Source organism: Rhinopithecus roxellana, chromosome 15 (assembly GCF_007565055.1).
Source record: "Rhinopithecus roxellana isolate Shanxi Qingling chromosome 15, ASM756505v1, whole genome shotgun sequence".
NCBI lineage: Eukaryota > Metazoa > Chordata > Mammalia > Primates > Cercopithecidae > Rhinopithecus > Rhinopithecus roxellana.
Window position 1 is genome coordinate 56,838,780 of NC_044563.1, and position 141,574 is coordinate 56,980,353.

Consider the following 141,574-nt stretch of genomic DNA (forward strand, 5'->3'; position numbering starts at 1 on the left):
GTCCAAAAAAAAAAAAAAAAAAAAAAAATACATTTAGATGTTTTAGGCATCAGCATGGAGAGATCCATTGGAGATCATATGGTTTGGTCAAACCTGTTTTATAGGTGGGGAAACTGATGTGGAGAGTGGCAGGACCTGGCCTCACCATCCTGGTTAGGGATCTCCTGTCATCAAAAAGATTCTAGTCTGCTCCTTTCCAGATCTCTGAGCCCTGCAGAAACAACAGGTGGCTTCCTCTTCTTCCCCTGTGGAGGGTGAAGCCCAGAGGCCAAGACTGGGAGGAGGGTTCTGGGCCTTCATCCATTTTCTCTAGCTCCTAACATTGCCCAGAGGTGGGCCACCCTGCCTACCCATCAGCCTCCCCCTGCCCCTCTGCCAAATCTGGACATAATTATAGTAATTATACTGCATATAAACAGTATAGGTAACTGCTTCTGAGCATGATTACAGGAGATGTTTACACACTCACAACAGCATCAGAGTAAATGATAGCTTCCTTTCCCCTTAATACTTAGACCTTTCAGGGATAGTTAGCCAAATCTCAGCATTGAGGGTGTGGGAAAGACCTTACAATTTCCCACTACCTGCAAAGCAGGAAGGCACCTTGGACAAAGCAGGGTCCCAGCCAAGATTTCACAGGACATCAAGAAGCCTGCAGAGAAGTGGGCTAACATCTACTGGGCACCTACTATATGCAGGCACTCAGGGGAGGCTAGCAAACACAAGCAAGTTCTTTCAACCTATTAATTCTGCAGGCTGATATTAGTGTATCCTCACTTTACAGGTCCGGACATGGGTTCTCAGAAGCTTGGTGTATAGGGTCACCCGCAGTAGGCCATGGAGCTGGGCATGGGCACTTTCCACGGTGCTACCCGGTCACATCAGCGGGCCAGCTCTGCCCTCTTCCTTTATCGCCTCTTCTCACTTCTCGCAGCTTCCCTTTCCTGGGCGGCTTCCTGCAGCCCTTGCTGGCCGCGGGTCTCCGCTCAGTTCCCCAGTGTCAAGGCCGTCTACTGCCCCCTCCACCCCTTCTTCCTGTCTCTGTTGGGTGACTGGGTGTTATCTCTCCAGTAGAAGGGGGTGGGGTGGGGTGGAATGGGGAAGGGTGGAGCACAAGGCGAAGGCCTTGCCAGGCATCCCGGGGTCTCCAGCTAAGCGAGCGGCCGCAGGGAGTGCGGCCTCGGGGTCGCCAGACCCTCGGCTTCCAACCACACCCACACACAAAGGCTGCCCCGGCATGCGCGGGAGAGCGCGCTCGCACCCACGGCCGTGCGCACACACGCACAACTGCACAAAGACGTGCACACTCCTCCATCCACACCAATACACTCCTTAATAGGGCCCGCACACAGCCGTGCGCCCTCACGTACACCACACCACCACCACCATACACACACACACACACTCACTCACTCATACGGACTCGCACGCGGGTGGACCCCTCCCCCACCACAAACGCCGACCCTGGGGCCCTGACGCGTCCTGCAGCGCTGCCCTGGCTCGCTGGGCGGCGCGCGCACACGCAGACGCGCGCGCGCGCACACACACACACACACATACACACACACACACCCCGCGCGGTTCCACGCCCCTGACCGCGGCCCGGGCGCTGCGCTGCTCTGCGCGGCGGGAGGCGGGCGGGGACCGGGGGCGGGGGCGGCGGCGGCGGCGGCGGCCTGGAGAGCTGAGAAGGCGGAGCAGGGAGCCGGGAGCGGGCTGGCCCGCGCTCCTCCTGCTGGCCGGGGATTTTCCAGCCTGGGCGCTGACGCCGCGGACCTCCCTGCGGCCGTCGCGGACCATGGGCGACAAAGGGACCCGGTGAGTGCAGGGCGGTCGCCCGGCGTGGGGCGTGTGGGGGCGACCTCGGCGAGGGCACGGAAGGGGGCTCCGGTTGCGTCCTGGTTCTGTGTTCGCGGCCACCCCGGGATCTAGTACCAGCTCTCCTCCACCCGAGGTCTCCTGTGTGGTCTCCCCGGCAGGGCCATGGGCGAGGGGGACCCAAAGGGCGAGGGCCTGGCCGCCCCATGTGGGCCGCGGCTCCTGGCCCGGACACACTCACAGCTCGCTGACACCCAGCGTTGGCCGACAGCCGCAGAGACGCGCAGGGGCAGGTTGACACACAATACACGCACGGGCACACTAACCCGTGGCACAGGCATGCTGGCGCACACACTGGCAGCCACTGGCACACGCTCATCACACGCAGTGGCACGCCGTCATACACGCCTCGGTCAACACATTCTTGCTTACAGCCTTGTTGGCATGAACAGCTCACACTCCAACATACACCAATTCTAACACACCCTCGTGCTGGCACACACGTGTGGGCATACACTGATACGCACACTGTCGCCTGCACTCGCTGTAGCAAACACTCTTGCTGGTTCACACATCACCCTCACTGGCACACACACTTGTGCTGGCATGTCTCACCAACACAGTGGAGCGCAAGGCCACACCAACACTGACCCCCACAGACACAATCAGACTAATGCTTGCAAAGACTGGCACCCCGCAGGCACAAGCTGCTAGCCCGAGGCCCGCTGACACACACGTTCCAGGCCCCACATGGCCAGAAGTGGAAACACACATCACACAGGGTAGAACGCTCCCCACTGCCCCCAGCCTGGGGAAAACAGATCACATCCCATCCAAATAGATCGCATCCATCTACTCTGTTCCCTTTCCCTCTGACCTCCTGAGGAGTGGCTGGCCAGGGGCTGTTTTGAACCTAGGGCTGGGGGAACCCCTCCTGTTCTAGAACCTGGCCTGAAATACTCAGAAAGAAACGGTCTATGCCTCTGAAAGGGGAAAGTGGGACAGAAGGAGGAGGGGCTGGAGCAGGACAGCCCCTGGGGGCAGCCCTTCAGACAGGACCAGCCCTGGTCAAGGGCTCACCATTGCCACCCTATTTTCCCTGTTGCTCTCCCCACCCAAGTGGGCACAGCAGCCTCTTCCTGGGCTCTCCCTCTTTCTCATTGTTTTCTGTCTTCTCTCCTATTCTTGTGCCTGACTTCTGCCTCCTCCCTTTCCTCCCCTCCCCTCTCCTCGGTTCCATTTATTATTAAGCTCTTGCTGTATACTAGGCATAGTGTGGGTGATCAAAGATGCGCATGGCCCACTCGTCTGAAGGAGCTTACAGACTAGAGAGACACACCCCAGTGGGCACCACCTTTCAGGGCCACTGACAAAGCCATTTCTCACGCACTGCCATCTGAGACTCTCTCTCAACACTGTAAGAAAGGGCTTCCAGAGATTATTTCCATTTTCTAGAGGAGGAAACTGAGGCTCAGAGGCAACTTAGGCTCTTAATGTTTAGAAACTACTTTCCAGCCATCCTCCTGACAGCTCTTCCAGGAGGTTAATTTTCCTCTTCCTGTTTTCTAGCAGAGGAACCAGAGAGCTGGAGAGGTCATGTGATTTGCCTAAGGTCAAAAGGGGCCAGAGGCAGGGCAGAGGCTGGAGTTCACTTGGTCATGTCTCTGGATGGCCCTAGGGGCACTACCAGGCCCCACATGGGCCAGAGAGGGGTGCCCTGCTCTGTGCTGGAGGCCCAGGCTTTGGGGGAGACAGCAGAAGATCATGCTGTGCCTGCATGCATCTTGATGGCTAGTCCCCATTGCAGCTGGCTGGCCAGCACTGTGACCTAGGCCTCTGTCCTCAGTAGAAAGGTATGTGACTCCCTCCCCAGCCACATCCATCTTGACGCATGAGGTCAGGCTTTTCTTCCTGCAGGGTATAGCAGGGAGTTGGAGCCATTCTCTACTCCTCCTGTCCTTCCTAGGCTGCCTTGTGATTGGGGTAACTCAGCCTCTCTTGGGTCTCTCTGTACCTCTCTGTGACTTGGGGGATAAGTGTCATTGCTGTCCTGCTGACATGATTGTCAGGAAGATGTGGACACCATGGGCTTCCAGGCACCTGTTGGAGACCCTGTCTCTGAGGCCAAGGTATTTTCCATGACTCCCCCTGCCCTGCCTCGAACTCACTGCTGGACCTTTGGGACATTGGGCAATTGCCTTTATTTTCCGGACCTTAGTTTCCCATCTGTAAACTGGAGCTATCAATACTTACGTTTTAAGGCTTCCCTTGTACTTACTGACTTCACTGGGCAGGGGAAGAGGCACTGCCTGAAGCCTGGAGCCAAGGCCCAGCTAAATCCACCTGATGGTGGCCCTGACCTCCCCCTCAGACTCTCCTGCAGTCCCATGAGGGCTTTCTGTCCCTTTCCAGACAGTTTGCTAAGTAATTTGGAAAAGAAGGGCAAAATCGGTAATGGGCTGTACCTTGTCTTTTTCCGTAAGCCATGAGATTCTACTTTATCTATGACTTAGAGGAGGAATCTGCAGATATCGAAAACTGAACATCAGGAATCATTGCATCCATCCCTCCATCTGGAATTGCACCCCCATATGAAAGTGACAATGAAAATTTATCAGAAAGTGTCACTGCCCTCTAAGAATTCCCAGGGTCAAGGGGGAAAGAGGTGTTAAATACCTGGACAGGACTGTGCGTGTTGGCTCACACCTGTAATCCTAGCACTTTGGAAGGCTGAGATGGGCAGATTGCTTGAGCTCAGGAGTCTGAGACCAGCCCAGGTAACATGGTGAAATACTATCTCTACAAAAAATACAAAAATTAGCTGAGTGTGGTGGCACATGCCTATAGTCCTAACTACTTAGGAGGCTGAAGTGGGAGGATCACTTGAGCCGTGGAGGTCAAGCTGTAGTGAGCCATGATCATGCCACTGCACTCCAGCCTGGGTGAGATAGTGAGACCTGGTCTGAAAAGATAAAAACAAAATACCTGGACAGGACTAATCACAGGGCAGGAGTATGATGGTTGCTGTAAGATGCTCTGGGAACAATCATATATTCATTCAACAAATGTTGATGAGTGCCTTCTGAGTGCCCAGGGCCTGGGGATTCAGAGAGGAAGGAGTCTACTCTGTCCTCCAGGGATTTAGAGCAGAGCAGGTGGTCATAATTCTGGATGACGTGTGTTGTGGGAGGCTTAAGGAGAAGTCCCCAACCCAGGCCCAGGCAGGGAGCATGGCACAGGAAGCTCTCCTGGAAAGGAGGTGGCGTTGGAACTGCTGAGCTTCATCTGGAAGGATGAGAAGGCCAAGGGGGCGGGATTGGGAATGATATTCCTGGCCGAGGGTGCAGAATTTGCAATGGCTTGGAGGCAGGAAGCAAGGCGTGCAGCCTGGGGCCTGGGCTGGGGATGACACTGAGCCTTAAGAGGTAAACACAGGCCGGTCACCAGCAGCCTGGGAATGTCAGGCTAAGGAGAGAGCATTTTCTCCTGAAGTGGATGGTGATTCAGAGAAGAGTGTGAGGCAGCCGAGGGCTGAAAGCAGATGTTTTCATATCAGAGAGATGTCTTTGGCAGCGCCAAGGAGGGTGGATGGGAAGAGCAGGCCTAGAAGCAGGGAGACCAGTGAGGAGGTTGGGAAGAAACCTGAGAACTAAGGCTGCGAGCTCTGAACTTATGCTGCAGAGAGGATAGAGCTGAGAAACATGAATGTGAACGGGAGGTGGAGTCCATCAACCTTGCTGGTCCATGGGACCTTTGCCAGGTATCTGGTGTGTTAGAATTATACGTGTAATCTCAGTGAATTCAACCGTAATCTAGTAATGTAGTGATTGTTGTCCCCATTTTGCAGATGAGGAAACAGACTAGGAGAGATTAAGTATTTGTTCACTGCCATTCAGCCAGCAAGCGTAAGAATCCGGGCCTATTGGCCCACAAAGCCCTCTCTGCTACTCGATGCTTTTGCCCAAGAGAGGGGGCCTTGTCTGGCTCACAGTTGGCCTCCCTAGCAGCTCCCAGCCTCAAGTTGTGCATCCTTTCTGGGCCTTGCTGTTTCCGCTAACTCAACAGACAACATGAAGGACCAGATTTAGACAACAGGAGGGACTTCCTGAGAGGCAACGGTAGGGAATGGAATTTCCTTTCCTGCAGATGTAACTCCTCTTTTTTCAGAGAAAGGAGGATGATGGGGACATGTAATCACCAGCTCTCTGTGAACTTTGGCTGTCATTTCTCTTGGTGGTTAAGCCCTGTGTGACCCATCTTGGCTGGAACATGGGGAAGTCCTGTAGCTTTGGCCAGGGCTGCTCGTGGGCCCACTGGGAGTGGTAGCATCGAGCCTGGCCCATTGTCTCTGATACCTGATTCCAGGCCAGCCTCTGGGCTTCAGACTTCTCCACTGCTTTCTTCCTTCCAAGTTTGGGCCTCCTTGCCTGAGGCTGACACCTCCCGTTGGCATGGGTCCAGAGGTCCTGAGTTGTGGGCTTGCCACTTCTCAGGGCTTCTGACACTTTGGGGTGTCAGAAGAACAGCAGTAGAACAGCAGGCTGGGAGTCAGCACACCCCAAGTGAGGTCCTGGCCTCCACCCAGGCGTCCTCCGCTGCTGCCAGAGTGCTCGTGCCTACCATCTGGCTGAGGCCTGCAGGGCTGGGAGCAGCTTGGTGAGGGAGCCAGGGCAGTCTGTTATAGGCTGGATGTAGTGGGGCTTCTGCGTTAGGGGGTCTGGATCCTGGGGTAAGGATCAAAATGCGAGGCAGGGCTTTGGAAATGTGGATGAATGATGTCGCATAGGGAGGAGGTATAGAGTATGAAGAGAGGATGATTAGGGACAGCCAGGGCCTTGGAGAGCACCAGTGCCTGGGCATGGAGAGAAGAGGGAGGAAACTGATGGAAGGCCATATTCTTGGAGCCAAAGAAGCAGGAACAGACCCACAGAGGATGAGCTGGACCAAGACCCCTCAGATTCAGCCAGAAGACAGTAGCTGGTGGCATGGGTTTTGGTGGAGTGGTGAGGGCAAAGCTAGGCTACAGCAGGCAGAGAGGAGTGGGAGAGGACCCTGCTTTTCTTATGCTTGGAGCAAGGCTTGAGCCTCTTGGAGGAAGGGCATGAGGCCCAGGGCTGGGAGCAAGCAGGCAGTGAAGACTGTGGGTATGGGAACCTAGGGGTTTTATCTCATCCACCCCCTCCTTCTGCCTTATGTCCAGAGGCAGAAGACCACTGCCCTGTGCTATCCTTTCAGGCTTAGGCTGAGGGATTGTGAAGCGTGAGCTGGTCCTGGGGAAGACATGCAATGTGCTGGCTCCAGAAAGGTGGGGCATCTGACTCAGGTGGGGGACTTGGAGGAAGGCTTCTTCGAGGAGGTGAACCCGGAGCTGGGTGCTAGAGTATGAGAAAGAGTTAGGCGGGAGTAAGGTGTTCTAGACAGAAGAAGAGCCTAGGCCAAGGTGCAGATACTGGGTGCAGGTGTGGGAGTGTGAGGGGTGAGGCTGTGGAGGAAGGGGCAACCTTGGCCAGTAGGCCTTGGGTGTGTGGTTTCAAGGTACTTTCTTATTCATTCATACTTCAGGCTGAGTGAGCTCCCCATTTGGTGAGCAGCTTGTGGTTCAGGGCTATTTCTGTTCTCAGTTGATACTTCCTCACCCACACTGGGTCTGCTTCCCCAGGAGATGCCTGGCAGAGGTTTGCTGAACTGGACTGAACATTTTTTTCCCTTCTTGCCTCTGCTGTTGGCCCAGGGACTGCTTAAGTGCTGAAATTAGGCCTTTCCCATTAGTGAATCCTAAGACTGAAAACAATTTCCCACATTAGGCAAGTTCTCAAAAGAGAGGGGTGGGGTCCTGACTCCTGCATCAGACTGGGAAGTCCTGAGGGACAGGGATATACCACCTCTATTAGCATGCGGCGCCTGAGCCGGAGGTCTGGGAGCTCCTTCATCTGATTGGCTTTTGCAGGTGGGAGCCATGTCTCCCTCCTCAGACTAGAGGCTTCTGAAGGAAGGATGTCTCCCCCATCACACTGGGGGCTCCTGAGGTTGGGGCCTTGTCTCCTACGTGAGTCCTGGGATTAGAACAGGTATTGTCGGCCGGGCGTGGTGGCTCAAGCCTGTAATCCTAGCACTTTGGGAGGCCGAGACGGGCGGATCACAAGGTCAGGAGATCGAGACCACCCTGGCTAATACGGTGAAACCCCGTCTCTACTAAAGAATACAAAAAACTAGCCGGGCGACGAGGCGGGCGCCTGTAGTCCCAGCTACTCGGGAGGCTGAGGCAGGAGAATGGCATGAACCTGGGAGGCGGAGCTTGCAGTGAGCTGAGATCTGGCCACCACACTCCAGCCTGGGCGACAGAGCCAGACTCCGTCTCAAAAAAAAAAAAAAAAAAAAAAGAACAGGTATTGTCTCAGATGGTCCCTGGGTGCTCTGCGTTCTTCCCTCCCATGTGGACAGGATGGGTCCTGTCCCAGGGGTGGCTTGAGTCCTAGTAGGGGGTTGGAGAACAGAGGGGGTTGGCAGGACAGGGTGGCTGCTTTTGAGCGGGCAACAAAGGACTCTGTTGTCCCAGTCCCCTCCCACCTTCCCTAAGGGGTCGTGGCAGGGTCATCTCTCCGGAGACGCACCTCCTCCTTCCTGGGACTGGCCCCATCTTTAGTGCCACTTCAGTAGAACTGCTTGTTCCTTCCCAGGAGACCTGGTGCCAGATGAGGCCCCTGGGAGTTGGACCAGACAGGTCCCCAGAATTCTGTGTGACTAAGGTCACTGCAGGAACTGAACAGCTTTTCCTCTGCCTGGGGCTGGGCAACACCTGGCTGAGGCCACAGTTGAGCTTCTGTCTCCCTGCACCAGGAGAGGGATCTGCTGGTCTAAAAGGTCTTCAGCACTGGGAGCACTGTGACTGATGTCGAGTCAGCGGGAGGCAGGATGCAATGTCTGAAACATTCAGTGGTTCAGCAGCCCATGTATGGGCCTGGATGAGGCAGGAGGTCCCTTTCATGCTGGCCCTGGACCTGTAGCCCACAACCAGCTCACTTGGTCTTTGTGCAGCCCTACCCTTCCCTCAGCCTTGCAGGGAGGCTTGTTGAATTGGACTGAACTCTTTCTTCCCTTCTTCCCCCATCACACTGGGGGCTCCTGAGGTTGGGGTTTTGTCTCCCACATGAGCCCTGGAACTAGAACAGGTATCATCTCAGATGGTTCCTGGGCACCTTGTCTTCTGCCTTCCCGTGTGCAGGATGGGTCCATCCCAGGGGTGGTTTGAGTCCTAGTAGGGGGTTGGAGAACAGAGGGTTGGACAGAGGGCGAGCAAACCTCTGCCAGGTTTGTTTCCTCTTCACCCTTGCCCCTGCCTTGTGCAATGGGCATGGACAAGTTTTGGCACAGGGCCAGGGGAGGGGTGGGGAGTAGACTGCTGGGGCTCACCGCCTCAGAAGGGTCCCAGAGGTATGCTCTACTGCTTACTTATTGCTGTGTGACCTTGGGCATGACATGCACCCTCTCTGGGTCCTAGTGTCCCTATGAAGTCAAATCACGTGAATGGCCCTTCTGCTAGCAGGTCCAGGAGTGCCCTTTCTTCTGGGTGGACGAAGTGGAAGATTGAGCAGCTCAGGCCTCTGCTACAGGCCAGCGGTACTGAGACCACTAGGGAGTGTGTCCTGGGTGGGGGATGGGTGTTGGGTGCTGAGGGCCAAGAAGGAATTGGCTACTGCTCGAAAGGGTGGTGCTGTCTCCCATGGTATCAGGTGCTTGAACAGCAGTCGTGATCACCTCCAGGGACATACAGCATCTGTAGCAGGTATGTAGCTCATGCCTGTAATCCCAGCACTTTGGGAGGCTGAGGCGGGTGGATCACTTGAGGTCAGGAGTTCGAGACCGGCCTGGCCAACATGGTGAAACCCCATCTCTTTTGAAAATACAAAAGTTAGCCAGGCATGGTAACATGTACCTGTAGTCTCAGCTACTCAGGAGGCTGAGGCAGAAGAATTGCTTGAACCCAGGAGGTGGAGGTTGCAGTGAGCCAAAATAGCACCACTGCACTCCAGCCTGGGTGACAGGACAAGACTGTCTCAAAAATAAATAAATAAAATAAAATATGGCAAAAAAATAAATAAATAAATAAACAAAGCATATTTAGTAACCCTTTGCCCAGGTGTTTGCTCCTCGTGAACACCCTTCCCTCTCTTTTAAGACTCAGGTCAGGCCGGGCGCAGTGGCTCATGCCTGTAATCCCAGCACTTTGGGAGGCTGAGGCTGGTGGATTGCAAGGTCAGGAGATCGAGACCATCCTGGCTAACACGGTGAAACCCCGTCTCTACTAAAATTACAAAAACTTAGCTGGGCGTGGTGGCAGGCGCCTGTAGTCCCAGCTACTCAGGAGGCTGAGGCAGAAGAATGGCGTGAACCCGGGAGGCGAAGCTTGCAGTGAGTGGAGATCTCGCCACTGCACTCCAGCCTGAGCGACAGAGGGAGACTTTGTCTCAAAACAAAACAAAACACACACACACACACACACACACACACAAAACACTCAGGGCAGGAGCACTTCCTCCAGGAAGCCTTCTCTGCTGCTCTGGGGCCTCCTCTGGGCACCTGCAGCCCTCTTGGTGATCTGATTAGCATGGAGTATTAGCAGATTAGCATAGGGGTTAGGCTCTTGGAAGAACCAGATTTCCTGGTTTCCAGTCCCAGCTCTGACACTTACCAGCTGGGTGGCTTCCCTGATTACTTAACCCTTTCTCTGCTGTGGCTCCCTTATCTGTAAAATAGGGTAGTGTGTTGTCATGAGGACTGAGTTAAAATTAAGTAAAATAAAGCAAAGAAAGTCCCTGTGTAAGGTCAGTGTTATCTTGCTGTTATCGCTTATGTGACCTCTCACCGGGCCTGCCTCCCTCACCCAGCTGTGAGCTCCCCCAGGGAAGGACCCTGTTTGATTCATTTTTTTGAGGCTTCCAAGGCCTCATTACAAGCCTGTATTATTGTTGGCTTTCAGTACCTGATTGCTGACTTGACCACATACAACAGCTTTCCCATCCTTAAAGGCCTGGATCACGTACATTCACCTCTTCCTCTGGGAAACCCTCACTGGATTCCCAGTGGTTTGCGACCTTCTTGTAATCTCTCTCTGTCAGCACTCATCCCTCCCTCCCTGCATAGATCCTGGGTATTTGCATACTCATGATGTCATCTTGTGAGGTCAAGAACTTTTCAAGAGCACCTGGCCTGGATCTGCTTGTCCCCAGCACCTGCGCAGAGCTGGCATGCTGCTGAACTCCATAAATATTTGTTCAGCCAAGGCATCTCACTGGGAGGAGATATTCTAGGGGGTGGGCAGTGTGGTTGGTAAGGACCATAGGACATCATTGCTGATTTCAAAAATGTCTCAAAGTAGCCCAGAGCCATAGGAATTAGATTATTCTTTGTGACCTAAAGGGCAGAGGTCACTGGATGTCCAGCTTTACCTTGCTGAAAGACTGGCTATTTTCTGACAATCAGAGCTCTTTGGGAAGGGGCTTGGCGGCTCATTCCCACTTCTGGGCCTTTGTTCCTGCTGCGCCTCTCTGTCTACTTGTTCCAATCCTACTTCCTAAATAGGTGCCCCGGTCATGAAGCCATTCTCTCCTGGCCTCCGGAGCGTGCACTCAATTCTTCATCCTCATCCTCAGTCATGTACTGAGCCTTTCCCGGGTGTGGGCAGTGGCATGGGAGAAAAGGGAGTCCCTCCTTAGGATGGACATCTGGGTCTGGCTGCAATCCCTCCAGTGTGGTTTGACCCGGCCTGAGGAGGGGACCATGGTTTCCGATGACCTACCGGTGATCAAAGAGCTCTTTATTCAGCTGGACAGCCTCCCTTGGCTGGCAGAGCACAGAGCTCCCCATCAGCTCCCCACTGGGCAAGTACTCAGAACCCACCTAATTACTGGGGACAGAATTCTGGGCACTGCATCCAGCAGGCTGCGGTCATAATCAGCTAATTAAACCACCCAAGCATTGCTCCTTGGCCCAGAGCAGAGGGAATGGGGGTGGAGTGGTGAGGCTGGGAGGAGATGTAACAGGGGAGGCTCAGAGATGGGTCTGCAGAGCAGGGCTGGGAGGGGGAAGCGGGAAGTGCAGAGGGAGGGTGTGAAGCAGGGAGAGAGGCAGGCAGATGCCCAAAGGTGCCGTCTGAGGAGAGGACCCAAGTGGGGTGAATGGAGGGCAGGGGCTCTGACCTGGGAGACAGGGATCCCACTTCTTCACTGTCCCTGTGCTGCCATAGGCAAGTTGCTTTTCCTCTTTGGGCCTTAGTTTCTCTATGTGTCAAGCAGGAAGTAGGAGAGGCTTTGGCCTAGAGGCTCCCTAAGACCCTTTCCTTCTCTTGTTGGGAGAGGGCATGAGCGGCAGCGTGATTCTGGCAGGATAGCTTGGCCTCTGGCAACCCTGCTTTCTGGAAGTGGCAGACAGTGTAGGAGTCTGTTCCAGCCTGAGACTGGGTCAGAAGGGAAGACGGTTGGGAGCAGCAGTCTGCCCACCTGGCTCCCCAAGCACGTCCCGCCCTTGGTCCTGTCTTCGGGACTATCCTGTGGTTCCCAAACTAGTCCTCAGCGAGGGACTCTTTAAGGCCGAGGTCTCCCTCCCCAGGGCTGGGCAGTGTCATTTCCATTTGTGTAGAAATTGCCCAAGTAGCACCCTCAGAGTACGTGGAGGAGGGGCTCTCGGAGCTAGAGCCAAAAGGTTTGGAGGTTGCAATTCAGAGTTAGACTCTGCTTGTACTGCTCACTTGCTAGCTCCATGACCTTCAGCTTGGGTCTTAAACTCTCTGGCCTCAGTTTTCTCCTTTGGGAAATAGGTATAATAATATTAATGGGGTTGCTGTGGGCAGAGAGGGTAAGGACTTCATAAAAATCCATTGTCGGCCAGGCATGGTGGCTGACGCCTGTAATCCCAGCACTTTGGGAGGCTGAGGTGGGCAGATGACCTGAGGTCAGGAGTTCCAGACCAGCCTGGCTAACATTGTGAAACCTCGTCTCTACTAAAAATACAAAAATTAGCCAGGTGTGGTGGCACACGCCTGTAATCGCAGCTACCAGGGAGGCTGAAGTGGGAGGATTGCTTGGACCAGGGAGGTGGAGGTTGCAGTGAGCTGAGATCTTACTACTGTACTCCAGCCTGGGTGACAGAGTGACACTCCGTCTCAAAAAAAAAAAAAAAAAAGCCATTGTCATTCAAGACTGAGAGTGGATCTCAGCTCCTTCCCTCTCCCATGTCCCCTCCCTCCTCTTTCATCCCTCTTTTCCATGGTCCAGGGCTGTGCACACAGCTGTGTGCGGGGGGTGGGGGCTGTGCCGGCCAGCTGAGAAGCTCTGAGGAAGGCAAGAAGGGAAGTGAGATTGCCCACGGTCAGCAACCGCAGTGTGGTGCTGGGGTAGCTGGGGCCCCTCCCCTCTGGCCCCTCACCCATGGCAGATTCTCTAGGAGGAAGTGGGGAGAGATTGGGGAGCAGGAAGCTGGGGGCAGTTGTGGAGGGAAGTCCTTCGGCATCCTGGCCCCAGGCTCCTCTTTCTTAACCCTCACCCCTGTGCACAGCCCCGAGCCTGGCTTTCTGCCAAAGGAGCCAGCAGGCCACTGTTTCACACACTTAGAAAGCAACAGCCTTCCTGGTTCCCAGCCCCGAGTAGGAGGTGCCTGCTTGGAGCTCAGGCTACTTGGAAAGCAGTGCCTACTACAGGGTCTGCCAGGTCTGGAGGAGGCAGCAAAAGTGAAGAAAGACCCCCAGCCCCCACAGCCTCTCCTTGCAGTGCTGGGCTGAGACATGCCAGGGACTCTGACTCCAAGGCAGCTGGTTACATAACTAAGCATGCCTCCCTGCTCCTTTCCTCCCTGTCTCCCTAGAGGGGCCTTGGAGGAGGTGCTGCATTGCCCAGAATTCCTGAGCCCAGAAGGTCATGGGGAGCATCCCCCTGCCTTGGATAGTGGTAATGCCGCCCACACCGTGTAGAATGGTGAGCCATGTAGGATGGTGAGCTGTGTATGCTTCCTCAGTGCAGGCCTCTGGGGTTGGCTCTGAGCATTGTCTCCTCCAACTCTCTTGGGAGCAGAGCTGCAAAGGGAAGAAGCCTCATTAGAGGAAACAGGCCTTGTCCTGAGATAATTTGCCTGAAAAACTGCCCCCAGAGGGAAACTGGCCTCTCTGCAGCCAGAGGAACAAATAGCTAGCATTTTACACTTTGTCCCATTCTATTCCACAAACATTTCTCCCTCCACTCAAGGAATGTCCCGAAGCGGCCAGGCCTGTCCCAGTGGTGTGTCTCTCTCCAAGCGGGAAGGGGATTTATGGAGCAGCTCTGCTCTGCCTCCCACCTGAGGCTGCCCTTTCTCCGAAGTTGAGGGCCTGGCCTTCCCAGGTTCTGGGTGGCAAGGAACCTTATGACGTGGAACACTATCTCCCTGGGCCTCGGGCAAGAAGTTTTCAGGGTTAGCTTATATCGTTTCTGTTAGGCCATCGCTGTCCTCCCGAGGAGGTTCCAAGGAACAAAGTTTTCTCTCTGTGCCACACCCCAGGCCCTGTGCTGGGCACCTGAAATATAAAGAGGGCCCAGACAAGTCTCTGCCCTCATGCTGCTCAGATGTATTGGGAGAGAGGCAATAGATAATCACAACAGCTGCCAGAAGAGGGGTAGTGGGCATCTGTTTTTAGCAGGGACAAAACAGAGCCAGAGGTTAAGGATCAGAGGCAGCTCACCAGAACAGGGGCCCGTGAGCAGGTTGGAAAGTGCGTTTGTGTGAGCCAGAAGTTATACTCTTCCTGGCAGTATCTCTGTGACATGAATTTTCATCCAGGACTGACTTTCTTCAGCAGACTTGAGAAACCTACTATGTGCCTGCATAGTGTCAGGCACTGGTTTCACCTGCTGTCAGTAAGGAGTGTTTTGGGAATGCAGACTGCTTAAGAACAAAAACCACTAGGGTGAAAAGTGAAAGTTCTGCCACGTGGCATCACAGTGAGTTTTTCGGCCTGGAGAAAGAAAATGGGGTGGGTATATCAGGATACACTGGGCTCAGCAAACCTGCCGTTGGAAACCAGGGTCTACTGTGCTGAGGGTATGGAGAGCAAAGCTTTCCTCCAGCCCAGGAGACACTGCAGAGGTCTGATGGCTGTTCCCAGAGGAGCCCAGGGACACTAGACAGTTGGGAAACTGTGTCTTAGGAGAAACAGCTCCAGGCTGTGGGACTGGCAGCCAGGGCCCATGTGTGCTGGTCTCTACAGATTGGAGGGCTCTCTTTAGGCACACTGAGGCCACATGGAGTGGTGGAGAGAGGCAGCTGGCTGGGGTTCTCACCTCCCCTCTACCAGTAATTGCATGTCTGTTGGCAAGTTTTCCAGCCTCTGGAGATAGCCTGTTCATCCTTTTCATCCTTTCTCAGTTACAGCTGTGCTAATGAAAGCACCCAGCACATTAGCAGGGCTCTTCACTGGTTGATGTTATGATGGGTCTCTATTGCCCCAGGGTACTGGGAGAAACCTAGAGACATTTTAAAACTCAATAAGGAGTTTTTTTTTTTTTTTTGCAACAGATTTTTTTGACATTCTAAAAATGACAAAGATGATTACACATCATAATCAAGCGGCTAATATGCGTGGTCGTTTCTCCCTGCGCTGACTGTTCTATAGCAGCAATTCAGTGTAGCAGCGATTCACTATGCATACTTGAAACAATCCAGCCACCTCTGATGTTCACCATTTGCAGAGTAAACTTTGTAGTAGGAAGAACTTTCAAAGAACCATGACCCAGCCGCACACTGAGCCCTGACCCAGCATACAGAAAGACCTGGGTTGCTCTGGCCTTAACTTCCATTTGAGTGTAGAGCTGCATGGGGGTGTGTCGAGCTCCCTGGAAAAGAGAAACCCATTCCTTCCTGTGGGCAGCACGAGTTCAGGGGATCCAAACTGAATGGTGATAGAGACATGTCTCCCAAAGTACTATTCTCCTCATTCTACCGCCACTGGCTCAGGTCAATTCCAGGCCACTGGCCTGGATTGTTACAATTGTCTTCTAGTTACTCTCTTTCTGCTTAGTCCCAACCCTCCAAGCCATCCTGTTATTCTGAAATTCACATGTGGCCATATCCTTCCCAGCCTAAAGCCTGATCCACTGCTCCCTATCTCCTATGGGAAAGTCCCCATTCTCTAGGAGGCCCTTCAGGATCTGTCCCTAATGTGCCTTCCACACTCCTTTCCCAGCTGTCCCCACCACACTGCTAACAACCTGGCTGCATTGACTTTTTTGGATCTTGCTTAACAGTCTTTGCACTTTTCACACCTCTGTGCCTTTGCTCAAGCCTATCTCTTTAGCTGGAATGCCCTTCCTCCTCTGGTGAAATCTTCCTTAAAGACATTTCAGGCTGGGTGCTGTGGCTCACACCTGTAATTCCAGTACTTGGGGAGGCTGAGGCAGGCGGATCACTTGAGCACCATTGCACTCCAGCCTGGGCAACGAACAAATCTCAGTCTCAAAAAAAAAAAAAAAAAAGAAAAAAGAAAGACATTTCAATGAAGTTCATTGAACAACTGCACAGGGTACCTGCTCTAGACATGAAGCCCTCCCTTGACTCTGCTCCCTGCCCAAGTAGAGTGAATGGCCTCTTTTAGGCTCCCTTAGCACTGTGCAGGCTTCCCGGATGGCACTTTGTATTGTAGTTGACTGCTAACAAGTCAGTTCCCTCTCTGCTCAAGGGCAAATGTGTATTTCTTGTCTCTTGGACTCCCAGCTCCTGACTGGGGCCTGACACAGTGTGAGGCCAGAGTCGGTTGGGGAGTGAGTCAGGGAAGATTCCCTGGAGGAAGTGAGCCCCAAGCTGCTGACTTAAAGAAGAAGCACCCTTTCCCTCTTCTTACTTCCTTCCTGGTCCTGGTGCTGAAGGAAAACAGTCAAAACTTTTTTTTTCCTTTTCTTTTTTTCCTTTGAGATAGGATCTTGCTATGTCACCCAGACTGGAGTGCAGTGGCACGATCATAGCTCACTGCAGCCTTGAAGAATTTTTGTGGAGACAGGGTCTCACTGTGTTGCCCAGGCTGATCTCAAACCCCTGGGCTCAAGAGATCCTTCTGCCTCAGCCTCCCATAGTGTTGAGTTTATAGGTGTGAGCCACCATGCCTGGTCTGAAACTGACTTTGAAAAGGGAAATGTATAGCTTTTGAATTGGTGGATGAAATCTCCTAGCCTGGAGATAATTAAATAAGGCTTAGATCTCCCTCTCTCCCTTCACACATTTCCTGAATACCTAGAACATGCCAGACACTGGAGCTACAAAAATGAATTAAATAAAACATGTCTATCTTTTTCTGTCTCCATAATGTTCATGCTGGAAACTGCCCTTTCCTTTTTCTGTTTCATTGGACCAAGTTCAAATCTTAGCATGTCACTTGTAGCTCTGACTCTGGGCACATCACGCCACCTTTCTGAGCCCTAGTTTTCATATGCATACCACAGAGATGATAATATTACCCTCACAGGGTGGTGATGGATCATGTGTGTGAGGGACTGAACAGATGACTTTGACAGTGGTTTCTCATTGAGTGGCAGCCACTCTCTGACTGGAAGTTTCTTGAGGGCAGTGACCATGTCCAGTAGATAAATGTGCCTTAGTGCCCAGCCTAGGACCAGGCATGCAGTACATGAGGGTCATCAGCCATGCCAATTTTCCTGGGACAGTCTCAGTCCTGCTGTAGCAGGACTAGTGGCAGACAAAACTCCTCAGATACCGAGTTAAAGAAGGAAGGGGTTTATTCGGACAGGGGCATTGGCAAGACTTCTGTCTCAAGAGCCGAGCTCCCTGAGTGAGCAATTCCTGTCCCTTTTAAGGGCTCACAACTCTAACGGGGTGCGTGTGAGAGGATCGTGATTGAGCAAGCAGCGGGTACGTGACTGGTGGCTGCATGCACCGGTAATTAGATCGGAACAAAACAAGATAGGGATTTTCACAGTGCATTTCTGTACAATGTCTGTAATCTATAGATAACAGAACCCATTAGGTCAGGGGTCGATCTTTAACTACCAGGCCCAGGGTGCGTCGCCGGGCTGTCTGCCTGTGGATTTCATTTCTGCCTTTTAGTTTTTACTTCTTCTTTCTTTGGAGGCAGAAATTGGGCATAAGACGATATGAGGGGTGGTCTCCTCCCTTACTGCATCTCAGGAAACCCTTCAGCTCACTCCTGGGCAAATCAGTACTGTGGGTCACCCTGCAGTATCTTCTCTTTTTTTTTTTTTTTTTTTTTGAGACAGAGTCTCGCTCTGTAGCCCGGGCTGGAGTGCAGTGGCCGGATCTCAGCTCACTGCAAGCTCCGCCTCCCGGGTTTACGCCATTCTCCTGCCTCAGCCTCCGGAGTAGCTGGGACTACAGGCGCCCGCCACCTCGCCCGGCTAGATTTTTGTATTTTTTTAGTAGAGACGGGGTTTCACCATGTTAGCCAGGATGGTCTCGATCTCCTGACCTCGTGATCCGCCCATCTCGGCCTCCCAAAGTGCTGGGATTACAGGCTTGAGCCACCGCGCCCGGCCAGTATCTTCTCATAAAGATTCCTAGAATAGATATATCCACTAAGCAAGCATTAGTGAAGTACAGGGGTGGGACTTGAACAGGGCAGGACAAGCACTGGGTGGCTGCCTTGGGCGCTGAGAGGAGTCAGCAGAAGGGTCTAGAAGGTCTAGCACGTGTACAGTGGTAGGTAGGGATGGGGCCATCTGCGGCTTGGCAGGGTGTCGGGGAGGACATCAGGCCCTGAGTCTGTAAGGTGATTGCTTTCAAACAGGTTTCAGGCTCCCAAGGGCCATGTGCTCTTCCTCAGACACATCCACAGAGGGTGTGGTTGATTCTCACTTTTTTGATTTCTGTTAATATATTGAGCCCTTAGCTGCTCTTCCACCTTGGTAGCTGGAGGTCTCTCCTTCCTCAGCCCACTGAGTCTCGGCATGCCTGCCCACTGCCTTCTGAGCTGTCCATGCCAGACTGAGATGAGACAGGGCAGAGGCATGGGCTGCGAGATGGGAGAGCAGGGCTGCAGGCTCGTTCTCAGGCCCACCAGCCCCAGAAACTGAGTGAGCCTTGGTTTCTCACATGGTGTCTGTGAGTTGTCACGTGTGGAAAGCCCCTTGGCATCTTTAGTATGCAATAGGTGCACAGCAAGTCTCATGTTTTGTCCCTGTCTATAAAAGGGGGACAATAAAGCTTGCCCTGCACACCTCCAGGACTGTTGTATGGGCCAAACGGGATGTGGATGTGGGATGTAGGAACATTTGGTAAACTGTATCATACCCTACAAATGTTTGAGGATGGGGTTCTTAATAGGGCAGCCCTTGCCAGCCCAGGATTCCAGCCCAGGCATGGAAGGCTCCTCTTGGAGATATGCCCCAGGATCACAAAGAAATCTGGCGGTACTGCTCTTGTGAGCAGCAGACCCCTGCAGGCAGGACCTAGACTCAGCTGAGCTCTGCTGCTGCTGCTGCTGCTGCTGCTGCTGCTGCTGCTTCTTCTTCTTCTTCTTCTTCTTCTTTTTTTTTTTTTTTGAGACAGGGACAGGGCCTGGCTCTGTTGCCCAGCCTGGAGTGCAGTAGTGCAATCATAGCTCATTATAGCCTTGACTTCCTGGGCTCAAACAATCCTTCCTCCTCAGTCTCTCGAGTAGCTGGGACCACAGGTGTGTGCCACCGTACCAGGCTAATTTTTAAATTTTTTGTACAGATGTGGTTTTGCTATATTGCCCAGGCTGATCTTGAACTCCTGGGCTCAAGCAACCCTCCCGCCTTAGCCTCCCAAAGTGCTGGGTTACAGGTGTGAGCTACCACTCCTGGCCAAGATCTGCTTCTTCTGAAACCATGGCAAGAGAAAGACAGACAGACTTGGACCTACTGCAGGGGAGGGTTAAGTAGCAGCAGGACTCCAAACAAGAAGAAGGAATGTCTTCCGGAGCCTCATCTGTCTGTTGGGCTGGAGGCAGGGCCTTTGTGAAGGCGGGTGGTGCTCAGATCGCCTCTGGGCCCTTCCTCCAGCCCCGAGGCGGATTCACCATGAGGCTGATGCAGCTTCAGCTTCCGGCCCTTCACGCTCTAGAGCCCTTTCCAAGGCCTAGCAATATGTCCACGTGCTCAGGGGTTTTGTGAAATTTGCAAAAAGGAAGATATTTTTGTACTCTTAAAAAAAAAAACCTTCCAAGCTATATAAGCTTTAGGCCCACAAGCCCGGCTCTGCTCTGCTGTGGCAAGTTTTCCTTTGGGCTGGGATGTTGGTGCCCTATCTGCTGCATGTCCTCAGGGGGCTCTTATCCCACAGCAGAGATCTGTCATTGGTTAGAGTCCTCCCTGCAGAAGCAACACCTGAAAGGCATCCAGGGGAACCAGTTCTGGGGTAGGCTGAGCCTGCAGCTTCACTTGCCATGTAAATTAGAGACTGGAAAGGCTTCTCTGGCTTCAATCTTCCTCTTCTGCAAAATGGAGATAAGACCTTCCTGGAAAGGTTAAAATAATGAACCATAGGTAAAACTGCCGGGTCTAGCCCCAGGTTTGTCCTGGGAGCTTAGGAAATGCTGATGAAAGCTGGATGGAAATGGCTAAGGGGAGCCCATGCCTCCCATTGGGATGGAGTCTGTCCTGCTGTCTGTCAAATTCACCTGCTGTGTGCCAGGCCTGGTATTAGGCTCGGGGATACAGGCTGCTGGGGTGAGGTGGTCAGATGAGTCAAGAGGGTGAAAGTGGTTATAAACTGTGGAGCATGGCTTGCCTGGAAAGGGGCTGTTGTAACTGGGATGGGCCTCTTTTTTTTTTTTTTTTTTTTTGAGACGGAGTCTTGCCCTGTCACCAAGGCCCTGGAGTGCGGTGGTGCGATCTCGACTCACTGCAACCTCTGCCTCCCAGGTGCAAGCGATTCTCCTGCCTTGAGGAGTAGCTGGGATTACAGGCACATGCCACCACATCCAGCTAATTTTTGTATTTTTAGTATAGATGAGGTTTCACCATGTTGGTCAGGCTGGTCTTGAACTCCTGACCTTGTGATCCGCCCACCTCGGCCTCCCAAAGTGCTGGGATTACAAGGGTGAGCCACCGCGCCTGGCCCGGGATGGGGCCTTCTGTGGGAGTGGGGCAGAGTAGAAGTCTGAACAGGCCTTTCCTGCTCCTGGGACTGGGTCAGGAGTCTGGCTGTTCTGGTGCCTGAGAGGAGCTGCCAGGGCAGGCTGAGCTGACCTTTCCTGCTCAGAAAGGAAGCCAGGCTGGCAGGGTGCGGTGCATCCCTCTGCAGAGTCAGGGAAGGGGAGTTTGTTGGCAGCAATATCTTGCCTCCTGTTCTTCCCTAAGACAGGAGGCTGTGGGGAGGTCTTTGAAGAAAAAACATGGTGTCCGGCCGGGTTTCAGATCCCACCCCTACTGCTTGCTACACCTGTGAGCTGCAGATGGTTACATAATCTTTCTGAACCTTGGTTTTAAAAACCATTTCTTTAAAATGGGGGTAATAAAATCCTCTCCTCACCCCCATAGGGTTATGGTAAGGCTTAAATGAGATAATGCAGGGCTTAACACAGTGCCTGGTACACCGTAGGTGCTCAGTACATACTGATTGTCACTCTCCTGCCCCAGGACCCTCATCAACTTGTGTTTTATACTTCCCCATTTGTCTGTGCCCCGAGTTGGGTGTGGGCTCCCTGGTGGCAAGTACTGAGTTTTGTTCACCAATCATTCCATTCCCCAGCCCTGGCACAATGCCTTCAAGACACCCTGAATTGGTTGGCAAGAAGCTGCACTGGGCCCAAAGAAAACAGTGTTAAGTTTTAGCTGGAAACTTGCTTACAACACACTACTGGGAGCTCCTGCCAGAGCACTTACTGTATGGCTTCTGCCCTGCAGAGCTTGAATGGCCACCCACAACTGTGGCTCTGCCCTTCTAGACAAGCAGCTTTGTTCTTTTCTTCAGAGCACTTAGCACCTGCTGTAATCAATTTGGTGAGCGTTGTTGAGTCCAACTCTGTAAAATATTTGAGGAGATTTATTCTGAGTCAAATTTGAGTGACCATTGTCATGCGCGTCCGTGTGAAGAGACCACCGGACAGGCTTTGTGTGAGCAATAAAGCTTTTTAATCACCTGGGTGCAGGCGGGCTGAGTCTGAAAAGAGTCAGCGAAGGGAGATAAGGGTGGGGCCGTTTTATAGGATTTAGGTAGGTAAGGGAAAATTACAGTCAAAGGGGGATTGTTTTCTGGCAGGCAGGAGTAGGGGTCCCAAGGTGCTCAGTGGGGAAGGTTTTTGAGCCAGGATGAGCCAGGAAAAGGAATTTCATAAGGTAATGTCATCGCTTAAGGCCATTTTCACTTCTTTTGTGGTGGAATGTTATCAGTTAAGGCGGGGCAGGGCATTTTCACTTCTTTTGTGATTCTTCAGTTACTTCAGGCCATCCGTGCAAGTCACAGGGGATTTGATGACCTGGCTTGGGCTCAGAGGCCTGACAACCAGGACCGCCCTCAGGAGGTCCTGAGAACATGTGCCCAACCAAGGTGGTCGGGGTACAACTTGGTTTTATATATTTTAGGAGGCATGAGACATCAATCAAATACATTTAAGGAATACATTGGTTTGGTTCAGAAAGGTGGGACAACTCAAAGCGGGGGGCGGGGTTGGGGGGAGCTTCCAGGCTATAGGTAAATTTTTTTTTTTTTTTTTTTGAGACGGAGTCTCACTCTGTCGCCCAGGCCAGAGTGCAGTGGCGCGATCTCGGCTTACTGCAAGCTCTGCCTCCCGAGTTCAAGTGATTATCCTGCCTCATCCTCCTGAGTAGCAGGGACTACAGGCGCGCACCACCACACCTAGATAATTTGTGTATTTTTAGTAGAGATGGGGTTTTACCATATTGACCAGGCTGGTCTCGAACTCCTGACCTCATGATCCACCTGCCTCGGCCTCCCAAAGTGCTGGGATTACAGGCGTGAGCCACCGCACCCGGCCAGCTATAGGTAAACTTAAACATTTTCTGGTTGACAGGTGGTTGAGTTTGTCTAAAGACTTGGGATCCATAGAAAGGAAATGTTCAGGTTAAGATAAAAGATTGTGGAGATCAAAGTTCTTTTGAAGTCTTATGGTGGCTGCCCTTAGAGACAATAGATGACAAGTGTTTCCTATTCAGACCTTTAAAAGGTGCTAGACTTTTAGTCAATCTCATCAGGATTGGGAGGGCCCAGAAGAAAAAGATCTAGCTATGTTTCAAGATATAGCAGAGAAACATGTTTTGGGGAAAAATATTCTGAAATTCTTCCTTATTTCGTAATTGTCACACTTGTCTGTGTGAAGAGACCACCAAACAGGCTTTGTGTGAGCAATAAAGCGATTTAATCACCGGGGTGCAGGTGGACTAAGTCTGAAAAAGGAGTCAGCAAAGGGAGAGAGATAGGGGTGGGGCAGTTTTATGGCATTTGGGTAGGTAGTGGAAAATTACAGTTAAAGGGGTTTGTTCTCTTGCGGGCAGGGGCGGGGGTCACAAGGTTCTCGGTGGTAAGCTCTGGAGACTTATTGTCCAGGAGGAGGAATGTCACAAGTTAATGTCATCAATTAAGGCAGGAACCGGCCATTTTCACTTCACTTGTGGTTCTTCAGTTGCCTCAGGCCATCTGGATGTATACCTGCGGACTTGAGCTCAGAAGCCTGACAGTAATGTTATGCCATAGTCAAACTGGAAAGTAAGTCATGACATGTAGGGTTACATAAAACCCATCTGATGAGGTTCACTCGAGTCCGTGTGAAGAGACCACCAAACAGGCTTTCTGTGAGCAACAAGGCTGTTTGTTTCACCTGGGTGCAGGCGGGCTAAGTCCGAAAAGAGAGTCAGCGAAGGGAGAGGGGTGGGGCCGTTTTATAAGATTTGGGTACGTAAAGGAAAATTACAGTCAAAAGGGGGGTTGTTCTCTGGCGGGCGGGGGTGGGGGTCACAAGGTGTTCAGTGGGGGAGCTTTTGAGCCAGGATGAGACAGGAGAAGGAATTTCACAAGGTAATGTCATCAATTAAGTCAGAAACAGGCCATTTTCACTTCCTTTGTCATTCTTCAGTTACTTCAGGCCATCTGAATGTATACCTGCAGGTCACAGGGGATATGATGGCTTAGCTTGGGCTCAGAGGCCTGACAATGAGAATTCTTGGTTTGTAGATGACTCCCCAGGCCCCTTAGATAGGAATTTGGGCAAGATAAAAAAAAAAAAAAATCAGACAAGTTCAGGAACCGTGGGTCACCCCTGTAATCCCAGCACTTTGGGAGGCCGAGGTGGACTGATCACTTGAGGTCAAGAGTTCAAAACCAGCCTGGCCAACATGGTGAAACCCTGTCTCTAATAAAAATACAAAAAAATTAGCCAAGTGTGGTGGTGGGCGCCTGTAATCCCAGCTACTCGGGAGGCTGAGGCAGGAGAATTGCTTGAACCTGGGAGGTGGAAGTTGTAGTAAGCCGAGATCATGCCACTGGGCAACAGAGCGAGACTCCGCCTCAAAAATAAAAATCAGATTTTAGTCCTCAACGTCTGAAATCTGCCTCTCCCCGCTGGAATGCAAGTCCTACAGGAGCTGTGTCACCAGGTGCCAGTACCTGGCATGGGGGACATGGGATATTTTTGTTGAATGAATGGCTGTCTTTCTTTTTTTTCTCTGAAGTCCAGCTGGGTTCAACTTCCAGCCCAGCTGCTTTCTAGTTGGGGAAAGTTCCCTGCCACTTTCATTCAGCTTCAGTCTTTAGAATGGGAAAATAGCTGTACCATATAAAGCAAGTGCTCAGCCGGGCCTGGAACAAGGTAATGATGCCAGCTGCTATTTTTCAAATGATTTCCAAGGGTCCTTTCAGTTCTGACCTTCAGTGATCTCTCTGCCTCCAACTTGGAGGAGACTGGGGAGAACATTCCATTCCTAGCAGACCCTTTCTCTTGGCCTCACAATGGATTTGAAGCTCTGTGCAAACTGTTTATATTTCTTCAGCAGAGTTTATTACCCGGCTGAGCCTTCTGCAATCAATTACAAGCAAAGCAAATAACTTGTCCCTAGGAGGCTGGGCTGGGCATAAACATTTACATATAGCCAGGGGCCAGCCCAGGGCCTGAGCTCTTTCCTGCAGCCTTTGGAACAGAGAGAGATTAGAGGATTAGGGTGGTGTGGGGTGTGATGGGGAAAAACAGCTTTCCTTCAGCAGCTTTTCCTGGACTCCTCCCTGGAGATGCTATGCTTAAGCTTTCTTTCAATCTTCCTAATTACCCAGGTAGGGTCCTTGTTTGCAGTTGAGGAATTGAAGGCTCAGCTAAGTTCAGCAATTTGTCCAAGACCATACAGCTTTCAGGAAAAGCAGGATCTGAAGGTTCACATGGCAGCTGTGTAGGTAAACAGACTAGAAGAGAGAGGCTAGAAGTTGGGAAATGAGTGACAGATTGTTTGTTCGTTCATTTATTCATCCGGTGCAAATTTGTCAGGCCTCTGTCGTGTGAAAGGGAGTCTGAGAGGCAGTAGTGACTTTTTTTTTTTTTTTTTTTTTTTTTTTTAAGAGACAGGGTCTCAGTCTGTCTCACTGCAGCCTTGAACTCCTGGGGTCAAGTGATCCTCCTGCATCAGCCTTTCAAGTAGCTAAGACTTGTAGCACAGGCATCTGCTACCATGCCTGGGTACTTTAAAAAATTTTTTTTAGAGATAGGGTCTTACTATGTTGTCCAGGCTGGTCTCAAACTACTGGGGTCAAGCTATCCTCCCACCTTGATCTCCCAAAGCACTGGGGTTACAGGCATGCACCACAGTGCCCAGCCAGTAGTGATTATTGTGACTGTTCGTTCTGTCCTTACATGGAATGTCAGAAACCCTCTGAGGATGGTCCCATTAACAGGCTAATTTGAAGGCGGTTTTGTGAAAGGCCAGGAAGGCAGTGGTCTGCATAGTGGTCATAGCTGCACCATCTTACACAAAGAGACAGCTTGAGTGGATGTAGTCTTTAACAGGAGGGGCTCTGCAAGGACAACCCACTCCTCCCACTCTAGAATCTGAAATTCTAGATCCTTGAACCCTGCTTTTAGGCAGAGATGGCTCAGAGAAGGTTTGGCTCAAGGTTACACAGCAGCAGGGTGCAGTGGCTCACACCTGTAATTCCAGCAGTTTCGGAGGCCGAGGCGGGAGGATCACTTGAGCCTAGGAGTTCCAGGCCAGCCTGGGCAATATGGTCAGACCTCATCTCTATAAAAAATACAAAAAAATTAGCTGGACATAGTGGTGCATGCCTGTAGTCCTGGCTACTCAGGGGGCTGAGGTGGGAGGGCCAGTTGAACCCAGGACGTTGAGGCTGCAGTGAGTCAGTAAGCCGTAATTGTGTCACTGAATGTCAGCCTGGGTGACAGAGCAAGACCTTGTGTGAAAAAAAAAGAAAAAAAAAAGATAAGGTTACACAGCAGGAAGGGATGGATGGTTAGGAATCCCAGCGAAGTGCTGTTTCTAGTGCTTTGACATTTGATAGGTGCAGTGACCGATTTGCATGAGAAACCCTCACTGGCTGCTCCACTCTCTTCAGTGCTTTGAGTTCTGTTTTCTGATGGCCCTCTCAGCCCAGCCATTCCCATTCCACTCAATGGTTTTGCCGTACAGATCTCTGGAGCCATCTGCTGGGGGCCATTTTCCTCTGTGCATTGAGGAAAACTGGGATCCAGGAAGGACAGGAGCAGGGCACTCCTGTCTATATTCATCCTGGATGTGGTATGCCTGGCCCCTGGCCCTGGATCCTGGGACTCCTTGGCTGGACAGGAGCCCATCCCAGAGGGTGAGACTGCAGCCTCCAGGCCTCTGCAGTTTCAGACTATAGTAGAGTCTGGGACTTGGCCTGAGCTGTCCATACCAGGTGGCCAGCAGCTGGCACAGAGCCCAGCATGTGGTAACAGATGCCCAGGGAAGGTGTGACACTTGGGATGGGTGAATGGCTGGTGACAGACAAGGATGTAAGAAGGGCACTTTCGTTTGGGTGGCAGGGTCTTCAGGTCACGTCACCATCTGTATCACAAATGAACCTCCATGTTGTCTTCTGGGGAATGGGGATGAACGACTGTCCTCACTCACAGGGTTTTAGGGGGGAGGAACAGGCAGCATCTGACTATTCACAATAGCCAAAAAGTGGGAACAGACAGCCTAAATGCCCATCTGCAGATGAATGGATAAACAAATGGTGGTATATCCATGCCGTAGAACGTTATTCACCCGTGAGAAGGAATGAAATAGTGATCCATGCTGTAAAGTGGACGAACCTTGCAAACCTTACGTGAAATGAAAAAAGCCAGACACAAGAGGTCACCTATAGTATGAGTCAACTTGTATGAAATATCCAGAATAGAGAAATCCATAGAGACAGAAAGCAGACACTGGCGGTTGCCAGGGGTTGGAGAGTGGAAAGACTGGGGAGAGACTACATGGTGAGTAAAGGGTTTTACTTTGGAGTGATGGACATGCATTGGATCTAGATAGAAGTGGCGGTTTTGCACAACGTTGTGAATGTACTGAATGCCACTGAATTGTTCACTTATGCATTTATTTCATTTTTATTTATTTGTAGGGACAGGGTCTTGCTGCGTTGCCTAGGGTGCTGTCAAACTCCTGAGCTCAGCCGGGCACGGTGGCTCATGCCTGTAATCACAGCACTTTGGGAGGCCGAGGCAGGTAGATCACCTGAGCTCAGGAGTTCGAGACCAGCCTGACCAACATGGCAAAACTCTGTCTCTACTAAAAGTGCAAAATTTAGCCGTGCGTGGTAGTGGGTGCCTGTAATCCCAGCTACTCAGGAGGCAGAGGCAGGAGAATTGCTTGAACCTGGGAGGCAGAGGTTGCAGTGAGCCAAGATCATGCCACTGCACTCTAGCCTGGGTGACAGAGCGAGACTCCATCTCAAACAAACAAACAAACAAATAAACAAACAAACTCCTGAACTCAAGTGATCCTCCTGTCTTGGCCTCCTAAAGTGCTGGGATTACAGGCATGAACCACTGCACTCAGCCAGTTGTTCACTTTAAATTTTATGTTATGTGAATTTCACCTCAATGAATTATTTTTTCTGCTGGTGGATGTGGTTGGCACCTGTACTCCCAGGTGTACTCCCAGCACTTTGGAGGCTGAGACAGGAGGATTGCTTGAGTCCAGGAGTTGGAGATGATCCTCGGCAACCTAGTGAGACCCTGTTTCAAAAAATACATGTTATAAAATTATTCTCAAAGATAACAAGAGTCTGAGCGTGATGGCTCACACCTGTAATCCCAGCATTTTGTGAGGTCGAGGTGGGCAGATCACTTGAGCCCAGGCGTTTGAGAAGAGCCTGGGCAACATAGCAAAACCCTGTCTCTACTAAAAATACAAAAATTAGGCGTGGGTGTGCTGGGGCGTGTCTGTAGTCCCAGCTACTCGAGAGGCTGAGGTAGGAGATTGAAGCTGTAGTGAGCCATGATTGCAGCCCTGCACTCCAGCCTGGGCTGGAGTGACACCCTGTCTCAAAAAAAAAAAAAAAAAATATATATATATATATATATATATATATATATAATTTAAAAAAGGCAGTGTGTGTTAGGAGGGTATGAGGTTGTGATGAGACATGGGCGTTAGGGTGAGACCGCAGGAGACGGTGTGTGGGAGAGAGGCTGTGGCAGGTAAGGGTGCCGAGTGGGAGGCAGAGTGTTTAAGATTAAGACCAAGGTTGACTGCCAGATTTCAAAGCTGTGTGGCCTTGGGCAGGTTATTTAACCTCTCTCTGTTTCAGTTTCCCTGTCTATAAAAGAGGAATAACACAATTTTTGTTATGAGAATCTTAATCTTTTGTTGTGGGAATCTTAATGTTTTCATTAGGCTTAAATGAGTTAATATTTGTAAAGTGCTTGGCACAAAGTACGTACTACGTGTTAGCTGCTGTTATTATCACTCATTCACATTTTTATTTATTTGTTCATTTACTGCACACCCACGCTGCACCAGGCCCTGGGCTGCTTTCTGGGGATGCAGCTGCAAGCATGACTCAGTGCCTCTCTCAGGAGCTTTCGCACATCCTCTGGCAGCATCCTCCTCCTCCCAGCCTTGGAGCCTTGGCTGTTAATGAAAATTCTTCATCACCTCCTGCTTCTCCAGAGCTGCCTGAGCAGGCACCACCTCCCCTGGGACCCTGCGGAGCTCTTGCAGGGCATTAGAAAACGCCTTAGGCTTGGGAGCTGGTGCCCTAGGCTTGAGGGGACCTTAGGAAAGACCCTAGGCCTTAGTTTCCCTACCTATCATGGGAGAGGGTCAGGCTGGCTGAGCTCTGAGATTCTTCTGTTTTCTAACCTCCAGGCCTCTGAGTCAGGCCGGCCTGAGTTGGGCCTGGGGCTTTTGCTTTGAGCATTGGCAGGGTGAGACCAGAGAGGGCGTGAGGTCCAGAAGGGATCTCAGAGGTCCCTTTACGCACAAGGTTAGTGAGGTCCAGAGAGAGGCTGGGACATGCCTGGGGGTGCCTGGAAGGTAATGGACAAGCCTGGTTTGGGGAGGGGCTTCGGTGGCCTCAGCCCCTACCTGTTGTTAGCATGAGCCGCAGGGTTCACTAGTCTATATTTTGGATGGGCTTGAAGTGTCATGCCTGTTGAGATTTATTTTATAAAAAGTAAACTGGGCCGGGCACGGTGGCTCACGCCTGTAATCCCAACACTTTGGGAGGCCGAGGCAGGTGGATCACTTGAGGTCAGGAGTTTGAGACCAGCCTGGCCAACATGGTGAAACTCCTGTCTCTAATAAAAATACAAAAATTAGCTGGACGTGGTGGTACATGCCTGTAATCCCAGCTACTCAGGAGGCTGAGGCATGCAAATCGCTTGAACCCAGGAGGCGGAGGTGCACTGCACTCTAGCCTGGGTGACAGAGTGAGAGAGTCTGTCTAAAAAAAAAAGGGTAAACTGCCTTTTTTGGGCTGGCATTCTGGGCAGCCGGAGTAGGGGCTGGGGTGAGGGTCAGGAGATTCCTGCCCCACCCCTCTGGTAGCCATTCAGGCTCAGTCTGACCTCAGCTCTTCTGGACAAAAATGATCTGATTCTACTGCTGGTCCTCCTTACAGTCAGCCTCTCCATGTTGGCACCTCCCCCACTGCCAGCCTCAGTTGTCATCCCTGCACCATGTAGTCCCCCCTCCATCCCTGACAACCAGCATATGTTCCCTGCCATTTCCTTCCACAGGGTTTTCTTCAGGTCTCTACCCTAAGGCCCTCCCGCTCAGCCCTGCCTGAGTCTCTAACACCTGCATCCCTCCCTGCCTCACCTCACACACCAGTCAACAACCCTGGGTCCCCATGTGCTGGCTTCCCTCCCAGAAGTTTCTCCCAGGGACAGGGGTGGGGGTGGTGAGAGAGGCAGAAACGTCTAGAAAGGGCCTTGCTCTCTTCTCCTTTTAAAAACAGCTACACTTTGAGTGTAGACATAGCAGTTAGAACCTTCCAGAACTTCTCTGTGGTCTCAGGAGGGGACCAAACAGGCAAAGTCGCAGCAGAGGGGGAAGGGGCCGGAGGAGGCAGGTGGAGTCGGAGTCAGGCCCACAGGCTCTCTGGGTTCTCGGAAGACCCAGGTATGTTTCCATTCTTGCTGCCCACTATTCCACACCCACACCCACACGCACACTCCCCCAGGCCTCCAGAGCTTGGCAATGGTGATCAGGGAGGACTTCTTTGGGTAGGATGTTCATTTATTCAGCCCTTAATTCATTCACAGCTCTCGCTAGTGCCTCCTTGGTGGTAGGCCCTGTTCTGAACCCTGAGGACATGGAGAGGGGCTGGACCTCATCCCCATCTGAGGCTGATGAGGGCGGCTGCTGTGGACTCAGAGGAGCTCAGCTCGGGCAGATAAAGACCATTCATTCATTTACCAGTAAGTGCTCATCCAGCCTGCTGTGTGCTAGGCGCTGTCCCAGCAGAAAAGGAAGCGGGCAAGAATCCCTGCCCTTGTGGAGCAACTGGTGCTGGTGCTGTGTTTCCCTAGACCTGAGGCGAGTGCGCGGGCACACAGCCTGAGTTCTGAGGGCTTAAAAGAACTACCAGTTATCTTTCAGTAATTATTTAAACAACAACAAAACCCTCCACGTTAGACAAGGAGAAGACAGCGATTATCCAGAATTTCATCATTTAGAAACAACATTTCTAACACTTTTTGGTGTTTGTGCTTCTTGCTGTGTGTGTGTGTGTGTGCATGTGTTTGTGTATTCAAGCACAATTATGATTAAACTGTATGTAAAATTTTGAATACTGTTTTTTTTTCTTCAGTATCTCCTATGCTATTAACTCATAGTATCTCGATTTGTTAATGATTGTCCCTCATGTGAGTGCCCTACAGTTTAACCAGCCCCTTCTTTGGTATTTACATTATTTCCAGGTGTTTGGTATTGTAAATAGTGCTGAAATGATTAGCTTTGGAGCTATCACGTCACTTCCTGAAGGCAGAGCCTGGACCCTGGGGGGCTCAGAGGTCCCAGGCTTGGCTCTCAGCCCCTCCCGTCTTCCCTGCACACCTTTCCGCTTCCTTCCTGCTCAGCTGCTTCCCTTCTTGCTCATGGAGGGGAGAAAGTTTCCTCTCCAGGTACACTTATTTTTTTCTTTTTTTTTTTCAGACGGAGTCTTGCTTTTGTTGCCCAGGCTGGAGTGCAATGGTGCGATCTGGGCTCACTGTAATCTTCATCTCCTGGGTTCAAGTGATTCTTGTGCCTCAGCCTCCCGAGTAGCTGGGACTACAGGTGTGCACCACCATGCCTGGCTAATTTTTGTATTTTTAATAGAGATGAGGATTTTACCATGTTGGTCAGGTTGGTCTCCAACTCCTGACCTCAGGTGAGCCGCCCGCCTCTGCCTCCCAAAGTGCTGGAATTACAGGCGTGAGCCACCACGCCCGGCCCCTCTAGGTACATTTCAATGTGGGTTGCTCCATTTATCTTTTGCTACATGACAAATCACACAAACACTTAGAGGCTCAAAACAACAACATTCATTTTGTTATTGACTGTGGTTTCCATGGGTCAGGAGTTTGGGAAGAGCTCCGCTGGGCAATTCTGGCTTAGGGTCTCTCAGATGGCTGCAGGTGGCACAAGGTAGGCTGGAGCATCTGGGTGCTTGGAGCAAGACCTGTTGATTTTATCTCTGAATCTGTCCAGTTTTCTCTTTCTCTCTCATTGCTACCTCCCTATTCTGGACCACCCTCATTTCTGACCCACATGAATAATACCAGCTAAACACACAGCACTTCCTGTGGTCCAGGTATTGTTCCAAGTTCTTTACATGTATAAAGTTGCTCATTTAATCCTCACAACAACCCAGAGAAGTAGATACTGTTGTAATCTCCACTTTACAGAAGGGAAAACTGAGACCCTGAGAGGTTTCCCATCTAATGAATGACAGATCTAGGATTTGAACCCAGAGCAATCTAGTTGAATCTGCCTCCTAACTGGTCTCTTTGCTTCCACTCTGGTCTCTCTGCCCTTCCATTTGCCTCCCAGCAGCCCAAGTGAACATACTAAAGCATGACTGCGTTGTGTCAATCATCTGCTGAAACCCCACCAACATCTTGTCATGGTGACAGAGTAAGATCCACACCTCTGATCTGGCCTTCTGGTGACCAGGCCCTGCCCCCATGTCCCTGCTGGCCTTGTACCTTCAGTGATTCCCCTCTCATCCCCTAGAACTTTCCCATGGTAGGTTTGGGGTGTTTTTTTGTTTTGTTTTGCTTTGTTTTTTGAGATTGAGTCTTGCTCTGTTGCCCAGGCTGGAGTGCAGTGGCATGATCTCGGCTCACTGCAACCTCTGCCTCCTGGGTACGAGTGATTCTCCTGCCTCAGAATCCCAAGTAGGTGGGATTACAGGCGTGTGCCACCATGCCTGGCTAATTTTTGTATTTTTAGTAGAGATGGGGTTTTGCCATGTTGGCCAGACTGGTCTCGAACTCCTGACCTCAGGTGATCCATCTGCCTCAGCCTCCCAAAGTGCTGGGATTACAGGCGTCTGGCCGGTAGGTTTGGTTTTGTTTCGTCTCAATTCAGCACGCCAGCCCTTGTCCCTTTTGGAGTTAGTACTGCTGCTGCTTCAACTCCTAGCCCAGATATCACTTTCTTGGGAAAGTGTTTGCTGACTCCTCAGGCTGGTGTGCCCCCTCCTGGGCTCTTGGAGCCCTCCACTTTAGAGCATTTATTGTGAGAGTCACCGTATACTTGTTTGTATGATGCCTATCTTGCAGGGCTGTTGTGTTACCTGCTTGTAGGAATGCTCTATGTTCTGTTTGCGCTGTGATCTGTGTCCTGGTAAAGAAAGGAGTTGTGTAATGCAAAGCCCCGCAGTTTCCCTGGCCAGAAGGGAAGCTTTATGTAGACAGGGTCCATTACCCGAATCTGCCCTATTCACCATATGTCTGATGGCTAACAGTGTCTGACACACAATAGGTGCCCAATAAATTCTGTTGAATATTCATAAGAAGAGCTAATGTGTATTACTAGGTGCCAGACACTACACTCACTTAATCCTCAGAACAACCCGATGGGGTGGGCACTGCTGTTATCCCATTTTACAGATGAAGAAACAAGTTGAATGAGGGGAAGTTACTTGACTGATGCCCTCTAGCCGGTTCCAACCAAGGCGACTGGTTCACTAGGATAAAAAGTGAATGAAAGAAGAACCCCTAAATTCCAGCAGCTTCAAGTAACTCAGATGAGGGCTGTAAGGAAAACACAGACTAAAGTCATCCCAATAAAGCCTCTCTCAAATGATGGTGAGGATGTGTGGAAGGAAGGTGGTTTCCTCCAGCAGGGAGAGAAGAAGGAGAGAAAAGGCCCCTGGAGAGGAGATGGGTTACCTTGGTGGTCACTCTCCGCTTGGGCTCCAAGCCTGGCTTCCTACTTTCCTGACCACAGCTTCTGCCTCCCAGGCTCACTCTGCCATAATAGAGGCCTGAGGAAAGAGTTTACAGGGGGTGGTGGGGCGGGCAGGAGTGGGGTGGGATTCTCTTCCACATTCTGAGGTCATACCAGAGGCCTTTGTTCTTACCTACCTGGAGGCCTAAACTTTACCTTCTGCCTCTCCTGAAAAGAAGGAGGGCAGGAAAGCAGGTGTGCAGGAGAGGGAAAACAGAACCAGAGAAGTCAAAGGATTTGTCCAAGACACAGAGCCAGGCCCCTGGGAGCCTCTTAGCTCCCATTGGTGAGTGTATGTGTGTTGGGGGTAGAGGGGCAAAGATTATGTCTCCCTATTCCTCACCTCCCATGGTCCCTCCTGTCTCCTCATCCCAGCCTCCTGTCCCACCAGAGGAAAAGGCCCCCATGAAGGCTTTTCAAATGGAACTGAAATGTGTCCCAGCGCCCAGTGGTCTGGGAGGCCAGGGTCATCTCTGTGCCAGCACTTCCTCTTCTGGGTTCCTTGGGTTTTGTAGCTGATTCTGGGCTTTCCAGAGGCTAGGATGAGTTTTACTCTACAATGTTTTTGAGTTTTTGCAGTGCTGGAGCCAGCCCAGCTGAGGTCAGGTCTGAGGGCTTTGGGAAGAGTCAGGTACTTGAGTGGGGTCTCGAAGGAGGAATCGGAGTTACCAGATGGAGCCCATATCCTCTTCCTCCGGGAGCGTTCAGCCCTTGCGGGTACAGAGCTGGGCAGGCCATGATGACTGATCCCTCCCCATCTCTGGTGGGGCTACCCAGCCCCCGAAGCTTTCAGAGGCTCCAGTCTCAGGGCCACCATTCCAGCCACCCGCCCTCGGAGGCCTCAGCTTTTTCCTGCTTCCTTCCCTACAGGTCTCAGTCTGCTGGGGATTCTGTTTTGGTTGGAAGGAGGAGGCGGAGGAGTTTGCATGTCTGGCTCTTTCCTCCTTTCTTATTCCTCCTCCTTTCCTCCCGCTTGCCGATCAAGATGTTTCCTTCGCCAGCCTGGCTCCACTCCAGCCCCCTCCCCACCTTGGACAGGCAGCAGCCATCATCTCTTGCCTGGGGCTTCTGTGGGCTGTGACTTCCCAGGGTGCGCCCTTAATGCCCCGTTGGCCAGTAGAGGGTCTGCAGGCAAATCCTTCAGGATGGTGGTGCCTCTCACCTCTTCTCTTCCTCCTCTGTTGAAGCCCAAATCTCCTGGGAGAGGAGGCTACAGGCCCTCTCCAGGGTTGCCTCCTGCTCTGCAGGGGACTTTGGGCTCATCCGTGTCCGCCTTGGGGCCTTGGTCTCCTGGGGAGTTCACAGCCAACTGGGCCTCTTGGCACAGAGGTACATAGCATGCCTTGTATTTGTTTAGTAGTTTTGTGCTGCTTTGCCAAGCATCTTTACTCCAGGCCTGGAGGCACTGAGAGGAGCTACCCTCCACCTACCACCTAAGCAGTGGCCTGGAATGTAGAATTTGAGTACTTCTAATTTTTCAAACCCCCAGGGGTCCCCCTGAGGACCCTCACGGTCCCTTTCCCTGTCTGTTCCTCCTGGCTTACAGAGCTTCACAGGGATGAAACCAACGTACATCCTGGCCTGACAGAGCCCAACCTTGGCCTTGTAGCCTTAGCACCTTGCACTGTGCCTGGGGCAGGGCAGATGCTTATTAAATTTTTGTGGAGTGAATGGCTGGAGGAGCAGCCAGGGAATCGCAGGGTGACCTGATGGAGCAGTGAGGGCAGACAAGGTGCTGAGGGAACACTTCTCAGAGCCCAACTGCATTTTGAAGGATGAGTGAATTGGACAGAGAGGCAGGGTGGGAAGGGCATTCCAGGCAGGAGCAGCCTGTACAAAGTCTGAAACAGTGTGGTCAAATCTGGCACTTAGGACATGTGTGAGGAACCTCTCATCTGGGCATGGGCACGCTGGCCTGCTGGAGTGACACTAGCGATTGGCCCCCTCACCTGGTCCCAGGTCTCTGTGCTGTGGGCCTGGGCTTGGAGAGCAGGCAGGTAGTGGAAGGGGAGGATCCTGGGGGCTTGCCAGGGCTCCCCAGGGCTTGAGGCTGTGCTAATCCTTCCCTCCTGAGGCTTGGGCTCTGCTCCCCTGGGCGAGCAGGTTATGGAGTTTGAACCTGTTGGAGTCAGCTGTGGTTCAAGCAGGTTCTAGCTGCATAACACAGATAGAACCAGGTTCAGTTCTGGTCTCCATAATTTCCTGGCTGGGACCTAGGGTAAATTATTGACTTCTGTGTATTACAGTTGTTTCTATAATAAAGATAATAGAACCTACCTGGCAAGATTGTTATGAAAATCAAACAAGGTAACTTGTGTAAAGTTTTCCTTCTTCCTCCTTTCCTTCTGCCCCTCCTCCCATATGCTCCTCTCCTTCTTAGTAGGGCTGGGCATTTGAACTGAGGGCCTGACTGCTGTTTGAAGGATCCTGGACATCCTCAGCCCTGATAGCCCAGTTCTCAGTGTCTGTGGGCCACAGCATCAGCATCCCCTTTAGAAATGCAACATTTACGCCGGGTGCAGTGCTCACTCCTGTAATCACAGTGCCAGTGCTTTGGGAGGCTGAGGTGGGAGGATCTTTTTTTTTTTTTTTTTGAGACAGAGTCTCACTCTGTTGCCCAGGCTAGAGTGCAGTGGTATGATTTCAGCTCACTGCCACCTCTGCCTCCCAGGTTCAAGCGATTCTCCTGCCTCAGCCTCCTGAATAGCTGGATTAAAGGTGCATGCCACCACGCCCTGCTAATTTTTGTATTTTTAGTAGAGATGGGGTTTCATCATGTTGGCCAGGCTGGTCTTGAACTTCTGACCTCAGGTGACCTGCCCACCTCGGCCTCCCAAAGTTCTGGGATTATAGGCATGAGCCACCATGCCCAGCCATGGGGAGATCTCTTGAGCCAGGAGTTCAGGACTAGCCTGGGCAACATAGTGAGACCTTGTCTCCACAAATAATAAGAAAAAAATGGCCGGGCGCGGTGGCTCAAGCCTGTAATCCCAGCACTTTGGGAGGCCGAGGCGGGCGGATCACGAGGTCAGGAGATCGAGACCATCCTGGCTAACATGGTGAAACCCCGTCTCTACTAAAAAAAAATACAGAAAACTAGCCGGGCGAGGTGGCGGGCGCCTGTAGTCCCAGCTACTCGGGAGGCTGAGGCAGGAGAATGGCGTGAACCCGGGAGGCGGAGCTTGCAGTGAGCTGAGATCCGGCCACTGCACTCCAGCCTGGGCGACAGAGCGAGACTCCGTCTCAAAAAAAAAAAAAAAAAAAAAAAAAAAAAAGAAAAGAAAAGAAAAAAATTAGCCAGGCATGTGTCTGTAGTCCCAGCTACTCAGGAGGCTGAGGCTGAAGGATTGTTTGAATCCAGGAGTTCGAGGCTGCAGTAAGCTGTGATTGTGCTGTACTCCAGCCAAGGTAACAGAGTGAGACCTAATCTCTCTTTCTCAATCTCTCAAAAACCAAAAAAACAAAACAAAAAAACACACACTAGTGAGACATGCACATTTCCAGGCCTACATCACATCCACTGAATCAGAACTCTAGGACTGGGCCCCAGCAACCTGTTTTTAAACAAGTCCTTCTGGTGATTGTGACCCCAGCTCAAGTAGTGATGCCCACTGCCTTAGGGGACATCAGCATCTCGGTGGGTGGAGCCTGGCTTTGACTTCGAGTCGCAACTCCACTTTGTCTTGACATCTGAGCACATTTCCAGTCTGCAATGGGCCCACAAATTATGTAGCTAGTCCTGGGCGCTGATCCCTGCCGTGACCCAGCCTAGGGGGTAACCTCCAGGAAGTCACTTCCCCCTTCAGAGTCTCGCTGTCCTCATCTGTACAGCAGGGTGATAATTCTCACTCTGCTGGGGCACTGGTGGGGGTTAAGTGTGATGCGTAGGCACAGCCCTTAGCACAGGGCCTGGCACGTGCGAGTGTGGAGTGACTCTGAGGCTGGATGCCAGTGCGGTGCACACCTCTGGGGATACCATGGCAGCAAAACGGACATGTCCTTGGCTTAATGGGGCTTATGGTCTGGAGCAGGTAGATAGACAGCAAGAGATGCACACTGTGAGATGTGCTTCCAAGGGAGAAGTGCAGGCACAGGAGATTGTCTGATGGAGGGATCTGACCTAGTTGCAGCTCACTAAAGGCTTTGGAAGTGTCAAAGGAGCAAAACTCAGAGAAGGAGTGGCTGTGAACCAGGCATGGGGGTGGGGATGCCGTCAGGGGTTGTGGGGAGGCAGCAGCAGCACTGCCATGTGTTATTTTCACATAAATTAATAACCAGTCTCTGGGATAGGCTGATGGGAGGGGAGAGGAGCTGGAGGGAGGAGATGGGCCATAGGGGCTAAGGGTAGGTGAGAGGCTGCCTTGGGGGCCTCATCTTCCTGGTCTGGGTTCCTTTCCTTCAAAAAGGCCCTAGACTGTAGCCATTTAGAATGGAAATGGAGCCCTCACCCAGAGGCCACCTGACACAGTGGAGGAGAATGACTTTGCCAGCTGGTGCCACAAGTTAAGTTGTTTTACCTCTGGAAGCCTTAGCTTCATGTAAGCAAAATGGGATTATTATTATTATTATTATTTTGAGATGGAGTCTTACTCTGTTGCCCAGGGCAGTGGCACGATTTCGGCTCACTGCAACCTCCACCTACCGGGTTCAAACGATTCTTCTGCCTCAGTCTCCCAAGTAGCTGAGACTACAGGTGTGTGCCACCACACCTGCTAATTTTCGCATTGTTAGTAGAGATGGGGTTTCACCATATTGACCAGGCTGGTCTCGAACTCCTGACCTCATGATCTGTGCACCTCAGCCTCCCAAAGTGCTGGGATTACAGGCGTGAGCCACTGCGCCTGTCCTACTATTATTTTTTTTTTATTAAAATAAACAATTTTTAAGAGATAAGTCTCACTGTCTTGCCTAGGCTGGTCTTGACCTTCTGTCCTTAAATTATTCTCCTGCCTGTGTCTTCTGAGTTGCTGGGATTACAGGCACGAGCCATCGTGCCTGGCAGAATGGGACCAGACTACTGCTTAGCCCCTGTCGTTGTGCTGTTGTGGGGTTTAAGCAAGATGTTTCATGGGAGGTTCCCATGGCACCCACCCGCTGGAAGTGCTCAGTGAATAATCCATTCCTCTTTCCCCTCTGTTGGTTTGCAAGTGGGGAGCTCAGTTTTGGATTAGGAGTTCCTCTAGCCCAGGCTCACTTCCCTGGGGAAGTGCTGGCCCCTTCCTTTAATTGTAAGGAAAATGGGGCCGATCACCCCTTTTCTGTAGATGACCAGAGGCGATAAGGACATAGCTAGCATTTTTATTTATTTATTTATTTTTTTGACAGAGTCTTGCTCTGTCACCCAGGCTGGAGTGCAATGGCACGATCTCGGCTCACTGCAACCTCTGCTTCCTGGGTTCAAGCAATTCTCCCGCCTCAGCCTCCTGAGTAGCTGGGATTACAGGCACCCGCCATCATGCCTGGCTTAATTTTGTATTTTTGTAGAGATGGGGTTTCACCATGTCGGCCAGGCTGTTCTTGAACGCCTGATCTCAGGTAATCTGCCTGCCTTGGCCTCCCGAAGTGCTGGGATTACAGGCGTGAGCCACTGCGCCCCACCTGTAACCAGCTTTGAGGCCCAGAAGCAGTGGCTCCAGAGACAGCTGAGTGCCACCTCTCCAGGTGTCCTCTCTGTTGGGGTCCCACCTGGGGGTTAATTAAACCCACCCAGCTATATCATAGAGTGGGGGTGGGGTGGGTGTATTTTTCTCTAGTTTGGTCTTGAGGTCTCTCTCTGAGAATGGCTATAAATTCTAGCCCTGCTTGACGGAGTTCCAGGGCAGGTGGTCGTGGGGGTCCACAGTGTGCCTTTCATGAGATGCTTCTTTATCCTGGTGGATGGTCTGATGCCTAAGTATCCAGTTATGACCAGGTGTCTCTCTCACAGGAAACTGACTTATAGTGGAAGGCGCCCTGTGGCTCTTTTCTGACCTGTGTTCAGTTTATTCCTACCAAGAAAACCACTCGCTAGGAGAGTGTGTGGTCAGGTGAGACACGGAGGAGGCAGCACAGCAAAACCCGGGAAATAACAGAAGCAGAATATTACTCACAGAAGGGAGGGCAGCGGGAGCTGCCTGGGACCCTGTGCTTAGCCAGCGAGTTGGAGCAAGAGGGAGATGGGAGGACCTGTGGGCTGGAGGCTTTGTTGGGGTGCAGGATGTTACCCACATAGGTTTCTGTGGGTAAATATAATTGGTGGGATTAGAGCAAGCAGGCATAAGGCATGGTGACTAAGGGGGGTCACTGTGGCAAATCTGTGCAGCTCATGTGGGTGTGTTGGGGGGTCAATGGGCGAGTTAGGTGGCATCTGTCTAGCTGTCCCATGGCGAGGTGGTGACCAGGAGGAGGTTGCATAAGGCAGATACCTGGATGGATTACATTGAAGAACTGAGAGGAGGCCGAGCACTGGAAGCTGTGTCAAGGGTGACTGAGCCCTACTTCTGGTACGAGAAAGTCTGACATACTCAGAATGGGTGCCCAAGCAACATGAAATTGTTAAAATTCACTACAGCGGGTGATCTCCCCCATCCAGTAGTGTGGGCTGGTGGTGGTGGTGGAAGCAGCACTAACTGGGACCCAGGTGTCCCGAGTGCAGGCCCTGTTCTCTCAATGGAAAGAGCAGCTGTCATCTACCACGGGCCTCACTGTTCACCGGGCACTGAACTAGGTGCTCCACATGTATCAGTGAAGAAAGGCACTGTTGGCTGGGCATGGTGGCTCATGCCTGTAATCCCAGAACTTTGGGAGGCCAAGGTGGGTGGATCACCTGAGGTCAGGAGTTTGAGACCAGCCTGGGCAACATGGCAAAACCCCGTCTCTATAAAAAATATAGAAACGAGCTGGGTGTGCTGGTGTGGTGCCTGCCTGTAGTCCCAGATACTTGGGAGGCTGAGGTGGGAGGATCACCTGAGCCTGGGGAGGTCAAGTCTGCAGTGAGCTGTGATGGTGCCACTTCACTCCAGGCTGGGCAACAAAGTTTTTTTTTTTTCAAAAAACAAACAAACAGAAAGGTGCTGTTGTTAGAGATGAGAGTTAGAGGTTCAGTTACCCAACTGGTGAGTGGCAGACCCCAAAGCCTTAACCATTGCTCTGACCTGACTCCCAGAGTGACACTGGGGCCCGTAGCAAGTCCTACTCTTCTGTGGGCCTCATGTTGCCATGCGTGCTCTTAGGGGGACACCTTGTGTTCCCAAGCCCCCTCAGCTCCAGTGTCCTGGGGTCTGCATTTCTGGGGGGTGGGGGTGCATCCCTGGGAGCTGTACCACCATGCCCTGCTGCATCCAGTCTGCTGTTACCTTTACTAAGAAGATGACCAGCTGACTTGGGCCCTCTCAGCTCCAGCCTCCCAGGCCCCTTGCCATTGAGGGCTGACCTGTGGTCCCATCCCTTCCTTACCCACAATGGGGAGCAGAGGTGGCCAGGACCCATGGTTTCTCCACCCTGTGTTAGTGGGGCCCCAGGCTGGTGGGGCTGGAGTCCTGTGGGAGACCCTGAAGTAAGAAGGAAGTTGGTGGCTCCAGGGAACTGACCAAGGTCAGTGTGGCTAGAGGGTGTGTGGGGGCAGGGAGCGTGGTGAGAGGGAGGCTGGGGGCTGGACAGAGGCTAGATTGTGAAGAGCTCTTGGGAGCTGTTAAGAGTTTTTAGGCAGAGGAGGCACGTGATCAGGTTTGCATCTAGAATGACTGAGAAAATGCCTGCAACTGTTAAGGCAGTGTTAGGCACATAGGAAGCACTCAATAGCCATCAGGCCTGGCTGTGATGCTTTTTCTGTTGCTCATTATGAATACCCAGACTCCACTGCTTACTAGCTGGGAGAACTTGGGCCAGTCACTAACCCGGGGGACCCGCTTTCCTTACCAGTAATGCAGAAGGATAAGAAGTTTCCTCACAGGGGTTTTATCAGGATCCAAGTAGCTAAGTAGGGGATTTCATCTCATCTCAGTTAATCTGGCAAACACTCAGCCAGCCAATCCCAGCTGCACAGCCAGGGCCCTTCCTGTGTGTCACATGCCTCCCTGCTTCTTAGTCAGGACATGGCAGGACTTAGTCACAGGATCTGGAAGGGCCCAGCTATAATAAGGCACAAAGCTTAACCTTCTCCAGTTCTCTCTTGTCTTCAGCCTTAGCCTACAGTGGCAGACCCCTGCCTCCTCCTCAGACTCTCCCCCTAGCCTGAAGCCCTGGCTGAGGGGCCCCCAACCTTAAGAGCCCATAGAGATTCCCATAGGACCTAAGGAAGTTATTATTATAATTGTTATTATTTTTTGAGATGGAGTCACACTCTGTCATGCAGGCTGGAGTGAAGTGGTGCAATCTCAGCTCACTGCAACCTCCACCTGCCAGGTTTAAGCAATTCTCCTGCCTCAGCCTCCCAAGTACCTGGGATTATAGACATAAGCCACAACGCCTGTAATTTTTGTATTTTTAGTAGAAACGGGGTTTCACCATGTTGGCCAGGTTGGTCTCGAACTCCTGACCTCAAGTGATCTGCCGGCCTTGGCCTCCCAAAGTGCTGGGATTACAGGTTTGAGCCACCACGCCTGGCCTGAGGGAGTTATGAGCCTTCTGTGAGCCTCAGTTTTCTGGTCCGCAGAATGGGAATGAGAATGCCTGTCGTATTCGTCTTTTATTACTCCTGTTACAAATTACCATATATTTAGTGACTTAAAACAACACAAATGTATTTTTTTACAGTTCTGGAGGTCCAAAGTCCTGAAATGGGTTGTCAGGGCTGTGTCCTCTGGAAACTCTAGTGGGGATCTGTTCCCTTGCCTCTGCTAGCTTCCAGAAGCTGTCTGCATGCCTTGGCTCCCAGCCCCATCCTCTAGCTTTGAAGCCAGCAGTGTAGATTTTCGTCTGTCTTTCAATGCTTCCATCATCCCATCACCTTTACTCTCTCTGACCCTCCTGCCTCCCTCCTGTCAGGACCCTTGTGATGACATTGGGCCCACCCAGGTCATGCAGGATAATCTCTCCATCTCAAGGCCCTGAACAAAATCGCATTTGCAGAATCCCTTCTACCACATGACCTAACACAGCCACAGCTCTGGCAATTAGGATGTGGGCATCTCGGGGGGCTGTTACTCAGCCTACCACACACACCTTGCAGAGCAGTTGTGAGGATGACATGAAACAAGACAAGTGAAAGGCTCCCAGTGCCTGGGACAGGCTGTCAGTCCCCTTTCTCCTCTCCCGGGGCCTGTGTCTCCCCATCTGTAAGACGAGGTCCCTGGCAGTCCACACAGTCTGAGCCCACGTTCTTCCAGCATGCAGTACACACAGGCAGACTGTCCCTTCGGCGGCTAGGGGTTCCTAGGAAGTGGCAGACTTGAGCCCTGTCCCCGACACCTCTTCTTCCCACTCCCTCCCAAGGGCAGGCCTGTTCTCAGTTCTCGTCGGTGCATTTCCCATCTTTCCCAGGGAGAGCTGCTGGGAAAGGCTGAGCTCACCACTCCCCGGGGAGGGTGAGGGTGGAGGAAGGAGAAGGGAGAGGCCAGCAGCAGCCACTGCAAGAGATGGAGAGGAGAGGCTACGGAATGAGACTTGCAGTGGGAGAGGCTGAGGTGATCAGCACTCAGAGAAGGGGAAGAGGCTGGGCAGGGCCTCTCATCTAGAATGGTCAGCTTTTCCTCAGCCCCTTGGCCCAGGCCCTGCTGCTTGGTTCCTCTGCCGGCCACCCCCTCTCAGCCAGCCCCTTCTGACAGGCCCTGGTGGCTGCAGGAGTGTGTGTATATGTTGGAGATGAGAGGAGGGTGTCACAGGCCAGCAGGGGCCGAAGTGGGGCTCTGCCGCCGGACAGGAAGCCAGGAATCCCCCACTTCAGTGAGAAGAGGACCATTTCAGCCAGAGTCCACCCCTCACTTCCCTCTACTCAGAAATTAGTCACCATTTGCCCTGGGGCTCATCATCTGCCTTCACTGGACTTCACTTTTTTTGTTTGCCTATGGATGGAGGGCCGTGGGAGAGGCAGTTAACACCATTATGGGATTTGAGAGGGTGAAATGAGATTGTGATTTTGAACTGATTTTGAAATGTGCAGTCTGCTATATAAGGATGTGCATTCCATGCATAGCCTGTTCCTTTAACATTCTCTTCTGCAGTTTGACAGTCTGACAAACTCTTCATTGTGCTTCAAGTCCAGCTCAGATGTCGCCTGCTCTCTGTAACTTTGTCAACAGCCCCCTGCCCGTCCCAGAGAGAATGGAGCTGCTCCCTCCTTGGAATTGCTGTGGCTTCTTAATTTTTTTATTTTTTTATTTTTTTTTAAGACAGAGTCTTGCTCTGTCACCCAGGCTGAAGTGCAGTGGCCGGATCTCAGCTCACTGCAAGCTCTGCCTCCCGGGTTCACGCCATTCTCCCGCCTCAGCCTCCCGAGTAGCTGGGATTGCAGGCATCGCCACCACGCCCGGCTAATTTTTTGTATTTTTAGTAGAGACGGGGTTTCACCGTGTTAACCAGGATGGTCTCCATCTCCTGACCTCGTGATCCGCCCGTCTCGGCCTCCCAAAGTGCTGGGATTACAGGCTTGAGCCACCGCACCCGGCCAATTTTTTAAATTTTTATTTTTTCTTGAGACAGAGTTTCGCTCTTGTTGCCCAGGCTGGAGTGCAATGGCACCATCTCAGCTCACTGCAACCTCTGCCTACCAGGTTCAAGTGATTCTCCTGCCTCAGCCTCCCAAGTAGTTGGGACTACAGGCATGCGCCACCATGCCCAGCTAATTTTGTATTTTAGTAGAGACGGGGTTTCACCATGTTGGTCAGGCTGGTCTCGAACTCCTGACCTCAGATGATCTGCCCGCCTCGACCTTTCAAAGTGCTGGGATTACAGGCATGAGCCACGGTGCCTGGCCCTGTGGCCTCTTTATAACCCTCTCATGGGGTGCCTTTGGTGGGCAGGGTATTGGTTTGGACATCTGTCTCCCCCACCCTGTGTGGGCAGCACATTTGTAACAGACGCCTCTGCTCCTTAAGGTCACTGTGGTTGTGGTGGGACAGAGGCAGTGTGGCGAAGGCAGTTGGGGAGCCGGCCTCCTGGGGTCTGGCCTGTACAAAGTTGCCACATGTCAGTCCAGCCCTTAGAATTGTGCAGACTGCATGACTGACTCAATCAGATTCACACGAACCTGAGCTAAATTAAGCAGGGGACCAAATCATTCGGGTCCATCGCTCTCTGTGGCATGAATGCCTATGTCCACTGCCTCCTGCTGATAATCAGACAGCACAGGGGCCGCGCTGCTCATGAGGTTTCCTGATGAGGGTGAAATCTGAGCCAAGGGACGGTGCTGAAGGAAAGGCCATCTAGGTCTTACGGAAGCACATTCCATAAGCTCATCCACCACGCTCCAAACCCCCTGCGAAGGCTGTGTCCCACTGCCTAGTGCCGGTTTGATACCCAGAGAGTATCAAATAAATGTTGGAAACAATGTAGCGTGGTGACCAAAGGCTCCTCCACTTCCTGCAGGTGTTCTTATATGCGATTCCTTACACCTTTTCCCCCTGCTAGACTTTAAGCCCCACAGAGGCAGGGCCCTGGATGGCCTTGTTCTCCTCGGTGTTCCCAGTGCCTCTCAGTGCACTCACCTACCTACGTTGAACCCAGGTTACATGCCAGGCACATACAGACATCAGCCTTTCATCCCTCTCAACACCTTGGAGCAGGCTGTGTTGCCCTGTTATCCAGGTGAGGACAGGGAAGGTAAGATGCCGTGTCCAAACACAGGCATTAAATACCAGAAGAGAGAGCAAGACCCTGTTCCCAATTGCTCCCCACATCCATTTCCATTTGTGCAGTTCTCCCTGAGGTTTGGGATCAGATGGCCTGAGCTTCTAGGTTGCAGCAGGCAGAGCTGGCTCTGGGGAGGTCATTCCAGATAGATTGGTGGCTAAGAAGAGGGCCAGCACCGTTCCTTCTGTGGGCTTCTTAGCACCCATCCTGAAGCCATAAAAGGGAACTGGTTTGAGGAGCAGGTGGAAGGTTTGGGGGTTGCATATTACCAAGTCCCAGTGTGTGTCTGGGGAAAGGTCTGGAGATGCTCTAGAATGCTCCTCCCCTGCTCCCTGCCTCACTGAGGCACAGCTGCTCTTGGTTGGCTTTGCTGTGCCCACCTTATCTGCAAGCCTGTGTGTTCCTGGAAGTAATGGAAATGCATTTATTTAAAATGCTCCATAATTCAGCCTTGTCCTAGTATCAGGCCTTTGTCTCTGCTCAGCACTCTGGTCTCCCCAGGACTCCTCATGTACCCATTATCTCCTCTCAGCTATCTAGGCTCCTGTGAGGTAATGTGACCCCCCGTGAGAGCCTGTAAGCCAGCTGAAGCCAAGAAGGACAAGGACCTGCCCAAGGCCACCAGTGGGTCTGCTTGCTGTGGTGGGGGTTTGTATTCGCACCATTCACAGAGCTCCAACTCTGTGCCAGGGCCTCATTTCCCTCAAGACGGCTGTGGAGCAGGGTGATGAGGCTATAGGCCTGCCTGACCCTAAGCTTGTGCTCTTAACTCCTTTATGATACACCTTCTCTGTGCCAAGCACAGGCCTTGCCCTGGAGGAGTTCCCATCCTGGGGGGCAAGTTCTCAAATGAATGATGCCCACTAAGGCAGGGTCGTGTCCTCAGAGAGGCCTGGCAAAGCTCCCTGAGGGATCAGGGCTTAAGCCCTCTCCTCCAGGGGTCCCTGCAGTGTGGGGTCAGGCCCACCAGGCAGGCTGCCTGAGCACTTTGATGCTGGCTGTGCCCATTTGTGGGCCTCTGGCCTCCCCAGGCCACCTTCTAAGAGCACAGGGAGCTGTGTGGGCAGGGAAAGGAGCAGAGGCTTTGGGGCCACCAGGCAGGCATTGCCTCCCCTGAACTAGGTAACTTATCTCTTCCCCCTCCCTCGCCTCCAGTTTCCAATTCTGTAAAAAGAGGATACTGGCTTTTTCTCCGTGAGTTATCCTTGAGATTAAACATAAATATATAAAGTACCTAGCACATGACAAATTAATAAATTGTATGTCTTAAAATAATCACTGGGCACGATGGCATGTACCTGTAGTTGCAGCTACTCAGGACGCTGAGGTGGGAGGCTCACTTGCGCCCAGGAGATGAAGACAATATAGTGAGACTCTTCCTCCAAAAAAAAAGTTATTGTAGGGCTATTTTTTTTTTTATTGAGATGGAGTCTCACTCTGTCACCAAGGCTAGAGTGCAGTGGTGTGATCTTGGCTCACTGCAACCTCCGTCTCCCGGGTTAAAGCAGTTCTCCTGCCTCAGCCTCCCAAATAGCTGGCATTATAGGTGTGTGCCACCACGCCCAGCTAATTTTTTTATTTTTAGTAGAGACGGGGTTTCACCATGTTGGCCAGGCTGGTCTTGAATTCCTGACCTCAAGTGATCCACCTGCCTCGGCCTCCCTCAGTGTTGGGATTAACAGGCATGAGCTACTGTGCCTGGCCAAATTTTTAAATAAGAAAATATACCCAGATTGTTACCAAAATCCAGTCAGATTGCTTTTCAGTGAACAGGCATTCAGCAAATATTTACTTAGTGCTGTCTCTGGGCTCACTTGGGCCTTGGTCATAGGGCCTGGTTTCAAATGCTGGCTCAGCGACTCCCTGGCTCTATTCAGTGGCCTGAGCACCTGGGCCTTGGTTTCTGCCTCTTGTTCATGGTCCCTGGGGCCTCTGGTGAGACTGAGCTCATAAAGTGTCGGCAAAGTACTTTGTGGATCGATGCTAACTAATAGCGGTTCCCTGGAGCTGCCGTGAGTAGGAAAGACGACTGCGGAGGTTGCTTGGACCAGGCTCAGGGCCGGCACCCAGGGAGAGCTAGTGTTGTCCTCACAGTGGGACTAAGGAAGGGCCTGCTATCCCCTGTCCCTGATGCTTTATTCCACTTTAGCCAGGAGTGGGTGCTGATAAAGTTTGATGATGGGGATGGTGCTATCCGTGGCCATGGGGTAAGAGACTTGCCCAGTTAGTGGCAGAGCCAGGTGTGGATACTCATCTGGGTCACATCCAGCCAGAGCTGGGGCCATGGTCTGTCCTGGGATCCTCTTGTCAGGGATCCCCCTCTTGCCCCCTTGCTGTCTCTCCAGAGGGTGCTGGCCTCTGCCCAGACACACAGCTGTCATAAACATGGCATGGTGGCTTCAGTTCAATGGAGAGCATAAATGGGGAATTGGAGTGGGACCCTGGGCAGGGGAGGGTGTGAGCAAGACTCCCTGTCAGTTCTGCTCCAGAGGGAAGCCCTTCCCCGTGTGTTAGACTGAGCTGAAGTCTGTCCTGGGAACTTCTGGGGAGAGGGAGCAGATGGGGATCATGCCCTCTGGGAGCTCCTGGTGTGATGGAGGAGGCATGGCCCTAACCTCCAGGACACTCCTGTCTGATGGGGCAACATGGCTTCTGTTTCCTGGGACTCCCTGTGTAACAGAGGGGACACAGTCTTCTTGTCCTCTAGGAGCTGTGTGTCTGAGGAATGAGGCATGGTCTCCATCCTGCAGGAGCCTCCAATCTGATGGGGGAGCTGTGGCCACTTCCCTCGGAGAGATTCCCTATTTGAGAGAGGAGCCCTGACCTCTGTCCTCAGGAAGGACCCCTGTCTGATGGAGGCTCACTCAAGAAACCCCATTTATGGCTTTCACCTTTGACCCCTTCCCCTACCTGATTCATGGGGAGGCCAGGTCCCACAGGCAGCAGCTATGCACGGAGCTGGGCAGTTACGAACTTGGCTGCTGTGGGGCAGGGAGGAAGGGAAGACAGGAGACTCCTTACAGGAGACTGTAAGGAGGCCCCCTGTTTTAAGTGAGGGTGACATAGAAGCCTTCCTGGTGAAGGTGTCTGTCTGGGATCCTCTGATGGACAGGAGATGCCTGGCTGTGATAAGTACCCACTGCGGATAAGGGGTAAGTGCTCCCCTAGGCTGGAAGGGAAACTTGATGGGTCACTCTGGTGACCCCCTGTCTTCATGCAGTCTGGACTGCTGGAATGGAAAGTGGTCTAGGGAGACCCTCACCATCCTTGGGGAGACCCTCACCCGCTGCCCATCTGTGTACAGGCAGAGTGCTGCCAGCCCGGGGACATCCGCCCTACATGGCTTGAGAAGCCCGGAGGAGGAGAGGAAACAGGACGCGTATCAGGAACGCCTTTTCCTTTTCTTTGTAACTAACCCCTCGCTTGGGGCTGGTGAGAGCTGAGCCTGCGGGGCTGGCTCTGGCCTGGCGGCTGCTGCCTGCGGCCCCCAGCTCAGGCTCCCTCCACCTCACAGTCCACTACTTCGGTGCTGCTCCTGGGCTGGCCTCTTCACTCCACTGAATCTCTGGACTCTCATCTGTAAAATGGGGTAAGACTTTCTATCAGCCTTACCAGGAAGTTTGCTTTTCCTCTCTTTCTGGGATTTACATGATTTCTTCCTCTCTCCATGGGATGTGCATTGAATGCTTCCTGTGCACCGGCCTCTGGCATAGGTGGGGATGGAGAACACGGGGAGGAACAGTTGGGGGAGAGAGGGGGAAAGCCTGTTTAGGACTTATCTAAGGAGTTGGGGGACATCAAGTAGAGATGTCTGAAGGCTGATGGATGTGGGGTCAGAGAGGGTCTGGCTGGAGACGAGGTTTGGACTTACTAGCATCTGGTGGCAGCTGAAGTGGTCAGGTGGGTGGAGTTGCCCAGGGAACTCCTTGTCATGGGATCTGGGAAGAGGCCAAGGTCAGACTCAGCTCTGGAGTCTCCCGAGAGCTGGGCACAGAGCAGGGATGGGGAGCTATGTGGCCAGGGCCTCCAGCAGGACTGAAATGGGATCAGTGCGTTTGGTGCTTCCTGTGGGAGTTGTGACTTTTGCCTTTGCAGTGTGCTGTCGGGGTGTGTGGGGAAGGGTGGATCACAGAGGATGAGGAGGGAGTAAAGGTGAAGGTGCTCAGACATCAAGGAATTTGATCAGTCAGGTTGTCATTCTTTTGCTTGTTTTTCTCATTATTCAAATTATTCCCCTGCTGACTGAAGGGCTACTGTGGGGTGCATGTGTAGTCGGTTATATGCTGTGTGTATGTTGTATGTGTGGGGGTTTGTAGGCAAGATGTGTGTGGGGAGTGTGATGCATGTGTGTATGTGTTTAGTATTTGTGTGTGTCTTTCTGTGCATGGTGTGTAGAGTGTGTGCACATGACCACATTCAGATCCTTGATCCACACAGCAGGCTGGTGCTGAGTCGTCTGCCTGGGCTGGAAACTGGGAAGGATTCATTAAGCTTGTGAATTTCTCTTCTCTACTTAGGGTTACACCCAATAGTGTGCTGGTAACAACTGGCCCTCCAGAAAAAAAGGAGGGTGGGGGATTTTAGCATCTGCCAATTTCTATGATGTAAATTCTCTGACTTCAGATTTCACTCTTACCAACGTGAAGTCATTGAATGTGCAGTTGGGAAGAGATGAACAGCAGACACCATTGTATAGCATTTCCATCATACAGGTGTAGTAGGCATAAATACCCTTGAGGGTATGATAGTGACAACAGTAAAATAATTAGTAAGTAATCAGTTTTGAAAATGCATTCCTACGCTGGGCGCGGTGGCTCAAGCCTGTAATCCCAGCACTTTGGGAGGCCGAGATGGGTAGATCACGAGGTCAGGAGATCAAGACCATCCTGGCTAACACGTTGAAACCCCGTCTCTACTAAAAAAAATACAAAAAAAAAAAAACTAGCCGGGCAACGTGGCGGGCATCTGTAGTCCCAGCTACTCGGGAGGCTGAGGCAGGAGAATGGCGGAAGCCTGGGAGGCGGAGCTTGCAGTGAGCTGAGATCTGGCCACTGCACTCCAGTCTGGGCGACAGAGCCAGACTCTGTCTCAAACAAAAACAAAAACAAACAAACAAACAAACAAAAGAAAATGCATTCCTGGGCCAGGCATGGTTTCTCATGCCTGTAATTCCAGCACTCTGGGAGGCCGAAGTGAGAGGATCACTTGAAGTCAGGAGTTCAAGACTAGCCTGGCCAACATGGTGAAACTCCGTCTCTACCAAAAAAAAAAAAAAAAAATACAAAAATTGGCTGGGTGTGGTGGCACACACCTGTAATCCCAGCTACTTGGGAGGCTGAGGCATGAGAATTGCATGAGCCCAGGAGGTGGAGGTTGCAGTGAGCCGAGATCACATCACTGCATTCCACATTCTAGCCTGGGCAACAGAGCAAGACTCTGTCTCAAAAAAAAAAAAAAGAAAAGAAAATGCATTCCCTTTGCTTTTAATAGAGTTTATTTAATTGTAACTTCACATTAGGATTTCTATTATTCTTTTTTTTAAACTTTTTTTTCTCTTTTTTTAAAGACAGGTCTCACTATGTTGCCCAGCCTGGTCTCAAACTCCTGGGCTCAAGCGATCCTCCCACCTCAGCCTCCCAGAGTCCTGGGATTGCAGGCATGAGCCACTGCTCCAAGCAGGGTTTCTCAGCATCAGCACTATAACATTTTGGGCTGGAGATCCTTTGCTGGGGGGTTGGGGGCACTGACATGTGCATTATGCAGGCGGCATCCCTGGCCCTCTACCTGCTAGATGTTAGTAGCACCTCTTCCACAAATCATGACAGCCCACAATGTCTCCAGACATTGCCAGGTGTCCCCTGGGGTGCAAATTCACCCCCCCCCCGCCCGGCTGAGAACCAATGGTACTGGCTGTGTTTAACAACCAGCTCATGAAATTCTTAAAAATGTGACACTTGGCTCTTATGAGCCTGCACAAGCCAGCTCAGCACACCATGGGCACCGCATCCAGATAAATATAAGGCAGTTTTTCCCCCCAAAATTATTTCCCTGGAAAAAGCTGCCACCTTAGACCTTAGATTTCGGTCTGTACAGAGTCCCCAACCATGGAGAACCCTATTGGCTTACTGACTGATCCACAGAACACTGGACACAGAGTCAGAGATATACTGCCATAGTGGATATGTTATGACATTTTATGAAATGTGAGAATAGGAAGAAATTAGTGATGTTTTTGAATTAATATCTTAACATACGTTATTCTATATCCTTAAAAGTTTGCATGTTGAAATTGGCAAAACAAACAAACCAAACAAAAACCCCCTTTAAATAAAATCTTTCTGCTGGGAAAATAATGGCCTGTCTTGTGTCAGGAGCGCCCTATAGCTAATGAGTTCCCGCCAAGGCTGCACATCCATGGTGCTCATCCAGGTGCTGAGGCTGCCACTTCTTGGCCCAGGTCCTATTTTTTCCCAGCTTCAAGCTCAGGGCTTAGCTCTTGTTTGTTCATTCAAAATCTTTATTAAGCACCTACTATGTACCAAGGAACATAAGTGACTGAAGTCGCAGTTTCTGCTTCCTGGGGCTTGCCATCATTTCAGTTCCGTGGTGTCCACTCAGGAGCAGCTGTGTGCAGGCCCCATTTGGATGCTCAGGGGCCAGCAGGAGAGGGAGGGAAAGATACACATGTGTGCTGGGTGCCTGGTGTGTGCCTGGAACAGAGCTGGGCACATCACACATGCACCTCCTCCCACCCTCCCACTGTGCTTTTGAGGGAGGGCTTGCTCGTTAGTGGAGTGTCTGCCTTAGTGGAGTGTCTGCCTCCCGAGTGTCTGCCTCCCGCTGCCCTGTAGGTGCTCTGGGGAAACAACACCGACTGGGGCCTGTACCTCCTACAGGTAAAAACAGCCCCAGGTCCAGAGATTTGAAAAATAAAGGGAAGAAAAGAAAGGAGGGAAATAAGAAAGACGAATGGAAGGAAGCAAAGGAGGGAACAAGGGCAGAGGAGTCAGGGCAAGAGCACTTTAAGCCAAGGCAGTCAAGGAGGGCTTCTTGGGTGTGGTGACGGTGGGACTGTGTGAAGGATGGGAAGGGCTGCAATTGGTAGAACTGATGCAAAGGATAGTACAGGAAGAGGGAAGAGCAGGGCATGTACCCAGAATTTTCTGGAATGTGGATGTCTACACTGGGAAAAAGTGGGGGCACAGTGACTCACACCTGTAATCCCAGCACTTTGGGAGGCCGAGGTGGGCAGATCACTTGAGGTCAGGAGTTTGAAACCAGACTGGCCAACATGGTGAAACCCTGTCTTTACTAAAAATACAATAATTAGCTGGGCATAGTGGCGTGCACCTGTCGTCCCAGCTACTCTGGAGGCTGAGGCAGGAGAATTGCTTTAACCCAGGAGGTGGAGGTTGCAGTGAGCAAAGATCATGCCACTCCAGTCCAGCCTGGGTGACAGAGAGAGACTCCATCTCCAAATAATCATCATCATCATCATCATCATCATCATCATCATCATCTGGGGGAAAACATCATAAAGTATTTTCTACCCACAACTGTAGGGAGACAGACAACTTAAACCTTTCCCTGTCCCAGTAGGAGTAACATGACTGTCTCCTCCCAGCCGCAAGGCTTTCTTACCTGAGGGACATTTGGGGGAGAACTCTCCCTGAGCAGGGGCCAGGGACAGGACACTGGCTAGGATAATGATGATGATAATTTCATAGTATCATAGCATCAACAATGTCAGCTTCTCTGTGTTGAGTGACTACTGGGGACCAGGTTTTTACACATATCCCCAGCCTATGGGGTGGGTATTATCCCCATTCTCCAGGCGAAGGAAGCTGAGCCTTCAAGAGGATAGGAAACGGGCCTGAGGTCACACTGGGCTCAAACAGGGACTCAGGCAGGGACTGTCTGCTTCAGCCTCTGGGCTCTTTTGACTGCCAGCAACCTTCTCTTCCTGAATCTAAGCCCCAGGAAGGCTGGGCAGCACTCAGGCACAGTCTGTGGGCTCTTTGGTACCCAGCTGCCAGCCCACCTGGGGAAATTTTGATCAGCCCTTGATTTTCAGATCTCCAGTTTCATGGGTTAACAGAAAATAAGCCAAGCTCTTTTAAGAAACTCTCCCCTCTGTCCATGGCCCCCTCTTTCCTCACTCTGCACCACCTAAGAATTTTCACAAACATGCCTCATGGCCAAAAAAGTGAACCCATGAATGCAGCAGGAGGCTTGGGGAATTGCTGTCTGCCTAGAAGTCTATGGGAAGTCTGCAGCCCAGGAGACTGACTTGGCCAGAACCCCTCACCCCCCAGCCACCATCCCTGACCCCTCTGGCCTGCCAGGCACTGCCCTGTGCCCCGGGAGCCATGGCAGATTTGAGCAGGGATGTGACAAGAGACGGGAACCACAGAAGCCAGCGGTCCCCATCCCAGTCTGACTCTGGGCACACTAGTGAGTCTCCCTGAGCCTGAGCTTCCTGGCCCTGGTGTGAGGCTCTTCTCACTTTGATTTCTCCATCTGGGAAATGAAGCAGGTGGGACTGTGCTCCCTCAGGCTCCGGAAATCTCTGAAATGGGGTGACATTTCTTGCCTTCCTGCCTCCTTCCCCCTCCCGGGCTGTCCTGAAAAGCAGGTGCACTGATGGCGGCCTAAACAGGCAGACCACGCTCTGACACAGGGAGGGCTGGGAAATTCTGGCAGGGCAGACAAGCTGGTACACAAATAACTCTGCTACCAGGGAGAATGTGATAAAGGCCTAGGAACCTCTCTGCAGCCGCTGCCACCTGCTCCCCGCACCTCCCTGCTCCCTGATGGCTACTCTCACACCCAGGAAAGTGGGTCAGAATGTAGGGCGGTTGCGTCTGAGTGAATGGCCCCTTGCGTCTCCCCACCCTACCCAGCTGAGCCATGGCTGCTATCGGGCAGGGATGGGGGAACGTTATGGAATTGAGGGCCTCTCTGAATCCAAAATATGGCCCTGGCCAGTCATTCTCTCTTCCCTCAAATGCCCTTGGCTCCCCATTGCCTTCTGGATAAGGTCCAAGTTCCTTGGCCCAGCACTCAAGGCCCTTCACGGCCCTACCCTCCTAGCCGAGGGCCCGCACATACAAGTGCTCCGTGATTCTCTGTGGAGCGCGAACGGACCATTCTCCAGCCCAGCCTCTTCCCCTGAGGCTCCTCCCAGCCACGCCAGAGGCTCGCTGTCCCCTGAGCACCCGGTGGACTCAGTTGCCCTCTCCAGGCCTCCGCCTGCAGTGTGGTCACCCCTTCTGCACCTTGTGTGTCCTTCAAGATTTTCCTCATTGCTACCTCTTCCCTTGAAGGCTTTTTTGTTTTTGTTTTTTGAGATGGAGTCTTGCTCTGTTGTCAGGCTGGAGTGCAGTGGCGCGATCTTGGCTCACTGCACCCTCCTCCTCCTGGGTTCAAGCGATTCACCTGCCTCAGTTTCCAGAGTAGCTGGGACTACAGGTGCCTGCCACCACGCCCAGCTAATTTTTGTGTTTTTAGTAGAGATGGGATTTCACCATGTAGGCCAGGATGGTCTCAATCTCTTGACCTCGTGATCCGCCCACCTCGGCCTCCCAAAGTGCTGGGACTAAAGGCGTGAGTGAGCCACAGCGGCCAGCCCTGAAGGCTTTCTTGACTCTCCAGATAGAACCACATAATCCCACCTCTCAGGCAGTATTGTGAGTGATTAAAAGTGTGGTCTCTGGAGCTGGAGTACCTGGGCTCTGATATCTAGATCTGTTGTTTACTTGCTGTGTGACCCTAGGCAAATTACTTAACCTCTCTGTGCCTCAGTTTTCTTATCTGTGAAGTGGGATGATAGTAATACTTGTTATAGAGTTGTTGGAGAAATAAGTGAGTTGATATTTGTAACCAACTTAGAGCAGTAACTGGACTTGGTTTCTCTCCTGGATAAGCTTTCTTTTTTTTGTTGTTGTTTGAGACAGAGTCTCACTATGTTGCCCAGGCTGGAGTGCAGTGGCACAATCTCAGCTCACTGCAGCCTCGCCTCCCGGGTTCAAGCGCTTCTCCTGCCTCAGCCCCCTGAGTAGCTGGGGTTACAGGCACGTGCTACCACATCCGGCTAATTTTTGTATTTTTAGCAGAGACAGGGTTTCACCATGTTGGCCAGGCTGGTCTTGAACTCCTGATCTCGCGATCTGCCCGCCTCAGCCTCCCAAGGTTCTTGGATTACAGGCGTGAGCCACCGTGCCCGGCCTCACTTGGATAAGTTTTCTTTTTTTTTCTTTTTTGAGATGGAGTCTTGCTCTGTTGCCCTGGCTGGAGTGCAGTGGCCGGATCTCAGCTCACTGCAAGCTCCGCCTCCCGGGTTTACGCCATTCTCCTGCCTCAGCCTCCGGAGTAGCTGGGACTACAGGTGCCTGCCACCTCGCCCGGCTAGTTTTTTTTTTTTTTTTTTTTTGTATTTTTAGTAGAGACGGGGTTTCACCATGTTAGCCAGGATGGTCTCGATCTCCTGACCTCGTGATCCACCTGTCTCGGCCTCCCAAAGTGCTGGGATTACAGGCTTGAGCCACCGCGCTCGGCCGATAAGTTTTCTAATGTTGACTGAAGGGTGGGTAAATATCTGAAGGTCTTCTGACATTCCCTGCATTTGTAGCATTTTTTTTCTAATATTAATTTTCTAATATAAAGAAAGGAATTGTTACCAGTGCTTACACAATTTGCTAGTACTGAATCCACATTCATGGATGATCTTTCCAGTGTGAGTTTTCTGATGCTGAGTAAGATATGTCTTGTCTAAATGATTTCCCATAGGTGGTCCATTCATGAGGTTTCTCTCCTATGTGTTTTCTGATACTAGCTTTGTGATTCTGGACAAGTTAGGTAGGGTTTCTGAGTCTGGGCTTCTTCTCTGAAAAATTGGAATATTTAGAAGGAATATAATAATGTATGTGAAGCGCTTAGCACAGCGCCTTGCTCATAGGGAAAGCTCAGTGTATGGTGGCCATTTTTCTTAATGGGTTTCTCTTAACTAGGCTATGCTGTGGTCTTTTGTCAGCAGGGACCACCCATTGTTCATGTTAGTGCCCCTAGAGCTTTGCACTGGCAGTGGCTGTGTGATGGCTCAGTGGTGAGTGAATGATGAATGGGATAGCCACTGTCAGAGCTGGGCAGAGGCCTGTTTGGGGTGTATCAGCTGTATTCTTGGCGCAGCCTGACAGTGGCTGTGGACTCCGTTCCTATGAAGCATTTTCTTTTTTTTTTTTTTGAGACAGAGTCTCGCTCTGTCACCCAGGCTGGAGTGCAGTGGCCGGATCTCAGCTCATTGTAAGCTCCGCCTCCCGGGTTTACACCATTCTCCTGGCTCAGCCTCCTGAGTAGCTGGGACTACAGGTGCCCGCCACCACGCCCGGCTAGTTTTTTGTATTTTTTAGTAGAGACGGGGTTTCACCAGTTTAGCCAGGATGGTCTCGATCTCCTGACCTCGTGATCCGCCTGTCTCGGCCTCCCAAAGTGCTGGGATTACAGGCTTGAGCCACTGCGCCCGGCCCTTTTTTTTCCCTTTTTAAGAGACAGGGTCTTGCTCTGTTGCCCAGGCAGGAGTGCAGTGGCGTGATCATAGCTCACTATAAACTTAAACTCCTGGGCTCAAGCGATTTTCCCTCCTCAGCCTCCTGATAGCCGGGACAACAGGCATGTGCCACCATGCCTGGCTAAGTTTTAATTTTTTGTGGAGATGGGGTTTCACTATTTTGCCTAGGCTGGTCTTGAACTCATGGTCTCAAGCATTCCTCCTGCCCAGCCTCCCAAAGAGTTGGAATTACAGGCACGAGCCACCATGCCTGGCTCCTAAAAAGCATTTTCTAAGCCCAATGCCCATGGCTCCTGACAGCCAAACGGAAGTATAGATAGAAGAAGAAATCCCTGGAGTCTGCTCACCCAGAGACAAGGGTCATCACCACTATCTTTTTATATTTATTTATTTGTTTATTTATTTATTTATTTTTTGAGCTGGAGTCTTGTTTTGTTGCCCAGGCTGGAGTGCAGTGGTGCGATCTTGGCTCACTGCAACCTCTGCCTCCTGAGTTCAAGCGATTCTCCTCCCTCAGCCTCCCAAGTAGCTGGGATTATAGGCATGCACCACTACGCCTGGCTAATTTTTGTAATTTTAATAGAGATGGGGTTTCACCATGTTGGCCAGGCTGGTCTTGAACTCCCGACCTCAAGTAGTCTGCCTGCCTTGGCGTCCCAAAGTGCTGAGATTACAGGTGTGAGCCACTGCGCCCGTCCTACCACCATCTTTTTAAACTTCATCCATTCTCATACTTGAATAATTCTCTTAGGGCATTCATTTAACCATATTCATCCTATATTTATTTATTGAGCACCTGCTATATCCTAGGTACCATGCTATGCCCCAGAAATACAGTGAATATAACACAAATAATATACCTCAACTTTCATTGTTGCTATAAAAGTGAAGCAGAGGGTGTTATCAGACCATTACAAAGTGTGGGAAGTGCTATGAATGGGGGCACACTGGATATGGAGCTGAGGGGCCCGTAACCCAGACTTAGGGGGTAGTCAGGGAAGGCTTCCTGGTAAAAGGATGGCTAAGTATATGATACATTAGGCCTGGGAAGGGATCTCAGGAATCACAGAAACGTGGATCCTGGATTGTAACATCACACAACCATAGACTGTTACATCAAAGCATTCAGAGTTTAGGGTCCAGATTTTCCCTACTTCACTCACTTTTTTTTTTTTTTGAGACAGAGTCTCGCTCTGTGGCCCAGGCTGGAGTGCAGTGGCCAGATCTCAGCTCACTGCAAGCTCCGCCTCCTGGGTTTACGCCATTCTCCTGCCTCAGCCTCCCGAGTAGCTGGGACTACAGGTGCCCACCACCTCGCCCGGCTAGTTTTTTGTATATTTTTTTAGTAGAGATGGGGTTTCACTGTGTTAGCCAGGATGGTCTCAATCTCCTGACCTCAATGATCCGCCCGTCTTGGCCTCCCAAAGTGCTGGGATTACAGGCTTGAGTCCACTGCACCCGGCCATTTTTTTTGATTTCTAGATTCTCTTTTCTCCTCGACTTGAGACATATCTTGTTAGAGAAACCCAAGCATCTTTATAAAGTACTTTATGCTCATTGTATAACAAAAAAATTATAGATATAAAGAATTGTGTGGGTGGGCGGAGTCTTCTTCAACTCCTGTGAGTATTTAGGCACATTTCCCTTTTTTTCATTCTGTCTTTTTTTAGGTTTTTTTTTTTTAATTGAGATGTAATATACCGTAATATTCACACTTTTAGGGTAAAATTCAGTGGTTTTTGTATATATTCACAAGTTTGTATAACCATCACCACTATCCAATTCCAGAACATTTTCATCACCTCCCAAAGAAACTCTGTACCAATTAGCAGTCACTCCCCATTTCCCACTCCATCAACCCTTGGCAACTGCTAATTTACCTTCTCTCTAGCAATTTGCCTACTCTGAACATTTCATGCAAGTTCAATCATATAATATGCAACCTTCTGTGACTGGCTTAATTTACTTAACAATGTTTTCAAGGTTCATTATGTTGTGGCATGAATCAGTACTTCATCCCATTTTATGGCTATATAATATTCCATTGTATGTACAGACTGAATTTTAAAAAGATACATGTATTCGTTGATAGATTTTTTTTCCCCACTCTTTTTGGCTATTTTGAATAATGCTGCTACAAACATTTATGCACAAGTTTTTGTGTGTGGACAGTTTCAGTTCCTTTGGGTGTATACCCAGGAGGGGACTTACTGGGTCATATGTTAACTCTCGGTTTAACTTTTAAACAAACTGCCAAACTGTTTTTCAAAGTGACGGCCCCACTTTCCAATCCCACCAGTGATGTATGAAGGTTCCAGTTTCTCCACATTCCTGTCCACACTTACTATCCTTCCTTTTGAGTATAGCCATCTTAATGGATGTGAAGTGTATCATTGTAGTTTTGACTGATGACTGATGATGCTGAACATCTTTTCATGTGCTTATTGGCCACATGAATATCTTCTTTGGAGAAATGCCTATTCAAACAAATCCATTGCCCATTTAAAAATGGGTGATTCGCCTGTTTGTTGTTGAGTTGTAATCATTCTTAATATATCCTGGCTATTAGGACCTGATCAGATAAATGATTTGAAAATATTTGCTCCATTCTGTGGGTTGTCTACTCCTTTGCTTGCTTGCTTGCTTCCTTCCTTCTTTCCTTCCTTCCTTCCTTCCTTTTTAAAATTATACTTTAAGTTCTAGGGTACATGGGCACGTGCAGGTTTGTTACATATGTATACATGTGCCATGTTTGTTTGCTGCACCCATTAACTCATCATTTACATTAGGTATTTCTCCTAATGCTGTCCTTCCCCCTGCCCTCCACTCCCCGATATTCTCTTTCATTGACAGTGACTTTTGAAGCACAAAAGTTTTAAAATTTTGTCTATTTTTTCTTCAGTTGATTGTGCTTTTGGTGTCATATCTAAGAAACCATTGCCTAACCCAAGGTCATGAAGACTTTACTTATGTTTTCTGCTAAGAGTTTTATAGCTGCAGCTTTTACATTTAGGTCTTTGGTCCATTTACTTTTTTTTTTTTTTTTTGAGACGGAGTCTCGCTCTGTCGCCCAGGCTGGAGTGCAGTGGCCGGATCTCAGCTCACTGCAAGCTCCGCCTCCCGGGTTTACACCATTCTCCTGCCTCAGCCTCCGAGTAGCTGGGACTACAGGCGCCCGCCACCTCGCCCGGCTAGTTTTTTGTATTTTTTAGTAGAGACGGGGTTTCACCGTGTTAGCCAGGATGGTCTCGATCTCCTGACCTCGTGATCTGCCCATCTCGGCCTCCCAAAGTGCTGGGATTACAGGCTTGAGCAACCGCGCCCGGCCTTTTTTTTTTTTCTGATACAAAGTCTTGCTCTCTTACCCAGGCTGGAGTGCAGTGGCACGATCTCGGCTCACTGCAACCTCCGCCTCCTGGGTTCAAGCGATTCTCCTGCCTCAGCCTCCCAAGTAGCTGGGATTACAGGCGCCCGCCACCACACCCGGCTAATTTTTGTATTTTTAGTAAAGACACGGTTTCACCATGTTGACCAGGCTGGTCTCGAACTCCTGACCTCAGGTGATCTGCCCGCCTCAGCCTCTCAAAAGTGCTGGGATTACAGGTGTGAGACACAGCGCCCGGCTCCATTTGAGTTAATTTTTGTATATGATGTGAAGTCGGGATCTAACTTTGTTTTTTTGTGTGCGACTTATCCAGTTGTCCTAGCACCATTTGTTGAAAACAATGTTCTTTCCCCATTGACTTGCCTTGGCTCCTTTGTAAAAAAATCAATTGACCATAAATATATGGGTTCATTTCTAGACTCTCAATTATATCCCGTTGATCTATATGTCTTTTTTTTTTTTTTTTTTTTTCGAGATGGAGTCTCGCTCTGTCACCAAGGCTGGAGTGCAGTGGCGCCATCTCGGCTCACTGCAAGCTCCACCTCCCGGGTTCACGCCATTCTCCTGCCTCAGCCTTCCGAGTAGCTGGGACTACAGGTTCCCGCCACCACGCCTGGCTAATTTTTTGTATTTTAGTAAAGACGGGGTTTCACCGTGTTAGCCAGGATGGTCTCGATCTCCTGCCTTTGTGATCCACCCGCCTCGGCCTCCCAAAGTGCTGGGATTACAGGTGTGAGCCCCTGCGCCCGGCCCTGTATGTCTGTTTTTATGCCAGCACAATATAGTCTTGATTACTGTAGCTTGGTAGTAAGTTTTTTTTTTTTTTTTTTGAGACGGAGTCTCGCTCTGTCGCCCAGGCTGGAGTGCAGTGGCCGGATCTCAGCTCACTGCAAGCTCCGCCTCCCAGGTTTACGCCATTCTCCTGCCTCAGCCTCCCGAGTAGCTGGGACTACAGACGCCCGCCACCTCGCCCGGCTAGTTTTTTGTATTTTTTTTTTAGTAGAGACGGGGTTTCACCGTGTTAGCCAGGATGGTCTCGATCTCCTGACCTTGTGATCTGCCCGTCTCGGCCTCCCAAAGTGCTGGGATTACAGGCTTGAGCCACCACGCCCGGCTGTAGTAAGTTTTGAAAGTGGGAAGTGTGAGTCTTCTAACTTGGTTCTATTATTATTATTTTTTTAAAGATAGTTTGGCTATTCTGGCTCCCTGGCATTACCTTATGAATTTTAGGATCAGCTTGTCAATTTCTGCAAAAAAGCTAGCTGGGATTTAATAAAGATTACATTGAATCAGTTAGGGGAGCGTAGGCATCTTAACAACATTAAGTCTTCTCATTTTTTTGTTTTGGGTATTTATTGAGTGTAAAGTTGAGCTCATGCCAAACGTACTATTCTGATTCCTGACTTACTCTGCTTACTATTCTATGATAGGCATTTCCTTGTGTTATGAAAGATGGAAACCTAATTTCAGTGCTGTATAATATTCCATTGTTGGCTGGGCACAGTGGCTCATGCCTGTAATCCCAGTACTCTGGGAGGCCGAGGCAGGTGGGTTGTCTGAGCTTAGAAGTTCAAGACCACCCTGGACAATATGGTGAAACCCTGTCTCTACTAAAATACAAAAAATTAGCCAGGCATGGTGGCACACGCCAGTAATCCCAGCTACTTGGGAGGCTGAGGCAGGATAATCGCTTGAGCCCGGGAGGTGGAGGTTGCAGCAAGCCGCGATGGTGCCACTGTACTCCAGCCTGGGTGACAGAGTGAGACTCCATCTCAAAAAAAAAAAGGAAAAAGATATTCCTTGTTTAGCTTTTTCATGTAGAATTACAAACTCTTGTTTTGGTGTAATCAGTCTTGGAAGGTGCTTCATTTGGGTCCTTTGTCATGTAGCCCTCTCCCTGACAGGCACAAAGGGACACTGGGAGGAACTGACGGCTCACCGAAGTGGGGTGAAATATTAGTGTCAAAGTTGGTCCACAGGTACCCTGTGCTGCAGGTGGGGAGTGGGGCTCACTGGAGAAGCTGACATTCTGGTTCATGGAGAGCTGACTTACCCGTCTTCCTGGCAGCATCACCTTGATGGAATGGAATCAGAAGACAGCATCCAGCAGTCTGCATGGACACTGATAGGGCATGTTTGGTTTAGGCATGTTTTTTTTTTTTGAGACGGAGTCTCGCTCTGTCGTGGCGGGATCTCAGCTCACTGCAAGCTCCGCCTCCCGGGTTTATGCCATTCTCCTGCCTCAGCCTCCCGAGTAGCTGGGACTACAGGCACCAGCCACCTCGCCCGCCTAGCTTTTTGTATTTTTTAGTAGAGAAGGGGTTTCACCGTGTTAGCCAGGATGGTCTCAAACTCCTGACCTCATGATCCGCCCGTCTCGGCCTCCCAAAGTGCTGGGATTACAGGCTTGAGCCACCGCACCCGGCCGGTTTAGGCATGTTTTTCTAGAACAGTGGATCTGAAACATTTTTAAATTTGCATTGTGAAATTCGTTTTACGTTGTAATTCAGTACACACACATTCACCTGAAACAAACATTTTGCTAAATAATACTCTTATTTATTTATTTTTGAGACAGAGCCTTACTCTGTCGCCCAGGCTGGAGTGCAGTGGCACGATCTCAGCTTACTGCAACCTCTGCCTCCCAGGTTCAAGTGATTCTCATGCCTCAGCCTCCTGAGTAGCTGGGATTACAGGCATGTGCCACCACACCTGGCTAATTTTTTGTATTGTTAGTAGAGACAAGGTTTCACTATGTTCACCAGGCTGGTCTCGAACTCCTGGCTTCAAGTGATCTGCCCACCTTGGCCTCCCAAAGTGTTGGGATTATAGGCGTGAGCCACTGTGCCCAGTGAATACTCACTTTTTGTATCAGCCAGGAGAAGCCAGCCTGCAGCAGTAAGAACCCCCAAATCTTAGTGGCTCAAGAGCTTTCATTCTCCCTTATGCTACACATCTGTCATGTAGTGGGGCAGCCCTGGGATTTAGGTTGATGGAGGCTTTCTCATACAGATCATTGCTGGTTTCAGTGGCAAAGGAAAGACAGCATGGCAGGCAAAAGAATGCTCTTCCCAAAGATGTCTACGTCATCATCGTTGGAACCTGTGAATATGATATGTCACATGGCAGAGGGTAATGAAGGTTGCAGATGGAATTAAGGTTGCTAATTAACCGACCTTAAAATAGGAAGATTGTTCTGGATAATCCAGACGGGTTCAACGTAATCCCAGGGGTCTTTATAAATGGAAGAGAGAGGCAGAAGAGAAGGTCAGAGTGAGACAATGTGATAAGAACTCGACGTGCTCTTGCTGGCTTTGAAGATAGAGGCAGGGGCCATGAGCCAAGGAATGTGGGCAGCCCCTAGAAGCTGGGAAGGTCAGGGAAACAGATTTATCCTTTGAGCCTCCAGAAATGAATGCAGCCCTGCGGGTATCTTGAATTAAGTCCAGTGATGCCCATTTAGTGTTTCTGAACTACCAAACTATAATACGTTGTGTGTGTGTGTTTGTGTGTGGGATTTTTTTTTTTTTTTGAGACAGGGTTTCATTCTGTCGCCCAGGCTCAAGTGCAGTGGCACAACCTTGACTCACTGCAGCCTCCACCTCCTAGGTTCAAGTGATCCTCCCATCTCAGCCTTTGAGTAGCTGGTACTATAGGCACACGCCACTACGCCTGGCTAATTTTTGTATTTTTGTAGAGATGGAGTTTCACCATGTTGCTCACACTGGTCTTGAACTCCTGAACTCAAGTGATCCTCCCACCTCGGCCTCCCAAAGTGCTGGGATTACAGGCGTGAGCCACCACACCTGACCTGTTTGTGTTGGTTTAGGCCACTAAGTGTGTGGTAATTTGTTACAGCAGCCATAGAAAACGAATACAGAGGGCATGGGGAATGAAGCACCAGCACTTAAATCTGCCTGGCACTGACATCTGGCACTTCTACTCATATTTCATTGGCCAGAGCAAGCCACATAGACATGCCTAACTTCATAGTACCACAGAAATCTGATACTCACATACCCCCAGGCTTAGAGGGAAACTGAATTTTGGTGAATATAATAATGTCTATTATACCTTGCTACCTGCAGTGCATGCTTATATTTTCTATTCCATTCCATTTCATTAAAAAAAAAATCTCTTAAGTTGGTTATTTATTTATTTATTTATTTTTGAGACGGAGTCTTGCTCTGTTGCCTAGGCTGGAGTGCAGTGGCACCATCTCAGCTCACTGCAACCTCTGCCTCCCTGGTTCAAGCAATTCTTCTGCCTCAGCCTCCCGAGTAGGTGGGACTACAGACGCATGACACCATGCCCGGCTAATTTTTGTATTTTTAGTAAAGACGGAGTTTCACTATGTTGACCAGGCTGGTCTTGAACTCCTGACCTCAAGTGATCCTCCCACCTCCGCCTCCCAAAGTGCTGGGATTACAGGCATGAGCCACCATGCCCAGCCATAAGTTGGTTTTATTATCAACTAGTATGTTGTGATCCCCTGTTTGGAAAACATTACAGACCCTCTTCTGCCCAGGCCTCCTGTACCATATGACACACCTAGATGTGTGACACACCTAGGCATAGCTGATTGGCCCAGGTGTGGAACACATGACCAATGTTGACCAATCAAATTCCTCTCCTGGGAATTTGGAAGTGGGCCATTCAACCAGTTAGCTGTGGGAAGCTGAGTGAGAAGCAGAGTGGAAACAGTGTCAGAGTGGGAGTCACATCCAAGCCAAAAGGATGGAGGAGGAGAAAAGCCTTGAGTAAGTAGAGACAACTGGTCCACAGAGGCAATGGGGCAGCCACCCAGAAAGCAGTGCAACCGGGGGAACACGCAGCCCCAGGAGGAGAGGTGCAGAGAGAGTGAGACTGCCTGAGATTCCCATGGCTTCCCAGGTCCTGTGCCAGCCACCATGCATCCTGCCTGCATCCCGTGAGAGTTTTGCCTTCTTATAACATGCCCTCCCATTTTCTTGAGCTACCCTGGGTGGTGGGGTTGGGTGCGGTGGGGGCTGGTTCTGTTCCTCGTCTCCACTGAGGCTTAATCAGCTGGAACACTGCTCATATTTCTCTTATAGGCACCCAGCTCTGTGAATCAGGCCGTGAGGCATAGATGGGGCTGGGGGCGAGACAGACCCTGCCTCTGGCATCCTGGAAATTTGGCTTTGACTAGTCTTGGACGTGTGTGCATGCTCTTCGAAGTTGACAGACAGAGCCATCTGTGTGACACTGCATAGATGGAGGTCCCAGGAAACGAAAAATCCTCACAGGGGCCTCTTTTCTGATAGTGTTAGGGTCAGGAAGTCAGAGTTTTATCACAGGGGGCTTGACAGTGTCATGGAGTGAAAAGGACATGGGCTCTGGAGACAGGCAGACCATGCTTCACCTTGGTGAGCCTCAATTTCCTCATCTCTGAAATGGGATTGTGAGGATCAGCAGTATTCTAGGAAAAATACCTAAAGTCACGTCTAGAGCATGGCATGCTTTTGGGGAATGTAGTGGCTGCTGCTGTCATTTGAGGAAGCCATCAGAGTCCTGCTTCCTGAAGGAGGTGGTCCTGGTGCTGACGAGGTTAGCAGCAGGTCATTCCCCACGGCTGGCCACACTTCCTACCGTGGTCACACTCACTCTGCCCCTTGCCCCTCTCCTCTCCTCATTTCCCCTCTTTATTGTTATTCCCAATGTTGTTGAAAACACCTGGTTTAGGAAAACAGCTGGGTTGGATATGAAGCACCCAGCTTCTGGAGGCAGGCAGATAGAATTGGGTCTGAATCCTGACCGAGTCCCTGGCTTGCTGTGTGTTCTTGGGGAAAGTACTGCATCTCTCTGAGCCTTGAGCTAATTACCTGTAAAATGAGGATGATAATCCCCATTTCACAGAGCTATTATGAGAAATAATTAGCCACTCAACAAAGTTCTGTCTTCCCTCTTTCCCTTCTTGAATTTGCCCCTTCCGGCCTGACCAGGGTGTCTCGCTCCTTCCGGCAGTCCCTGGAATGGTTTTCCCTGACTCAGTTGTTAGTGGCCTCAGGCACTGTGGCCTCTCCTTTCCCTCAGACCATGGACTCCCAGGGCTTCTGGAAGCAGGTGGAGTCCCTTGTGGCCGGTGCCACTTCTCTGGTCTTCTCTGCAGGTCCCAGCCCCACCTTGGGAGCTGCTGCTTCAAACCGTGTGATCTGTATTTTTCCTCACTTTAGCAATTATCACACTCCAGCTAACTGTGGCATCTTCACACTCTGAACACTAATAAATATTTATGAGAAGGAAGCTGGATGCGGTGACTCACGCCTGTAATCCCAGCATTTTGGGAGGCTGGAAGTGGGCGGATCACTTGAGGTCAGGAGTTTGAGACCAGCCTGACCAACATGGTGAAACCCCGTCTCTACTAAAAACACAAAAATTAGCCTGGCCTGGTGGTGCATGCCTGTAATCCTAGCTACAGGGGAGGCTGAGGCACGAGACTCACTTGAACCAGGGGGATGGAGGTTGCAGTGAGCTGAGATCACGCCACTGCACTCCAGCCTGGGCAACAGAGCGAGACTCCATCTCAAAAAAATAAAAATGAATAAATAAATAAATACATATTTATGAGGAGGAGAAAAGCCCAGTCTCCCAGGGGAGGTGGGGCGGGATGTGGCAGGCTTCTTAGCAAGCCATGCTCACACCCATCAGTGGTTCCTGCCAGCCCAGAAGTGAGAGGTGGGGGTGGGCAGGGCCAGGGCTATGAAAGCAGCGCAGAGCCACCACCTACTCGCCGTCTCTTCCGGAAGGAGGCAGGAGTGGCTGTCCCTGTGCCGTGGTGGGCCTCACTGTCCTGCCCACCCTGGTGCCTGCTGGGCCCTGCGCTCCTGGGGGAGGACTGGGTGGCAGGAAGCCCTCTCAGCCTCATGTGTGCCTACCCTACCCCTCTGTCCATGGCTGTTTTAGCCTCTCTTATTTCATCTTTTATTTTCACCCGTCCAGGGTCTGTGTCCCTATCCTCCTCTCTCTTCCCCAACCCCTTCTCTTATCTCAGGGTCTCTGTCTCTATCTTTCAATTTTCTTCTCTCCCTCCCAACAATTACTTTGAGAGATCCTGGAGCTAGCTGTTGGCGGCTAGGGAAGGGGGTCTCAGGCTCCAAGACCCAGCTTGTGGGAGAGGGCAGGAGGAGATATGGAAGGCAAATACATTCCACTTTTTGGGAGTCATGGACTACATCTCGACCTGATTCCTTGTCCAGAACTCTGCTGGGTGACCATGGCTTATTCTCTGCCTTTCCTGGGCTTCAGTTTCTGTTAAGTAAGGTGATTGATTTCTTCATTCATTCATTCCTTCACCTGTTCAACTATTGATTGAGTGTTTGCTACCTGCCATTCATCATTTTTTGTTTGTTTGTTTTTGTTTTGAGACTGAGTCTTATTCTGTTGCCCAGGCTGGAGTGCAGTGGCACGATCTTGGCTCACTGCAACCTCTGTCTTCTGGGTTCAAGCAATTCTCCTACCTCAGCCTCCCAAGTAGCTGGGATTACAGGTGCCCGCCACCACGTCAGCTAATTTTTGCATTTTTAGTAGAGACAGGGTTTCACCACATTAGTCAGGCACGGTCTTGAACTCCTGACTTCCTCGGCCTCCCAAAATGCTGGGATTACAGGCATGAGCCACCGTGCCTAGACCCATCATTTATTAAACAATGATTGCAGTGCCATTCTGGGTGCTTGGGATAGATGCATCTATGGATAAGAGAAACAAAGATCCTTGCCCTCGTGGAGTGACATGTTAGCAGAGTAGACACATAATAAACAAGTGAAATATGTATACGTTCGAAAGTGTTAAGTGTTGGCTGGGCACGGTGGCTCACACATGTAATCTCAGCACTTTGGGAAGTCGAGGTGGGCAGATCGCTTGAGTCCGGGAGTTCAAGACCAGCCTGAGCAATATGGTGAAACCCCATCTCTACCAAAAAACAAAACAAAACAAGAAAACAAAAAATAAAAATTAGCCCAGGGTGGTGGCGTGTGCCTGTGGTCCCAGTGACTTGAGAGGCTGAGCAGGGAAGATCATTTGAGCCTGGGAGGCAGAGATTGAAGCAGTGAGCAGAAATCACACCACTGCACTCCAGCCTGGGTGACAGAGTGAAACCTTGTCTCAAAAAAGAAAGTGATGAGTACTATGGAAAAAGAAGAAGTAGAGCAAGAGAGGGACTTCAGGCCCGGGGACACAGTGGGGTTGAGCATGCAGATGTCTCAGGGAGAGCCTCTGAACTGTCCCTGAGGTAGGAATCGCCCTGGTGTGCTCGAGGACCAGCCAGGGGCAGATGTGGCTGGAGATGGGTGAGGGAGAGTAGTAGGAGGTGACACCAGGAGGTGAGAGTAGATCACACAGACCTTACAACATGCCAGGCTTTTCCTCGCTTAAGCTCAGAAAATTTGCACTTGGAGACTCCCGCAGCCTGCCCTGCAAAGACCTGACTGCAAGGGGGCTGTTGCGTAGCCCAGGAGAGCTCTAATGGCTATCGTGGAGGCTTACCAGTGGAGATGGTAAGAGCAGATTACATGGGCACTGTTCGGATCTCAAGCTTGCATGGTGCCTGTCAGTCACTCCAGCCCTGGTCCCCGGTCCTGCCTCAAGGTGGCCCACAGGAACTTGCTCCTGGGCAGGATACATGAACCCTGGCCTGACCTCTCTTTCTCTCCACAGAGTGTTCAAGAAGGCCAGTCCGAATGGAAAGGTGAGTCTGTAACAGCTGCGCCCAGCGCCTCCCTGACCTCACACTCTGGTCATTTTCTCTTGGGAAGCAGAGGAAATGGCATGTCCCCTGAAGTGCACACCTCTGTGAGAGGGGGCAGGTGCTGCTCCCCGTCTTAGGGGTGACACAGCTCTGTCTTTTGGAGCTATCAGTTGAAGGGGGAAGGACACACTCAGGAAACTTTCTGAGTGGGGAAGCACAGCTCCCCGAGCTCTGGTGTGGAGAGACGGCCTGTCATAGAGAGACTTCAGTAAGTGTGTGACAGTGGAGGACAAGCCAATCAGTAAGCGCCGAGGGCCCTGGGGGAGTGAGTCCCCTGCTGTGAGAGGACGCTGGTGTCACCTCCTTAGCCAGGGCAGCTCCCAGGGCCTGGCTCTCTTGCTTTCTCCCTGCAGGGCCAGACGCCATCCTGCTTCCCCCTCAGTTCGCCAGGTAGACATTATTGACACCATTCCACACCAGGTCTGGGCTGAGCCGGCGGGGACAGGAGCAGGGTGTACTGAGATGAATGAGGCACAGCCTGTGCCTCTCACAGCCAGATGGCAGAGGCAGACACCTGAAATCCATCATTTCAGCATGAAGTGGCAGGTGGAGATATGGGGCCATAGGGGATGCAGGACCCAGCCTGGTGGGCAGTGGCAGCTTCTAGGAGGGATGCATTTCCAGCAAGGCAAGGTGAAAATGGCGTTGTAGACAGGACACAAAAGCATAGGGACTGTGAGAATCTTAAGCAGCTGAGTTCAGAGTGCCAAGAGGGAGGCTGAGGCTGAGAGGCTGCAGGGCTGGTCACGGGAACCCTGTGGCTTGGCTTACGAGCTGGCCTGGGTTGGCAAATAGCACCACATGTGCTTCCACATCTCTCTTCTGTGCCCACAGCAGATAACATCAGTCACCATCGCCCTTTCCTGCTGCACCAGGGTTTCATCTTAGATTCCTTCTTAGGCCAGAGTCCCAGACAGCTCCCTGCCCCCTCTCCCCGCCAGTAGATCTGAGTTGGCACTTGGAATGAAACCCATTTGTTATCCTTATTTTTGGACACTGAGGAACCATTAATGGGTTTCAGGCGGCAGTAGCATGGTTAGATTTGAATTTTAGGGCCAGGCGTGGTGGCTCACACCTATAATCCCAGCACTTTGAGAGGCCAAGGTGGGTGGATCACTTGAGGTCAGGAGTTTGAAACCCTGTCTCTACTAAAAATACAAAAATTAGCCAGGCGTGGTGGTGCATGCCTGTAGTTCCACCTATTTGGGAGACTGAGGTGTGAGGATCACTTGAACCTAGGAGGCAGAGGTTGCAGTGAGCTGAGATTGCACCACTGCACTCTAGCCTGGGCGACAGAGCGAGACTCCATCTCAAAAAAAAAAAAAAAAAAAAAAAAGATTTGCATTTTAGGATGTCTAGTCTAGCTAAAGAGGAGAGCAGGCTCTCAGCGAGTGAGCAGCAAGGGGCTGGTGTGGTAGTCTAGGCAGGAGTGGCTGTGGGGATGGAAAGGGATGGACGTGAGAAATAATGATGACGGTTGAGTCACGAGGATTGAAGGGTTGTTGAGCAACAGACACATCAGGGTGACACTCTGGATCTGGTTTAGCTGCTGGAATTCTGTCTCGGAGTTTTTCCCTCCTGGCCGGCTACTGAGTGGGGCATGAGTCCCCGACCCCTCAGTGCTTCAGAAGGCAAGTCGTCACACACAGAACTGCTAACTGTGTGAGGCGGTGCATTTGTTCATTAGCTGGAGGTTGCCTTTCCACAATGTATATCTATTTTAAAACATTGTGTTGTGCATGATAAATAACATATACTTTCTTTTTTTTTTTTTTTTTTTTGAGACAGAGTCTCGCTCTGTCACCCAGGCTGGAGTGCAGTGGCCAGATCTCAGCTCACTGCAAGCTCCGCCTCCCGGGTTCACGCCATTCTCCTGCCTCAGCCTCCCGAGTAGCTGGGACTACAGGCGCCGCCACCTCGCCCGGCTAGTTTTTTGTATTTTTTTAGTAGAGACGGGGTTTCACCGGGTTAGCCAGGATGGTTTCAATCTCCTGACCTCGTGATCTGCCCGTCTCAGCCTCCCAAAGTGCTGGGATTACAGGCTTGAGCCACCGCGCCCGGTTTAACATATACTTTCAAGTCAGTTTAAAAAATTAATTAGGCTGGGCGCGGTGGCTCAAGCCTGTAATCCCAGCACCTTGGGAGGCCGAGGCAGGCTGATCACCTGAGGTCAGGAGTTTGAGACCAGCCTGACGAACATAGTGAAACCCCGTCTCTACTAAAAATGCAAAAATTAGCCGCACGTGGTGGTGCACGCCTATAATCCCAGCTACTCAGGAGGCTGAGGCAGGAGAATCACCTGAACCCGGGAGGTGGAGGTTGCAGTGATCTGAGATTGCGCCATTGCACTCTAGGCCGGGCAACAGGAGCAAAATTCCATCTCGATAAAAAAAAAATTAATTAAGAGAAAGAAAACGAGTCCTCGTATCAGTGGATCCCTGCCTGGCTACATGGGAGGAGGAGCAACTGAAGAACACAGTACGGCCCTCGTTCAGAGCCTCTGAGGGCTCAGTGCTCCTGCCTGCCTGGGGGCTCTCACCCTGTGAGATGCCCACACTCCCACTCACTCGGCTTCTCTGCCGCTGCTGCTCCACCGGCAGTGGTGCTTGGCATGAGGATCTCTCCGGGCCTCAGTGTCCTCATCTGTAAAACAGGAACAATAATGACTTCTTCACAGGGTTTTGGGAAGAAGAGATGCTTTTAAGATTTTACAAGGGTTTGCGAATCTTGGTATTAGGGATGGGGTGAAGGCCCAAGTCCAGTTAGAATTTTCATAAGGGTTAGGGATGGGTCTGGAGTTTCAGAGGCTGCTCTCAGGGTTTCCTCCAGGGCAGGGTCCTGTGTCCTCCGGGCCTGCAGCTGCTAACGCCCCCTATGCCTCTCCTCCCCAGCTCACCGTCTACCTGGGAAAGCGGGATTTTGTGGACCACATCGACCTCGTGGACCCCGTGGGTGAGTCCCTGGAGGGCGAGAGGAGGGCTGGGGGAAGATGGGGCTGGCCAAACCTCCCAGAAATAGCTCTCAGCTCTCCAGAGGGGCTTGGTGCCAAGAACGGGGGTGGATGGCTTCCTGCTTCAGACAGCAAGCATTTACTGAGCAGCTACTTTCCCACTCAAGTGAGGACTGCAAGAAGAGACTGTGGGAAGGACTGAGGTGAGAATCAGAGAAGGCGTCCTGATGATGGTAAGAAGGGTGAGGGTGATGACGACAGATACCACCACTTACTATAAGGCGTGTCATGTAGCAGACAGTGGGGGTGGCTATGATGACTATCCCTGCTTTACAGACAAGGAGAATGAGGCACAGAGTGGCTCAGTGACTTACTCCAGGTCACAGAGCGAGTAGATAGAGGAGTCCGGTTCAAACCTGGCAGAGTCTGCAAAACTCTTTGTTCTGCTTCCGTGTGATGGCAAAGGGTAGGAGAGAGAGGGAGAGTCCTTCTTAGAACTTGTGAAATGGAAGCTGTCCTCACGTACATGGCGGTCCTGCTAGAAGCTGGGCTGTGGCTGAAGGCATCTTCCAGGTTCTTATTCAAATTCAGGGTTTTGCAATCTCTGCATGCTTGACATTTTGGACTGGATAATTCTTTGTTGGTGTGGCCTGTCCTGTGTGTTATAGGCTGGATAGCCACATCCCTGGCCTCTACTCATTCGATGCCCAGAGTACCTCATGCTCCAGTTAGGACAACTAAAAATGTCTCTAGGCCGAGTGCGGTGGCTCATGCCTGTAATCCCAGCATTTTGGGAGGCTGAGGCAGGAGGATCACTTGATGTCAGGAGTTCGAGACCATCCTGGCTAAATGGTGAAACCCTGTCTCTACTAAAAATACAAAAATTAGCTGGGTGTGATGGTGGGCACCTGTAATTCTTCCACCCCAGCTACTCGGGAAGCTGGGGTGGGAGAATCGCTTGAACCCGGGAGATGAAGGTTGTAGTGAGCTGATATTGCGCCACTGCACTCCAGCCTGGGTGACAGAGTGAGACTCCATCTCAAAAAAAAAAAAAAAAGGTCTTTATTCGTTGCCAAAGTGTCTCATTTGGGGGCAGAATCACCCTGATTAAGAATGACTGCTCTCATTGGAAGAGCCTTGGTCTCATGGTCTCTTCTCATGCCTGTTTGTGAGAGGGAAGCCTAGAATTACTCCTATTTTATAAATGGGCACAGTGAGGTCCAAAGAGGTTCAATGATTTTTGAAAGATGAGCAAGCCAGCTGGGCATGGTGGCTCACGCCTGTAATCCCAGCACTTTGGGAGGCAGATCACCCGAGGTCAGGAGTTTGAGACCAGCCTGGCCCACAGGGTGAAATCCTATCTCTACTAAAAAATACAAAAAAAAAAATACAAAAAAAAAAAAAAGCAGAGCATGGTGACGCACAACTGTAGTCCCTGCTACTGGGGTGGCTGAGGCGTGAGAATCCTTTGAACCCGGGAGGCGGAGTTGCAGTGAGCCGAGATCATGCCATTACACTCCAGCCTGGGTGACAGAGCAAGACTCTGTCTTAAAAAAAAAGATGAGCAAATCAAAGTGAGGCCTAGTGTGGCCTCTCCCATCAGTGTCCCTGCGGGCTGTCCTGGGGCCAGGGCAGGAGTGATTTGTGTGGTCCCTGAGCCAAGGGAGCGAGCCCGGCTGCAGACTTCAGCTCACCAGGAGGAAGACCTGAGGACACTGGGCTCCAGGGGCCAGAGGACAGTCAGCAGAGCCCTTCATGGCCTGGAGCAAACACCCCCACTTCTCCCCTCCAGCCCTGCCTAGGATGCTGTTTGGTGTCTTCTGAAGCTCAGTGTCCCTCTGCCATTGGCATCTTCTCCCTGAGCTGGCCCCTCAGAGGCTGGGAGCAGGCATCCCGGTGCTCACCTGTGGCTGCTTCATGTCGTCATTTCTGGTGGCCCTCTGAGGCCAGGGTTATCCGTACCCATTGGTCTACTAAGGACAGCAGCAGAGGCAGCCCAGAGACTGGGAGAGGACAGGGGCAGGAATCTAGCCCCCAACACACGCAGGCACCCTGAGAGCTGTTCAGCAGGTGTTCACAGAGCACCCACTCTGTACCAGGCCCCTTGTGAGCCCTGGGATCCCTGAGCACTCTGGGGCACTGTGCAGAGCTGCTCAGGGACTTACTGTGAGAGATTCTTCTCCCATAGTGACCTTGCCATTTGGCTTGATCTGATCATACCCTCCCTATGCTTACCGGTTCCCCACCAAACCTGCATGCAAGTCCAAGCCCACTGGCCTCACCAACGGGACATTGATGGTCCATCCTGGCCCTCCTCTTCCACTGGCAATGGAATGACAATGGGTTAGAGGGTAGGGGGAGAGAGAGGAAAGAAAGGTTTGGCCAGAGATAGACAGGGGATGTCAGCCAAGGGGGTGACCCTGAACCAGTGTTTCTGGCCTCCTGAGGTGCTGAGCAGAGATGTCCTTTGTGTTCAGCTGGACTCTGCTCCCGAGGGCCAGGGCACTGAGGCACCTTCCACAACCTGCAGAGTGCTCTCGAGTGCTCGGCACTGTCTAAGTGCTGTACGCATGTGCACATTCATGTGTATACCCATTCAGTCCTCACGGGAGACCCATGAGGGAGGCACTGCAGATCACAACCCCTGATTCACATGTGGCAAGCCCAAGAAGCTCTGAAAACCTAGCATTGCTTCCAAGTTTAATGCAGAATTCATTTATTGGCAAACCTGACCCCAACTGATGTGAGGCTATATTTAGCCTCTTGGTGAGAATATTTGTGTTTTCCTACGGAGGTATTAATGGCTTTAATAATAGGGTGCAGATCTTGTAGAGGTCATTACAGAATATATGGAACATGTACCATTTTGCCTATTTTATTTTATTTTGAGACAGAGTCTCGCTGTGTTGCCCAGGCTGGAGTGCAGTGGCATGATCTCAGCTCACTGCAGCCTCCGCCTCCCAGGTTCAAGTGATTCTCTTGCTTCAGTCTCCCAAGTAGCTGGGACTACAGGTGCCTACCACCATGCCCGACTAATTTTTGTATTTATAGTAGAGATGAGGTTTCACCATATTGGCCAGGCTGGTCTTGAACTCTTGGCCTCAAGTGATCCACCCGCCTCAGCCTCCCAAAGTGTTGGGATTATGGGCATAAGCCACCATGCCCGGCCAATTTTGCCTCTCTATGCTTCACAATTTCTAAATTCCAAAGTGTACCTGGTTCTAGGAGTTTCGGACCTATGTTACTATTCTTACTAACAGATGAAGAAACAGAAATGTCAACTAATCTGCTTAAAGTCACCAGCTGTGTCTGTTAGGCTGGCCTGGGATGGGGGAAAGGTAGAGCATGGTGGAGGTGGGCAGTGCCACCCTCTAGGTGCCTGCCTTTCCATTTTTCTCAGGATAATTTTAGATGGATATATGGTTGAATCTGGGCTTGGGCTGGTGTTTGGGGGCGCAGAGGTTTGGGAGGCCAGGTTGGGAGAGGCTGCTCACTCTCTGTCCTTTACCCAGATGGTGTGGTCCTGGTGGATCCTGAGTATCTCAAAGAGAGGAGAGGTAGGCTGTGGCCCCCATCCCCAGCCTGTCAAGGGCCTCCTCTTCCCCTGGACCTCTAGCATAGGATCTCCCTGTCCATCCCCACTGGTTCCCCTGAAAACCTCAACAAATACCCCCACAGATGCCTTTGCCTCCTCCAGCCTGGGACGACCCTGCCCCAAGCCTACTTTGGGAAAAGGTTTCCCCATGCCCTGAGCACTTCACATCAATATGTCATGACTGTGGCAAGGCTGGGGATGCCAGCAGGGCAGGAGTAGGGTCTTCTTTAACAGAACAGAACATTGATACCGGGGCAGTATCAATGTGCACCAGTGTGCAGGAAGATAAGAGTGGGCGACTGAGCTGTGACAAGACCCTTGCCTTCCAGATACCATCCAGCACTTGCCCTGCCCCCACAACTCCCTGCTCCTTCCCCAGGCCCCTACCCCCACCCAGGCCTGCCAGACTACTCCAGCCCCCGCCATGCCTGTCAGACTATTTCCATACCCCTCCACACATGCCCTGGGGAGAGGTGGGAGGGGGAAGGACAGGGTTTGCTCAGCAGGCAGCCCCCTCCTCCTCCCAGGGGCCAGGCCATGGCATCCTTCCAGGTACTCAATATCAGCCCCTCCTGGTGGAGACAGTACAGCCATCCCCAAAGAGCTTGGGACAGGCCTGGGGCTTCCAGCGGAGCCTGTCCCAGGGCTGCTGCTGGTACTCTGGGGGGCTCACCTGCTGCTCTCCCAGGCCCCTCCTCAGTGCTCCCTGCTCCCCACAGTCTATGTGACACTGACCTGCGCCTTCCGCTATGGCCGGGAGGACCTGGATGTCCTGGGCCTGACCTTTCGCAAGGACCTGTTTGTGGCCAATGTGCAGTCCTTCCCACCGGCCCCCGAGGACAAGAAGCCCCTGACACGGCTGCAGGAGCGCCTCATCAAGAAGTTGGGCGAGCACGCCTACCCTTTCACCTTTGAGGTCAGGAACTGCCACCCCTGGGGCCCCATTGCAGAAACACCACCTCTAGGAAGCCCTCTGGGGTGGGCATAAGGGGTCGGTGTGGGTCAGCTGCTCCCTGCCACCCAGTTTCCCAGTGTATGCTGGGACCTGGGGCACTGACACCTATGTTACCTGGTAAGTGTCTCTTCTCCAGCCCCTGCTGGGGTTTGTCACCTGTACCTTTGGGCTACTTAGACCCTTCTGAGGCCAGGTCATTGGTGGGAGAAAGGGGTCGCCAAGGGGCTTCAGAGAAAGCAGGAGCCCTTTGTGGCCTCTGAGTCACTGCAAGGTGTCTCCCGCTCAGATCAGCTCCCCACTTGCCTGGCTTAACCCAGCTCGCAAGAGAGGGATGGCAAGTAGGTGATCTGTCTGCTCCACCACCTTTCAAATCAGAGACTAAGATGCTGGATTTCAAAATCTCAAGTTTCTTAGGCTCTCTGATTCTGAGATTCAGTGTGGTCCCTCCCTTTCTGGGAGGCTGAGAGAGTGGAGAGGGTTATGGAGTCACCTTTTCCACATAGACATGTTAGCTCCCTATGGCTGCTGAAACAAATTGCCACAAACTTGGCAGCAATTAAAACAACACAGATGTATGAGCTTATAGCTCTGGAGGTCAGAAGTCCCAAAACAGGTCTCAGTATGCTACAATGGAGGCATGGCAGGGCTGGCTCCTCTGGAGGCCCTCAGGGAACGTCCACCTTTTCCAGCTTCGCTTTCCTTGGCTCCTGGTGCCTTCCTCCATCGTCAAAGCCAGCAGTAGCTGTTGAGTCTTTTGCACATCCCATCACTCTGGCTCGGACATTTCTGCTTCCACTTCTAAGGACTCTCATAATGATATCAGGCCCACCAAAATCATCCAGGATACTGTCCCCATCTCAAGGCCTTAATTGGATCTGCAAAGTCACTTTTGTCGTTAAGGTCCCAGGTTTGGGGGATCAGGGTGTGGACATCTTTGGGGAACCATTATTCTGCCAACTACAGTAGACATCATAGAAAGATCTATTTAAACCATTGCTGCGAGAACTGGGCTAGGCCAAACTCTTTAGATAAACAAAACTCAGACACTTGCGGGGCATGGCTTGGCATGGTCTGATGGGGTAGACATGGCCTGTCCCCTGGGGCCCTTGGTCTGATGGGTGTCTGGGCGTGTCTGGGCTGCAAGACATGAGACAGGACAGTGGTGGATGTGATAGATGGCTCGTTCTGTCTTCTTGACAGATCCCTCCAAACCTTCCATGCTCTGTGACACTGCAGCCGGGGCCCGAAGACACAGGGAAGGTAGGTTACCCCAAGGGGACCATCTCTCTGGCTCCAGGACTCTCAGGTCCCCAGGTCCCTGGCTTTCTCCCTGGGAGGTGCTGGACACACAGAACCACTCTCCCTGTTGAACAGTGTTAGGCTAAGCTGGTCCCACCTTGGACAACCAGTCTCTCTTTAGACAGGGCAGCAGGTATGGGGTCAGCCTCACTCTCCCATTCAGTGATGGGTCCAGAGGCCCTCCTGAGTGGCGTTGGTTGCAACAGGACCAAAGTGTTCTGAGGACCTACACCTGGCCTCACGTAACCCCTGGCAACCTTGAATCAAGGTGCGATCATCCCCATATCACAGATGGGGAAACTGAGGCTTGGAGAGATGTGACACCACTAGCTGCAGACCTTTGAGCCCAGCTTCCTCATCTGCAAGATGGAGATGACAGCACATGCCTCCTTGTCTTATTAGAGGGATACCAGAGAAGCCACCCGGGGCCAGGTCTGCGCACAGTAGTAGGTGCCCCCAGTCTGCTCAGGTGCCTGTTGCTATTTCTGGGCAGCTGCCTGGATGAGGATGGCCACTCAGACTGAGGCAGGAGTCCAAAGAGCAGAGCCCTGTTTGGATGATTTGGGATGTCCCATGTCAGATGGAGGAGGCAGCACAGCACTGGGGCTGAGCACAAGGGCGTTCCCCTGCTTCTTCCGGACCGAGGAAGGCTGGCCTGTGGGAGCTTGGTGTTCCTGTCCAGTGTCCTCGTTTGGGCTGGCTGTGTACTGGGGACCCTGCTTCTCCAAGGCCCTGTGATCAGTGACCCCTTCCCCACAGGCTTGCGGTGTGGACTATGAAGTCAAAGCCTTCTGTGCGGAGAATTTGGAGGAGAAGATCCACAAGCGGTGAGTAGTAGGATGCCAGGGTGTGGGCCGCCTGCTGGGTGAGGGAGGGAGACAGGATGGGCAAAGTCCAAGAGGAGATAAGTAACAATACCTGGAAGTGTGTGAGGAAGGGCGCACATTCCAGCCTTGGAAGGGCACTCTGGAAGCTGGGAGGTCACGGAGGGCTTCCTGGGGGAGGTGGCTTTGACTGCCCAGGTTCAGGCTGCAGCATCTTCTCCTTCGCAGCATTGTGGAAGCTTCCTCCCTCATCTCCCTGCCTCTCATTTCATCCCCTCCAGACCTGCATGTCTTTTTAATTTGTTTTGGAAAAATCCTAAATTCAGATTGTGTTAAACCGTGAGCAGGCTGTTTCCTGACCATCCCCATTTTCCAGTTTTCCTCCTGGGAGGAGTTCAGCAGGGGTTGAGTGTGTGTCAATGGCAGTTTCTAAGTGAGGAGGAAATGGAGATAGTGAACTCATCCAGGGCAGAGCTCGGCCCACATCCGAGAGAGGGGAAGCATTCTCCGGAGAAGCACAGCCCGGGCAGACAGAGAGCCCAGGCTGGCAGCCAGAAACAGCTGGCCCGGATGTCTCAGGCCTGCCCCTCCTGGGTCAGGCTATGCTCTGCCTGCCTTCTGGAAGAGCTGGTGGGCCCTCAACGCTGATGTTCCTGCATCCAGAGGCACTGTTCCCAGAGGAAGTTGGCTGAGGGCACAGCAGCCTTTTTAGGGCATGGGCTGAGTTTGCCACCTGGTGGCTATAGGGTGTATTGCATACATTTGCATCTGCAGCCCTGCCTGTGTGGGGGGAGATGGGACTTTTCTCCCTTGCTTCTCTGTCTCCCTTTTCCTCTTAAGACCTGAGACAAGGGAAAAGAAAGAGTGCTGTGGGATGTGGGAGGAGGCTTAGCAAGCACAAGAAAGAGGAGGTGACATTGAGGGCCACCCCTCTCACCCTACCACCAATGGGACATTTAAAATCCACACCAAGGAGTTACTAATAATAATGATATAGAAGCTATCATTTATCAAGGGCTGATTAGGTGCCAGACACCATTCACAGTGCTGGGTTGTACGAACTAATTTAATCCTCACAGCAGCTCTAAGAATTAGGTCCTGGCTAGGCGCGGTGGCTCACGCCTGTAATCCCAGAGCTTTGGGAGGCCGAGGCGGGCAGATCGCTTGAGGCCAGGAGTTCCAGACCGGCCTGGCCAACATGGTGAAACCCCATCTCTACTGAAAATACAAAAATTAGGCAGGTGTGGTGGCACATGCCTGTAATCCCAGTTACTCGGAAGACTGAGGCAGGAGAATTGCTTGAACCTGGGAGGCAGAGGTTGTAGTGAGCTGAGATCGCACCACTGCACTCCAGCCTGGGCAACAGAGTGAGACTCCACCTCAAAATAAATAAATAAATAAAAATTTAAAAAGCAAAAAAAGAGGTAGGTCCTTCTATCATCACCCTTTACAGATGAGGGAATGGAGGCAGAGAGGTTAATGTACCCAAGGCCACATAGTTAGCAAGAGGAGAGCTGGGAGTTTGACCCTGGCTCCCGCGTTCCAGGCAATGGAAGCAGATTATCTGAGCAATGGAGATGCAGCATTCCCAGCAAGCCTCAGAGACGGCCTCACCGAGTCCCCCTCCCTCACCAGATCCTCATTTGCTCCCTGATCCCCTGTAACCTTCGTGGAGCCATTCTCATCCATGGGCCTTCTCCCCTCCCTGGGCTTGTCCCCTTCACTTGCATCCCCCTGACTGAATCCACACCTCCTCCCTGAACCCCAACGCCTCCCCAAACCCCATTTCTTCTTGGGACCCCTGTCCCCTCTGCATAGTTTTACATAATATATATCTGGCATGTGTTTATTATATGGCACGCACAGTCATAGGTGCTGAGAGTACAGTTGTGGACACCTTAGACACAAATTTCTGTCCTTAAAGAGCTTATACAAATAGTGTCCTGTGTCACCAAAATAGATGACAGAGGGACACTATTTGTGTAAGGTGACATAGGGAGGCGGGAAGTGACATTGTTACCTATTTGGTGACATAGGGAAGCAGGAGGTGAAAATGGAGTCCCTGTTTCAGCATCCTGCTGGGTACCAGGACCCAAATGAAGTGCGGCCACAGGGCACTTCTGGGGTAAAACAGGGGAGGATGGAATGGAGCCAGATAGTGACAGACCCCTATGCTGATCTCTGCGGTTTGACTGGATTCTAAGGCATTGGAGAGCCATGCCAGTCTCTTGAGCAGGAGAATGATGTGAGGCTCGCAAGGAGAGGGGATGAAGGCAGGTGACCCTGGTCCTCTTTCACTCCGCCCATCCCCATTAGGAATTCTGTGCGTCTGGTCATCCGGAAGGTTCAATATGCCCCAGAGAGGCCTGGCCCCCAGCCCACAGCCGAGACCACCAGGCAGTTCCTCATGTCGGACAAGCCTTTGCACCTAGAGGCCTCCCTGGATAAGGAGGTAGGAGGCTCAAACTGGGCAGGGGTGGGGGCTGCTCCACCAGGGCCTGGGCCTCAGATCCCAGCTCTCTCCTGGCCTGCAGGGATGCCTCAGTAGGAGCTTCTACCCCCAGCCCAAGGACCACAGGGCTCAGGGAATCTGAGACCTCTCCTGGGGGATTTGGAGAAGCCTCTTGGGCCTAAAGGAGTGGCAGAGGGAGCGTGAATCTGAGGGATGTGATGGACTTCAGAAGGGAGGAGCAGACCCTCCCGAAGGTCCTGGACATCTCCCCCACACCTCCACCAGCTGCCTGCCTCAGGCCAAGTGCTGAAGGTCAACCAGCATTGCAGAGGGGGTACGGTGGGGGGCTGTGACCTCCCTGCCAAACCCTGAGCATCAGGGTGACAAGCCCTGCTGAAGGAAGGGCCTCCCCTCAAGCTCTGAATCAAACCCAGATGACTGATGCCTGCTGTGAGCTCGGGCTAGCCCCTCCTCAACGTGTGGGCACCCCCGCTCTCTCGGGGCATGGCTGAAGGGAAGTGCCTTGGGGCAAGATGTAGGTTGAGGCCTTTTTGTGGGGATTCAGAGCTGGCTCCCTCAGTGAGCTGGTCCGCCCCTCCTCACCTTTCCTTGCTTCTTCCAGATCCTTCCATGGACAGAATTTAGAGCTGGCAGAGACTTCAGACATCACCTAGTCCAACCCCTTTATTGCACAGAGGGAGACTCTGAGGCTTAACCTACCCACGGTTACGCTGCTTTCATCATCATCAGTGTTACTGTTGTTATTGTTGTCGCGATTACTGGTGGCCAAGCCAGGGCTGGAGCCCAGGACTATCACCTTCCAATTCTATTATCTTTCAAGGGTCCCACCAGGGAACTGAAGGCTAATGTGCTTGGTGGCTTTCGTGCCACCTTAGCAGCAGTGGGAAGTGGCTGATGAACTTGGGGCAAATGTCGCAATGCCTTGGGGGATTCAGAGAAATCTCTTGGGCCTAAAGGAGTGGCAGAGGGGGCATGAACCTGAGGGATGTGATGGACTTCAGAAGGGAGCAGCAGACCCTTCTGAAGGTCTGCCCAAGGTCTGGGGAACCCCAAAAGATAGCGTGGGGGCTTTTCTCCCTCCCCTTTCCCTAGAACCTTGCTGTCCTCCCAGCCAACTCCATCCCTTCTTATGCCCCCCAGATCTATTACCATGGAGAACCCATCAGTGTCAATGTCCACGTCACCAATAACACCAACAAGACGGTGAAGAAGATCAAGATCTCAGGTACCCCAGGCAGAGGGTCAGCTTAGGGGACAGCAAGAGGCAGTCTTCCCAAGGGCTGGGAGTGGCTGAAGGATCTCCCCTTGTTAACAGCCTTGTATAAAAAATAGCCACTGAAGCCTGGGGCCTGCTCTGAGCCACAGGGCAAAGCTTTTGAGTCGGGTAAGGCAGGCTGCTTATTGGCCAGGTAATGAGCTTGCTCTTTAAGCCACCTCTTCAGTTTCTTGGGTTTTGGGCAAAGCTGTCCTTGAGGGGAAGGCTTTGGTTATGGAAGGAAAGGGATGTGTTTGGGGCTACCCTTTGGATGGAAGACAGGGGTGGTCTCATGCAGAAGTCCCCACTGGTGGCCTCTGGCCATTGCCTGGGGCTGATATCCCCAAGCCGGGTCGCCTGTGAGACTCCATGGGAACTGCATTCCTGACTCACTCCACCTCGATTCCTCTCCCTCCCTAGTGCGCCAGTATGCAGACATCTGCCTTTTCAACACAGCTCAGTACAAGTGCCCTGTTGCCATGGAAGAGGCTGAGTAAGTGGGCACAAGTCTGGCCTTGGGCGTGTGGGATTGGGTGGGAAAAAGAGAAGCTCTAGGTGTCCCATTACAGGTCCAGGTGGCTCTTCTACACCTGGCAGAGGGCTGGGCCTCAGACTTCCTTGCCTTGCCACTCAGAGTAGATGATCCTGAAGAGCCTTTTAGGAACCATCCACCTGATTTAGCTGCAAGAAAGTGCATGCTGCAGTCAAGGAAGAGACCCACTAAAACTAGAATGACAAAACAAGAGCTAATGAATGTAAGGGGATTGGGGTTGTGGAGAGAAGATAATTACGTTGTACAAGAAACCTAGGTTGAAGGGAAATACTTTGTTCTTGAACTTTCTGGTAGCCAGGGCAAAGTGGGTAAGGCACTAGGTACACAGCTCTTGTCTGATAAAGGGGTAATCCAGCTCATTGGGTGAAAGGGGTTGTGTGGGGGAGTGTAGAGAATAATTACACACACACACAAAATCCAGGTTTGAGGAGAACTACTACGGTTGAGCATGGACTGAACTTTGTCCCAAGCTTGTTGGCAGCTGAGGCAAGAGGAGAGATCTCAAGTGAAACATCTTTACTTGCCTAAAGGAAGTAAATGCTCCCATTCAAAGACACACATTTTTTTTTTTTTTTTTTTTTTTTCTGGCCCTGCAAGTAATTTCTTGGGGCAATTACACCCGATATAATTTTACATGTATATGTGTATTTGTTTATATATAATTCCAATCAGTATTTCTTGTAACTTAAAACATTTTTAAAATGTTACTACATGGCCTTTGAAATAGTTTTTAATGTCCTATAGGTGAACATGCTATGATTAGATCAAGCATTCTCTGGTTATTGGATATTTTTCATATCCACTGTTGATTTTTTTCAAAAAAATCAGAGCTATGAGGCATAGATTCCTGATGGTAAAGTGAAGTGATCTAGAACCAGAGTAACATATAATCCCTAAAGAGTAGAAAATCCCAACCACTGCAGATGGTGCCAGCGTCTGCATAACGAATACCAGCAGGGATGGCTGGGGAGGCATTTGCATTCACAGACTTGTTTACTTCTCAGGAAGCACTGTGGGGCTGGGGTTGCTGCTGCCCCAGTATGTAGAGGAGGAAGTGGCTCAGAGAGATGTGACTTGCAAGCTAGCAAGCAGCAAAGCTGGGGCTGGAACACAGGTCGTCCGACTCCAAGGCTTGTTCACTATCTGCTGCATGACAGCTCTCTCATTGGAAAGAGTGGGGGACAGAGCAAAAGCAAGTAAAAATTGGACAGTCAAAACGCCCTATATATGATGGATGTGATCAAGCAAGTAACGTTTTAATTGTTAAGCCTATATGATGGGTATATGGGTGCCCAGATAGCTTCATTTATGGTTTGTGTGTAGCTATAATTTTTTCTTTTTAAAATTTGTTTAGAGACAGGGCTGGTGCTTATGCCTATAATCCCAGCACTTTGGGAGGCTGAAGAAGGCGGATCAGTTGAGGTCAGGAGTTTGAGACCATCCTGGCCAACATGGCAAAACCCCATCTCTACTAAAAATACAAAAATTAGTTGGGCATGGTGGTGTGCACCCGTAATCCCAACTACTTGAGAGGCTGAAGTAGGAGAATTGCTTGAACCTGGGAGGTGGAGGTTCCAGTGAGCCAGGATCACACCACTGTACTGTAGCGTGGGCGACAGAGCGAGACTCTGTCTCAAAAAAATAAAATAAAATAAAATAAATAAAATAAAATAAAATTTAAATGAAATAAAAAAATCAAATCAAATTAAAATGTTTAGAGACAGAGTTTCACTCTGTTGCTCAGGCTGGAATGCAGTGGTATGATCATGGCTCACTACAGCTAGCCTCGAACTCCTGGGCTCAAGTGATCGTCCTGCCTCAGCCTCCCAAGTAGCTAGGACTACAGGTGTGTGCCACCATATCAGGCTAATATTTAAAATTTTATGTAGAGATGGGGTCTTGCTATGTTGCCCAGGCTGGTCTCAAACTCCTGGCCTCAAGCAGTCCTCCTGTCAGCCTCTCAAGTTCCTGGGATTATAGGCATAAGCAACTGTGCCGGCTGTGGCTGTAATTTATTATTATTATTATTTTTTGAGATGGAGTCTTGGCTCACTGCAAGCTTTGCCTCCCGGGTTCATGCCATTCTCCTGCCTCAGTCTCCCAAGTAGCTGGGACTACAGACGCCTGCCACCACACCCGGCTAATTTTTTGTATTTTTAGTAGAGATGGGATTTCATCATGTTGGCCATGCTGGTCTCAAACTCCTGACCTCAGGTGATCCACCCACCTCAGCCTCCCAAAGTCCTGGGATTATAGGCGTGAGCCACTGTGCCCGGCCAGCTGTAATTTTTTAAATGTATATGCTTTTCAGCGCCGTGCTGCTTGACTCGGACAATCTTTTAGAATACCCCAGATTCAGTCCTGTTTGTGCGTAGAATATAGATGTGCCTCTTTTGAATGTGAGTGGTTCTCCTTGTCTGAGCTGGGCTGGCCCAAGTGGTCTGTGCATCTGGGGAACAGAGGTTGGAAGAGGGAGACCTGGAGCACGCCCAGACTAGATATTCTGCTGGGCTGGAGATCAGGGCTGGGGTTGGCTCTGGGGAGGGCCATCTCCACAGCTGCTTCCCTTCTTCCCAGTGACACTGTGGCACCCAGCTCGACGTTCTGCAAGGTCTACACACTGACCCCCTTCCTAGCCAATAACCGAGAGAAGCGAGGCCTCGCCTTGGACGGGAAGCTCAAGCATGAAGACACGAACTTGGCCTCTAGCACCCTGTGAGGACCTGCCCTCCTAGTCCTGGGCTCCTAGTGTACCTTTCCTGATGGGGCCACACCCTCCTTGGTCCCCCCAGTTCAAAGACAAAGCTCAGGCTACCCTCTCCACAGCCTTGTCAGAGCCTGTCCTCAGGTGCTTGACTTGTCAGGGAAGCTGCCTCCTTACTCCCATTCCTACCCAGGGGTGACTGAGAATAAGATGGACCACTAGGCCAGCTCGCTCAGGCAGTGCTGGGCTCTGCTACCATGCCTGGGGGAGGGCAACCTGGGAAGGCTTCCTGCAAGAGGTGGCAGCTTCTGACGTAATGCCTTCAGTCAGATGGGGTGTCCCTGAGGAGAGACCAGGGTGGTGAGCTGGGTTAGACCCAACATGGGGTGCCCCCCCAAGTCAGCAGTCCCAGGGCATCTGGTCACTCCTGCTGCACAGTCATCCTGGATGCCTCTAGGCTACTCTGCTCCAGCAGAGCCCTGGCTAAGGGGATGCCATCTTGCCCTCTTGCGAATGTGGTCCTTCACTGGGGCTTTGGCCTGTGTCTAGAGCAGCCACTACTCCCAGCACAGACTCTCTCAGCTCTCTTCAGCAGCCCCTGCACAGCCTCCCACTTATCTGAAGCTTTTTGCCCTGTCTCCACACTGGCTCACACCCTATCCACCTTCAAGACCCAGCTGAGGCACCACTTCTGTGGAGAAGTCTTTCTCGGACGGCCCCCACCCCACCCAAGCTGCCTGGCCCTCTGTGCACTCCATGTGTGGCCCTTTCTGCCCATGTGTTGCTGAGAGAAGCAGAATCCATCTGAGGGGAGGAGGAGCCCGGCCCTCACTGCGGGCTGACCTGGGCAGGGAGAAGGACCCACGGCCACACAGCGAGCGAGTCTCACAGCCAGACTTGGGACCGGGGCTCTGGGTCCCTGCTACCTAAGGGCACTGCTCACCTTCCTCACCTCCACTGCACTTTATTGGACATGGTAGCTGGAGTGGCCAGCCAAATGGGGGATGGATGGCCACTGCCCCCCAGCACACCCACCCCTGAGGTGTCTCGCCCACCTGGCAAGGCCCCTGAACCGGCTCCCCTGTGTCACTTTGCAGGTTGAGGGAAGGCGCCAACCGTGAGATCCTGGGGATCATTGTTTCCTACAAAGTGAAAGTAAAGCTGGTAGTGTCTCGGGGCGGGTGAGTGCTCTAGCCAAGCCCAAGACCCTGGCGTGCAGAGGGGAGCGTCACAGATGCCCACAGGCCCCTGCCCCATTCTGCCTATTTGCAGCCATTTTAGCTGCATCCACCTTGGAGGAGGAACCTCCTGTCCCTTCTGTTCCTCTTTCTCCTCCCCTGCCCGCTTTTCCTCTCTTCCTTCCTTGGCTCTCAGCCCCTCTTTCCCCCGGCCATCTCTTTCTCTCCTCCTTCTCCTTCTCTATCCTGGGTCTGGGCTCACACTGAGGATTGGCCATGCCCAGGGGACGGCGTCCTCAGAGTCTATGCTGTGGGGTGCCCAGGGGTGCAATCTCCTCATCACACTGTGGGCATAGCACCCACCCCCATGCATGCCCAAGCTAATTTTCCGAGGAAACAGCTAAAAGGGCTCAGAACCCGGAGCTGGATTGCGGATTTACTAGCTAGTCAGCTTTGCCTTTTTACAGATGGTGAAACAGAGGCCCAAACAGTGCCCTAAACATTGCCTGAAATCTCCTCCCCTAACTCAGGTCATGGGCTGGGGTCATAGCGGTGGACCAGACTTCCCTGCCCTGGAGCATAGTTTGGTGGAAGCTTGGGGAGAAGAAGAAAAAACAACTACGTTTCCTTTTTGTAACTTAATTCATAAATTTCTATGAAAAGATTGAAAAGTGCCGGGCGCGGTGGCTCAAGCCTGTAATCCCAGCACTTTGGGAGGCCGAGACGGGTGGATCGCGAGGTCAGGAGATCGAGAACATCCTGGCTAACACGGTGAAACCCCGTCTCCAGTAAAAAATACAAAAAACTAGCCGGGTGAGGTGGCGGGTGCCTGTAGTCCCAGCTACTCGGGAGGCTGAGGCAGGAGAATGGCGTGAACCCGGGAGGCGGAGCTTGCAGTGAGCTGAGATCCGGCCACTGCACTCCAACCTGGGCGACACAGCGAGACTCCGTCTCAAAAAAAAAAAAAAAGAAAAGAAAAGATTGAAAAGCTAAATCCCATTAGACATTGGGTCTCCTTGATTATTAGAAGAATGCCTCTTGGCAGTGGCAGTGTGTAATCCTGACCTTATATAATAGGACATCTCAAAATTACAAATCCCAAATCCTGTGTCTGGTGACCTTTCAGGATCTGCAGTCCCTCAAACATTCTTGGCAACCCCGGAGTCCTTCCCTCTGCCTTTAGATAGCCCAGCCTCCCTTGGGGCAGGCAGCACTGGGGTTAATTTTTACACTGCCTTTACAGATGAGGATCCTGGGGTTCAGGGGGTTTGCTGAGCTGGGTCTGGATCCCAGTCCCTTGGGGCAGGGCTAATGCCATTTCAGTGTCTCCCTGAAAGAGCAGTCAGGGCTGTGCAGGGGGGTGGGTGGGAGCGTGTCCCATGGGTCTTCTGTATCCGGGGGATAGCAGAAGTGGTGAATGAATGTGCTTTTTGTTTTCTTCCTCTCTGAACTCTCTCCTGACCACTTCTCCTGCCTCCTCTGACCCACCCAGCCTGTTGGGAGATCTTGCATCCAGGTAAATTCCTCCCTTCCACCTGGTTCACCCACCTTCCTGGAGGGCCTGGAGCCCATTGGCTTGACTGACCAGAATCACAGGGCACTGGGTTGGAAGGAATGTTAGTGGACATTTCAGATTGCGAGGTTCAGGTGTGAGCTGGGAGACACAATTTCTCTTTAACAAACCTCACCTTGCTCTTCCATCCCACCCGAGTGACAGGGACCTTTACAGAGAGCAAAGCCTGATTACATTGATACAGGGAATGGCCCCCAAGAGAGCAGTTTGAATTGCTGATCACCTGAATTATAGGAGCTTTTGGAGAAATGCAGACTTCATGACTTTCAAACTTCTACACTAGTGAGGATGAACTGCTGGCTGAGTGTTGCTAAGGAGAGGTCCTTAGGAGATCCTATTTTGTAAACAAGGTTTCCTTGCAGCCAGCTGGATGCACTTACATTCCAAAAATCCATGTACCCCAAACATAGCAGTTTGGCCTCCTCCTGTCACAAGATGGCAGTGTGGCTCATCCTAAGAAATCTTAGACTAATTTGACATGTGAAATTCGTTCAATTCAATTCAGTTCCATATAATTCAGCAAAGATTTCCTCAACCCGGGCTTGTGTCCAGGCTAGTGCTGAGTGCCAGAGTCCCAGAGAGGAATCAGATGTGGCCCCTGACCTTATCGTTCCTGGTCCAGTAGAAGGTTAAGATCCAGATTCTTCCACTAAAATGTTGGCAAACCCAGTCTTCCACTAGCTCCATTCTGAAGCAAGCCCCAAAGCAAAAGGAAAAAAAAAAAGAAGAAAAAAAGGCCAAATAGCTCTGACAGCCTTGTAAAACCCCCAGGTTCCCACTGAGGGGAAGTAATGATTCTGGCAGGCACAAGCTTCACATTTGTATTTGATTTTTTTATTCTTTTTGAGACAAGGTCTGACTCTATTGCCCAGTCTGGAGTGCAGTGGCACAAACTTGGTTCACTGTAACCTCCTCTGCCTCCTGGGCGGAAGCCATCCTCCCAACTCAGCCTCCTAAGTAACTGGGACTACAGGTGTGCTCTACTATGCCCAGCTAATTTTTGTATTTTTTTTTTTTTTTTTTTTGAGACAGAGTCTCGCTCTGTCGGCCAGGCTGGAGTGCAGTGGCGCGATCTTGGCTCACTGCAACCTCCACCTCCTGGGTTCAAGCAGTTCTCTCCCTCAGCCTCCCAAGTAGCTGGAATTACAGGCACCTGCCACTATGCCTGGCTAATTTTTGTATTTTTAGTAGAGACAGTATTTCACCATCTTGGCCAGGCTGGTCTTGAATTCCTGACTTCATGATCCACTTGCCTCAGCCTCCCAAAGTGCTGGGATTACAGGCGTGAGCCACCGTGCCCGGCCTAATTTTTATATTTTTAGTAGAGATGGGTGGTGGGGGCAGTGTCTCACCATGTTGCCCAGGCTGGTCTCGAACTCCTGAGCTCAAGGGATCTGCCCACTTTGGCCTCCCAAAGTGCTGGGATTACAGTCTTGAGCCACTGTGCCTGGTCAAGCTTCACAGTGTAACTCAGCCCTTTAGCTGCTTCATCTCCCAGAAGTTCAGTGGTTCTAGAAGACAGGCTGTCTAGAACCTGTTGTTATCCCCGTTTCCATGTGGAGCTCAGTGAGACTCAAAGCTAGAAAGTGCTGTACCAGCGAGTGGTGAGGCTGGTGGAACAGACCTTTCTAATTGCATGGCTTGTGCCTCTGACCACTCCATTCCCTGTCCCTTCCTCTTTCCCAACTGGGCTCTGGACAAAAAGATCAGTAAGATGTGGCTTGTGCCTGTAGGTACTTGCAGTTGGGGGGTCTCCTAGGGTGATGCCACCCCAAGCCGAGAGGAGCCTTCAGGGTTGCTTTTGTTTGTCTCAATTCTGCTACTGTCACACAGTGATCAAGGGTGTGGCTATGGAGCCAGAATCTGCTATTATCATTAATAGCTGTATGACCTTGGGCAAGATTTTAATCTCCTCATGCCTCAATGTCCCAGTCTGTACATTGGGGATAATAATAGGGTTGTTGCGAGGATTAAATGAGTTACTCTATGGAAGGGGCTTACAGTAATCCTTGGCACAGGGTCAGTACCATGTGAATATTTGCTCTTATTCTGTCCATCAGGGCCAAGTACAGAGAAAGCCCCATCAGAAGCACTGGCTGGTGGCTGGGTCTTCCCGACTGCTTTCCCCTGCATCCCCACAGCGTGGACAGACTTGGGCCCTGGGGCCATCCTAAACCTGACTAAACTGACCTCCACAGTGCTTCATCCAGATTGCAGGGGTGCTAGGGTCACCTGAGCACTTTTACAAGAGTGCCCTGGAGGTGTTGGGAGATGGGATGGTATGAGTGTGGGAGGAGTTTCAACCTGGAAGTTGGGAAGGGCAGTGTCAGGAGAGGTGAGGGTGGCTGTGGCGATTTGAGGTGGGCAGGGTCCCAGGGCACCTCTGGAGCCCCGCAATGACCATGATGGATGCTGCCCTGGGCAACCCTTTCCCACCCATGGGCCTTCTCCCAGCCCATGGGAACCCAGGGAGCCTTCTCAGGAAAGGGGAGGCTTCCATTTCTTTTTGGAGCCAGAGGAAGTCTCCTCGTCCAGCTCCCAGGCAGACCGAGGCTCCGAGTGGCAGAACTGGGGCTGGAGGGCATCTTTTGGATCTACCTCCTCTGATGGTAAAACCCTTCGCAGTCCTCCCTGACAGGGCATTGACATCGAGTCTCACAGCCTGCGAGTCTGCTCAAGGCTTACTGGGTCTGGGTCTCTGTTTCAGTGATGTGGCTGTGGAACTGCCTTTCACCCTAATGCACCCCAAGCCCAAAGAGGAACCCCTGCATCGGGAAGGTGAGCAGAATCTGTGGGTCTCTGGGGTAGGGATTCTCCAGCAGCTGCCATGTGACCCTGTAACCTACCCGCCCCCAGGTTTGCCCTCAGTCCAGTCACCCTTTTCTCAGGTCCCCACATCTTTTGTGGGATCCAGAACTCGATTTGCTTCTGACCCAATCAGGACATAGTGAGGCGTGGCTCCTGTTCCCCATGGGAGAGGGAGACCAGGAGTGGAGGAGGGAACTCATTGACCATGCTTTGAGCCTCTATCTTGCACCTAGGCATGGGCTGGATCCCGTTTGGAAGTAGGGGAAGGGGTTCCTTGGATAAGATGACCGCTGGACACACTATTGTCATGTTTTTCTTCTTCTTTTTTTTTGGTTTTGAGATAGTCTCACTCTGTTGCCCAGGCTGGAGTGGATCTTAGCTCACTGCAACCTCTGCCTCCCAGGCTCAAGAGATTCTCCTGCTTCAGCCTCCCAAGTAGCTGAGATTACAGGCGGCTGCCACCACACCTGGCTGATTTTTGTATTTTTAGTAGAGATGGGGTTTCACCGTGTTGGCCAGGTGGGTCTCAAACTCCTGACCTCAGGTGATCTGCCTGCCTCAACCTCCCAAAGTGCTGGGAGTACAGGCGTGAGCTACCGCGCCCGGCCTGTCATGTTTTTCAAGTGATAGCAGATTGGTCATATTTCACTGAATCTGAGACTTTCAGTGAAGAGAGACAACATTATAGTAGGTATGATTAGGAAAAAGCTTCCATGGTTAAACTGCAGTGCCATCGACGGTAAGACACACTCCAAGTTCGGAGATGTTAAAATGTGAAGGAAAATATAAAAAAGATTGTCTGGTTGGGCACGGTGGCTCACTCCTGTAATCCCAGCACTTTGGGAGGCCAAGGCGGGTGGATCACGAGGTCAGGAGATCAAGACCATCCTGGCTAACACAGTGAAACCCCATCTCTACTAAAAATACAAAAAAATTAGCCGGGCGAGGTGGCGGGCGCCTGTAGTCCCAGCTACTCGAGAGGCTGAGGCAGGAGAATGGCGTGAACCCCGGAGGCGGAGCTTGCAGTGAGCCGAGATTGCGCCACTGCACTCCAGCCGGGGCAACAGAGCAAGACTCCGTCTCAAAAAAAAAAAAAAAAGATTGTCTTAGAGTTGGTAAATGTCATACATGCTAGGAATTAAGGTAAGTCATGTTGGAGACCTGCCAAAAGAAACAGAAGTTAGAGGATTTTCTGTTCTTCTGGGGCTGCAGTGGGGATTGGGGCCCTCCTGGTGCCCTCCTCCCTGCCTTTCAGATGCTTTGGGGTGTTTCAGTACCAGGAATGAGTCCTCCCCCCTCTCCATTCCCCTTTTTCTTTTGCACTCCTCATGTTAGTCTGGTTGTCCCAGGGTGGGGGCCTGTGCCTACTCGCCCCGTGCTCATCCACTCACTAACTAACCCCTGGACACTCTACCCACCCGCCCTGTGTTTAGTTCCAGAGAACCAGACGCCAGTAGATACCAATCTCATAGAACTTGACACAAAGTAAGCCGAACCCTGCCTGCAGACATCCGGGGACGGGGCGGGCTGTGGGTGGGCGGGGCGGAGAGGGTCATTTGCATATATGCTTATTAACCCCTGAGGAGCCGCTGGCCTAACCCCGTCTGCTGAGAGCTGCCTCTGCTCGCCTCTTCAGCAACCCGCTTGCCTGCATGTGACTTGAAGGACCCTCCGTGCCTGTTCCTCTTCCTCCTGCCTTGGTGGGGTCTGTCTTCCTCCCTCGTCCTTGCACGTCCGTCCGTCAGTCTGTTCGTCCATCCACAGCGCCTGCTCGGCTCACACAGGGCTGGTCCATGGCCCTGGGCTCGGCTCTCCTGTCCTGCCCACGCCAACCAGTGGAATCAGGCTGTGGGGTGGGCAGGGGACTGGGGATCTTGTTGCTTCTGACTCCTGAGGACCAACTGATGTGGATTTCCCTGCGGTCAAAGGCCATCGAGTCACCGGACAGTGGCCAGAGGGGGAGGACCTGGGCCGACTGCGAGAACCACCTCCAGGGCCAAGCGGTTTTCTTGCTCCAGCTCCAAAGCCAATCTTCCCTTGTCCCCCAGGAGAAATCTGGGGTGTGGGAGTCTCAAGTCACCCCATGAGGATGTCCCATGCACTGGCTGAACCCTGTTGGGCAGGGGACTTGGATGGACCCCTGCATGGTCCTGAGTGGACATGTTTCATGGTAGAAGGGAACTCGCTGTTCTTAAAGGCAGTCCTTAGTCCTGAAACCCCACTTAAGCCTCCCCTTTCCTCACGAACAGGTCCTCTACTCCCCTATTTAGATTCACATCCTCCTACCCCAGCCTTCTCCTGTGTGGGATCCCCCATGGTAGAATCTGAGCTGACACTTCCTGGGAGAAAGGTTCTCCATGGTCTTCTCTTCCATTAAGCCAAACTACTCCTTCCTGTCCAGAAACGGGAATGCTTCATAAGGGTAGTTTTCTGGGTGGTGGGGTGGGGTTTACCAGTCTTATTCTTGGGGGATTCAGAACATGCTGTGAAACAACTACTGGTGGCCTGGCCTCTCACAGTGGGAATAAGTCCTTCCTTGGGCTACAGAGCCACACTGCTTCCCCGACCTCCTAAAGAACCGGGTTACTTTTCTAACCCTTAGGCACAAGAGTCAAATTCATGCCCCTCTCTGCCCCTTCCATGACTGGCCTGAGTCCTGATGTGACTGTCCCTACTGCCACAGGTGGCATCCACATGTGCCTGCCAGATAGGCCTTTCTGCTCATAGTCAGCCCCCGAGGCCAGAGCCCTCAGAGAGGGTGGTTCTCTCCCCGGCCCCAGAGCCACACTCTGTCACCTCTGGCCAGGCCTCTGGATAAGCCTACTCTCCCTCCCCCCTGCAAACATGCCACATTTTCCTTGTCTCTCCCACTAGTGATGACGACATTGTATTTGAGGACTTTGCCCGCCAGAGACTGAAAGGCATGAAGGATGACAAGGAGGAAGAGGAGGACGGTACTGGCTCTCCACAGCTCAACAACAGATAGACGGGCCGGCCCTGCCTCCACGTGGCTCCGGCTCCACTCTCATGTGCTCGGATGCTTATTCGTCTTCTTCCCGTTCTGGTTTCTTTTCCCCTTTGTTCTTCCAGTTTCTACCAGGGGGACCCGTGGCCTTCCAGATCACGGTGATGAACCTCTGACCTCAGGATTGGCCCCACGTCACCATGCCAACAGGACCACAGCACACCAGCTCCACCCCATCTCTGCCATTGCCTCTCCACTCCCCTCCTTTTCATGCTGTCTCCCGGAAAAGCTACCAGGGTTCTGGCCTTGGAATTGGACTTGAGATGGGGAGCAGACAGGGGAGGATGGGGCATGCAGGACACGGTGTGGTGGGCACGAGGGCTTGGAGGGATGGGGATGAGGGCTCAAGACACGAGAGAAGATGTCCACAGTCCCAGGTGGTTAACAAAGTTCTGGCAGCTAAAAGATGACCGCATTGAAGGCCACCTCCTTCTGGCTGGGAGGGGCAGACCTGTGGACAGATTCTCAGTGCCTTTTTGAAGTTCTGACCCACCAAAGACCTTCTGCCTTCACCCTCCTCCCCACCCGATGTCCCTCTGTGTCTGATAGTGACGTTGGTGAAAGTTTGTAGACCACAGGAGTAGAGAAAAGCAACTGGAGTGACTTTCTTACCAGCAGTTACCTAGGCTGAGGCAAGCTGTGTGGACTCAACAAAGTATATTTCAGTACTGTCAGGATGTGACATCTTAGCTACCTTGTATTTCAAGTGCATGGGCCTGTCTAGAGATATGCAGAGAGAAAAGCAGAGGAAGGGAGGGAGGGGGTCTTCAGCAAGCACCAGCCCACAGCAGAGTTAGCTGAAGCTCTTGATGAGGGTTCCCGAAGTGGGCCGCTGGGAGATGGAGGCAGGGGGTGGGGAGAGGAGAGTCTGCCTTATGTCCCTTCCTTGTGGACTTCACATGGTCATGCAGGAAGTGAGGATGGGGGTCTAGCGGGGGCTGAGGCCACTAGTATCCTCCTGCTTCCCCCTGCCATTCTCCAGGGCTGGACTGAACCTGCAGACTGGGAGAGTGTGCCTGAGGCCACCATGCCACAGTCAAAGGGGGTCCTATCCCAGAAGGTGGCAGCATCCATGGAGATATCCTCACCCAAAGGGAAGGAGGCTGCTGGGTAGCAAATAAGCCCCTTCTTTTCTTGGGGAGTTGATGACCTCCAGTAGCTCCCAGTGTCCATGGGTACCCAGTATGCATTGGCTGGTGTTGGCGTGATTGAGACCTAGGGCAATTCCTGGGGCAAGAAGCCAGATGGGAGATGAGGTATGAGTGTTAGGAGTTACCCTCTTTGCCTGGCCTTTGAGAATAACTTACTGTGTGACTTTGGGCAAGTTCCTTCCCCACTCTGGGCCTCAGTTTCTCACTTGGGAAAGCAAGGAGTTTGACCAGATGATCACAATGGGCCTTCCTAGCTCTGGCCACCAAGAATTTGGGAATATTAGCGCTCCTGGTCTGGTGGGTGGATCCAGAGCTGCTGCCTGGTCTCTCTGCCTCCAGAGTGGTTTTATTGGACCTCAGAGGTGGCAGGGCCCTAGGGAGCACCAACTCCCCTCAACTTCACCCCCTGCCTAGGACTGGGAAGGGATTGATGTCAGGCTGTGGCCATAGCTAGCCTGAGTTGCCCAAGGAGGGACAGAGCATGTCTTTGCTGAGGCTTGGCTGAGGGGCTTGTGATAGGGCCTGCAGTACCTCACTGCCCCCTGTGGATGCAGACACCCTGAGGTTTACCCAAACAAATATATTGATTAGCAGGACAAGGGCTCTCTTCTCAGTTTCTGCTCCCTTCCATCTCTGTCCCATACTTGTCTGAAAAGGGAGACAAAAAAATCTTACGCAAGTGGCATCTCAGTCCTTTCCAGTCCAGCACCTCTTGGGAGCAGGCAGTGTGACTTATTTCCCACGGTGAAATCACCTGTTTCACAAGCCTGGCAGTGCGACTTCTGAGGCTCATTCCATCCACTCAACCTAAGCCACCCCTCCCCAGACCAGAACCAAGTCAGCTAGGGGCAGTCTTACTCCCCGGTCTCCCAGGCATCCAGCCCCTCCTAGAGCTTGCTGGGCAGGCTGTACCTCATCCGGGCAGGCACAGAGCTAATGAAATGCTGGAGCAGTGCATGGCAAACATACACACCCCCCTCCCCGTGTCTTCTGAAACATTTGGGGCTGACACAAGACCCTTTAGTGTTTGGAATGACCTCTTTCCTGCAAACCTCTTCCCCTATCCCTAACGCATGCATGGAAAAGTTTTGTCAGGCTGGTTTCCCGAGCCTCCGCCTCAACATCACACTCACCCTTTTGGGTTTAGCCCAGTGTTGTTTAGCAAATTTCTCCAGCTGCAGGGAAGGGTCAGAGCACTATCTTTTTTTTGTTTTTCTCCTTGAGCCAGGACTGTACAAGGCAATGGCCAAACGTAGTTGAATTCAGCCTACCATCCTTTGCTGATAACTCGGCTCTATGCCAAGTACGGGAGACACAGAGATGGGTCAGTCCCAGCCCCCATCCTCAGGAAGCCCACAGTCAGGGGAATGTTGTAGGGGGAGGTAATAGAGGACAATTGCCTTCAGGGCTCCTGGTGGCTGCTGGTCCCTATCGTACCTTGATGTGAGTTAGAAGACAGTGCCCTTTCCAGGTGATTCAGACCCACACTAGAATGCATAGCTTTGTGAGTGACACACAGGTTGGATTTTAGCACCCCTTTCCCCTTGGCCATGTGCTGCAGCCTCGAGGGACACACAGACCAAAGTGTTTCCTTCAGCTTCTTCCTGGAGAGGAAGCACCAGGTCATGTTTCCAAGCTTCTGGTCAACTCCAGGCAGCACCTCCCAGCCCCCAAACATGGCCAAGCGAGTGCTTCTCTGCAGGGCCCCTTTCCCTTCTGGAGTCATTCCATCCAGGTGAGACCTTGAAGTGAAACTAGGGGTGGCGGAGCCTCACTAGGCCCCAGGCACCAGCCCACAGTACTGGTGGTTTCTGTGCCAAGCATTTGGGGCCTGCGCTTGCCAAGCCGTCCGTCACCGGGACTTTGTAGTGCACCCTGTGGGTGGCGTGTGGACACCAGTCTTGACAGGAAGGAAGAGCATGGCCTGGTGAAAACCCACCGAGCAGAGGGCCAGCTGGACCTCCTCAGCATTCCACCCAGGGGAAGAGTTCAGTCCCCATGAAGATAAGGACTGAGTTATTTGGCTGCACCTCAGCGTCAAAGCTCAGCCCTGCTAGAGTGGGTTCACCTGGCTGTTGGTTTTGTGGGAGAGTTCCTGACAAGCTGGTTCCTACGTGGTGCAGTAAAAGGAATTCTGTCCTGGAAGTCCCCAGTGCCACCTCTCAGTCCTGGCTGTCACCAACCACCTGGGGGACTTGGGCAAGCTACTTAACCTCTGGGGCTCAGTTTCCCTAACTGTAAAATGGGATTGTAATCCTTTCCCTTCCTGACGCAGGAATTGTTATGAGGCCCAGATGAGACGAAAGTCAGCGGTCAGGGCTCTAAGTTGAAAATGGCTGCATGGGTGTGGCCCTGCCACTGCAGGGATGGCCCAAGGTCACACAGGAAGTTTGCTGCGGGAGAAGCCCTCCCCACCAGTCTTCATCACTTGCCCTGCTTCTCACTTAGGTAGATGTCAACCAGAATGAGATACAGCTAATTTGGCTTTGATGACCTAGCGGAGCGGGAAATTTAGACACGATTCAGGAATATTATGCCCAAAAATAGTGGTCCCATCAACCAGGACACAGAGGGAAGACGTGGATATTGTCAGTGAGTGGTGGAGGTGGACATCTTGGACCCTCATAGGCCTGGAGTCACTCACATCTCCCATCTGTCAGAACCCCACAGAGGCCAAGGGGCCTTAGCTCTGACCCCAGGTTAAAGAGAGCCACCAGCCCCCCATTTGCAGAAAATCTAAGGGCAAGGAGAAATAGAAATTGCCTGTTCCTTCCCTTGAAAGTGTAAGGCCTCTTGCAGGATCAGCTGGAGCCACCACAGCTTCTCAGTGACATTGGGAGGGTTTCAGGCCCAGGGAAAACCTAAGCCTTTTGCCCTGAGAGCTGAGCCACAGCGGATGCATCCCCCAGTGGCGCCAGCAGTCCAGAGCGGCAGCTTCTCTCCTGCCAGTCACTGGGGCCTGGTTGTTCCCCACCCATCCAGGAGGAAGGGTTTAGGTCCCAGTCTTACACTCTTACAGGGTCTCATGGACGCAGGCCTATGCCTGTTCTGATACGTATGTTTTTTAAACTCAAAAGGACCAAAAGAGACTCCTGAACCCTCATCTATATGGCCTGCATTGGGCCTGGTGTGTCTTCCTGGCCCAGGCAGCTCCATCACTTCTGCCATCCCTTCTGGACTAAAGTTGCAGGATCCCCACCTCTATCACTTCCCCAGAGGGTCACTGCACAGTGGCTTCAAAGAGAGGCCCTGTTGAAGGGGAAACATCCTCCCCCCATCACACTCCCAACTCGTCACCCCAAAAGGGAAGTCAAAGCACAGGTCTGTGGGGCCCATGGTTTGTAGACACTGATACAGTGGTTTTCAAACCAGGTGCTGCGGAACCCCTGGTATTCCACAGAGCTTTGCCAGGGGATGCTAAGGTGGGAAGATGGGAGTGGAGGCAAAGGATAAGTTTCCAGCCTTCCTCCCATTTCCACCTCCACCAGAACAACTCTGCTTTTATTTGTCTTGCCTACTGAGATTTCATTTTCAAGCTTTCTTTGAAGAAAACCTTCAAACCACCATCTCCAGGTTTGATCTTAGACCAGCCAGCACAGGTTCTATTCTTGCTGCTCATGTTGGAATGGCTCCAGCATTCCAGTACAAAGTGTCTTTGTGTTGGAACCTGACACACACACACACACACACACACGCGCGCGCGCGCGCGCGCGTACATAGTTGATGGTTTTTCTAGCCAACCCACTCTGAAGCTCTGGCCAATGTTTGATTTGAACAGGGGCCTGGTGCTCAGTGGGGATGGGTCTTGACCCTGATATTGGCCCATGAGGCATGGGGACCTCTGCAGCAAGGAAACAGGCTCAATCCCACACCTAGGACTTGTGTCTGCACCACTGTCTGGCACCCCACTTTCCTGGCCCAGGCCCAGGGGACAGCAGGAGAAGCAGTGTGATGGAGAGAGAGAGCCTAGGGTTAAATTCATCTTTACACAGAGCCAGATGGATGGAAATCTTGGCTCACATAAAAGACAGACTCAGGGAGGATTTTATGACAAAAGTCCCTCCTTTGAGGGCAGGATTCCCCCAGGAATCCTGTACACTTTAGTGAGACCTGGATCAGCCCTTGGTACAAAGTCCTGCCTGCCCTGCCCCCCACCCCCACCTCCCAAGGAATTCTAGGTGAAAATGTGAAGCTCAGGGCACAGCAAGCGCATGACATGAGTGTATTACATTAGGTCTGAGTGTGTCCTTAGTTTCCCTGTGTGTAAAATGAGGCTAGTGCCAGGCTCTTCCCACCTCACTGGGACAATTGCAAGGGTCATAGGAGAGTTGGGTATGATAGGTGGTCATATGAGGTGGTGGGTATAAGAAGTGGGTGCCTCACAAACTCGGGGCGTGGTCCTGACCTGCATGGCAGATGAGGAGAGCACTTGGGAACGAGCATAGGAAGTGCCGTCTTCCCGGGCATCTCTGCTCCGTGTTAAGGTCTAGCCACAGATGCTGTGGCACCTGCCTCTTCCTATGGAATGGGGGCCTGCATGGATTGTGTCCTGGGGCAGGAGTGAGGGATGGCTGGGAAGAATCTGCAGGTCTGTGGCCCTTGTGTTGAGTGATTATTTTGTGACACTCTCATTCCTGGACCACCTGCCAGGTTTATCTGTTATACCTGTGGCATTCTTATGTCAGACAAATTATTATAGTTTATTCAACTCTAACAAATGAACAAAATAATAATAAATAGGAAGCCATTAAAGGTCTTTTGTGGCAGAGGATGCTGGCTGTGCTTTCATTTTTGTCTCATAAGCCTATGGCAATTCAAAGACCAAGAAATGCTGCCCTGCTGTCCTGGACTGGCGGATGGCTCTCATGACTGGGTGAGGTGCTCTCTTCCCTTGTCTGTGGCCCCAGCTCCAGCTTGGTCCTTGCACCAACTTGTGGAGACTGCCAAGAACTTTTCTCTGTCCCTCTTCTGCCACTTTTCAGCCTTATGGCCTTGGGAAGCTGGCAAACCTCTCATCCCTCTCAGATACCACAGGATTTCATGACCCATGGTTTGCTCTGGGGGTGAAGCCATCCTATCTTCTATCTTTGGCACCCCACTGACCACATCAGCGGGAGTCCTCACCCCAGCCACAGCCCTGGTTCTTGTTCACTTATCTCCTGCTCTGCTGGGTCTTCCTGAAGTCACTTCAGTTTTCTAAGACTTACCTGCCACCTGGTCTAACAGAACATATGGGAGGAGTAAGGATATCAGTGAGGAAGGGTTGATGTTCCAATGGATAATGTGCTGTATTAACACGAAAGGAAGATGCCCATGCATATAAGATGACTTTCCTAGAAAATATATGAAATATATTTATATATTTCATACACACACACACACACACACACACACATTTCCGCCTCCTGGGTTTAAGAGATTCTCATGTCTCAGCCTCCCTAGTAGCTGGAATTACAAGTGTGTGCCAACACGTCCATCTAATTTTTGTATTTTTTGTAGAGATGGGGTTTTGCCATGTTGGCCAGGCTGGTCTTGAACTCCTGGTGAACAACATATTTTTTAACATTCCTGTAAAATACTGTGCAATGTAGATCAGAGCATTGCCCTCCTAGTTGGCCAGAAGGGAGTCTGTTTCCTCTGATGTTCCCTTCCTGTCAAGAGTAGGGCAGTGGGAAGACACTGACATTTGAATCAGGAGACTTGAGCTACAGCTTTTGTTCAGTTGCCCTCTCATATGGACTGTGTCAGTCTGAGTCCAGATAAGCAGTCTATCCCTGTAGCAAGAATTTAATTGGGCCAGATGCAGTCACTCATGCCTGTAATCCCAGCACTTTGGGAGGCTAAGGCAGGAGAATCTCTTGAGGCCAGGAGTTCAAAACCAGGTAGGACAACATAGGGAGACCCCCATCTCTCAAAAAAAAAAAAAAAAAAAGAAAAAAAAAGAAAGCCAAGAGTAGTAGTGCATGCCTGTAGTCCCAACTACTTGGGAGGCCGAGGCAGGAGGATCCCTTGAACCCAGAAGTTCAAGGCTGCAGTGAACTATGATCATACCACTGCACTCCAGCCTGGGTGGCAGAGCGAGAAATTATCACTTAAAAAAAAAAAAAAAAGCTAGGTGCAGTGACTCACTCTTTGGGAGGCTTGCTTGAGCCCAGGACCAGCCTGGACAACATAGTGAGACTTCATCTCAAATTTTTTAAAATTAAATAAAACAGAAAGCAATTTAATTGGGGAAATGTTCATTAAATGTTGGATGAGATGAAAGTGCAAATGGGGTTTGAGACCACTCAAAGATGTGGCACAATAGGAGACCGTTACTACCTCTAGTGTGGAGGGACAAGGGGAGGAGCTGAGGAACCAGGGCAGCCTAGCAGGAACATGGAGGAAGAGGGTATCTAGAAAGCCAGAAGCACAGAGGGAACACTGCCCTTGCTGGGAGTGCTGCCCAAAGCAGAGGCTGTAGACATGCTCTGGCTTCTTCCCTTTTCCTGCCCTCCAAATTCAAGCCAGTGCCTCCCACTGGCAGAATCTAATTAAAAGCGTATTTTCAAGAAATTTGAAAATGTAGTTTGCGATGGTCAGGGCCTGATAATACAGAGCAAGAGAAGGTCAAGGGATTTGATCTGAGATCAAACAGGCAAATGGCAAGCTCTTCCTGAGTGTTCTCATCCAAAAAGTAGAAGTAGTAATGTTGGCTTGGTTACCACAATTTAGAAGGAATGCCTTGACCTCTGAACAGGATTCCAAACAAGAGAGAAATATTTGCTGTTTTCTTAATGCCACTATCACTGTCTTCACTGTGCTTCAGAGCTTCATTTCTCCTAGCTTTTTTAAACTCCAGCAAATCAAAAGAAACTGAGCAGGAGGTTCAAATTCTGGCCAACATGGAGTAAATCCATTATAGCCCTACCTCTCCTACTGAATACACCTGAAAACACTGGACAAAAATACAAAACACAATTAAATAACAACTCTGTGAAAGTTAGACAAAAGAAGGCAAATGATACAGGTGATTTAAAATTTAGAGAAGTCATCTCCATAGGACGATTTTCCCATTTTTTCTCTTTTCTCGTGGTTTTTCACTAAGATTAGAACCACCACCCACAGAAAGTGAGACAGAGCTTAGAATCTGAACTTAAGTTGATTCATTGCCTCCTGAAACAACAATAACAACACAATCAACATTCTACAGATGATTATAGCAGGACCCAGAGTCTATACAATATAATATTCACAATGTCCAGGACACAATCCGAAATTACTCAACATATGAATATGGTAGTTTCCCCTTATCTACGGGGGATAAGCTCCAAGATCCCTACTGGACATCTGAAACTGCAGATAGTACCAAACCTTTTACATATTATGTTTTGTTCTATACATACATACCTATTATAAAGCTTAATTTATACATTAGTTACAATAAGAGATTAACAACAATAGCTAGTAATAGAACAATTATAACAGCATCACTACTTTGCACTTTGGGGCCAATGTTAAGTAAAATAAGAGTTACTTGAACACAAACACTGTGATATTGCAACAGTTGATCTGATAACCAAGATGGTTACTAAGCGACTAATAGGTAGATAGCATACACAGCCGAGATACACCAGACAAAGTGATGATTTACATCCCAGGCAGGAGAGAATGGGTCACTGTGATATTTAATCACACTATTCAGAATGGTGTGCAATTTAAAACTTATGAATTATTTCTGGAATTTTCCATTTAATATTTTCAACTGTTATTGAGTGCAAATAACTGAAACCACAGAAAGCAAAACTAAAGATGGGGTGGTGGGGCGACAACCCATAAAAATGTGACCAATCCTCAAGGAAAGATACAATCAACAGATACCAACTCTAAGATGACTTAGATGTTGGAATTATAAAAGATTTTAAAGTGGCTGTTATAACTTGAAATGGATTGCAATAGTTGTTCTCAGCAGAGATATAGAAACTATTAAAAAAGAACCAAATGGAAATTTTAGAACTGAAAAATACAATATCTGAAATTAAAAATTGATTGGATAAGCTCATAGCAGAATGGGGGTGACAGAAGGAAGAGCCAGTGAACTTGAATATAGATCAATAGAAATTATTCTATCTGAAAAAACAGAGAAAATAGGTTGAAAACAATTAACAGTCTCAGGGACCTATGGAACAATATCATAAGGCCTAAGATTCCATGTCACTGGACTCCCAGAAGAGAAGAGAGACTGGTGGAGAAAAAATAGTTGAGAAAATAATGGCCACTAACACCCCAAATTTGGTAAAAGACATAAATTTATAGATTCGTGAAACTGTGCACATCTCAAATATGTTAAACTCAAAGAAAATCACACATAAACATATATAACCAAACTGCTGAAAACCAAAGACAAATTTAAAAATCTTGAAAGCAGCTAGAGAAAAGGACACATTCTTGTATTTTCTTCCGTACAAAGAATGACTATCTGAACGCAGATTTCTCAATAGAAGACATGGAGGCCAGAAGAAAGTAGTACAACATCTTCACAGCACTAAAAGAATTGTCAACCCAGAAATCTATATCCAGTGAAAACATCCTTCAAGAAGGATGCAAAATAGATTATCAGATGAAGGAAAACCGAGAGAATCTGTCACCAGCAGACTTATTGAAAAAAAAAAAAAAAAGCTAAACAAAGTTATTTAGTTTAAAACAATGGCAGAGATAAACCCAGATCTTTAGAAATTAAGAGCAACAGAAATGGTAATTATCTGGATAAATTTAAAAGGCTATATTTACCGTTTATCCCCTAATCTTCTTAAGTTCTTTAAAGTATTTATTATTGGTGTTTTTTGTTTGTTTGTTTGTTTTGTTTTTTGACAGGGTCTTGCTCGGTCACCGAGGCTGGACAGGCTGGAGTGTAGTGGTGTGATCATAGCTCACTTCCACCTCGAACTCCTGGGTTCAAGTGATCCTTCCACCTCAACCTCTTGTGTAACTGGAACTACTGGCATGCACCACCACACTCCACCAATTTTCTTTATTTTTGTTGTAGAGATGGGGCCTTGCTAGGTTGCCCAGCTGGTCTCGAACTCCTGAGCTCAAGCAATTCTCTTGTCTCAGCCTCCCAAAGTGTTGCAAATACAGGCATGAGCTACTGTGCCTGGCTTATTACTGTTGAAAAAAATTTTTTATAACATTGTTTGATAGGTTTACCAATGTTGATAGATGAAATACATATAATAACTATAACGGAAAGGTCAGTGGAGGGAGATAAACCTATTTGTTTTTTGTTTTTGTTTTTCTTGAGGTGAAGTCTAGCTCTTGTTCCCCAGGTTGGAGTGCAATGGCGTGATCTCAGCTCACTGCAACCTCTGCCTCCCGGGTTCAAGCGATTCTCCTGCCTCAGCCTCCTGAGTAGCTCGGATTACAGGTGCCTGCCACCATGCCCGGCTAATTTTTGTATTTTTAGTAGAAATGGGGTTTCAGCATGTTGGCCAGGCTGGTCTCAAACTCCTGACCTCAGGTGATCCGCCCGCCTTGGCCTCCAAAGTGCTAGGATAATAGGCATGAGCCACTGCACGTGGCAAACCTATTTGTTTTTAAGACTTCTATATTACATTTGAAATGGTGAAATGGTACAGTGTTAACCCTAAGTAGATTGTGAAGAGTTATATATGTATATTGTGGTCCCTAGAGCAACAACTAAACTAGAGCCGAACATATAGATAAATTACAATAGCAAAAAATATTTTAATGACATACGAAAAATATCCAAGTATTCCAAAAGAAGCCAGGAAAGTTGAAACAAAATAATAAAAAATAGGGGGACAAACAGAAAAATAAAAATGGTAGACCTAAATACAACCATATCAATAACTACATTAATCGTAAATGACCTCTACATAACAATTAAAAGATAGAGATCGCCAGATTGGATTAAAAAACAAGATCCAATTACATGCTGTCCACAAACATACTTTAAATACAAAGAAACCTACTTTAAATATAAAGACATAGATAAACACGTCTTTATGAAAAGAATGAAAAAGATATACCATGCAAACAGTAATAAAAAGAAAGCTGAAATGGCTATATTAATATCAAACAAAATAGACTTCAGAGCAACAAATGTTACCAGGGATAAAAAGGGACATATATAATAATGAAAGTGTCAATTTACCAAGAAAATATAACAACCCTAAATGTGTGTGCATCTGATCATGGTGTTTCCAGATACACAAAGCAAAATGTAATAGAACTGAAGGGAGAAATATACAAATCCACAACATTCCTCCCTCAGTAATTGATGGAATGAGAAGGCAGAATATTAGTAAGAATACAGAAGACCTGAACAACAATATCAGTTTGACCTAATAGACACTATGGAATATTTCATCTCAAAATAATTGAATATGCATTTTTTTTCAAGTGTACATGGAACATTCCCCAAGAACTATTTTCTGGGGGAAAAAAAGATTAACAAATTGTAAATAATTTATATGTTTTTTATTTCAAAATTTTTTTTATCTTTCTTTATTGTGACAGGGTCTCACTGTGTTGCCCAGCCTGGTCTTGAGCTCCTGGGCTCAAGTAATCCTCCTGCCTCAGCCTTGTAAAGTGCTGGGATTATAGGTATGAGCCAACACACCTGGCCAAATTTAAAAGAATTTAATAAGTACATTCTTTGGTCACAGCAGAATTAAACTAGAATAACAGAAAATTATCTGGAAAATTTGCAAATATTTGAAACTTAAGCAATTTCTTTTTTTTTTTTTTTTTTTTTTTTTGAGACGGAGTCTCGCTCTGTTCGCCCAGGCTGGAGTGCAGTGGCCGGATCTCAGCTCACTGCAAGCTCTGCCTCCCGGGTTTACGCCATTCTCCTGCCTCAGCCTCCCGAGTAGCTGGGACTACAGGCGCCGGCCACCTCGCCTGGCTAGTTTTTTTGTATTTTTTAGTAGAGGCGGGGTTTCACCGTGTTAGCCAGGATGGTCTCGATCTGCTGACCTCGTGATCCGCCCGTCTCGGCCTCCCAAAGTGCTGGGATTACAGGCTTGAGCCACCGCGCCCGGCGAAACTTAAGCAATTTCTAAATGAGCCAAAGAGGAGATCACAAGGAAATTTATGAAATGAAATGAAAATAAAAACAAATATCTAAATTTTGAGGTTTCAGCTAAAGCAGTGCTTATCTCAACAGATGCAGAAAGGCACTTGACAAAATTCAACATCTGTTCATGATTTAAAAAAGCAAACAACTCTTAGAAAACTTCCTTAACCTCATAAAGGGCATCTACAAAAACCTACATCTACTAACATAGTTCATGGTGAGAGACTTAATACTTTTCCTCTAAAATCGGGAACAAGGCAAGGATGACTACTCTCACCAGTCCTATACTAGAGGTCCTAACCAGTGCAATAAGGCAAGAAAAAGGTAGAAAAGGCCTACTGATTATAAAGAAGAAATAAAATAAGGCCAGGCACAGAGGCTCAATAACTGTAATCTCAACAGTTTGGGAGGCCGAGGCAGGAGGATCATTCAGCCCAGGAGTTTGACACCAACCTGGGCAAGATGGCAAGACCCCATCTCTACAAAAACTTTAAAAAATTAGTCAGGCACTGTGGTGCATGCCTGTAATTCCAGCTACTCAGGAGGCTGAGGTGGGAGGATCCCTCGAGCCCAGGAGTTAGAGGTGGCAGTGAGCTATGATTGCGCCACTGCATTCCAGCCTGGCAACAAAGAGAGACCCCTGTCTCTAAAAAAAGAAAACAAAAATGGTTTCTATTCACAGACATCTTGATTATCTACATTAAAAATCCTAAGGAATCTGCAAAAAAAGCTACTAGAAATAATAACTGAGTTTAGATAGGTTGCAGGAAACATGATTAACACCCAAAAATCCATTGTACTTCTGTGGAGTAACATGAAACAATTGAAATAGAAATTTAAAAGATGATGCCATTTATAACAGCAACCAAAACTGAAATACTCATATATAAACCTAACAAAATATGTGCATGATCTCTATGCTGAAAAGTAAATAGTACTGAGGAAAGAAATCACAAATAGGCCCAAATAAACTGAGAGCTATACCATGTTCACAGCTAAGCAGATTCAATACTGTTATGTCAATCTTCCTCAAACTGACTGTAGATTCAATGCAATACAAATCAAGATCTTTGTAGGATTTTCTTTTAAAGACATAGAGGAACTGTTTCCAAATTTATATAGAAAGGTAAAAAATCTGGAATGGCCAAGCAATTTTTACAAAGAAGAACAAAGTTGAAGGACTCTACTACCTGGTCTGAAGACTTACTAGAAAGCTACAGTAATCAAGACAGTGTGGCAGCAGTGAAAGAACAGACACCTGTATCAATGGGACAGAACTGGGAATTCAGAAATAGACCTGCACATAGATGGTCAATTGATTTTCAACAAAGGCACAAAGGCAATTCAATTGTTTTCAACAAATGATTTTGGCAAAGATGGAGACGAACTAGACCTCTCATACACTGCTAGTGGAAATGCAAAATGGTACAGACACTTTGGAAAACAATTTGGAAGGTTCTTGTAATAAATTTAAACATATTCACTATAATATTCAGCAGTTCCACTCTTGAAAGAAAAAGTGGCTGGGTGCAGTGGCTCATGCCTACAATCCAAGCACTTTGGGAGGCCATAGTGGAAGGATTGCTTGAGCCTAGGAGTTCAAGACCAGCCTAAGCCATAGGTGAGGCCCTGTCTCTACAAAAAAGGAAAAAATTGGACAGGCCTGGTGGTGTATGCCTGTGATCCCAGTTACTCAGGAGACTGAAGAAAGAGGATTGCTTGAGCCCAGGAGTTCGAGGCTGCAGGGAGCTGTGTGTACCACCGCACTCCAGCCTGGGCAACAGAGCGAAATCTTTTCTCAAAAAATAAAATAAAATAAAGAAATAAAAAGGGACATTCCTTCAAAAACCTGTACATGAATGTTTACAGTGGCTATATTCATAGTTGTCAAAAACTGGAAACAACCCAAATGCTCTTCACAACCATATGATGGAATACTACACAGCAATAAAAATGAACAAACTATAACGATACCTACAACAACATGGATGAGTTTCTACTGCATTATGCTAAGTGAAAGAAGTCAGATTTAAAAGGACAACATGTATGATTCTACTTATATGACATTGTGTCAAAGGCAAAACGATGGAGACAGAAAACAAAGCAGTAGTTGCCAATGGCTGGACTTGGGGGGAGGGCTGGTTATAAAGAGGCAACAGGAGGGATTTTGGGGGGTAATGGAAAACTGTATATCTTGTCAAAACACATAGAATTGTATGCCAAAAAGAGTGGACTTTGTATAAATTTCAATAAAAAGAAATGGAGCAATTTACAGCTCACAAATGCAAACGATAATTACTGGGCATGTACCATTTGCTGGGGCTTGTGCTGGCCCTCAGGACACTAAGATTAAATAAGACAATCCTGGCTGGGCACAGTGGCTCACGCCTATAATCCCAGCACTTTGGGAGGCAGAGGTGGGCGGATCACTTGAGGCCAGGAGTTCGAGACCAGCCTGGCCAACATGGTGAAACCCCGTCTCTACTAAAAATACAAAAATTAGCTGGGCATGGTGGCAGGCACCTGTAATCCCAGCTACTCGGGAAGCTGAGTCATGAGAATCTCTTGAATCTGGGAGGTGGAGGCTCCACTGAGCAGAGATTGCGCCACTGTACTCCAGCCTGGGCGACAGAGCGAGACTCAGTCTCAGAAAAAAAAAAAAAAAAAAAAAAAAAGACAATCCCTTCTGTCAAATTGCTCACAGATTAATTGGGGGATAAGGCATGATGCTAAAGGTTTGGAATTGCTGATGAGGGGTATTGCAGAGGGGGCCTGTTGTGTAGTCACAGCATGCCGTGAGAGCACCAAGGAGAGGTCTCACTTTTAGCTAGAGTGGCCAAGATGAGAATTAGGCAACTTCCAAGAGGACAAAATGCTTGAACTGAGTTTTTGTTTTTTGTTTTTTTGTTTTTTGAGACGGAGTCTCACTCTGTGGCCCAGGATGGAGTGCAGTGGCACAATCTCTGCTCACTGCAACCTCCACCTCCCGGGTTCAAGCGATTCTCCTGCTGAGTAGCTGGGACTACAGGCACATGCCCAGATACTTTTTGTATTTTTAGTAGAGTCTGGATTTCACCACGTTGGCCAGGCTGGTCTCGAACTCCTGATCTCAGATGAGCCGCTCAGCTCGGCCTCCCAAAGTGCTAGGATTACAGGTGTGAGCCACCCCACCTGGCCTTGAACTGAGTTTTGAAGGATAAAAAGGGAAGTAGGTAGGCAAGGAGGGGCTACGGACCTTCCAGGTAGAAGACACGGCACATAGGGAGTCTCAGGGTGAGATAAGCTGGGGCCTTCAGGCAACTGTAATGACATCGGAGTGAAAAGAGTGAAGGGAGCTGGAAAAGCTGGCAGGAGATTGGACTAGTGGGTGGGGGTCACAGATAATCAGTAAAAAAAAAAAAAAAAAAAAAAAAAAATACCTTGTTATTATTATTTTTTTGGTAGAGATGAGGTCTTGCTATATTGCCTAGGCTGGTCTCCAACGCCTGTCCTCTGATCCTTCTGCTTCAGCTTCCCAAAGTGTTGGGATTACAAGTGTGGACCACTCACTGCACCTGGCCTCAAAGAGCTTGGTTTTATCCAGAAGACAGTGGGACAGGTTTTAGGCAGCCTAGAGTAAGGAGAGGGATCAGATTCACGCATTTTCACTGCAGTGCGGGCTGCAGTGTGGGACCAGAGGGGGAAGCTGCAGGCTGGGGGAACAGGGAGGAAGCTGGGACAGGGATGCACATGAGAGAAGTCCAAGCTGCGACCAGGTGGGGAACGAGTCTAAGGACAGTGAGGGGAGGTGTAGGGGTAGAGTGGCCAGAACTTGCCTTCCACCTGATGTTTGAATATTTGGTCTCAGCACCTTTGCGCTTGCTGCTGCTTCTGCCTGGATTAACTTTTCCTAGATTCTCTGCATAGCTCATTTCTCCCATTCTTCAGGGTAGGTCGCCCTCAGAGGGGTCTTCCATGACTTACCCCACTCAAAGGAGACCCCTCTGTCACTCACTATCACATTACCCTGCTTATTTCCCTCATAAGTATCATGCTTGTTTATTCACTTGTTTATGGTCTAAGTAAGGCTCTGCAACACAGCTTGAGTTCTCAGCCTAACTTGGCCTCTTATTAGGCATGTGATCTTGGGCAAATTATTCATCTCTATGTGCCTCGGTTTCCTCCTTTGTGAAGTAGGAATAAGAATACCTGCTTCACAGAATTGTCATCAGGACAAGATGGATTAACATACGGAAACTACCTAGAATAATCCCTGGCACGTAGTAAATTCTGTATATGTTAGTTTTTACTATTATTGTTTTATAAGGACAGAGACCTTACTGTTTTTTTTTCTTTTCTTTTTCTTTTTTTAAATTTTTTGAGACGGGGTCTCACTCTGCCACCCAGGCTGGGGTGCAGTGGCGTGATCTTGGCTCACTGCAACCTCCACCTCCCAGGCTCATGCAATCCTCCCGCCTCAGCCTCCTAAGTAGGTGGGATTACAGGAGGGCACCCCTGCGCCCAGCTATTTTTTGCATTTTTTGTAGAGACAGGGTCTCGCCATGTTGCCCCAAGCTGGTCTCGAACTCCTGAGGTCAAGCAATCCGCCGGCCTCGACCTCCCGAAGTGCTGGGATTACAGGCCTGAGCCACCACATCCGGCTCTAGTTTTCTTTAAAATTGTATCCTCATCTTCTTCCTAGCACAGTGCTTGGCACACAGCAGGCACTTAGATACTTGTTGACTGAACAAAGAAAGGCACTTTCCCATCTCTACCAGCAGACGGCGCACGTATGCCAAGAAAAGTTAAAGCTGACGGCTCCCACACGGATCGGCCAACAGATGTCGCTGCAGCTCCCTGGGTCAAGGAACCAAGATTAAGCCAGTGGCAGGGGCTGCCTAGACAGGGCCCTGGACAAAGATTCCAAATGCAGGACCAGAAGCTGTAATTGTATTAAAAAGCCAAAGTTGGCCAGGCGCGGTGGCTCATGCCTGTAATCCCAGCACTTTATGAGGCTGAGGCGGGAGGATCGCTTGAGCCCAGCAGTACAAGGTTACAGTGAGCTGTGATAACGCCACTGCATTCCCAGCCTGAGTGACAGAGGGAGCCCTCATAAATAAATAAACAAATAAATAAGTGCCAAGAGGCTAAGACTAAATTGTGTTCTGCATGATCACATATTCTAAAACCACATCGTCTTTCTGCTCGCTCACTTTGTAGATAACAGAGTCAGCCATTCTAGGATCTTTTTTTTTTTTTTTGAGACGGAGTCTCGCTCTGTCGCCCAGGCTGGAGTGCAGTGGCACGATCTCGGCTCACTGCAAGCTCCGCCTCCTCTCGGGTTCACACCATTCTCCTGCCTCAGCCTCCCGAGAACCTGGGACTACAGGCACCTGCCACCACACCCGGCTAATTTTTTTTGTATTTTTAGTAGAGACGGGGTTTCACAGTGTTGGCCAGGATGGTCTCAATCTCCTGACCTCGTGATCCACCTGTCTCAGCCTCCCAAAGCGCTGGGATTACAAGCGTGAGCCACCGCGCCCGGCCCATCCTGGGATCTTATATAATTGAAACCCCAGTTTAATGAAGTGGAGGTTGTGGGAGTCAAAGGAAGCACCCATCCAACGTGCAGAGGGGGAGGCCACAGCATTCTGCGTGATGCCTCTTCCCTTCAGTTTTGTATTTCTGTGGGGGTAGGGGCTGGGAGAGTGTTCACAAATCTCTGTGTACCCTGACTGGGGACCTAAAAGTGACTAGGTCTGGCCTCTGTCCTGTGGGAGCTTCTGTTCTGGTGCAGACAAGAGGCAAGAAAACCAGTTAGTACAAAGAAAGGTCTGAGTGGTACAGCAGTAGGAGAAAGACAGTGGTGTCATAGGTGTCATAAAGATTGGGGGACTCCTGGGCTGTCTTGAGTGCTCCCTGTGTTGGGGAAGGCATCCTAGACAGAGGGTACCGTGTGAGCAAAGGCACAGGGCATGGAAGAGCTGGGCCCCATTACTAACATCCCCATCGTTTGGTGCAGCTGGAAAATAGGGTTCAAAGAAGGGGAGCGTATTAGTTATTTATTGCTGGCAGATTTGCTGGTCTAGTCTAACAGTCTAGTACTTTTTCTTTTCTCTCCAGGTCTTGTCAAAAGTCATTGAAGACCAGGGCCCAGCAGCTTGGTATAGTCTTATTCTTTTTTTTTTTTTTTTAAGACAGAGTTGCTCTGGTTGCTCAGGCTAGAGTGCAATGGCACAATCTCGGCTCACTGCAACCTCCCCTCCAGGGTTCTAGCGATTCTCTTGCCTCAGCCTCCCAAGTGGGCATGCACCACCACGCCCGGCTAATTCTTCGTTATTTTTAGTAGAGATGGGATTTCACCATTTGGTCAGGCTGGTCTCAAACTCCGGACCTCAGGTGATCCACCCACCTCGGCCTCCCAAAATGTTGGGATTACAGGCGTGAACCACTGCTCCCAGCCAGTCCTAGTTTATTCTTGCTCCAATGTAATGACCAACAGTGGCCCCTTTCACTCCCGAATTTGCCAGCTTGGATGATCCCCTAAGTTAGGGGCCTCCCTGGGACCCCTGTGCTTCCGTGATCACAGTGTCCTGTGTGTGCGGTCACCATCTTGATCAAGAACAGAAGCAGGATCTGGTTCATCCGGGTGAGCCTCCTGCTCAGATGACAGAAGCTCGGGAGGAATGAGTTTAATGCCTGGGACCTCAGAGCCTGGAGGTCCATACAAGCCCCTTTCTGCTCTCAGGGAGGACAGACACAACTCCCAGTAGGGCTGCTGCCTGCAAGATGCTGGCATGGGGCTCCTGAGGCCTGCCCAGAGCTGCTGACAGAGGCTGAAGAGTTCTCCCAACCCTCCACAGCTCACTTTCTTATTTTCATCTGCAGGCTACCACAGGCTTGGGGCTGGCTCCTGGATGCACTGACAGGGTGGAGATAGCAAGTTAGGAGGTGGGGTGGCTCTGCCAGATGCTCAGACCCAGAACAGAGCAGGGGCAGCCCTGGGGCATCCTGGGCTCAGGATCTGCTCCTGACAACCTGTGTGACCTGGACGAGCTCCTGCATACTCTTGGCCTCAGTTTCCCCACCTATCCAATGAAGGGTTAGTTGAGGGTCTGCATGGGTCTGGCCAGCTCCTGGCAAATCGCCCTGTGACAGTGCTGAGGGAAGCAGGTAGGGGTGGTGAGGCAGGGGTGAGGGGTGGAGGGGGCACTCAGAAGGCAGCCAAGTGCATTATTAGCACAGGAATATTAACTGCCCCCGTCACTTCTCCCAGTCTGGGAAAGGCGATACCCATAAATTAGGACTGAGAGTCTGCCAGGCAGTGGCTTAATGAAGAAGGAGATGGACTTCAGGGAGAGCAGGCAGTGCCTCCAGAGGTCACAAGTCCAGCCCCAGCCCGGACAGAGGGAATCTGGAGCCAGAAGCAGGCAGGGGTGTCCGAGGCCACAGTGTCAGGCTGGGCCAGGAAGGCAGGGGCTCGTTCTGCTATGGTCACTGCTGAATCCCCAGACCCTGGCACATAGTAGGGTCTCAACCAGTATTTCTGGCTAAGGACCAGGTGACATGGCAAGTCAGGTGCTGAGTTCAGACTCAAACCCAGTCCTCCCAACTCTACCTAGGTCCTCCCTGGTTCCCAGCCCAGGTCTGAGGGTGTGAGTAGGAAAGGGGGGCGTGGAAGCAAAAGGCTTCTCAAGGAGATGTCTTTGAAAGGCAATTTCACAGTGTTCATGAGGTCACAGAACCTGGGAAGTCTGCCACGTTTCTCCAGGTGTGCAGCTGGCTTCACGTCTCCCGCGTTTCTGACAGTCACACACACCTGTCCTCTCCTCTCCTGTTCTTTACCACACTTGCTCTTTAAGGGGACATCCTAGAGGTAGATTTCTCCCTGTCATTTGGCTCCCGCAGGCAGGCCCCAGGCCTCTGGGCCTCTGCCCACCTCACACTCCAGCAGCCCTCCCAGTGTGTGATCAGAGGAGAAGGTTGGCCATTTAGTGGGGCCCTGGCACCTCTGAGAGAGAGTCTGGAGCACATGGTGTCAGGGAGTCTGGGCAGGGTCAGTCGGCTGCCCCATCTCACTTTTTACTGCAAGGCTTCTCCAGGTTCCCTCCCCTTCCCTTCTCTTGCCGCCCTCATCTGGCCATGGCTTTGGTTTGATTCCTCTCTGTGTCTCCAGTGCCCAGCATGAGGCCAGGCACAAAAAGGATGGGCAGTAGGAAGGAACAACCAGGCTTTACAAGCAGGAGGCACAGTGCAGCTCCCTGTCCCCCCATCACACCTCTCTACCTTCCGGACTTTTCCTCCAAGGGCAGACGTCCCTCTAGTGCTTCCCAGTGGAGAATGTGGTGAATGTATTAGATCCGTTCTACCCCATACGTATCCTCCTACCTACCCCCCGCCATTGCTGGCCTTCAATCCTCGGGCTAACAAGATCTTCCTGCCTCCAGATCTTTGCAGAAGTTGGTACTTCTGATCTTTTTCTGTTCAGCAAACTTCTACTCATCTGTCAAAACCCAGTTCAAGTGTGACTTCCTCTAAGAAGTCTGTCTAGGTGGGGTCAGGGCTCTTACTCTGAGCTCTCATTATTTCCTGGGATTTCTTTTCTCCAGATCTTGATTAAATGTGATTCCTTCCCTGGATTGTTAGCCTTTCTAGGACTGGCAGAGTTGCATTCAGAAAAGGCTGAGTGAATGGCTGGGTTCGTAGAAGAGGTGAAGCTAGGGGCCCTGGACCTTGTTGATAGCCCCATAAGGCTATAGGCCACTGACAGACAGCAAGGAGGATGGCAGCCTAGAAAAGACATTTAATGGGGATCAGTGAATGGTACTAAGGTTAAACACCAACTGGCACACAGTAGGCGCTCAATTCATTGATTTTTGATGACCATTGAGTTGATACTTAGCAGTAGCTCTCATATACATCTTTGGAACTGGGGAGATCTACAGATTTACAGATCACCTCCTCAGTTCCAAAGACATGCTCTCTGCTAACGCAGCTTAAGACTACAGTAAGTCCTGGCAAATAAAACATGCTATCAGCTATGGGATTGTTGCCAGCAAAAATCTTTGGGGCTTTTATGAGAGCTACTGCTAAACTAAGTATTAAATCAGTAGTTATCAAAAATCAACTAACAAGCTCTAACTTGCATTAGAGAGACCATCACTATATTGTCCTGGGGGACTGCCGGGCACCCTTTGAAGGTCATTGACAGATGTGTCAAGAGGACTTAATCCTTTCTCATGAGGAATGACTGGGAGAAGGCATAGGGAGCGTGCTGGGAAAAGACAAGGAGCCCCATGCACGGTCTCTGACTTGGGAAGAGCTGTCCTGGGCTAAGGGGTGCTCCTGGCCCCATGGCAAAGCTGGGGCTGTCAGAGTCTCAGGCAGGCTCCTCAGACACTGAAAGGAAAGGAGGGAGTGAGCCTCCCATCACGAGATGACGCCTCCTGTTGAGACAGCTTAGAAGGCTTCCCACATTACCTCTGCAGTCCTTTTCAATAGTTAGAAGGCACACATTCTAGAATTATGTGGCCCTAAAATTAGAAAATGCCAGAATTCTAGGCTTCTGCCCTATGGTTCTAGGGCTCTATGACCCTGAATGCAACACAATCCAGCCTGGGGACCTGGAGGCCCTCCTGTCCCAGAACTCACCGGTCCCCTGGCTTCACATATCTCAAGGAGTCATTTCATCCACACCCCCCACACGCAGCCTCTCACATACCCAATATGCAGGTCTTACTGTCTGGCCAGGAGAGCATGACGTGACACGGGATATAAGGGAGTATCAGATAATTCATTAGAGAGGATGATCCCAAAGCAGCAAACAATCCCTCTTCTTTCCGTCTGAATTAACTCCTCATTCTCTATAGCTGGATTTACTCCTGGATGGCCTTGGCTGAGGCTAATGTTTGTTAGTCTAACTCCATCCCCACCCTGAAGATGAGGAACGGGAAGAAAGAGGATGTAGAGGAAGTGTCGAATCCCACTTTGGCTGTGCATAACCCCTCCTCCGATGATAGAAAGCAGGCTGGCTTGGGGAACAATGTCATCCCAATGGGAAGTCCCTCCATGTATCTAACCTTAATCCTGCTATGTGCAATCAGAGCCCATTTCTTCTCCCACAGTCTGGGAGAATGCATCAAGGGTCACTGCCCCACCAAAGACAGGTCCAAAATGCCCTCCTAAGAGTGCCCCCTCCCACCCCCATCAGCACCCCAAGGTCAGCAGGAATGATGCGGCACCACTAACAAGAGTAGAGTATCTGAGATTATTGCAGACTTTATAGAAAACTGCTCAAGGGAGATCCACATTTTCTGGGTATGGGGAGGGAAGGCAGGCCTCAAGCCAATATATTAAAGGAATGTGACTTCCTGTGTGCAGACGCAGCACAGGCCAGCCATTCTGCCTGCTCTAGAGGGTGGGGAGTCAGGGAGAGGGCATCCTCTCCCCAACTCACCAATTGTGCTTTGGGATCATGGAGAAGGCAAGGTGCTGAGGTTCTGACCCTGAACCAGGAGGGCTTGTGCCTGAGGCAGGAGGCAAGACCCACTTCTCTTCCAGAAGATACATGGGGTGAGGTGGTGGTGGTAGTGGTGGTGGCAAGGAATCCCCAAGGGCGAAGAGCCACAGAGCATGGAGAAATAGAAGGGCAGCAGCTTCCAGCCCTTCAGAGCCCACTTCCTGCCCCTCTCTGAGGCCATGATGCCCCACTATCCCTTTCACACACTGAAGACTCTCTCCTTCCCCACAAGGATCTGCCAGTATGCACTAGGGGTGCATGGCACCTGCACCTATCTGGCAGGACTGAAGAGCTCGTCCTGGGAGGAAAAGGGGATGAGGACATCCCAGGGACCGATTCCTCACTGGACCTTGACAAGTGAATGGCAGGGGTGGATGCTGAGTGTCAGCACTGGGTATGGGGGGGTCAAGAGCCTAAGGCCTGGGCAGGGGAATGAAAGTTAGATCGGGGTGAAGAGCTGAGTCTGAGACTGGGGACCAGCACTGAGTATCGGGAGGCCAGCGCCCTAGTGGGAAAGGCTGAGAGTCGGCTCCACACTAAGGCTAGATGGGATGTGCTTGTCCCTGGGATGGGAGGGACATACTAGGAGCTGAGCCCTATGCCTGAGCCGAGGAAGAGAAGGGCCTGAGCCAGAGGCGGGGGTGGGTGAAGGCGGGGCAGGGGTATGAAATATATTCTCAGATGAGGGGAGGGTGCCCAATCCTCAGAGCCCCAGGGTTGGGCCTCCATGCAGGATGGAGGGCTCTGAGCTCTGGGATGGGACAAAGGGCTCAGAATCCACAAAACCATTCTGATGGGGGTGCTGTGCTTCGAGTCCAGAATGGGATGGGAGGGCCCACGAGCCCCGGAGGGGACTGCGTTCTCCGAGCTGGCGAGGGAGGTCAAGGCAGTCTCGGGCGTAGGAGCTCCAAGCACAGGGTGTTGGGGGCAAGTCTCAAGAGCTTTGGCCTTTAAGGACAGAGTCTCTGTGTGAGCCCTGAGGCGGGGAACGGACTTTTAGTGGTTCAGGAGGGGAGGTTTCGGAAACTAGGATGGGCGGGCGGTGTTTCTGTATTCGGATAGGCTATCTCTGGGTCTTTGACAGTAGGAGCTCTCGGAGGTGGGAAGGAGAGGGTACGGCTTAGCGCCTCCGAGTCGGGGGAAGGTCTCAGAGCTCGGGGCTCGCGGGCGTCTCATCTCCACGGTTTCGGGCCAGGCAGGGGCAGCCCCGAGCCCGGGGGCGCCGCTCAGAGCCCCGAGCCCGGGGAGGTGGCGCGGGAGCCCGCGGGCGCGGCGGGCGCGGGCACGCGACGTGGGTCGGCGTCCTGCTCGTAGCGGTAGTGGTAGCCCTCCATCTGGTCCCGGCACGCCTCGCGCAGGTTGCGCATCCAGCGCTGGATGCCGCGGCGGTTTAGGTAGAGCACCATGAGGAAGATGAGGCCGATGAGCGCCAGCACCAGCCCGAAAAACACGTAGGAGGCTTCCAGCTCCGGGCCGGCTGCCTCCGCCTCCTCTCCGCGAGCGTCGGCGCCGCTCTCCGCGCAGCGCAGCCGCGCCCCGTCCAGGTCCAGCAGCGGCCGGTCCAGCAGCGCCCGCGGTGCGGCGCAGCGCAGGCGTCGCGCGTCGGGCACGCGCTCCGTGGCGTTGCGCAGCCAGGCCAGTAGGTGGCGCGCGGCGCAGCCGCAGCGCAGGGGGTTGTCGGCGAGCAGCAGGCGCGGCCCGGGGAGGCCGCCATCGCGCTCCAGCGCGCGCAGCTCGTCGGGGCCCAGGCCGGTCAGCGCGTTGAGGCTCACGTCCAGCTGCTCCAGGCGCTCCAGGCGCAGCGCGGCTGGCGGCAGACGGCTGAGCGCGTTGCCCGCCAGGCCCAGCAGGCGAAGCTCGGCCAGAGGGGCCAGCGCAGCGTCCAGCGCGGCCAGCAGCGCGGGGCCGCCCCGTACCAGCGCGTGGTTGAGCTGCAGCGAGCGCAGCGCGGGCAGCCCGCGGAAGGCGCCACCGCCCAAGGCGCGCAGCGGATTGTGGCTGAGGTCGAGCGCCGCCAGGCTGGGCAACCCGTCGAAGGCGCCGTCCTCCACCACCTCAATGTGGTTGTGCGTGAGGCGCAGCGCGTTTAGGAGCGGCAGGCGCACGCCCGCCGCCTGGTCCCCGTCCCCGTCCGCGTCCCCGCCGGCGAAGGCGGCCGCGCGCAGCACCGTCAGGTTGGCGCCCACGATGGTGAGGTTGCGCGCGTCGGGCGGCACGTCCCGCGGAGGCTGGCGGAGCTCGGCGCCCGACGCGCAGCGTAGCAGCAGCTTGGGGCCGCCGAAGCAGTAGCACTGGAAGGGGCAGGGTGCCGCGGGCTGGCTCAGCGCCGCCGCCACAAGCAGCAGCCCGTGGAGCCCCAGCTGTCCCGCGCGCGGGGCCATCGCGGCCGCCCCCGCATCCAGCGCCCGGGCCGCAGCGCTCACCAGTGAGTTGGGAGCGCCTGGTGGGGGGCACGGGTGGGGCGAGTCCTTGACCCGGAGCGGCTGGCAGTCCCGGTCGGTCCGTTCGTTGTCTCGAAAGTCCGAGGAGCCGTACTTATTGGCTGACTGGCCGGGGGCGAGAGGGGTCAGACGGGGAGCGGAGCCCCCCGCCCCCGGTGCCCTCGCCCTGCGAGCCGGCCTCCGACTTCCGCGGCCGCTCCAGGCTCGGAGCCGAGTGGGCAGGGTTTGCTTCCCCCCTCCCCGCCTCCCGGCCTCCTCCTCCGCCCCCAGCAGAGTCTCCGCTCACTCTTCGCCGTGGGAGGCGGGGTGGGAGGCTCCCAAGAATCAGGGCTGTCGGCTGCTGCCCTTTCTCTTCACCCTCTCCGCCCCCGCCCACCCGGGCTGCTGAGAAGTTTGCCTCCTGCAGACTCCGACTTGGTTTCCCCCTCCTCCACCTCCCACATTTAAGCTGGGTCCTTCCTCCTCCCTCTCCAGCACGTGTGGGGCGGGGCCCGGCTGCGGAGAGCGGGCAGGTGGGTCACCACCAGGGAGAATTCGGGGGTTGGGGAGGACTTTAGAGCTGCTCCTACTACAGAAGGAAGGGATGAGGGGTGGGCTGAGAAAGTTACTTATTTTCCGGCCTCTTCCTAAGGCAGAGAGACTGGAAAATCCCCGGTCTCTGCTTTCTCCTCTGCGACCCTAGTTCCATTAGACCCGGCTGTGTCACCACCCCTGTAGGTCCTGTGGGACCAGCTTTTTCTCCATCGCATCCCATCCCATTCCATCCTCAGGAGAAGTCTGTGGCACCTGCTCCCCTCCCACCCACCAACTCTAGCTGCTCTGCCTCTGCCAGGAGTTCCCCCATCTGGTTTCCTCCACCGGGCTGGACTCCTCTGCCAAGCACTGCCCTAGGCACAGAGACACGGGGGTGTAGTGATTCTGCTCTTTGCTCTCATTCCCTGCCCCCAAACGTCTTAGACTCCTGGGATTCCGTTGAACACCATCAACCAGTCCCTCCAGGCTTCTCCGCCTGTGAGTGGGGTTTGGGGCACCAGAGGTTGGGAGAGCAGGAGCAGATTTTGCAGCACGGAGTGGGGGGGTCTCAGAAAGGGCCAAGGCTGAGGTGGGGGCTGAGCTGTTTACAGATTTGTTTTGTTCTGGATTTTTTTTTTTTTTTTTTTTCCAGAACTGGGAAGCTCCAAACCTGATTTAAAGAGACAGGCTCCTGAGAAGGAAGCATTCCTGGCCTTAGCATGAATTATTCAGGCTGGAGAGGCTGACACTTGATCCGCAGGCCATTCGGGTATCAGCAGAGCTGCTTGGGAAAGAGGCTCCCCCCTCCTCCCAAGAATCAGTCTCTTTCTCCTGAATTGGGGACGGTTATGTTGACTCCTTCCCTGAGGTTATATTTAACAGATCGACCAAAGGATCAATACCACTTAAGGAGAAGAGGCAGACCCTGCAGTGGCCTGGGTCTTGGGCAAGGACCAACATTAAGGGGCAGGGCTGGTGATGGTGGGGGTTCCCCAGCTCTCTCCTCCTCCCAACCCTCTCTCTTCCCTACCCCTGTCATAACTCTCCCAGGTATGAGAGCTCAGATGTGCTTCATGCAAGTCCATGCAGACTCATTTGTATGTGCACATAGGATTGTAGGTTTGAGTGCGTCCTGGCATGTGTCCATAAACTGATAAAGACATACATATTTGAATATGCACACTTCTGAGCCCATGCAGGTTCCTGGGTACATTCTCAGAGGGCAAGCTTACAGGCCCATGCATAAGCCATGCCAAGCATAGGGACCCAGAGATTGGCTAGCACAGTCAGACCCTACTCCTCCTGCCCTGCACCATGCCCTTGGTCTGTGGAGGTAGCAGGCTGGTGATGTCTTTTCTCACATGGGCACACGTACTCAAGTAGATGCCATTGGGGCTGGGCCCCCAGCTGTAGCACTCCCCTAAACCCCGGCCCACACAGCAACATGTCCAGTTCTGACATCTCCCCTGGTAGGAGGCACTGGGTCATCTTCACTTTTGTGTTTCCAGTATAGGGACTATCATCACAGGAGAGTGTGTAGTGCAAATGACAGACTGAATGAACAGAACAATCTGTTTCCTTGTCTGCTTCCAGGCCCCGCTGATGCCCACCCCCTCTTCTGCTCCCCAGGAAAGGAGTTGCGTGGCCACAGGCACCCTTGATTGGGGGGGGTGCTCGACACCTCATTTGGGGAAATGAGGCGTGGGGAGAATTTAGAATCATCAGGTGCCAGAGAATAAGGCAAATGTCCTCTGTATTGCACAAATGGGGAAATAGGCCAAAGGGGCCCCAAGGCCCCTGTCAAAGTTTCAGGGTTTAGCCTAGAAACGTGGCCCCAGGGTCCTTGCCCAGGACTCTGTCCAAGATGGTGGGGTGCATCTGAGAGGGTCCTGCACCACAAGGAAGTTTTATCCTGACCCCAGGAAGCTAAGGCTGGGAGTGGATGCCGTGGTTGGTCTGGTGTGACCTCAGGCTTGTGTCAATCTTGGGCTGTCACCTTCCTCTTCTGTAAGGTGGATAGGCTTTGAATTCCTGTTCTTCCTGTTCGTCTCAGGGCTGTTATGATAAAGTGAATTGAAAGTGCCTCAAAACAAGAAAAAACATTTCACCTGGGTCTGGGGGCCTGGCACCCATGCTGCCAGACCCTGGATAAGGCGTTGCCTCTCTCTGGGACTAATAAGCTCCCTTGTCATTTTTCCCTGTTCCGTGTTCTTTCTTCTCCAACATGGCAAATTTGTGGTAGATGTTAATAACATGAGTTTCTGCTTGTCTCTCTGTATGGCCTCTACTCAGCCTTCTCTCCTCTCTTCCCACTTTGTATAGGTGTTTCCCTTCTAAATTCTCCTGGAACCAATTTCTCTCTGTCCAAGTTCCCCAAGGAGTCAAATCTGCGAGCCACTGGGGCTGAGGGATCTCTGTTCTTTGGAGGAACAGCGCTCTCCATCTTAGATTTGCCAGTGTTCAGTATGCCTTAAGTGTTAAATAAATGTGTGTCCACTTGAGTCTGAGGCTGTGTGTTTATTCTCTGATGCATCTGGTGGAAGTCTCTTCTCTCGGACTCTTTCCTGCAGCTGGGGTGCTCTCTTGATTCTGTTTCTCCAGTCTAGTCTGCTGTCCCTCAGGACTTGTGAGTTTTGCCCCCTTCAGGGAGCCCTCATGTCTTCGCTCTCCATCCTTTGAACTTCATTTATCAATCAGAGGGTTAAGACTCCCCTGATCTTCTTGACTGTCAGCAGCTGGGGCTCAGGACTGGTCTAATTTCTTAGGAATCAGTACAGAGAAGGCACCAGGGAACATTTGCTGGATGAAATAATGATTTAAAAATCTGTGACTCGAATCTCCCATCCCTATGAGGCAAGCTCGGTGAGGATCACTCATCTACACTTCATACCAGGAGATAGCCGCTCAGAAATGTTAAGTGCTTTCCCTAAGGCTGCACAGCTGACTGGGACCTGAGCCCGATAGAAGCTCAGGTTTCTTGCCCATCTCCTTTGCCGCAGCCCCCCTCGTCCTAGGATCCCTCTCTCCTGGGAGTGTGGCTGGGTCAGATCCCAGGGGAGCCTGTGGGCAAGAAGTTCACACCCTTAGGGTTTCCTTAGGACTCGGAAGAAGCAAGGTACCCCTTGCCACCCATGCAGAGTGATCATCTGCCCTGTGCCCAGATGAGTATCCCCCATGTTAGCCACGCTGGATCTCCATGCTTGAATTTATTACTCCACTAGGTCCCAGAGCCCCTCTGTGAGTATTCCAAGATGTTGTCTCTACCTGAGCCTCTAGTGCCTTCACTGGGCCTTTTCTGCTGGCACAGACCCTGCTCTTGGTCAGCTCCACTAAGCCTTGGTAGGGAGCACAGAGTGTGATGACATCCCTGAGATCACCCAGCAGGTAGCCCCTTCTCCAGCTCCATTTTGTCATCAGAGGTGTGTCAATATTACTAAAGTCCTTGGACACACCTGTTTCCCTGTTGCAAAAAAGTGTGTGTGGATGGGATGGTCTTGGGGGACCTAGTGGTCTTGTGCCCCTTGGCTTTTTAGGGATGGGGGTCAGGGAGGGGAAGGTCATACTGGGATTGGCCCAAACTGGTGCCCCCACCTTCTCAATATGTGACCTTGGCACCACCCCAATTAAGGCCTTGGTTGCCTGACTAGAAATTGGTAGGGGTGGCCTGGGGTCCTTCTGGGGTGGATGCTGTAGTGTCCTGAGATCCAGGCTCCCTTTGTCCTCTGTCCCAGCAACCCTCCTGCTGCCTCCCTGTCCCTCTGTTTCCCTCTCCTCCAAGGCAAATGGAGGAGCAGCAGGCGGCCTGACGTGATGAACTCAGCCATGAGGTAGTAGTGGGGGAGGCCCCAGCTTCTCTCCTCTTGCTTGACTTCCTTGCCAGCAGGGATGGGAAACTTCACTGTGGGCCTTGCCATTCCCATTTCTCACTCCCCCTCCCCTCCCCCCTGCTGCGAGACACAGGAAAATCCATAGGCCCAAGATTCATTTTCTCCATTGAGTCAGCAGAGGCCCCAGCAGAGGCCCGCGCTGCTTCTGAGGGGCAGGCAACTGGCTTTTAAATAACTCTGATATTTAATACCCTCCTCCTCCGTTCAGTGGCCTGGGCCTCTGGGGAAAGGCTAGAATAAATAAGCTGGATGCATCCTCCGAAAGTCCTAAATGTTCTTGCTCCCACCTGTCTTCCCCCCAACCCCCAACTCTCAGACCATTGGAAAAGATGACTCCTTACTACATCTGTACCTTGCTTTACAGTTTCTAAGTGGTGCCCAGGCTGGGTTTGTTATCCCAGTTTAGAATGGGAAATGGACATTTAGAAAAGGAGAGAGATCCCACTTGACTTTTGGTCTTTGCTGTTGGCTGGCTGTGTGGCTATGGGCAGGTGGGTCCCTGGCCCTCCCTGGGCTTGTGTTTCCTCATCTATGCTGCAAGGTGGTTCTGCCATTGGGTTGTCATTGGTCCCCTTGGCTGTGTAATGTTATGATTTGCTGTGCTGGCCTAAGTCTCCTTCCCTAATGAAGCTTCTGTTTCTGGACTCCTCTTCAAGGAAAGGCTGAAGAGCAGAGCTGACTGAGGCTAAAGGCCAGCTAGAGTCTGGCCCCTGGGATTCCACTCTGTTGAGTCAGGGACAGGAGTGGGTAGGGGAGACAGGGAAGGGAAAGGAGCAGAGTTGGGTGCCTTCCCTCCCCGCCACTCCCCTCCCCTCCCCTTTCGTTATTTCTTTTTCTTTTTTTTTTGTTTTTTGAGATGGAGATTCACTCTTGTTGCCCAGGCTGTAGTGCAGTGGCATGATCTTGGCTCACTGCAACCTCTGCCTACCAGGTTCAAGCGATTCTCCTGCCTCAGCCTACCTAGTAGCTGGGATTATAGGCATGTGCCACCACGCCCGGCCAATTTTGTATTTTTAGTAAAGACAGGGTTTCTCCATGTTGGTCAGGCTGGTCTCAAACTCGTGACCTCAGGTGATCCACCTGCCTCGGCCTCCCAAAGTGCTGGGATTACAGGCGTGAGTCACTGCGCCTGGTCCCCTTTCGTTATTTCTTGTTTTTGCCAGTAGAGGTTGGGACAGACCAACGGCAATAACCTGTCTTGATTCTCTTAAATCCCAAGGTCTCTGCCGCTGTGGATGCAGTTTAATGAGGTGGGAACAAAACCCTCTTCTTCAACTGTGCCCAGGCCCAGGCTCCTGATAATGGAAGTTAGTGGGCCCAGTTCTCCTGGCTTTGCCACTGTTCTGCATTATTCAGAAGACAGGGATTGATATCTCTGTTGGCTATATGAGAACACTGGAAGGTTAAGAGCTGTGCTTGGGGTCATCCCAGATTAATGATGGAACAGGGCCTATAATCTAGGTTTTCTAATTCCCAACTCGGTGTTATTGCCACTTCCCTGATCCAGGCAGGAAGTTGTGGCCTGAGGGATGAGCATGGGAGAGGCAGCTGGTTCTCTAGGGGTGACTTTAGTTTGCCCAACTTCTTTAGCCTCCTCTTGGGTCCTCATGCTATTCCTCAAATGTACTGAGCCTTCTACTTCTAGAATCACAGAATCTTGGAATCAAAACATTGACTGCTAAGAACCACAGACTCAGAGAGCCATAGAACTGTGGTCTCTTTGAATCAGAACAAAGACTTAATGCTGTTGGTAGGATGGGTGGTGGTGAATGAGACACTTAGAGCTTGTAGTAGATTGTTATATTGATAGTCCAAAATGAATTCTGCCTGTCTTTAAGTCCATACTTTTATGTTGTCCCTCCCCACACTGACTTTGGGTTGGCCGTGTGACTTCCTCTGCCTCTGGTTAATGAGACATCAGCAAATGTGATGCAAGCAGAGTCTTAACAAGTGCTTGTGCATTGGGATTCACCTCTTCTTGCTCCCCTGAAACTGCCATGTGTAGAAACACAAGCATGCCTTTTAGAGGAAGAGACCAGAAATAAACCATACCAGCTGAAGACCAACCAGCTCCCTGTTGGTCTTCCACCTGCCTCCAGCCCCCTGAGTGACCCCAGATGAGACCAACAGAACTACTCAGCTGACCTGAGCCCAAATTTCTGACTCACAGAATTGTGAACAAATAAAATGGTGGTTGTTTTAAGCCACTAAGTTTTGGGGTGGTTTGTTACACAGCAGTAGATAACTGATGCAGAACCTCATCATTGTACGATCTTGGTCATAGATTCAATATGCCCTGACAGTCACAGCATCATGGAACCCCAGGGCCAGAAACGAACCACTGATGTAGAATCCAAGGAACAGGAGAGTCCTGAAAACACCTTAACTCCCACCCAGTGGTACCCTCTCCTTTCACTGTCAGACCACGTGACCACTCACCATCTTTCAACATTAAGCCCTTTCCCCACCCACAGATGTCCCTTATTCTTTAGTGTTCTGCCCATTGTGTCACACAGTCTTCTGGTTCCACCCCTCAGCTGGCTTCTCAATCCCTGCTCTAGGAAGCCTTCCCATATCGATCTGTTTGCTCTGGTCCTGGGAGCCAAATGTGGACTTTGTGGAAAGTAGTCTTAGTATTCATCCCAGTTCCTAGCACGGTGTCTGGCCCAGAACTTACCTTGAGGACAACAACAAGCACCACCAACCACACTTCTCACTTTCTGCCCTGTTGCCTCACAACTGGCAGTCCTGGATCTGTCCGTGGTCCTGAATGTCTTTTTCCGTCTTGCCACTGTCTGCATCAGACTGGCTACTTCCCACATTCCCCAAATTCCATTGTTTCCCCCTCCCCCATATATAGATCATTAACCTGGACTATTAAATGAAAAATAATATGTGGTGATGATGATATATATTAATTAGGATTAGTTTCAACTATATGCGTCAGGATGCCCAAATGAATTTCTTAAATGATAGAGAAATAGAAGTTCAGTTTCTTTTTCTCTCATGAAAGTCCAGATGTAGTAGCCCAGAGTCTGAATGGTCTCTCCAAAGTCATGAGGACCTCACATCCTTCTAGCCTCCCACTCTGCCTTTCCAATAGTCCTCATTGGCATGGTCCAAATGGCTGCTAGAGCACCAGCCATCACATCAGATGGCAGATGGAGGAAAGCTATAAATAAGGGTACCCCCTTCCCTTCATTGGCACTCTCTATACTTTCATTCAACACTTTCACTTACATAAGCACACCTAACTAGCTTTAAGAGGCTAAGTAAGATAATGTGTCCAGCAAAAAGTTATGGTTCTTATTACTGAAGAGGAAGAAGAAATAGCTATTGAAAAGCAACTACAAATCTCTAATATTAGTAACGGAACAGAGGTGTTGATGGTGACAGAGATTGTGGTATAATAGTTGTAGTGTTAGTAATGGTGATGGTAATAGTGGTGGTGTTGGTGGTGGGAGAGTGGGGGTGATAATGGTGATGATAGCATGGATGGTGATGAATGAAGCTGGTGGCTGGTAAAACTCAGATCCAGGAGCACACCCTCCCTTACACATTAGCCTGGACCAGGAGAATACTGGGAGATGGACCTGGTGACTACAAAGTGTCTGAGCCTTGGGGCCTGCTGCAAGCCATGCAGGAGTGATTTCTGGCACCCCTGCTATTTGCACTTCATCAGTTACAAGCCTCCCTCCTTCTTGGGTACAAGTCATCCCCAGCAGAACATGAATCGGATTCCCCCTATCTAGTCTGGACATAACTCTGGAATGAAAATTTTACACCTTAGGGATGTGAAGCAGGAAGGGCAATATTGGACTTCCATTTATTAGACAGTAAGCACTGATGGAATTTGTGGTTATAGTCAAGGAAAGCTTTGCTATGAAATACACAGAGAAACACATGGACACGTAGCTTCAGAAATAGAATCAAGTCATTACAAAAACAGAGAGAGTTACAGAGATGGAGAAAGAAACAGGCCCACAATCAGAAACCAACAGGCACAGACACATTAGTCTCACAAGGATGGCCAATCTGTCTCCCCAAAGAGATACGGATACCTGGCCATCTTTTTGTTGTTGTTGTTTGTTTGCTTGCTTGCTTGCTTGTTTGAGACAGGGTCTTCGTCTGTCTTCAAGACTTGAGTGCAGTGGTGCAATCATAGCTCACTGCAGCCTTGAACTCCTGGGCTCAAGCGATCCTCCTGCTTTAGCCTCCCAAGTAGCCGGGACTACAGGCACATGTCACTATGCCTGACTAATATTTAAATTTTTTTTGTAGAGACAGAGTCTCACCATGTTACCCAGGCTGGTCCTGAACTCCTGGTTTCAAGCAGTCTTTCCACCTGGCCTCCCAAAGTGCTAGGATTACAGGTATGAGCCACTGCCCCTGGCCCACTCAGCCATCGTACTCCAATGGACAACTTTCATGTTACCAGCTGGGTCCTATGCACTGAAGATACCTAGGAGCCAGAAATAACAGTGATGAGGGGCTCAGAGGTCAGTAACCAATCACAGAAGCGGGCAGTCTGACCTTCCATGCCGCTCTCATCTACAATGTGATATTGCACTAGAGCACCATGGCCTGCACCAGGCTTTGTGACTGAAGGTGATCAGAGGGGCGAGGCTTGGGTAGGAGGGGGTGTGTCCTCCAGGAAGTCTCCCTCCAGGGGCCCAAGGACACATCTGGAAGCCATTAACAGAGGGACCATCAGGCAGCAGGCTCTGGCTCCAGGTGAGAAGGCGTGATGAGAACATGTGGCAGCCTCCCGCTTGCTGGAGCTGGCACATGGAGGACACCTTGGCACTGAGTAATTCCAGAATCACCCCCTGCCCAGCACTCACCTAGAATGTAGAGCTGTCCACAGGGCGGGCCCTGGAGCTCACCTCCAGAACCTTTGGTGATCCCACCTCCAGTTCACCTCCCGAACCTTTGACGCCGGCTTTTCTGACCTCTGTAGTGACACTCTTTTTCCAGAAACCCATCCTGATGCCTCCTTTGTCCCTCCCCCCTTAGTCTCTTTCCTTTTCTGCTTCTGCTCAGAGCTCCTATAAGACATTGCTCTGACAGGCCTCCCATTTCCATTGATCTGTGCTTCTTTGGAAGTGACAGCCCTGCCTAGCTTCAGCTGCCGCAGTTCTCCTCTCTGTCCTGCTGGAGCATCTCCATTTCATGGCACTTGCAGTCCTTTCCTAGTGATTGAAGATGTTTGGGTCCCATGTTGGGTCTCAACCCCCTTGCTGCTAACCCTTGGTCCTGGGACTCATATGAATGACTGTCAATTAATTTCCTGCCATTGCAGCACTGGAGCTCCGAGTTCATGATGGAGCCCCGAGAGATTCCACTCTGCAGACAGATCATCTATTACCACCAGCCCGTACCTGCAGAACTGGGGGCTTCTGCCACCCTGGAACTTCTCCCTTCCCAGCATCATGTTGGCTGTTTACCAGGATGTTCTGTTCCTGGCTTCCCCCAGTGGGTCTGGTTCTAGGTTGCTGGATTTCCCTGACTGCATTTCAGAATGATAGAAAAAGCATTTAGTCCCAGGTGGGGTTGGGATAACTTCTTCCAAGCCCATACGGGTATAATAGAGATCTCTGGGGGTCTCTATGAGCTCGTCACTCACCGGAAGGCTGTGAGTGGGCAGGGAGACCTTGAAGGCTGGCCAGTGCATTGATTATTGGCTGTCCCACATATTCCTGGACATAGGACACGAACCTCAGAACAGATGGGTGAAAAGCAAGTTGTGTAGGCAAGAAGTTCCCTTGGGGCAACCCCAAACTCTGGGTCTCAGCAGCCCCCACAGCTCAGCCAGGATAAGCAGCTCTTACCCTGTCCTTAGCACGAGGACTGGCTGTGGTTGGAGCCTTAGCTTTGCCCTGCCAGTGTGTCCCCATCCCTGCCCTGGGGAAGGGAAAAAGAAGCTAGTTGGAAGTTCAGAAAAGGAAAGACTAAAAAGGAGCCCACAATCAGCACTAATTAGCCACTGGGAGAGAGGAAAGGAGGTCAGAGGACTGAGTCTACTTGTGAAAGAAAGCATCTGGCAGGCAGAGCCCCGGTTGGTCATCACCCTCGACTGCCCAGCATGGGTTTGGCCCCACACAAGCCCAGCTGACACTGCCCCAGCCCTGCTAGGGGCAGGGCTCCACCTCTGCACATATACCCTGTTCAGATCTTCAGACCTTCTTCTCTGGAAGAGGCAACTGGCTAAAAGGAAAGAGGGAAAGAGGGGAAAGAGGGAGGGAGGGAAGGCAGGCAGATGCGATTGAGCACCCAGTGTGTGCAGCGCACTGAGTTGAGAGCTTTGCATACAGGATTATGTTTAATTCTCACAATGGTCCTGAAATGTGATTACCTTGGCCCTCAGCCTCCCAGGTAGCTGGGACTACAAGTTTTGAATACAGAGGTGGACACTCCAGGTTAAGTAATTGATCCAAGATTACTGAAGAGAGTCTGGTTCAGGCTGTATATGCTGCAGTCTATATTCTCAGTGCTGTGCAATGAGCACTTGGAGGGCAGAGCCCTTGCCCGAATCATCTCTGTGCTCCCAGTGCTCTGCCCAGGCACATGGCAAGTGCTGAGAAGAGCTGTTGAACTTGACAGGCAGAAGAGGCTGAGCCAGGAAAGAACACAAAAAGAGGGAGACGGAGGAATGGTGGAGGTGCAGCAGGTGACTCCCATCCCACGGGCACCATGCAGGGGACCTCTAGGGGGAGCTTTCCTGGGGCCCAAGACAGCCTTTTACCCAGCCATGGGGGGAGGCAGGGAAGGTTGAAGTGGGGGAACATTGTATTTATTCTTTCCTCTTCTTCCAATTCCCAGGTGGTTACACTGAAGCAGAAAACACAATGAAGAACCTTTAAGCTCTTGCTGGAGCCAAGCCACCCATGCTGGAGCCAAGGCAGATCACCAGCAGGCCAGCTGGCCCAGAGTCAGCTTGTGGCCCAGGGTTGGGGGACCAAGGGGTGTTGAGGGGAAGAGGGCCTCTGGGTACGGCCACTGTGGGCATGATGCCCTTCCACATGGGCTGGACCTTCTGGCAGGGCTGAGTGTCTCTAACGAGGAAGACAGGCAGTGGCATGGGGGGAGGGAAGTGTATCGTCCTGTGTCCCTGAGCACCCCAGTAGCAACTGGGGAGTAGGAGAGACACACTGTGGGTCAGGCCGACTTCACATAGTGGCTGAATCAGTCCTCACAACCATCACCCTGAAAGGTGATGATTCTCAGTCCTGATTTTTTTTTTTTTTTAATGGAGTCTTGCTCTGTCACCCAGGCTGTAGTGCAGTGGTGCAATCTTAGCTCACAGCAACCTCCAGCTCCCGGGGTTCAAGCGATTCTCCTGCCTCAGCCTCCTGAGTAGCTGGGATCACAGGCGTGCATCACCATGCCTGGCTAATTTTTGTATTTTTAGTAGAGACAGGGTTTCGCCATGTTGGTCAGGCTGGTCTCTAACTCCTGATCTCAGGTGATCCAAAGTGCTGGGATTACAGGCATGAGCCACCACATCCGGCCAGCCATAATTTTAAAGATGAGGTACTGTGGCTCACACCTGTAATCCCAACATTTTGGGAGGCCAAGGCAGGAGGATCACTTGAGGCCAGGAGTTTGAGACCAGCCCAGGAAACTTCGGGAGACCTTGTCTCAACAAAAAAATAAAGGTAACTGGGCATGGTGGCACATACCTGCTGTCCCAGCTACTCAGGAGGCTGAGGTGGGAGGATCGCTTGAGCCCTAGGGGTTGAGGCTGCAGTGAGCTATGATTGCACCGCTGCACTCCAGCCTGGGTGACAGAGCAAGACTCTGTCTCAAAAGAAGAAAAAAAAAATGAGGAAACTGAGGCACAGAGAGGGTAAGTAACTTGCCTAAAGTCACAGTTGAGTTGGAGGAGGACAGGGATGCCTCCCCTGGCTGTTTGGCTCCAGGCCTGCTCTTAATCATTATGATCTCCTGAGAGGAGCAGCGAGAAGCTTGCCTGCCTGCACCCCCCAGCAATTAAGGACCCCTTGGTATTGTGAAAAAATGTCAGTGGAGTGTGTCTGATTAGGCTCATCAGTGCCCAGCATGGGACACATGTGTTTTTAAGATGGATCACCATTATCCCTGGCTGAAGAATTGCATGGGGTTTTCTAATTACAAATTATTCCTGCTGGATTTCATTATGCTTCCTCTAGTACTGGCTTTTTGTATTTTCATTAATCTTGTAAAACTTTGAAAATCATGATCAGCCAAGCTTATTTTCTAGGTCTTAAAAATATACAGTTAAACTTTTATTAAGACACAGTATTGTTATTTTTTTTAAAGTTAATGTTTGACTCAATATTATAAAACAGCAATTACTTGAATTTTACCATTCCACAATTATAATGAGTCAGAAGAGAAAGTTGAACATTTATCTTCCTATAGAAAACCTTCTTTCACTCAGAAAGCAAATTTTCTGTGGTAGAGAAAAGTTTTCACTTAAGTGTTTTAAACTGTTTTCAGCCAACAACCAAGTAGGCAAGTAGCCTGTGTTAATTTCATAATTTCTAACTGAGACTTTTCACTGATCACTGAAAATTCTTCCAGTTTAACAGCATTAACAAAGACAGCAGAAAATGAATGGTATATATCATTTTAAAAAGAAGAATATAGTTCAAATCCTAGCTAGGAAAAAAAAAAATTAAGAATAAAACGTAGTGATCACCAGTACCAAGCCTAGGTTTACTTAAAAGAAGTCAGGCTAATCTCTCATCTCTCTTGCTTTGGGAGAACCAAAATTGCAATAGATCAGGGGTCTGTTGAAGTCTTGAGAATCTTGATTTCAAAAAGGCAATTGGAACATCTGCCAAGGGACTTTTTTTGTCTTTGAGACAGAGTCTTGCTGTGTCACCCAGGCTGGAGTGCAGTGGCGCAGTCTCGACTCACTGCAACTTCTGACTCCCGGGTTCAAGTGATTCTCCTGGCTCAGCCTCCCAAGTAGCTGCAACTACAGGCACCACCATGCCCAGCTAATTTTTGTATTTTCAGTGGAGACGGGATTTTACTATGTTGGCCAAGCTGGTCTTGAACTCCTGACCTCAGGTGATCCGCCCACCTCGGCCTCCCAAAGTGCTGAGATTACAGCGTGAGCCACCATGCCCAGCCTCCCAAAGTACTTTTATGGCAAGCTACAGTCAAGATCAAATTGTGATACACTAGGGGAATCCCTGGCTGCCTGGACAGCAGGTGGTGGAGAACAGATAAGTGGATCAATGGCAGCTTAGAGGGAAGACTAGTGCCCTGCTCCGGGCTTGGTCCTCCCTGCTGTCTTGCTCAGTCTGTTGTGTTTTTTCAAGGACTTGGATTAGGCCAAATAAAGCATGCTTATCAAATCTCGGGGGGAGAGTGATTATGTCAGACGGCAGAACTGGGTTTCAAAATGATCTGGATTACCTTGGCCCATAGGTGATGACCATAGGTTCATGTTCATGCAGGTAAATGTCAGGTCCTCATCAGGGCTCAAAGGTTGGGGTGAGGGAGAGGAGAAGGAATTATTGAGCACATACTTCGTGCTGTATCCTAACGTAAGATATCTCAGTTGATAGTAAAAACCTTAAGAGGAGGATGTTCTCATTTTATTTTTTTTAAATTATAGATTCAGAGGTATGCGTGCAAATTTGTTAAACAGATATTTTGTGTAAAGATGAGGTTTGGGCTTCTAGTGTATCCATTACCCGAATAGTGAACGTTGTACCCAGTAGGTAATTTTTCAATCTCGCCCACCTTCCACCCTGTTCTCATTTTATAATGGAAGAAACTGAAAGCCAGAGAAGCTAAGCATTTGCTCAGGTCACACAGTAAGAGATGGAGCTTAGATCAAAGCCAAGGCCCGTAAGACTCTTAGGTCCACTCTTCATAAAAGGTTCAGGATGGAGGAAACAGCACTTAATAGCAGTTTATGTGGAAAGAAAAGAAAACCACACATTTATGTGATATTAGTCCTGAATTCATATGCTGTCTTCTCTGAGCCTCTCTTCTGGGGACCATCCTTGAGCTAGGCTTGGGGTGCAGAGATGAAAACTCACAGCCCCTGAGCAAGCTGAGCTCCTGGTCTGGGGGAAGAGCAACCAGCACTAGAACAGGTGAATGTGACAGTGCTGGGCATACAGGATACTGTGGGAGCCCAGAGAAAACCTGAGCCCTCCAGAAAACTCTAGAAGAGGCAGTGCCTGGCCTGAGACCCGAGGCTGGATGGCTTGTCTGGGAGCCCAGGGAGGACATGGATTGTAGGTCCCGGCAGGTTGACCCAGTCTGGGCCTCACTTCTGCCCCTCAATGGTGAGGGGCACTGAGGCCCCGGAAGGGGCAGAGCTGAGGGAAGGAGGTTTGCCAACTCTCCAACAGAAATGGAAGAAGAGAGCAGGAGGGGGCGGGGCATGGTGGCTCACACCTGTAATCCCAGTACTTTGGGAGGCCGAGGTGGGAGGATCACTTGAGATCAGGAGTTCATGACCAGCCTGGCCAACATGGTGAAACCCCATCTCTACTAAAAATACAAATACTAGCTGGGCATGGGTGCCTGTAATCCAGCTACTTGGGAGGCTGATGCACAAGAATTGTTTGAACCTGGGAGGCAGAGATTGCAGTGAGCTGAGATCGTGCCATTGCACTCCAGCCTGGGCGACAGAATGAGACTCTGTCTCAAACAAACAGAGAGAGAGAGGGCAGGAGGGGAGTGGGAGTTCTGGAAGGCATCTGAGAGCCAGGCAGGGACACGCCTCTGTGGACGCTGGGAGGTTCTGGGACCTTAGCTCCAGATAGGCCAGTTACTTTGTAACACCCCACTGTGTCCTGCAGCTGATCCTTCAAGTGAGAAGGGCTAGAGACTGGTGTTCAGGGGCAGTGAGCACATAAACAGATGTCCTGGGAATCATTTGGAAGAGGAAAAGAGGGCATCCCAGGTCTTTGTGCTCACAGAAAAGACAATCTGAGTAACACATACGGAAGTTTCTAAGGTGGGGAATGAGGCCAGGTGGGCTGGAGACGAGGTCAGGAGACAGAGAAGGGGGTTGTTGAGATACAACTGGCACTGTCAGCAAAGGCCAGGCCATGCTGGGCCTTGCAGGCCTTGAAGATTTTAACCTTTGTCTCAAAGGCAAGAAGAATCCACTGGAGGCTTTTAAGTAGAAATGTGACATAATTTTGTTTGCATTTTGTAAAGATCACTCACCACATGATTGAAAGAGGTGAAAGGCGATGGTGCTTGTGCTGGGTGGTGGTGAGGAGGTGGGGAGTGGTGGGTGGGTTTGAGATACTTGGGGCCTGGTGACAGACTGGATACGGGATGAATGGGAGGGATGGGCCTGGGGTTTCTGGCCTGAGGGTGGTAGAATTGACAGAGGGAAGACCAGCTGTGAGGTGGCAGACAGGGTGAACTCAGCCTTGGTCCTGATAAGTTAGGGATGCCAAGACATCCAAGTGGAGACATTGACTGGGCAGTGGGATATTGAAGCCTAGAATTCAGGAGCCATGTCAGGGCTGGGGGTGCACAGCTGGGATTTGCCAGCACTTAGAGGATAATTGAAGCTACAGACCCACCATTCATATATATTCAAGGCCCTTCTCGGTCCCTTAGCTGCTCTGGGAAGCCATTCCTGACCCCTACCCCACTGCAAGGCCAGCTTAGGGCCCCCTCCAGCTCCCTCTGCTCCCCGGTGGTGGTGTGTTACCGGTTTCTGCCACCTGCTCTCTGCCTGCCCCCAGATGGCGAGCTCCTGAGTGCAGGGACTACATTCATCCCTGCTTCCCCAAAGCCCAGCACAGGCTGTGGCTCAGAGAGGCATTTCAGCAGCTTGAGTGGAGTGAGCTGCCAGAGAGGGAAATGAGCTTCCTGTCCCAGAAGGCATGAGAGCCAGGGCTCTACAGCCAGGGGATGAGAGAGAGCCCTCCATTCAGCAGATGTCCTTTGGAGTCTAGTTTTCCAGGATCTGAGTCACTTCCCCAAGGGAAGAGGAAGTGTTTTCACCTGAGTCCATGGTCATTCTGTGGACTCTTCCAGAGAGGTTTTTGGAGGCTGTGCTGAGCTCAGCAGAATGCCCTCCTCCTGCCACCAGCCTCTTTGGCTCTAAAGCTGCCACCCAAGCATAGATGCCTTGCTAGAGTTTAGCAGAAGCTGCTGAGGTGGCTCTGGTCTGGATTGTTAGGGTTGGCTGCTTGCCCTGCCCAGCCTTCTAGACCTCAGCCTTGGCCTGGGTCCTCCTCCTCCCCACCGCCTCTACTTTACCCACGGCATCTCTTACTGCAGTGGCTTAGCTACCGGGGCCGAAGTGGGCCTCAGCCTAGAGATTCTAGGGGCTCAGCAGGGAGTGTACTGGGAAGGAGAAGGAGAGGGAGGAGCTTGGTGAAGAAGCTAGGAGGGCAGAGAGAAGGGAAGAGGTTTGGGGGAGAGGAGAAAGAGACACAGAAAGTCAGCACTGGGCTGGGTGGCCTTGAGGTTACCAGCTCCTCCCTAGCTTTGCCCAGGAAAAAACTGAGAAGAGACGGGGCCTGACTTACTAGAGGATGCACGGGACACCAAGAATCCTCCTTGCACTTGGAAGGGCGAGAAAGGCCAAGCAAGGCAGAGGGCCGTGGAGGTCAGGGGAGGTCGCGACAGTGCAGGGAGGAAAGGGGGCTGGGGGCTTGCCACTCAGACAAGAAAGATACCGAAGGCACCAGGGAGAGGCCCACAATTCACACAACTGAGCAGCCCTGCCCCATTTGCAGAGGAAGGTGAACCTTGAAGCCTGGGAAATGAGAGATGAAACCAGCAGAGAGGAGGATTCCAGCTGCTGGAGCTGAAGTCCTCATAGTGCAGAAGGGCTTGATAACATACACGTTGTTACAAGACGTGGGCACACTGGACTCTTCCCACCCTGGTTCTGAGTGGTCTTCCGGAGATAACCGTGGTCACTGTGCCCTCATGCTGGCCACACCAGCTCGGTTAGTGAACGCTGCAGGAACTGCCAGGCTGTCCCAGAAAACGCAGAACTACTTACGCTTCCAACCATGATAGGATATGACTATGAGAACTTGAAAGGACCAAGGCATGTCAGTACCGTCACTAGGGTAATATCTTATTTATACTTGTTTCTTTTTCTTTTTTTTTCTTTTTTGAGACAAATTCTGGCTCTGTTGCCCAGGCTGGAATGCAGTGGCAAGATGTTGGCTTACTGTAACCTCCGCCTTCTGGGCTCGAGCCATCCTCCCACTTCAGCCTCCTGAGTAGCTGGGATTACAGGCGCTTGTTACCACATCTGGCTAATTGTTGTATTTTTTGTAGATTCAGAGTTTCACCATGTTGGTGGGACTGGTCTCGAACTCCTGGGCTCAGGCAATCTACCCATGTTGGCCTCCCAAAGTGCTGGAATTACAGGTGTGAATCACTGTGCCTGGCCTATGCTTGTTTTTAAAATAAAATTTATTTTACTTTTTTTTTTGGTGTAAAAATTTGAAAAACAGAAGTTGAAAGAAAAATAATTATGCTCATAGTCCCACCATCTAGATACTTTTTTTGATGGCCATCTTTCCAGTCTTTTTTCTATGCATATTTTCTTCATAATTATTATAACACTGCTATAATCCTTAAAATGGTTTTACAGCTGGGCACAGTGGCTCACGCCTGTAATGTTAGCACTTTGGGAAGCCATGGCTGGAAGATTGCTTGAGCCCAGGAGTTCAAGATCAGCCTGGGCAACATAGTGAGACCTTATTTCCATAAGAAATAAATAAATAAAAATTAGGCTGGGTGCAGTGGCTCACACCTGTAATTCCAGCACTTTGGGAGGCTGAGGTGAGCGGATTGCCTGAGCTCAGGAGTTCACGACCAGCCTGGGCAACACGGTGAAACCCCGTTTCTACTAAAATAAAAATAATTAGCCGGGCGTGGCAGCGTGTGCCTGTAGTCCCAGCTACTTGGGAGGCTGAGGCAGGAGAATTGCTTGAACCCTGGGAGGCGGAGATTGCAGTGAGCCGAGATCGCACCACTGCACTCGAGCCTGGGCAGCAGAGCGAGACTCTGTTTCAAAAAATATATATTTATATATATTAGCCGGGCATGGTGGCATGTTCCTGTAGTCCCACCTACTTGGGAGACTGAGGTGGGATGGTCACTTGAATGTGGGAGGTCAAGGCTGCAGTGGGTCGCACCACTGTACTCACGCCTGGGTGATGGAGTGAGACTCTGTCGCAAAAAAAAAAAAAAAAAAAAAAACAAACCAGCCAAACAAACAAAAAACTGTTTTTTAGCTGGGGTGTGGTGGCATGGGCCTGTGGTCCCAGTTACTTGGGAGGCTGAGGTAGGAGGGTCACTTGAGCCCAGGAGTTTAAGGCTACAGAGAGCCATGATTGCACCACTGCACTCCAGCTTGGGTGACAGAGTGAGATACTGTCTCAAAACAAAACAAACAAAAAAACAGTTTTACGTTATTTTTATTTATGATTGTTAAGGTAAAGTGTGCTCTCTCTCTCTTTTTTTTTAATAGGGAAGTACAGAAAAACATTAGAAAGCTAAAAAATAAATTACTCATGATCCCATCAGTCATCGTGTGAAGACATTGGAGTATTTATTTCCAGTAATGTTTTTGTGCCCCACACTTTTTTTTAAATGTGTACAAGTGCTTTGTGTTTACAATTTGGGAGGCAACATAACGTGTTTATGAATAACAACAACAAAACCCACCAGTTTTTGAGTCCTGGCTTCATCAGCTACTACTAGCTGAGTGACTTTGGGAAATTTATTTCACCTTTATTAACCTCAGTTTCCTCAGCTGTAGAATGGGAGCAACCATTACCTAGCTTATAGAGTTGCCTTGAAAATTCGTGTATATACTATACAGCCATAAAAAAGAACAAGATGTCCTTTGTGGGAACATGGATGGAACTGGAGGCCATTATTCTTAACAAACTAACACAGGAACAGAAAACCAACTACCACACGTTCTCACTTATAAGTAGGAGCTAAATGATGAGAACGCACGGATACGTAAAGGGGAACAACACGCACTGCAGCCCATTGGAGGATGGAGGATGGGAGGCGGGAGAGAATCAGGAAAAATAGCTAATGAGTACTTGGCTCAATACCTGGGTGATGAAATAATCTGTACTACAAACCCCATGACACAAGTTTACTTATGTAACAAACCTACACATGTACCCCTTACTTAAAAGTAAAAAATAAATAAATAAAAAGAAAAAATAAATTGTGGATATAAAACTCCTGGCAAGGCAGAGGCCTTGGAACCCTATATAGTACTGGGCCTTTACTGTTAAAAAAACAAAAACAAAAACAAAAAAACCTCCTGGCAATGAATTCAGCCCTTAGTGGGTCCTCAATAAAGGGGCAGTGAACATTTGCCACATTTTTTTTTTCTTTTTCTTTTTTTTTTTTTTTTTGCTGCATAGGACTAATCCATTGCTTTGTATTTCGAGTAAATCTCCCACTAGGTGAGGCTTTATGGAAACTAGGATCCCATCTCCTCCTTCAAAGTCAAACGTGGTCAGATACTCTTTCACTTCCAGTCCCTGCAATTTGGCCGACAGGGTGCCTGGCTCAGGATTTGATGTGAAAATTGGTGAGGCTGGGAGGAAGCTTCATTAGAACTCATTGTGCTTTTGTCATGCCACAGTCTGGGTATGCAGTGGGGTGATGTTCAGAGGCCAAGATCATGCTGTTGGAGACATTGGAATCAGCTGTTCCTATGTTATGAACTTGATTGTGAATTCAGCTGTTCATTCATCTCCAGCTTTCTCATCCATTCTGAGATGCCTGGTGGAACTTTCAATAGGTTTTTTCTGTTTTGTTTAACTTGAGTCAGTTTGTTGCTTGCACCACAATGGTTAGTTCTTATCCACATACTTATTTATTTATTTTGTAGAGACAGGGTCTCACTGTGTTGCCCAGGTTGGTCTCAAATTCCTGGGCTCAAGCAGTCCTCCTGCCTTGGCCTCCCAAAGTGTTGGAATTACAGGCATGAATCAGTGTGCCCAGCAAAGGTTAGTTCTTAAATCTTTCCAATAATAAAGTAAATTTGAAACATTAGCTTCAATTTCCAGCCCAAGTTTTCATGCAGATAGGTCCTGGGGGATATGCTAGAAGTACCATTCTCTGTGCTGGCCTTTTGGACAAAGAACAGGATGACCCTCAGATCTTTGCCTCCCTGCTTGGTCCAGAGCCAGCCTGGGAAGGGGAGGTTCTCAGAGAGGGCTGCTGATGGAAAGAGTAGAGGAGGGAAGGGAGAGAGTACAAAGAAGATTTCCATGTGAAGAAGAAAGCTCCTGAAGGCAGCTTATGTGTGGTGCATTTGAATTCCCAAGGCTCTTGGGCCTCTACCCAGTGAATCCTGATTCCAGCAGCCTGGAACAGTTCCAACTCATTTTCCCTTTCTGATCTCACATCCTCCCATGTTTCCCAAGGATGGCACTGCCCAATATAGAAATCCTGAGTGCCATCCAGGACACTTCCCTTGATCTCTATTCCCCAGCATCCAGCAGTCCTGGTGAGTCCACCTACTAAACATCTCTCAATCCATGTCTTGCCCCCATCCCCAGTGTTCTAGTTTATCCTCTCATCCATCTGTATTTCTTCCCAAGGCCCTGGATTACTGTAATATATATCCTTGGGAGGCCAGGTAGTTGTCAGGGGCAGGCCCCCAGAGGTCAGCTCCCCTCTGAGCAGTGAGACTGCTTGTCTGGATATCTCAGTCTGTAGGCAAAGGGCTGTACACAGGTCTAGCCAACAATTGGAGCCCCAGAAATACCATGTCTGGCCTGAATCTCACTTGGAGCCAGGTTGGTACTAACCAGCTTGAAAAGAGGGAATATTTGTGTGTCTTTCTAGAGTCCTCATGGGTGCAGGGACTGAGTCAGGTTCATCTCTGCTCCCCCACTCTCACCCCACCCCAGTTCTAGCATGGGGCATGGCCTGCCATCAGTGCTCAGAAAGTGTGGAATGACAGTCTGGGATCATTGCCTCAATCCTTTCAAAAGTGAGACCTAAGCCTGCCTACCTATCCTACCTTGTACCCCCTATCCCTACCTCACTCTCCAGGCTCCATCCACAAGACTCATTCATAGTTCTCTGAATGCGTGCCAACCCACCTCACCCACCATGCCATTGTACACGCTTTTCCCTCCACCCAAAGCCCTCCCTCAACCAGGTCCGCCTGAAGACCTCCCATGAATCCATCCTTCCTTTAAGGCTCAGGGAGTGCAAGTGCTGCCTCCTCTGGGAAGCCTTCTGGAACTGGCCTTGGGAGGCCTCCCTCCCTTGTGCTGTCTCCATGCCTGCCCATGCAGAACTCTGTTTGCCACTTGGCATGCAGTGTTGTGAGTATGTGTCCCCCCACGAAGCAGTACCCCTGAAGGAACTGGGTTTGTTTCCTTCTGTACCTCCAGGGTCTAGCTGGTACCTAGCCCAGAGGGAATGCCAGGACATGATAGTTCCTCTTCACTCATACCCACTTTTTGGAGGCAGATGATGCAGCTAGAGAGGTTGCAGGGCCTTGAATGCCAGGCTAAGGAGAGAGGCTTGGCTAGATTTGCATTGTTCAATGATACTGGTGGCTGGGACACCCTCATTTGGGGACTGGACAGTGATTTTTTTCAATTTTGGACCTCTTCCAGCCCAGAGGACTGGGATTAGTTCCT

The 141,574-nt window shown here is 50.8% G+C and overlaps 2 protein-coding genes and 1 pseudogene across 7 annotated transcripts; 2 read left to right on the plus strand and 1 right to left on the minus strand.

Annotated features, from left to right (window-relative positions):
• The first annotated feature begins 1,471 nt into the window (after positions 1–1,471).
• Positions 1,472–100,282, plus strand: ARRB1 (arrestin beta 1). Of its 5 annotated transcripts, none has more exons than XM_010366801.2 (16): positions 1,576–1,818; positions 69,083–69,113; positions 72,065–72,125; positions 75,636–75,680; positions 76,438–76,634; positions 77,874–77,933; positions 78,732–78,799; positions 81,113–81,248; positions 82,410–82,494; positions 82,945–83,017; positions 85,655–85,792; positions 86,879–86,962; positions 88,452–88,475; positions 91,240–91,310; positions 92,774–92,825; positions 94,215–100,282. In XM_010366801.2, exons 1-16 carry the CDS (start codon positions 1,799–1,801, stop codon positions 94,324–94,326), a joined length of 1,257 nt encoding a protein of 418 aa, XP_010365103.1. In that variant the 5' UTR covers positions 1,576–1,798; the 3' UTR covers positions 94,327–100,282. The 5 variants fall into 5 exon arrangements, with proteins under 5 accessions (XP_030773451.1, XP_030773453.1, XP_030773454.1 ...); XM_030917590.1 differs by lacking the exon at positions 1,576–1,818 and adding an exon at positions 48,863–49,047; XM_030917591.1 differs by lacking the exon at positions 88,452–88,475 and having other exon boundaries at positions 1,472–1,818.
• On the plus strand, positions 96,380–100,284 carry LOC104665105 (annotated as a pseudogene). Its single transcript, XR_748368.2, has one exon. The product of XR_748368.2 is annotated as an uncharacterized LOC104665105 (transcript).
• A 16,548-nt stretch (positions 100,285–116,832) lies between these two features.
• TPBGL (trophoblast glycoprotein like) lies at positions 116,833–119,742 on the minus strand. Its single transcript, XM_030917349.1, has one exon. The coding sequence runs from the start codon at positions 119,470–119,472 to the stop codon at positions 118,318–118,320; it is 1,155 nt and encodes a 384-aa protein (XP_030773209.1). The 5' UTR covers positions 119,473–119,742; the 3' UTR covers positions 116,833–118,317.
• Positions 119,743–141,574: the final 21,832 nt, after the last annotated feature.

Bases quoted from the DNA above. Each gene is read 5' to 3' on its own strand.
- ARRB1 (XM_010366801.2), top strand. From the start codon at position 1,799: ATGGGCGACAAAGGGACCCG. The intron at 86,963-88,451 runs GTGAGTGCTCTA...TGACCCACCCAG, and splicing joins CTGGTAGTGTCTCGGGGCGG to CCTGTTGGGAGATCTTGCAT. The intron at 92,826-94,214 runs GTAAGCCGAACC...CTCTCCCACTAG, and splicing joins CTCATAGAACTTGACACAAA to TGATGACGACATTGTATTTG.
- TPBGL (XM_030917349.1), bottom strand. From the start codon at position 119,472: ATGGCCCCGCGCGCGGGACAGCTGGGGCTCCACGGGCTGCTGCTTGTG.